Raw genomic sequence first — 144,179 nt, 5'->3', positions numbered from 1 at the left:
TCTCTCTGTCAAATAAATAAATAAAATCTTTTTAAAAAATTATAAAATGCTTAATTGCCGGCTTTCTCAAAGCTGATAATGGGAAGTAACACCATTTAATTATCTGGCCAGGTATACGATGCCAACTGTCAAACACTTCTATTGAGCTGAACTTAAAGAACACTGAAACTACATAGTCTGTGGTGAAAACATGAGGATAAATCATTGATTTCAGAGTAAGAACCTATGTGCTTCTTATGCTTGAGTTGACAAAACTTCCTCTTCTCAACAAATGCTACAAAACTGCAAAATCTTCTCTAATTTTTTCCTTTCAAGTTCAATTATTTATAAAAGTCCTTAAAGTACTCTGGGTTCAAATTTACATACAGTAAAATTCACTCTTTGTGTGTACTGTCTATAGGGAGTACAATATACCTACATAAACTTTAGCCGCCTATTTAGAGCTACTATTAGCACATCGAGGAAAATGTGGAAGAAGCCTAACAGTTATCTAAGTCTCTCTTTACCCTACCCCCCCTTTCATGTTTAGTTGCCACTTACATTATATCTACATGCATGGGAACCCCCACCAATCTTATATTTTTGCTGTGAAGAGCCATATAGCTTTTAGATAACTTTTGAGGAGGGGTGCCTTGGTGGCTCAGTCGGTTCAGTGTCCAACTCTTGATTTCTGCTCAGGTCGTGATCTTGGGGTCGTGGGACCGAGCCCCACATCGGGCTCCATGCTGGGCATGGAACCTGCTTGAGATTCTCCCTCTCCCTCTGCCCCTCCCTCCCTCAAAAAATAAATAAATAAAAATTTTAAATAACTTATGGAGAAAAAATATTCCACTACATTTATCCAAACATGCGTTTGTTCCTCCTTCATTCCTGTTCATTCCTGCTCTTGCAACTTTCCCTCTGGAATCATTTCCCTTTAGCTTGAAGAACTCCCTTTATCATTTCTTTTGGAGCAAGTCTGCCGGCAATGAATTTTGTTAGTTTTCTTACTCTAAGGCTATCTTTATGTCACTGTCATTCCTGAAGGATATTTTCAGTAGATGTAGAATTCTCGGTTCTTTAAGCAGTTTAAAGACCTTGTGCCACTGTCTTCTAGGCTCTGTGTAATGTGTTATTCTTCTCTGACTGCTTTCAAGATCTTTTTTTTCTTTACCTCTGGTTTTCAGCAGTTTGATTATAATGTGCCTGGTGTGGTTTTCTTTGAGTTTATTTTGTAACATTATATGTTTCACCATATTGGGAAGTTTTCTTCAAATATTTTTTCTGAACCATTCTCTTTTTCTTATGGGGACTGCAATGACACATATGTTATATCTTAAAATATTATCCCATAGGTACCTGATGATCTGTTCATTTTTAAAAAATATTTTCTCTTCAGTTCTTTACTTTGGATGATTTCTATTGATCAGTCTCTAAATTCTGCCATCCAGTGGGCTCATTTTTACTTCACACGTTGTATTTTTTAGTTCTAAAATCTCCATGGGGCTCTTTTGTTTATACTTTCTATTTCCTCCCTCAGAATCTTTCGTTCACTTTAAATGTGTTAAATTTCACTTCGGAAGGGTGATTATAATAGCTGTTTTAAAGCCTAGTAAATCCCAACACCTGGATCATCTCAGAGTTGGCATCCATTGCTTATTTTCACTTGAGGATTGGTCATATTTTCCTGCTACTTTCTATATTCAGTAATTCTTTATTGTATTCTGGACATTTTGAGTATATGTTGTATTATGAAACCCCAGGCCCTATTAAGATCCTCTGCAGAATGTTGACTTTAATAGGCCAGAACACCCAGGACTCCAAGATGGCATCATCCATACCAGTGAAGATGAAAAAGCTCATGGATTTAGTTGAACTAGGAGAGCTGCCAAGCTGGATCCTGATGCAGGATTTCACCCCTAAAGGCATTGCTGGAGCAGTTCAGAGAGGTTACTGCTAGCATTACAACAAGGATGTCAATGTGAAGAAAGGGGGCGTTGCTGGGATTTCTGTGGTGCTGGCATCCTATGTGCTTTTCAGCTACTGTCTTTTTTATTTTTTTAAGATTTTATTTATTTATTTGACAGTGAGAGAGAGCACAAGAAAGGGGAGCGGTAGGCAGAGGGAGAGGGAGAAGCAGGCTCCCTGCTGAGCAGGGAGCCCAATGTGGGCTCCATCCCAGGACCCTGAGATCATGACCTGAGCCAAGGCAGACACTTAACCAACTGAGCCATCCAGGCGCCCCAGCTATTGTTCTTCTTAACAAGGAACTCAAAGATAAGCAGGCAGACAAGTACCACTGAGGAAGGCCCAATGTGGAGGCATGTTCTGCATTCCTGACCATGACCTTTGCTGGGCACCCTTGAATCTTCATATCCTAATTAAGCATTAATACCTAACAAAAGATGACTGGTTCATGGAAATAAGTAAATAAGAAAATAAAATTTTAGCAAGCCAGTAAAATGGTTATTTTCACACTATAAGTTCTGTCTTTCGTTTGGTCAATTAATTTCAGTGTCTGTACTGTTTTCAAATCTTCTGTTGTGTTGCTTTGTTCTATACCACACCTAACACTTCTTAGGGATTAGTCTTTGAATTGTACAGTAAGTTATGATATAGATCACTTTTCAATATCTTTGTTTTGTTTTGTTTTTTAAAGATTTTATTTATTTATTTGACAGAGACATAGCAAGAGAGGGAACACGAGCAGGAGGAGTGGGAGAGGGAGAAGCAGGCTTCCCGCCGAGCAGGGAGCCCGATGCGGGGCTCGATCCCAGGACCCCGGGATCATGACCTGAGCCAAAGGCAGACCCCCAACAACTGAGCCACCCAGGCACCCCTCAATATCTTTGTTATGCAGCTGTGGATCTTTTTTGTGCGTACAAAGCTCAGGTTGAGACATAAGATTCTGATATGGCGTTTGCTTTCATCAAGTCTAAGCATGATATGGATGTTATAAAGTATTTTTTATTGCTATTTCTTATGCCATTGTTGTTATTCTCCTACCATGTCTACTTAATAGTGATTGTTTTTGAAGATTTTATTTATTTGAGAGAGAGAGTGAGAGAGAGAGCATGAATGAGGGCTGCTGAGGCAGATGGAAAAGCAGGCTTCCCACGGAGCAGGGAGCCCAAGACAGGACTTGATCCCAGGACCCTGAGACCATGACCTGAGCTGAAGGCAGACAGTTAACAGACTAAGCCACCCAGGCATCCCCTTAATAGTGATTTTTATTTGAATCACAAAACTACTAAAATTTATTTTATTCTACTGTTGAAAGAATTTTGTTTTAAAATTTTGGTTTTTTAATACCAAAAAGCCAATACATATGAAGGGTATCTTTCACCACTTTACACCGATTTTAATCCAATTTTCCCTTAGTCTCAATTTATCTCACCGTTGCAAGGAGACTTCTTGTCATTCTATCTCCTCTGAGGACAACAAATGGATTCAGGCTTTAGTCTTTTATTCACTCAGTATTTATTAAATGCCTATCATGTGCTAGATACTGTTCTAGACACTGTGCAATTAAAAAAAATAACTACCTAAAAATAAATAAATAACCACCTGACACTAGAATGCATGGATTACCAGAGAAATTGGATAACTTATTTCTCTGTAGTTTTTAAGATAATTATTTGTCTAGTCAATATCATTAACTTGAAGATAGCTTAAGGTAAAAGGAATGGGCAGTCTCCTTTCAATGTTCTGAGTTCAGTGAACTCTTAAAACTGAAATATCAAGGAGATACCATCAAACAACCCAAAGCATCGCTAAGAGAAACCAAATTGTTTATAAGCTCTTGTCTGTCAAATTTTTGCCCTCTTGCAACCATTGCAACTATGCATGTTCCTACTTTCATGCTTCCTTCCAGAGCTCCATGAGTTATGAAAGGAAAATAAAAGCCATGATCTCTAAAACATACTGTAATGGCCACAGTCCAAATATCCCACCTTGTTGTCTGTGGAGAAATGTTTCTTATTTAAATTGTTCCCATTTCTTCCACATTGGTAAAGTCAATAGAAAAATATATAGTAGACTAACTGGGAAAAGAAAAGAGTTTTATTGGAGTCCCTGGGTGGCTCAGCCAGTTAAATGCCAGACTCTTGATTTTGGCTCAGGTCATGATCTCAGGGTCATGAGATCGAGCCCCACATCGGGCTCTGTGCTAAGCATGGAGCCTGCTTAGGGTTCTCTCTCTCTCTGCCCCTCCCACCACCACCCCCGACTCGTGGTTTCTCTGTCTCTCTCTAAAAATAATAATAAAGTCTATTTCTTAAAAAATAGTTTTATTATTCCATTAACAAATTCCTAGTAAGTGTGATTAGCATAACGATTTTTCACATCAAGTAGAATATGGCTTCAGTAATGTGATGAGGATAATACACACCCCGTAATACCAACTGCTTTATTTTTAAGTAGGATCCACACCCAGCGTGGAGCCCAATGCTGACTGGAACTCACAACCCTGAGATCAAGACCTGAGCCGAGATCAAGAGTTGGTTGCTCAACTGACTGAGCCATCTCGGGTCCCCCTAACTGCTTTTTAAAAACATATAATAAAAATAATGTAAGAAGGGAATGTAATTAGCTTGCATGTTTCAACCTGGGTGTATTTACTGGCTGTGTGATCCAGGATAAATTATTTAACCTCTCTGAGTCCCCCTTTTCTTAATTATAAAATTGAGAGACCAAGAGCTATGGTAGAGTTTGTTAGAATTCAATGCCTAACATAGTAGATAATTAACGCTAGGTAAATATGAATCCAAAGGTCAGTAAAACTTCTAGAAGAGAGTATATACATCTGTCTGAAAAGTGTCCTTGGGAAGAATTTATCCCAGCCACTTATATATTTTACAAATTGAATAAAGCAGAATTTCTTAAAACATTGTCACATAAGGCAGAAGAACAAATCTTCCCTTTTAATAAATGTTTCCTTACTGCAATATCCAATTCAATTAGATTAGCCTGGATGTTTTTGGAAGGACCTGACTGTAATAATGCATAAAAGTTTTTCTAATAGCTGGCCAGGAGCTTTTGCTGACACTTAATGAAATCTGTTTAATTACTCCAGCAGACCCTATATTGGCTGCTAGGCTGGGGTCACTGGAAAACTCGACCCTGTGGTACTTGGGCTATAAGAACACCTTCTGCTGATTGAAGCTTGTACCCTGTGGAAATGTTTTAATGTGATCCTTGAAGCATGTCCCAAGAAATGCTGTCAACACATATTCTTCCTTGTCAGGCCTTTATTTGGTCAGGAATACTCAAGAGCGCTGTCTTTCTGCCTGTGGTTTACCACACTGTCTCCCATTTGCTTTCAAATCTGCTTTAGTTGTGTTCAATGAAGCAGAGGTAGCTGAATTAGAGGGACATCATCAACATGACTCCTCCAGAGAAAATTTCCCATCAGATAAATCACTAAACCAGCTACCATGTTCTGATGCACAGAAGCCACATCCTGGCCACCTGATCATTCACTTGCACAAAAACATGTTCTCGACAGTGTAAGCAAAGGGGCATGGCCAGCAGACCACATGAAAAGCTGGGGTTGATCGCAAATCCCCACAATAAAGACTTTCAAAAGAAGAAAGAAAAGGCAACAAGAAAAGGGTAACATGGTCAGAATTCATACTATCACAGGTGATTTTTTTTAATAACAAATAAAAGCTTTTTGGACACTACTATTGAACATAAACTAAAAGGTATGGCATAATCTCTAAAAACCCATAGTTGCTGGGGCACCTGGGTGGCTCGGTCATTTCAGTGCCTGACTTCGGCTCAGGTCATGATCCTGGGGTCCTGGATCGAGTCCCGCACTCAGCCAGGAATCTGCTCGTCCCTCTCCCTCTCCCTCTGCCACTCCCCTGGCTTGTGCTCTCTCTGTCTCTCTCTCAAAATAAATAAAATCTTTAAAAAAAAATCCATAGCTGCTTATATAAACATAAATGCTCTACACTATGAATTGATAGAGCGGGGTGACTCGGTATTGACAAACATAAAAATTTGCCATAGCCAAAGGTGTTGAAACCTTTCCCCCAAGGTATGTTGCTACTGTTGTTACTTGTTTGTAATGCACTGGAATTCCCACAGAATAGGAAATTGCCTCAACTGTGATCATCTGACCAATTACAAGTCTTGACGTCATAAGTTTTTCACTAGTTCTGAGAATGGACAATGTCCAGTGCACAGAACTAACTTGATAGGGGTTTTTACTGTCCAAGACAGCCAGTATTTAGAATAAAATGAAGGCTCACATTTTTTAGAAATATGATTATTGGGAAAAAAATCTTGATTTCACAAAAATAATTCTATTTTACAGTCTATATTAATCCAAGGAAAAACTTTCAAAACCACTATCTACGTTTTAACCCATTTGAAGCAAAACTGGAATAGTTGTACTGCATTTTCATTTTAGGCATTTAGAACTTTCATATTAAGGAATGATACTTTTGGGGGATGGGTTAGCCCGGTGATGGGTATAAAGGAGGGCACGTACTGCATGGAGCACTGGGTGTTATACGAAAACAATGGATCGAGGAACACCACATCAAAAACTAATGATGTATTGTATGGTGACTAACATAATAAAATTTTTTTTAAAATTAAAAAAAAAGGAATGACACTTTTAGAATTGGAACCTTTCCTTCCTAATCACAGAATGCTAAAGGGGCTGAAGTTCTTCAACTTGACAGTAATAAATAACCACATTGGCCTTTCTCTTTGCTCTTCTTCAACCACCAATAGCCATGTGGGGCATTGAGATCCACCTCCCCCAAAAAGGTTCAGAACAGTTATAAACTGCAGACCTACATACCAGAACACTAAAACATTGAACTAGAGAAAGATGAAATTTCTGGACCAAAAAGACAATAGTGATAACAAAAATCCACAGAATATCTAAAAATATATATATAAAAGAAATGTTCAAGACTCCTGTAATCACAACAATAAAACAAACAAAAACAATAAATGAGGTTAGGAAAACCTGAAACAGACCTTATTTCTAAATAGGAAAGAGTAATTCTGAAAAATGTTTATTTTATTTTTTAAGATTTATTTAAATCGAGGCACCTGGGTGGCTCAGTTGGTTAAGCGACTGCCTTTGGCTCAGGTCATGATCCTGGAGTCCCAGGATCGAGTCCCGCAACAGGCTCCCTGCTCAGCAGGGAGTCTGCTTCTCCCTCTGACCCTGCCCCCTCTCATGTGCTCTCTCTCTCTCTCTCTCTCATTCTCTCTCTCTCAAATAAATAAATAAAATCTTTTTAAAAAAAGATTTTTTTAATCTTAAATTTAAGAGAGAGAAAGCATGAGGGGCAGAGGGAGAGGGAGACAGACTCCCTGCTGAGCAGGGAGCCTGACATGGGGCTCGATCCCAAGACCCTGAGATCATGAGCAGAGTTGAAATCAAGAGTTGGACGCTTACCAACTGAGACACCCAGGTGCCCCCTGAAAAATTTTTAATAATACCAAACTAATCTATATGTTTATTCTAATCCAAAACTGTCAGTAGTGGTTATCCCAGGAGTGGGGCTGGGGAAAATGTTTGCAATACATATATGACAGACAAATCTTCCAAACAGCAACTGCTAAGAAAAAAACAATAATTTTATTTTTTTAAGATTTTATTTATTCATTTGAGAGAGTGAGCAAGAGAGAGAGAGCAAGCAGGGGGGAAGAGTAGAGGAAGAAGCAGCCTTCCCTCTGAGCAGGGAGCCAGATGCAGGAGTCGATCCCAGGACCCTGGGATCATGATCTGAGCCAAAGGCAGACACTTAACTGACTGAGCCACCCAGGTGCCCCAAAAAACAATAATTTTATAGAAAAAAATGCACTTACAATTGAATTTCAGATATTTCTGTTCTCAAAAGCCCTTGGCCATTCCTGCCACTGGCAGTTGCTCTCTTCTGGACTGGAAGGAGGACCCAGAGCTCCTCTGGGTAAGGACAAAAGATATGACCAGGTCACAAAAGAAGAAATACAAGTTGGTCTTAAATACATGAAAAGAAGCTTGGCCTCACTCGTAATAAGAGAAATGTAAAATAACACACATCTAAGACACCATTTTTCACTTACCAGGTTGGCGAAAACCAAAGTTTGATAGCACAATACATGGCTGTGGGTAAATAGGAACTCTCATACACTGGTTGAATATTATTATATTGCTTGTATGTTATAGATTATTTACACTTCTAAGATGGGTAATTGCATGTTATTTATTGAAATTATAAATCATGTATTCTTTGATCCAACAATTCCACTTCCTACAGATGTACTCACATACATGCAAAATGACACAAAATTAATGCTGAAACCCTGTTTAAAATAGTAAAAGATTAGCTTTGCGCAGTGGCAGTATCGTAGCCAATGAGGTTTATCCGAGGCGTGATTATTGCTAATTAAAATAGTAAAAGATTGGGGCGCCTGGGTGGCTCAGTCGGTTAGGCGTCTGCCTTCGGCTCAGGTCATGATCCCAGGGTCTGGGATCGAGCCCCGCATCGGGCTCCCTGCTCAGTGGGGAGTCTGCTTCTCCCTCTCTCACTCCCTCTGTTCTCTCTCTCTCTCAAATAAATAAATAAAATCTTAAAAAAAAAAAGCATCAGCTATTTAAAATAAATAAATAAATAAATAAATAAAATAGTAAAAGATTGAAAAAAGCTAAATATCTTTTGGGTGGGGACTGCTTAAATAAAATATGGAATATCCATATAAAAATATCATTCAGCTGAAAAGAAAAGGAAAAAATTCTTTATGTGCTGATATGGGAAAAGTTCCATGATATATTATTAAGAAAGCAAAGTATGTGAGAGTGTTTAAATATGCTAATATTTGTGTATAAGAGGGGGATATAAAAATATAGATTCAAATGCATAAAAATATAATCATGATGACTTGGAAAAGGAGACCGGGTTTCAGGAAATACAAGGGAAGACCAGAGGTGAGAAGAGGAATTTTCACGATTTACCTTTTCATAACTTTTGGATTTTTGAATATTGTGAATGTACTACCTACTGGAAAAAATTTTAACTGAATTTTAGTTGGACGTTTTTTCTTCATGAATTATTTGAAAACCATCTTCTTTACACCATGAGATGACTTTGTAAATGTGTTTGTGAAAAATCTCTGTTTTTACCCTGGTGAAGGCAATTATATTATAATTTGAAGTATTAATTGCTTTCTCATATTTAATTTTAACACGAAGTATACCACATTACCATAGTTTAACAAACAAAAAATTTCAAATTTTTTGTTATTGAGAGGTGCAGGAAAATAAAGGGCAAATAGATTTTATATTATTTGTGTATTATACACAATACATATTTATAAAGGAACTGAAGTTAATTTTCAGACAATGTTGCACTATCTCAAAACTTTATCATTGGTTTAAACTTGTCACACAACCACCATATCCCACAACAAATTGATTCTTGTTACATACAAGGAAAGAGTGTGTGTTTAAACAATGCATTATTTACTGACTTGGAAAAAAAAACACATTGAAGTCAGTGGACTTCTGTCCTTGAAGGAATGTAATGAACTAGTCTTCGGATAAAAGTTCCCTAGTGCCTAGTGGTGAAGGGCACGGGATTTTGGAGTAAGACCCATCTAGATTGAATCCATTGCCTATGTGACCTTGGGTGAGTTACTTCATAGGAACTGTTTCCTAATACACAATAGATTCCTCATAAAGTTGTTCATTAAATAAAATAATGCACATAAATGGTTTAGCACAGGCACCTACTTAAACTCTATTTTCATTATGAACCTTGATGCTCCTAGTCAGACACATCTCACCAAAAGGGCCCACAAGTAGTCCAGAAACTATTTGAGAAGTCTCCCGATTCCTCAGGCGAATCACCTGTGAACATGCAAACATCTCTAGAAGGATATTAATCCAGTAACTATTAATATTTCTAGAAGTATATTAATCCATAACTATTAATATTTAGCATAGAGCATTAAATAAATAAACTTGATAATGTATTACATAAATTGAAATAAATGTTACTTTAATAGCTAGTAGCAGAATTCATCTCAGAGAACAGTCTCTGTTTGGTGAGACACAGGATCCTGTGCCCTTTCAGCTGTGGAAAGAGTCCTTGGTGCACAGCTTGAATGAGGCAGGAATAAGACAAAAGGAGCAAAACTGTTCTACGTACGAAGAGAACAGGGCTTTGTGCGGTTTAGGAGCACATGCTAGTCTGAGAAAAAGGGCAGACTTTGAAGGAGGAAGAAAGAAGCTCTGGGTCCTCCTCCCAGTCCAGAGGAGAGCAACTGCCTGGTATCAGGAATGGCCAAAGGCTTTTGAGAACAGAAATGTCTGAAATTTAGCTGTATTTACATAGCTTCGTGGCCCCAAACCTTTCATAAGATCTCACATGTAACCCTGAGATGTCAGGACTTGAGGCAGTGAAAGGATTTGAATGATGTCCAGGAAGAAGGCACATGCAAAAGCAGTCAGGAAATACAGACGGTAAGATAAACACCCTGTAGAGACTTCCAGAAACAGATAGCCTCCTCCAAAAGCCTTCAGACATAGCGAGGATGGGGTGGGGGGCAAGGGATACCTCCTTTCCCACTATGTACATCAGGAAGGGCTACGTCCGTTTGATTAAGTCTCAAAGGATGGAGTGAGCTGGCTGCATGTTGGCTGCATAGCTCTCCTTCACCCCGGTTCTCCAATAGTGGGGAAAAGCTAAAGCAGGACCCAGAGCCTCAACCCACGGCTGACAGGAGAAGGGTAACACAAGGTGGGGTTAGAAGAGAAAGCTTGGAGGGGATGATACATGAGGGGCACCAAACGGGGACGCCTTAACGGGAGGTCATTGTTCCGAATAAGGAGGAGCATCCATGGCTTGAACAGGCTCTAGACAGACTACATTTTAAATATTATTCACCCAAAATTAAATTTGGGATATGCTATGTGGCTATATGATCAGATACCATATTACCTGGGATAAGTTACTGAGAGGAAATATTAAATTTGTAACATAACAACAACAACAACAACAACAAATGGAAAAAAGCCTGGAATTAAAAAAAAAAAAAAAACCCAACATGAAAATGGTATTTTCTTCCCAGCAGTCTATTTAAAAGAGTTAAATTAAGACATGAAGTGATCATATCAGCCTTAATTCTTCTCTGTTATTAATTGAACTCCTTCTTGGAAACATGCAGATAAAAGTTCCACCTTGGAGAATTTGAGATAAGAGTGAACGGTAAGGAAGAGAAATTAGCAGGCTTTACCAGTTCACACTCAGAACCATCACGCTCTGTTTGTTCAAAGCTGCCCACAGATGCATAATATTAAATTGAACCTTTAATGTATTCTGATGTGGGGGAGCTTACAATCATAAGGCCTGTTCTTAGGTTCACACTTTTCTTTGTACATAGTAGGGGCCATAAAACCAGGTGAACAGCAAAAGGCTGTTGTGAAATAAGATAAATGAGAGTTCCATGGGTTATAAAGAAATTCAAGCTGCTTCCTAGGATGAAATATACATAGATGTACATACACACTGTAGATATTCCTCAGCTAAGTATAATAGATCCTATAATGCATTCATTTACAGGCATATTAAGATGATAAAAGAAATGATGAAATTCGGGTCTTTGCCTAAGGAAGACTTGTTATAAATAGTAAAACTGGCCAGATGTCCAGTGATCCTAAAAATAGTTAAGTTTCTACTGTGAAACCCATCACTTCATGGAAAATAATGAGAGAAACACAGCCGTACTCTATGGAAAAGATCCACCATGAAATAGCCAAGATAATTTCCTTCATTTGACCATAAACCCATCAAAACTTCATGGAATGTGGTTACTTTATTTATGCAGTAACCGTGTTCAGTTAACCACACATGCCGTAGACTTCTTAAATAATGAGAGAGACAGACGGACTGCCATCAGCCCTGTTCTCTAATAGGAACTCAAGTATCAATGTAAATCTCCGGAATCCTAATGAATTTTCTACTGACATCAACAGTCGCCAACACAGACTGACCTAGAAATAGATGGTATCTCATTCCTCCTTCGTTCCTCAAAACATTTATTCTTAAAATCTAGCTTAAAGTGAGCCACTTTTAAAAAAGAATCCAAAAGGACTATAATCCTTTTATATACTACTTTCAGATATTTTGAGTCTGAGAGGCTGATCATCACTATCAAAACAAGGAAAGTCATCTTTTTAACGGAAATTGGCCCAATATTAATGTGGTCCATGAAAACGTGTGAAGTCTTGATCGTTGTGATGTCAAAGAAGCTAGACCTATCTGATACCATCAGCTATGCCCCACTTTTTCTTTTTCTTTTTCTTTCTCTTTCTTGTACTTTGCCTATGGCTTGCCGCTTGGTGATGTAGTAGTAGACTCTTGTCATGCTTCTCACCAGTTTTGTCCAAAATAGCTGTTTTCCTATCCACAGTCTTCCAAAGAGCCACTATCAATGGAACTTTTTTTTTCCAGTTCCAATATAATTAGCATACAGTGTTCTATTAGTTTCAGTTGTACAATCAATGGAACTATTTTGGCAAAAGCCTGACTTATTTTAAAATAAATAAAGCAGAGTTATGGAAAAGTGATAGTTAAAAAAAGTTATAGCCAAGAAACAATCAAATTAGTACCAACTGTTCCATATTCAAGATAGATTCTAATGAAGATAACACTCATTATGGAAATTCCTAAAGTAAAAGCTAAAGAGTTGTGGTAGGTCAATCAATTTCTCTCATCATAGTGCACAATACCACACATTAGAGTTCTCAAAGGCATAGATGATGTTACATGTTAAGGAGGACACAACTACATATTACCCCCTTCAAAAAAAAAAAAGATTTGTTTCTTGTTCTGTCACAGAAGTAAAGATGTATAACCTGTAGAGCAGCTATTTTTATAGACTATTAACTGCCATTTTTGAAATTTGTGAAACTGTGGAGCCATTTCTTCAAACATACCTTAGAAACCCACTTTATAAAGAAATGCAACTGCTCTGGTTGAGGAGATCAGAGGGAGAGTCAGATGTGAAGGAAACCTCTCCCAAATCCTAGTCTTAACCCCCCCCACTTACTTCCTTGACCCCCCCCCCACTTACCACTTACTTCCTTAACCATGGGCTTTGGGTACAAAACTGTCATTGTTTTATTTCCTTATTTCTTGTTTTATTTCTCAAAAAGTAAAAAATGTGTAAAGCCTAAAAATTTCTAGGCAAAACCACACATTAGAATTAAAAAAAAATAAGCAAAAAAATCTCTATGGATATGTAACAAGATCTGAGCATAAATTTTAACAGAACTAGCTAAAAACTATTAGCTTAACCTCTTGTTCTTGCCTCAGACTACCTCTAGGCTGTCTTTGTTCACCGGATCCAGCAGCCTTTCGCAGAACCGCCAGCCTCTCTATCCTGGAGTGAAAGAAGGCATAGTTTTCATCTACTCCTATACTTTTGTGCCCCTTCAACCAAAATTTTAAAAGACTATACTGACATGCAAACTGCCTCTGTCTTCAATTTTACAATTTTAAATAGACAGATTCCACTCTACAGGAGAGAGGGGGGAAAATCAAAGTCCATGGTCATTACTGTGATTGAGGTTTTTGCTACAGGTGAACAGATATTGCCATCTACTGTTGAGAAAAAATAAAATGGCTAAGCCCAAACTTTTCAGCCTTGCTATGGTTTTGACAGATCATAAATTTAAAAGGGAAAAAAATGGCTTTATGAAAATAGTTTCTCGTCGCTTATACAGCTACTTAGTATTCATAAAGTAGTTTGAAAACTAAAGAGAATAAAAAATATAGCAAACCAGGAAAGTTTCTTCCCTAAAATCTGAAAAATTCCTATGTGTAATTATTCTCACTTTAGATTAGAAATTGAAAGCAAGGGACACCTGGGTGGTTCATTCGGTTAAGCAACTGCTTTCAGCTCAGGTCATGATCCCAGGGTCCTGGGATTGGGTCCCACATTGGGCTCCTTGCTCAGCGGGAAGCCTGCTTCTCCCTCTCCCTCTCTGCCTCTCCCCCTGCTTGTGCACGTTCTGTCTCTCTCTTTCTGACAAATAAATAAATAAAATCTTTTTAAAAAAGTTGAAAGCGAATCATTGTTTCATCAGTGTCCATCTGGCGCACAATTTTAGATACTACAATTAAGATGAAATGTAAGTAAATTATCCCTTTTTCATTATCTTAACTTCATTTCCAAATTTACGATATAATTTATTTTCTTTATTTTTTCATAAAGCCACTAGAAATGCATAAGACAAAATCAGTTTTTAACCTTAGATTCAGCTATAAATAAATTTTCCTTAGAAAAATAAGGTAGTTAACACTTAGCCTACAGTACATACTTAAGCTCAAATTTCGAGAAAGCCCCTTTAGGGCAAAAAGCTACTACAAAAGCAATGCCTATGAGTCAGAGAATCCAGCACATTACAACTCACCTACTAGTAAGGGGAGACAGAGTTCTGTGACTCCAGATCTATCAATGTGAAGAATGACCTCTCTTTATTCTGATGGCTGGTGTTGAGCTAGAGGACATGATTTGGTGGCCAAAATTCAGTTGGTTTTGCACGTAAAAAAGTATGTTCCCCTTTAAGGAATATTTATTTAACTCTGTGAGCAGCCAAGCACCACATCACGTCCTGTATGAGCTATCTCAGTCTGGAGAAGCGGATGTGAAGCGCCATGTGTGCATGGTGCAGAACACACCCCCAGTGGGGACATCTATGAAGAGAAAGGACAGAGACCCCAGTCTTGTAGTGTGTTAGTCCAAGTGTGAAAACTGATTGCACACTATGCGCCGTGTATGGTACAGACAGGCGTGTGTGTGTGTGTATGTGTGTGTCTGCAGAGGAGTTAATGTATTGGTAACTGATTTTGCTATATCAGCAATTCTGGCTCATGTGGCTTATTTTGCTGGTTTCATTAAGGTGTTTTCATCATAATTAGCATTGCTATAGCATTTACTGTTTAAAGGGCCCTCACACATGTGACAAGTTATCTGCCCATTTAACAAATGTGTACTGAACACCAGCCGTGTGCTAGGCTCCTACAAAGCTCAACATGAAAGCATCCCCTCCTTTGACGAGCCTCACAGTCTAGGCGAGGTGAAAAGGGAGCAACCTCACCGCTGGGTTTATAAAACAGTGTGAGAAGTTCCCTGACAGCGGGATGAAGGGGCGCTCGGTAAAAGTGAATGAGAGCAGATCTGTTTCTGTTTGGGGCACATGGTAGGAACCAGGAAAGCGTAGGTGACAGAAAACCAAACAGCACATGAGCCCGCAGAGACTACACTTGCTAAGAATTTCAGGCCATTGTTGGATGCCATGTGCTCAGCGGGCATCAGCGGGTGAGTCTGGTGAGGGAGCATCATGCAGAGTAGTCCCAGGCATAGAGGCCTACGTGTCATATATGCAGGGAAGAGATATAAAATAAAGGTTAGAGGAGAACAGCTTACAAGCAGAGAAGTAGTGGAGTGTTCATTGTCCCCTGAACTCTCATTATCTCACAGCTCAGGCCCTGCACAGATGGTCCATATGCCCCAGGGCTAACATGCAGTAGAAAGGGGCCCTACTCCATAATACTCCAGGGAGCAGCAATGCCCCATGGACGCTCCCTGGTCAAAGAGCTGGTCTTGATAGAAAGGGAGAACCTTTGAAGCCCACAGACTGGGATCAGCTTGTCCTTCTGGTGCACTAATTCTGATTTGCTAAGCCAGCTGTCTACTAATCTACCAACGATGGGGAGGAGTCGCCTCCAGGACATGCAGATTTACTGCTCTTAAGAAGAGGGGAGAACAGGAACTGAAGACTCACGCTTCCCAAGCCGAGTTGATTTGAAGCTGTGGGCATCAGGGAGCCACCGACTGTTCTTGGGCAGGGAAGCAAGAAGATCTGATTCATATTTTAACGAAGTCACCAGCATTGTAAAAGAGAGGTGATGGATAAGAAGCCAACCAGGGAACTATCACAGAAGGTCAGGCTGGAGGGTGTGACACAGGGCAGAGACAGAAAGACACATGCTCAGGAGTAGAACGGACCGACAGGACTCCAGGACTGTTTATACCGAGGGGGAAGGCAAAGAAGAGAGTCTAATGTACAGGAGGAAGAAATTTCCTCTTTTCTTCGCAAGTTCTTCTAACTGGCTTAGGAATTGACATGGGACAGATGAACAGGAGAAAAAAACCAAAGTTTTAATTACATACACATGGAAGTCCAATAGTGAAACTGAGACCAAAGAAATGACCAGGGCAGGCAGTTTTCACACATTTTAAATGAAGAGACAATAAATTTGTGAGGAGTTAAAAAAAAAAAAAAAAAATTTGTGAGGAGTTGACAGAATAAAGAAAACAGATGTTTGGGAGCTTTAATTAGTATGAAATTCTAAGCAGAATTTAGGCTGAGGTAGTAGATTTTTTAAAAAGTAATCAGGTTTGTTTCTACAACTTTCTCAGCTTTAAAGTTCCTAACTCTGGTGGTAAGGATATCTTTTTACTTCTTAGTACAGGGAGGGTATTTTTCATATGGGAGATTTATTTCCTACTTTCCGGGAGGCAGGGGGTTGGGAGGGACGACAACAGAGGAGGGTCTGAGTGTCCTTGCATCAGCTCTTCCCTAAGGAGCTTCAACCCAAAATAATCAGTATACCATCGGTCTACATTTTGAAGCAGCCTGTCCTGGGTCCCTACACTAATATTGCCTGGTCTCTGGCTGAGTGACAAGCTGTATTGGGGAAGGGGGGGGTAGGGTAGGGAGGGAGATGAGAGACAGGCTATTTTTTTTAACTTTTTATTTTGAAATAATTATCAATTCACAAAAAGTCCCAAATACCTCTCACCCACTTTCCCCTAATGGGACCATCTTACATAGTTATAGCATAATATCAAAACCAGGAAAATGACACAGGTACAATGTATGTGTATAGTTGTCATTTTATCAAATAAGACTTAAGGTAACCCACAATACAATCAAGACATGAAACTATGTCACAAAGATCTCCTCCATGCTACCCCTTTATAAATACAAGCACCCTCCCCTTTCTCCACCATCCCTATTCCTGGCCACCACGAATCTGTTCTCTACCTCTGTTAATTCTGTCATTTAGAGAACGTCATAGAAATGGAATCACACAGTACATGACCTTGGGTGACTGACTTGTTCCACTCAGCATAATGCCTGAGATTTATCCGTTATTGTATGTATCATTGGTCTTTTATTGAGTAATATTCCATGGTACAGATGGACCACGGTTTGTTTAACCACTCACCCACTAAAGGATTTTTTGGTTATTTCCAGTTTGTGGCTATTGAAAATAAAGCAGCTCTGCACACTAATGTACAGGTTGTTGTAAAAACATAAGTTTTCATTTCTCTGGGATAAATGTCCAGGAGTGTGACTGCTGGACCATATGGTAAGTGTATGTTTAGTTTTTTTAAGAAATTAAATAAGGCTTGGGGCGCCTGGGTGGCTCAGTCGTTAAGCGTCTGCCTTCAGCTCAGGTCATGATCCTGGGGTCCTGGGATCGAGTCCCACATCGGGCTCCCTGCTCCACAGGAAGCCTGCTTGTCCCTCTCCCACTCCCCCTGCTGTGTTCCCTCTCTTGCTGTGTCTCTCTCTGTCAAATAAATAAATAAAATCTTTAAAAAAAAAGAAATTAAATAAGGCTTACATTTCAAGTTAAGGATGATTTTATTCCTGTTTTGAAAGTAAGAAATGAAAAGCATGATGACTAGCAGCCAAATAGACTGGGAGACAAATGGACTCAGGGTTGAATCTGGCACTGCCATCGTCCACCGTTGAGACTCGGTAAATGAGGTAACCCTGCTAGATGCCATTTTCTCTCATGTGTAAATTTCTGTGATCTTTTAACGGCTTCAGAAAAGCACCAGAATGATCATTTCCTGCTTTGCTTGAATAAGGATAGGTACGATTCCTAGGGATGAAATGTGTAATCATGCGGTTATTAAGTAAGGAAAAGAGGAGCTGGGCCGAATAGAAGTGAGAATGTAAGAGAAGATGACATTAAAATAGGCAAAGACTGTACTAGGTTAGACAATATATGGCCAAATTCAGATCACCAGCAGAGGCAACAAAAGACAGAGATATACCCAAGTCCAGGCAACCAAAGTCAATTATCAGAAGTTCAACAGAACAGATGAAGCAAGTGAGTGAGATAAATTTCTGATTCTAGAATGAACTTTTGCTTTTTATCTGTTTTCTGCTGTGTGCTGCTTCTAGGAAGCCCTGTGCCTTTGGGTGTTAGTTCTAGTGAGGAAGAGATCAAAGACCCATATAAGCCTATCTTCGATGAGAATAAAGATTACCTGATGTAAAATTAGTAGAGGCAAAAATATTGAGATGCTCTGGGTTGCAAATAACAGTTAAGCCCAACTGAAGGAGCTTCAAACAATACAGAAATTTATAATCTCATGTAACAAAGTCCAGGGGCAGGGGATTCCAGAGCAAGTCAAGATAGCAGTGCATCGGTGTCATCAAGGACCCCATCCATCCCACATCTCCCTCCGCCATCATCCTCACACTTACCCGGTGTGAGGTAATGTAGATGGGTGGACAATGGGATAAATCACAAGATAAATCCAAGAAATTTCTTTTGGGGTTTAGAATCAGAAAATTTAAAAACTAGGGGCACCTGGGTGGCTCAGTTGGTTAAGCGACTGCCTTCGGATCAGGTCATGATCCTGGAGTCCTGGAATCGAGTCCCGCATCGGGCTCCCTGCTCAGCAGGGAGTCTGCTTCTCCCTCTGACCCTCCCCCCTCTCATGCTCTCTCTCTCTCTCTCATTCTCTCTCTCAAATAAATCAATAAAATCTTTAAAAAAATTTAAAAACTAATCCGGATTAATTAAAGGTTTGGGTTAGTTGAATTCTAACTAATTGAAATTCTTTATATCATTCTTTGTGTTTTCTACTTTGCCCCAGATTCCTCTCTAACATTAAGATCAGGCCACATTCATGACTAGATGAATTTCCTTTATTCTCACTTTCAGGACATGAAAGGATGACTCAAAATATTTCTTTTAAGGAAAGAAGTTATATAACTTAAATTTGCATAGCAGTATACTTTCACATGGCTTGCCTAATCTAATCTGTATAAATCTTTGTCAGTTGGAAAGAGCAGATATTAATAAGCTCATTTTAGAGATGAGGAAACCGGCTCAAATTTAAATGAATTACCCAGTGTCAGTGAGAAACCACGTGGCAAAATTGAGATTTAAGCCCAAATATCCTCTCAATTCTGTGTTCCTTCTACTTCTGGGGACAATAAGTCTGATTTTCTGGGCCAGACAGATTTCATATGTGAAGCCATAGTCTCCTCATTACTACACTCATAACTGTTGGAATATAAGAGATGGGTTTTTAAAAAGATTTTATTTATTTATTTGATAGAGATAGCGAGAGAGGGAACACAAGCATGGGGGAGTTGGAGAGGGAGAAGCAGGTTCCCCGCTGAGCAGGGAGCCAGACGCTGGGATCATGACCTGAGCAGAAGACAGACACTTAACGACTGAGCCACCCAGGCGCCCCAAGAGTTGGTTTTTAAATTAAGAATACACAAGCACTAGGGGTGCCTGGCTAGTTCTGTCAGTAAGTCGAGCATGCAAATCTTGATCTCAAGGATGTAAATTTGAGCACTAATGTTGGGTGTAGAAATTACTTAAAAATAAAATCTTAAAATAATAATAATAGAATAACATCTTAAAAAAAAAAAAAAAAGAATACTCAAGCATGAAGATCAAACTGTGGGAGAGCTCCCGAAGGAGGAATCCCATCAGACACTCAAGCTAATACTCTAAATTTCAGTGCAATGAAAACATGGCTCTCTCTGTCTTTATTTCCACTAAAGGTTGGGAAGAAGAACAAGTACATGGGGCATAGTGAGGTTGGAAGTACAGAAGCAGCATTACTTAAGGGAGGGTGTCACAGACCTTGCTCACCCTCAATTTTATCCTATATAAAATTCAGATAATAGTAGCTATAGTACAATGTTTTTGGGCTACTAAAATAAGGTACTTATTTTCAAATATTCAACAAAGAGTTATTTGAGTATTAGAAGAATGAAGGAATCCTTACACATGACCTAGGCTCTAACTTCATGTTGGTCGAGGAAGAGAGGCGACTGAAATTTCCAACCCCCTAAGCATCTGGTGATTCCCCTAGCAACCAGACCCATCCTTAGCTGCTTTCCAAAAGTTACCTTATCAATGTAAACACAGATATGCCTAAAAGGGGTTTGTTAGAGAATATCAAGACATCTTCATCACTCTTACCACTCAGGAAATTCCAAAAGTTTTAGGAGATCTGTGCCAGAAATGGGGTGGGAGACCAATATGTGTTTCTTATTACAAACAACAATATCACACCTCTCCAGTTGACCAAAACTAGTCTCACCAATACATAGGATCACCCTGTAATGTACTGCACAAACCAGGATCTTTGAGAATAAAAAGGAACATTATTAATAATTACACTGGAATAGGGGTGGTGCCTGGGTGGCTCAATTGGTCGAGCGTCTGGCTTTTGATTTTGGCTCAGGTCATGATCTCAGGATCGTGGGATCAAGCCCCACATCAGGCTCTGCACTCAGCGCTGAGTCTGCTTGAGATCCTCTCTCTGCCCCTGCCCCCCGCTCTCTCTCTCTCTCTCACTCTCTCTCTCAAATAAATAAAGAAAAATCTTTAAAAAAATTACACTGGAATAATCAGAATAAACAAGCAGGCCCTGTCTTATATACAAACTGGGATTTATGGCAATTCTATAAATACTTCCACTTAGACATTTCATATCTCATTCAACATGAAAACACTGAATCATTGATTTTTCTAAAAAAAACCTGTTTTCCTCATATTATTAAATCCCATCTATATTTATCCCATTTGCTCAAGCCAGAAACCTGGGAATCATGCCCAATTCTCTCTTCCATTCACTCACAATGATTTCATAAAATTTCTCTCATAGGTCTATCTACAAAGCATAATCCAAGTATACATACTTCTCTCCTCCAGCCACTATGGAAGTCCTCCTCCTCCACCTGTTGTACCTTAGTCCATCACCCTGTTCATTTCCTTCATACTCTGTAATTACATATTTGCTAGCTTACTTGTCACTACGTGTCTTCTCTAGTTTACTGCCAGGGACCCTGAGGTTTGATTGCCCAGTGCCTGGCATTCCTAGCACCTAACATAACAGGTACTCAATAAATGTTTATTAGATGAATGAATACATGAATAAACAAATAGAAAAAAATAATCAAACATCCTGCAGAACACCTTTGGGAAATACTGGTATGAAGAGTGTGAAATTGAGAATAATATAGCTGGGTCTTTGTGCCCTATTAAAAAATCAGCATCGGAATCTCTGAGACAAAGACCAAACAACCACGTAAGTTCTCCTTACTCTCTCCTTTACTCTCTATATAATTTTGTTTTAATTCTGTATCTTTCACTAGCAGAGAAAATTCCATCAATAAAGAGGTCAAAACAATCTTTCTCATTAAGGAACACCGTTCTATCTGGTAGCAAAGGGGAGGCCTGTTAATAGGGAAGTCACCACTCAGAAGCATTATCATCAGCAGTGCTATTTTTTGCTAGAGTCAGTTTGTTGCAAAAAATACCAAAGGAAGACTTACTCCATAACAGGAATAACACCTTGGACGGTCATCTAATAACATGCATTAACTCTTTTAAAACATTAACTTTAAGACAAAATTAAACTAGACAAATATTCTTACTTTGGTTACAACATCATTCATGTGAATCTCTGTCATAAACAACCAGCTGAATAAGGGGAGAACTAGTGATGGGGGAAGGAGAGAATAGGAGCGGAAGATGGAGAAGGGCAGAGAACAAGTTTTCATTGCTGTGTGTCACTCACATGCGCACGCGCACACGCACACGCACACACACACACAATTTTTTCACCTCTAAGAATAAGCATTCCAAGCACACCCTGTGGTTCCAAGTTCCTAGCCTTTGGACCTACATCCCAGAATAGCCTAGGGCTGTTGTCCAGATCGCTTCTGCCTCAGAATTACAGCCTCTGTGCCTCTGCTATTTGATATATTATATTATTTATATATTTATAAATTATATGATTTTACAAAAAAATATGGATAAGTTAAATTATATTATCATTATATATTATAAATCATCACAAACCACATCCGTGGCATTTGGTAGTTATAAAACCCTTCTAATAGGAGAACATTTACTTGCAAATACAGACTCTGAAAGTTGCAAGTCTAATAAATCGCAATGCCACCTATCATTGTGTCCAGGGCCTGAGAGTACAAAGTGGCAGAAGAGCAGGTCCAAAAGTCTCTGAAGCAGGCCTCCTGTGCTGGAGAGAACATTTCATTTTAGGACAGAAGCCACCATAACCCTTCTTTTGGGACAGGGCCACAATAAGATTATGTGGCAAGATAGCAATCATATTGCAGTCATGCCAGTCCTTCTGCATCAGTTAAGGTACTTTTGAGTGAAAGCAACAAAAACCTCAACTCCAAATGGCTTCAACAATCAAGGCGATGTATCAGGTAATGTATTTGGAAATTCCAGAAGTAGAGCAAACTTTTAAGTACAGTCTATCAAGGGCTCCCCCACCCCCACATTGCTCTGTGTTTCTCTGGATTCTGCCTTCCTTTATGTGTTGACTCTGTCCTCAGACTGGCTTTCCTTCTAATTGCCAATAGCAGCAACATTGATTTCTTGCTTCTTCATTCCCATCCAAGGAGAGAGACCCTAATTTCACTCAACCATTAAAGTGAAGTGCTGGACTTGTTCCAGTTGGACCATCCCCCAGAACTGATCACAATGGCAAGGAAGATGGGATTAGAACATTCCAGATATAGGCGAGGGTCAGTCCTTTCCACCTACAATGCATAGCTGCAACTGAATGCAAGAGGAAAGAATAATGTAGAATGTCCATGTCCATATCAAGGCTCTGTGTTGATTTCCTTGGTCCCTATAACTTAGAACCACAAACAAAACTGTCTGAGAAATAGACTCAGCATTTTAAACCATTCTCTCCCCCCACCCCCACCCCCGGTACTCCCACACCCTCTCTCTCCTTCCCTCTCTCTCTCTCTCCCTGCATCCCTCACTCTCTCCCCACCCCATCTTGGTCTTCCTATCATCTCTAGCTCCTGCTTTGTTAAAACTGATTGACCATGAAAGCAAGATAGGAAAGAGAATGAGGAAAGATAAAACAGGGAATATATAATGTGCCCTTCATTTCAGTAGAAAGACTCTGAGAAAGATTCAATGACTCAACCTGCACAGTTACCTAAGGCCTGCAGCTACGGCCAGATTTAATGCTCTATATAAGTAGATGTTTATGGTGATCAAGAAAGATTCTATTTTGGGAAATTTTGGACAACAAAGCAAAATAGGTAGATTATCCAAAGGCATTATACAAGCATGGGTGATTCTCCCTCAAACCAAATACTACCCCTTGTGTTAGTCATGCCCTCTTAGTAATTAAGTGAAAGAATAATCTAAAAACATGGCAAATGTTGTGCATAATAATTATCCACAATAGCAGGGGAAAAAATTGAAAACAACTTAAATATCCATCAACAGGCAAAGTGTTATATAGATCTGGTACATCCATTCAATAGAACACTAGGCAACAATATTAACTATGGATCTGAAGTCTCTGTAATATCACAAATTACTGAGTGAAAAAAGCAGAATTTGGAAAATAATTATGTAAAATGTACATATCAGATATAATCACGTAAAATATACATGATTGGAAAAGAAAAAGAGATTGGAAAGAAATATACCAAATAATACTTGAATTTTATTGAAATGTGATTGTTCTCTACTTCTCAACTTTGTTTGTGATACTGTTACATTAATTTTATAACTGGAAAAAACAAAAGAAAGCATCATTACTTATATCTACTTACTTAGCAGCTTGCCCCTATGCTAGCAAAACAGTAATTACAGGGGCGCCTGGCTGGCTCAGTGGGAGGAGCATGTGACTCTTGATCTTGGGGTTGTGAGTTTAAGCCCCACACTGAGTGTAGAGATCACTTACATTAAAAAAAAAAAGCAGCAATGACATTTAAGTGGTCTGTTCTCTGTCCCAACAGCACTCATTCATTTATTCAAGAAATAATTATTGAGCAACTATTACCTACTAGGCACCAGGGATATATCAATGAGTAAACGACATGGTCCCTGGACCTATCCTTACAGCCTAGTGAAGAAGACAGACTATAGGCAAATAATTTGTTACAAATGAGGAAAAAATGGTATGAAGGTAACCAAATAATGTCATAATAGGAAGGAGAATCTGCTTGAAAAGGAGGTCAGAGAGGCTTCCGAGGAAGTAGTATCTAAGCTGAGATGAGAATGAGAAGGTGGCCGCGAACTGCAAGTGCTGGGGCCGGGCAATTTCAGCAGGGGACCTAAGATGAGAAAAAGTCCTGGGAACTAGAAGCAGGAGGCCCGCTTGGCTAGAGCACAGTGCAAGAGGAGAGGGGTCAAATGAGGTTGGAAGGTAAACAGGGACCAGTTCCTGCCAAACCTGGGTAAGAATTCTGAATTTTATTCTGAATGCAACGTGAAATCATTGATGGGTTGTATAGAGAAGAAACATGATTCAGTTTGCACTTTAATTAAGCTCACGCCTTGTGGGCATCTGGGCGCTTCAGTGGGTTAAGCATCTGCCTTCAGCTCAGGTCATGATCCCAAGGTCCTGGGATGGAGCCCCACATCGGGCTCCCTGCTCAGCGGGGAGTCGGCTTCTCTCTCTTCCTCTCTCTGCTGCTTCCCCTGCTTGTGTTCTCTCTCTCTCTCTCTCTCTGTCAAACAAATAAATAAAATCTTAAAAAAAAAAAGATCACCCTGTATTCTGGAAAATGATTTGGTAGTGAGTAGGGGACGAAATAAAAAGCAGAGAGGCTAGTCGGGGGTGTTTGCAGCCACCTGCGAAGAGACGAATTAGACTAAAAGGCTTCAGGGTATATTTTCAAGATAGATCAAAGGATATGGTGGGATGCGGGAAGAGTGAGTCACGGATGGTGGCCAGATTAATGGTTTGAACAACTGGGTGTATGGCAGTGGCACTTTGCAGAGATGGGAAAATAAAAGAAGAAATATATTGAAGAATTTAGTTAAATTTAAGTAATGCTGAACTGCCATATATAATCTGCTTATATAATCTTTCTCTTCAGGAAGACCTTTAAAAATGGGGAATACGTTTTTCACTTTTGAAATCTTAACATCCTGAACAATGCAACATGTTACAGAGTACCATTAAGTATTTGGTAAGTGAACGTCACAGCTTTGCAAATATTTCATTCATTCCAACGTAATAAGATTCTAGTAATTGTGAAAAACCTGATCTTAGACCATTTTCCTTACCAAGGCTGACAAGGAAAAATTGATGGACCATTAATTATCCTTCAACTTAAAAAGAGAAAGAAAATGTACGAGATTCCCATTTTTTTTTTAATTCTTTGTTTGTTTAGTTTTCTGTAGTTAAACTAAAATGTGAATTAGAAGCTTTAATGTGTGTGCTTAAATTCTTGGGCCAGCTACTGACCTACTTCAAGTGATTTTACCTCCCAGTGTTTCAGTTTCTCCATTTGCAAAAGGGAGATAATGGTAGTTGCCTTATCTCACAAGGATGTCATGAAAATAAGTCAGATAAATTGCTTTGCCCTCCTTGGAAAGGGGCTCTAGAAAGTAAGCATTATTAGATATGATGATGAATACTCACAACTTCAAAGATATTTCTAAATTGCCCCCCCCCCAAGTCTTTGAACACGTTAAGCCTATGAATAGCACCGTGTTAGGTGTTTATACATTTCTGGCAAGCTTTCACCTCTTGTTAAAGCAGTAAATGGTCTTTGAACAAATGTCTTTCTCATTCTTTGATAACTATGCTTCCTTGTTTGTACACTTGAAAGATGATTATCATCTGGCATGTGAGGTCAAGTTGAACTCCTTCGTGCCATTATAGTTCAATTGCAGCTTTAATTGAGTTTTTCTTCCAAGGTTGAAAATAAGTCCTTTGGTTCACTTTAGTAAGCTACTTGCACTCTAAAAAGTGATTGTGAGGTGAATATAACTATTTTATGCAGATGATATATATAAATAATGTTTCTCATTTCAGCTACAATATCCTCATTCAAAAATTAATATGAAAAATTCAGTATTTTCATTTCTTCCTTGTTGCATTTTTTCTGATTCTGATATTAAAATTGCTTTTAATAGCAATAATTATGCATTTTAACATTTCGAATACAAACGGTCCCCGACTTACAATGGTTCGACTTACAACTTTTGTACTTTAGGAAATTGCAAGAGCGATATAGATACTTCCAGTAGAAAGCATACTTGAAATTTTGAATTTTGATCTTTTCCTGGGCTGGCAATATGTGGTGAGATGCTCTCTCGAGATGCTGGGCAGCGACAGCAAGCCTCAGGTCCCAGTCAGCCAACGCGATCACCAGAGTAAACAACCAATACACTTACAACCATTCTGCACCCATACATAGTCATTTGGTTTTTTCACTTTCTGCACAGTATTCAATAAACTACACGAGATATTCAACACTTCATTATAACATAGGCTTTATGTTAGAGATTTTGCCCAAGTGTAAGCTAATGTAAGTGTTCTGAGCACATTTACGGTAAGCTAGGCAAAGCTATGATGTTCGGTAGGTTAGGTGTATTAAATGCATTTTTAACTTATGATATTTTCAACTTACAGTGGGTTTATCAGGACATAACCCCATCATAAGTCAAGGAAGATCTATAGAGACAGCCAGGGTACACACATAAATATCACCAAAGTAAAAACCTGCAGGCCTCAGGACAAAATACAGGAGAGTAAACATCATCTAGAACAACATTTCTTATTACAGATGTGCATCAAGTTCATAATTAGGATTATATTAAAAAACTCACAAACCATTAGCACCTCCATCCTTATCCACACATCTCTTACCTATATGCCTAACACAAATCAAAACTCTCCCTGCTAGAGTAGCCAAAACACTCCCAGTTGAGTGCTAGAAAACCATTCCTTGCAAAGTGAGAGAATAAGGCCTACCTCTCTTCTCTAAAATAACACCGTTCCAGGTAAGTCTTAATATAGCCACTCAACAGACGTGGAATCTGAAACAGGGTGACTTATACTAGGTCTCCCAGCTAGGTCAGAACACAGGCTAAATAAAAATGCTTGAGCACAAGGATACCCTCATTCCCATTTCTTCCTGTTTTCTTTTTCTCTCAAGAAGAAATTAGAATCTGAGGCAACACAAATGAAGACACTGTACACTCTGATAACTTTCTAGGAGGGGAGAGCTAAACCAGAATATTGGAATGGTAGGGAGAAAATGACCTCAATTCCACCAAGTGATGGTAGAAGCCTGCTCACAGCCCCACCAGGACCTGACAGAATGGACACTGAGAGACAATAAGCCCATCCCTCAAGCAGAACCCAGGGGAAAATACCCTAAGCCCTATATATGGGGGAAGGAGTAGCACTATTTCAGAATATTATTAAAGTTGAATTTTGAAATTTCTGTCTCCAGGGATATACTCAGGGGCCTACAGAAGATGCCAACAGCGTAACTTCTTCTCAAATACAATTATCCTGGGTAGGTCCTGAACTAGTGGGATGGACCAAACCCCTCTACTTCTAAGGAGGACATAACTGACGGCTGGTATTGCTGAATTTGCCTAGGCCAAAGGTCATAAGTTAGTGGCCTATAATGGGCCAGATTTTACCTCAAAAGGCTTTTTCTATTGGCCCATTGCAATGACTTCTGACACCAACAACCCAAGTTAGGCCAAACTTCACAGGTTATAGGCCACAAAACTGCCTTTACTTCAGATACTAGCCACAAGTTTAAGGGTCCCAGGCCACCCTCCCTTCTAAGCTGCTGGCTACAAATTTAGGGGTTCCTACTACCTCCTCAAGTCTGATAATTTGCTAGGATGACTCACAGAACTCAGGAAAATGCAATACTTATAATTACAGTCTTATTATAGCAAAAGGATTCTAATCAGGACCAGCAAGAAGGAAAGACACATAGAGTGAGGTCTGGGAGGGTCCCAGATGTGGAGCTTCCACTGTTTTCTCCTGGGTCCTCAGGGACTTATTCTCCCAACACATTGCTATGTGACAAGACAGATTATTACGAACCAGGAAAGTTCATTCAAGCATCAGTGTGTCCAGAGTTCCTACTGGGGCTTCATTATATCAGTATGATCGGCTAAATCAGGTTATCAGTCTCTGCCCACCCACCCCACCCCCACCCTTCCCAGGACGCTGGGCTGATAATCCCATGTTTGCTCTTCCTGGCATGACCAGCCCCAAACTGAGTCATCTCATACTATTAGCCACCTCACAAACTGTGAGAGGCCCACCATGAACAAGAAAAGCACTCCTACCACTGAGGGGGAATTCCAAGGGTATAGAAGCTACTCCCCACAACTCACAAACAAAGACCAGCCAAATTATTTAGAAACCCACACAACATTTAAATTTTATTTCACCTGAGCTACCGACATTTAAAAATCCGTGTTCATATAAAAATCTAAATGTTTTGTCCTCCCCTAACATATTGGCAACTTTAGGCCTCCATTCCCATAAAGCTGCTGCCCCCTTTAAAAGGGACACTCATGCTCCCTGCCATCTCCCACCTCTCTGTTTTCTTATTGGTGTGATTTGCTCCTTTGTTTCCTTCATGCAAATATTTAAATTTGCAAACTCTGGCCTAGGCCTTGGGCATTTTGGCTGTTTTTACTGCATCACACATTATTAACTTCAAAGAATAAGTAGGGAAGGAATGACAACTAACCTCATTTCATTCTCTGTTGCAAACTACTCTTCCTCTATGCTTTCTGTGAGGCTGGGTGCATGTGTGCACATATGCATGCCTGTACCATGTATTTGTCTCTTAAGTCTTGAGCCAGGCTAGCATGACATTTTGGACTGCAGAACCAGGACAAGCTGAAATAAAACTTGTGTCATTTTCAGAGTCAATGACTATAGCCAACCCAGGACCTTAGAAAAGAAGCCTCTCATTCTAAAGACAAAGCAAAACCTAGGTTTTTCAATATTTTCAAAGCTATTTCATGAGCATGAAATTCTCACATCCTCCTTTATTCTTTGAAATTCAACATCATTCACTGAAAATAAATAAGTGGGACAAATACTGTTATTTTAAAACTTTATATAACCCTTCTCCCTTTGTAAACCCCTTTGTAAACCACTTGTTTAAAGAATAGAAAAGGCAGGAAACAAGCCTCATCTACATCAGTGGCCATGGGGACACCTATAGTCTCAGGTTTGGGTGTCACATAGCCCTTGAGTTGATCCTCAGTATTTGTGGATTTCCTATTTGGAATTCATCTACTCACTAAAATTTGTAACCCCAAAATCAGTACCTGCAATGTTTTCATGGTCATCACAAACACGTGCAGGGCAGTGAAAAATTTGAGTCACCTGATTATGAAGTTTCCCTGCTGAGGCCAAACAAGGTGACACTTTACATTCTTCTTCCAAAAGAACACTATAAATAACTGCCCTTTTTATGTTCTATTTAGTGGCACTATTTTTGCACTTTTGTGCTTTTTCTTAATGATTTTGCCCTTTAAAACGACCCCCAAGCACAGTGTTGAAGTGCTATCTGGTGTTCCTAAGTGCAAGACGGCTGTGATATGACCTGTAGAGAAAATACATGTGCTAGCTAAGCTTTGTACAGACATGAGTTGAGTGTTAATGAATCAACGATATATATTAAATAATAGATTAAAAATAGTAAGTCAACAATATATTGAATATATTAATATAGTTCTTTAAACAGAAACACACATAAAACAAGATTATGCATTAATCAGTTGATGAAGATGTTGTGACCAGAGGCTCACAGAAACCGAATTCTATATTTCTCCTGAGAGAAATGGTTCGGTATTCACTAATTCAGTGTTTATGATGACTTTATAGAACATAACTACCATAAATGACAAAGATAAACTGTACTTGTAAAATAGTGAAGCACACATCGGACTTTCCAGCAGAAAATCACATAAAAGACACTGTGGAGGGAGTGGGGGTGGGGATGGAAACTAAGCTCACAGACAAGTAACAATTAAGGATGCTATTTTATTTTAAGCCAGAAAACGATGGTGGAGTTAAGGCTAGTCAACCCTCCCAGCCAAACCAACACAGCAGTAAGATGCCACATAGTATAGAGAAGACAGAACTTAAAGTTGGTAAGCCTTGTTGCTGGTGCCAACTCTGCAAATAACTAATTCAGGCAAGTCATCTAAACCCATTTAAGCATCAGTGTATCTGCTAGAGGGATTTAAATCTCATAGCAGTAAGTCACGTTTGCCATAATTATTTATTATCTACAAAAGGTTTCCATGTAAATTCTCTTATTGGACGACCTTGATGGCCCCTTCTTACTCCAAAACTATATAACTTAAGGAAGAGAATCATTTTACCAAAATAGAATAAATATGTCAAGTGTTTATAATACTAAGAACTTTCCTTTGGAATGTTTACAAGACATTAGCCAAGGGAGGGCTTCAAATATGAGAACAACAAAAAACAACAACAGCTGTGGGCTTATTTTTAAATTGTATTTATTCAATTACATTTTCTTTTTTAAAAATGAGACAAAAACATTCCCTGTAGATGGCCATCCTTGCCTGGGGCCCCATACCACCACCAATTTTATGAATGTGGAGAAGCAAAAGTACCACTAGATGGAGCAGGAACAAAAGACTTTTATTTTAGCTCAAGGAACCCAGGCAAGCCTCAAGAGATCTTCAAAGATCAACTTCTCAGTAAATGGAATCTTAGTGAAGCTGAGTTACTTCAAGAATCTAGAAAATCAGAACTAGAACTTCACTTGGTTACTCACCCTGTGTCCTTTCCACAAAACCAAGCTTACTGGGGAAATTTTTTTCCTTTTTTACTTAGAGAACATTACCAGCAACAGTGAATTCCAGTTTTTTCCCACGCCCCATTTCCCATTTTTCCCATAATAGGGCTAAGAATTGTGTTGGACAACACTGAAGGACCTATTTTAGGTAATGGACTGAGACGCTACAGACCTACACATTTACAAATTTGCTGACATGGTCCTCCTGACTGACCCTGTCCATTGTCAGGTCAGATTTGAGTTGGGTATCACCCCTGATAATTTCCTTTGTAATGCAGGCCGCTAGCTACTATCTCTCCCAGCAACTGCCTCCAGAATAGCTGTCTTAAGGAAGTGAAGGCCCAAATTTGGGATGAATCCAGTACATAAGCCTGGAATTAGGAATTGGGTTTTGGGGATGAGTGGGCAGAAGGGCCTGTAGGTTGTTTCCTTTAACCTAGAGGGCCACCAGCTTATTTTCTTTTCTGGAAGAAAACCAGGTCCAATGGGGGGCGGGGAATATATTTCTTAGTAAACTTCCTTTCGGTTTCTCACCATTTAACACTTCGCATCCAAAGGCAGAGGCAAGGAAAATTGAAACGCAACCACCATCAAGGAACACAATTTTCACTGTTTTGAGAACACGCTAGTTCTAGTTAACAAATACTTATGAAATGTTTAACAATCTCGCACCCGACTGAGGAGACTGGCTGAGAAATCTACTTTGGTAAAGGTAAAAACTTCCAACAAAATCCGCAGAGCAGAAAGTACGTGAGATACAAAAGGGCAACAAAATCAGAAGAGGGGGGTTAGGACAAAAACCCTACAAAAGAATGGCTAGCTGGCTGCTTGGCTCACTGTCCTTTCACTTGGGGCAACTGCATAAATGCTCTCCACCTGTCTCCCAAGTTGCACGCACCCTGGTCCAATCCGGAGGTTTGGGGATCCACAGGCCCACCACTGATAGGGAAGAGAGACCGAAGCGCACAAAAGGGAGTGCCCACAACCCCTTCCCGTGGGAAAGCCGACTTGCGGGCCTCCAGCAGCCGCTCAACAGGCGGCATGTGTGTGAGCCCAGTCCCGGGTGCAAGTCCCACAGCTCAGGGAAGCGCACCGCGTGCGGGGACCCGCTCCGTTTCTCTCCCTGCGGCCAGAGCCTCGCCCTTGGCCCCCAAGGGACCCGCGGCTGACAGAGCCCAACTCTTCGCGACGGCAATGGGTGCCTCCGGAGAAGCCCCGGGCCGACCGCGGCCTCCAGGCGGGACGCGGGGGCTAAGCGGGCGAGCCACCGCAGGCTCCCGGGAGGGGCGAGCAAGCCAGCGGCTGACATTTTTTGTTTGCTCCAAACTGGATGGTGGACGGCGGTAGGCCGAGGCTTTTCCGCCCGCTGAAAGTCAGCGAGAAAAACAGCGTGCGGGGAACAAAAGCGCAACGCCTACGCCCTTCTCAGTTAGGGTTAGAGAAAACCTGACCGCCACCCCTCCCAGGCCCACCCTCCGCAATCCGACCTACAAGCCGCCGCGTCTGCCTATAAAGGGAGCGGCCGCGGCCCGCGCCGATTGGCCGGAGCTTACCCGTCTCGGCTCTCGCGAGAGCCGGCCTCGACACTTCTCCCTCCGCGCCCCCGAAGTTCTATTTCCGGCCATGCGGACAATCGCGCCCCTCCTCCACCTTCCTTAGGGCAAGTTTTAGGTCTTTCTTTCCGTCCTTACTTTGAAAGTAAAAACTAACTTGCAGTACTGCACCGCTCCATTTTCCATCACCTACAGACAGGGAACGGTGGCTCGACCATCTTAAAAAGTGGAGTTCACAGAAAAATTTTAGGGCTGGGGAAATTAACTCTAATGACATTTGTTAGAGATCTTTAAGAAAATAGATTCCCGGACAGCCTTGACTAAATCAGAATATTGGCTCGGCTCGTTGGACTGCCCTGGAGTTCCTACCCTGCTCTCTTCTCATTAGAATGCCGCTCTTCAACTTCTTGAACAAAGGATGGATTTTATTAAGTATAACTACTTCGTTTTTAATTTTAACATTCAGGATTGAATCTACCTTTTATTAGGAATAAAAGCTTTTCAGTCATTGGCTTTGCTTTAATATTGTGATTAGGTTAAAAAGAACAGTCCACCATAAATTGTAGCGGGTTTCTATAATGGCCGGTATGATACTGTTTTACATACAACTAGCAGATCCTAATTGTTTAATTCATCCTTCCACCGGGTGAATTCTGTGGAGTTGTCGCTGTTGACACTTTAATCTGAGAGAAAAGCAAAATGTTAGGGGCGTTGGTTTCCAACGATTGTAAGGGTGGGGAAAATATAAACGTGATTTTCGAATTTTATTCCCTGTCCCTAGATTACCTGAAAAGGATCATCTATGACCCCATGTTAGAGGCTGGAGTCAGTACAGAATATTCCAGGTTGGTTGTTGGGTTTACCTGAGACCACGTTTTAAGGATCGTTTGCCTGCCTAACCTAGCAAGCTACTTTGGGATCACTTTAAACTTAAATCTCTTACCCTGTTTAAATCTCAATTTCTTAATTTGTAAAATAGGAATAATAATTGTCTTGCCCACCTCTCTGGGATGTTGAAGTTTAAATTAGATAATTAGATAAATAGCCTTATTTTCTTTTAGAAAAAAAGTACTTTAAGAATTCTGAAGTGAAGAGTGAGTTCATGCTCTCTACAGTGCTTGTGAATCTAGTGAGCACAGCTTCAACTGTTCAAACTGCCGGCAGATAATCATTTTCTACACCTTATCCTGTCTAGTTTTGCTTACAATCACTAAAGTGGGAGAGAAGTACCAAGGAATGAAATGCACCTCTTCACAAATGCTTGACTCAGGTCTACTTACTGCTACTTGTACAATGCGCCTGTCGTTTTTACACCTTGGAGCCTTTGCCCTAACATTCCAACCTCTGCCCAGAATGTGCTTCTGGTCAATTCTACATATCTACACACCTACTGGGAGTGCACCATAGAGAGCATTAGGGAAGGAGATAGAGATGAGAAAGGAAATCCCGCAATCCCTATCTTCTGAGAACATACCTAGTGCGGGAGAAAGAAAAGCAAACCAAGTAAGGCTGCATAAATTAAGTGGTCAATAGAAGTACAAGTAATATAATGTGCTGGAGTATAAAATGAATTTTGGTTGCGTGGAGGAAGTAGCATCTAAGTTGGACCTATAAATTATCTAATTCTATAACAAATAACTTGTTTTATTGTATTTTGAAAGTATCTTTAGGGACATTATCCCATTTGAACTTCACAATGACTCTATGAGACAGATAGGGATTAGCAGCCCCACTTGATGGATGAAATGTTCCTGCAGCTGGTAGGTGGTAGGGCCTGGACCTAAATCCACACATGCTGCCCCTAAATTCTGAGGAAAGGGCATTGCATTAGGTTTCAATTCCAGCTGTCTTTCAAGCCCAGCCCAAAAGCCAAATCTACTAGAAAGTCTTCCATGAGCCCTCAAGGTATTTTCCCTCCTTTGAGCCCTCAGAGCATTTTGTATTTCTCTGAGAACATTAAATCACTTTCTGTCTAGTATTATTATAATTAAGGTAAAAATTTCATCTCTAATACTAGACTGCTGGCTTCTTAAGGAAAGGATCTGACTCCTGATTTAGCATTCATTGCACTTAGCACAGTGCTTTCCATACAGCAAATACGAAATACTTTGAGTTATGTTAATACTGCCGTCATTATCAGGAATCCAGGTCATTTTACACCCTTCTTCCCCCCCCCTTGGTACCTAATTAGACACGAAGACTTGTCAGTTTTTTGTAATTTCTTCTTTTTAATTCCTAGTGCCTATAATCTTGAGTATAAAACTTGACTACTTTTATCTAGACTAATAACTTGTTAACTAATCACCCAATCTCCAGGGCCTTCCCAGTCCAATTTATCTTCCAAACTACAGCCCCATTCATCTTAACTTAATTTCCTGTATCTCCTGCTTTTCATTCTTTAATTGTTCCCCTTTGCCTATAGGACATTTAACACAAAGCTTTCCAGTCCAGTCCCTGTCCTTCCTTTACCTTCCTAATCATTGATCTTAGTTTGCTCCCTATGAGATCTTCGTTTCACTAAAACCAGTCTATTAAGCATGCTTTGAATATGCTTTGTTCAGTCTCACCCCTAGGCCCTTGCTCATTTCCATTATGCTCTTCTGGATATCTGCTCTCTTCCTCCTCCTCTACCACACACCCATGCTAATGCCACCCCATCCATGATGGCATACATTTGCTATGAAATCTTTCCTCACAGCAACCTTCTTTCTGTAAACCTTAACAAACTTAAATCTATATCACTCATTGGGCACACGTGTTGTACTACAAATTGCTCTTTTTCCAAAGTAAATATAAGATCTCCAAGGTCAAGAATAGTTTCCTCTAGCATTTAATTTGGCTCTACTCAATGGTTTACTTCCACATTATTTTCCCCCATCATAGAAATGCAAGAGACATGGACAATCCAATAATTGAAATACTTCCTGTTCCCCCCAGATACTTATAATATCCAGTTTTCTGTCAAAACCTTTTTTTCTAACCATTTTATCTGTATTCAGAAGCATCTTTGGTGTACTATGTTGGGTCCAACTTCTTTAAATTCTGCCTCGGTGATCCACATGTCCTGGAAGGCAGACAGGGATGCAAGAATAGAGCCTCCCATCCACACTGATAGTTTCCTTTCTGGGGGAGCTGTAACCTGCACAGGTGTATTGGCAGGTACCATATTTGCTATATCTTTAACTAGCCGCTTGTCTAAACCGGGGAAAGAGGTTGATCCCCCAGCAAGGATAATATTGGAGAAAAACGAATTCCTCAGATCTGTATCACATTTCATTATGCTGCTGAAACACAACTTATCAATGCCGGGGGTATCAAGTTTCATAAGATGTGGAGAGAAGAGGGCCTCTGGACAATGAAAGAGCTCGTCATGGAGTTTGATCATCTTCCCATCAGGCAGGTGGTAAACCTTCTCTATAGACTCAGGATTCTTGGCCATTTCCTCTTCATAGTTCATTACCACATAACAAGAGGTTTCCTTAATGTCTGTGACAATCTTTCTGTCTGCAGCACTAAGCAGCATGATGCCATGGTCCTTCAACAGCATCATGAGGTAGTTGGTGAGGTCAAGGCCTGCCAGGTCTAGCTGCTGGACACCATGAGGCAGACAGTAACCCTCGAAGATGGGCACACACTGGGTAACCCCAGCACCTGAATTCAGCACAAAGCCGGTTGTGAAGCCAGCGGCAAAGAGAGCCAGCACCCCTTGGATGCACATATAGAAGGCAGGAACCTGCAGATGCTCAAAAAATATTTCAGTGATCTGTTGCCGGTTCACCAGTGGGTTCAGTGCTGGCTCGGTAATCAAGACTGGGCCATCACAGGCCTTTAGCTTCAGGTTATGATCATAGATATGCTTCCACATGATCTCCATGTCTCCCCAGGAAGTAACCAGACCACGCTCCACTGGGTAGCTGTAGGAAAAGCAGTAAGATAAATCGCAGCGCTTTTTTTTTTCTTGCCTTTTTTTATTTTTAAACAATAATAGCTTTTAATTTCCCCAGCATCTCTTCTCTTCAAGCTTGGATTAATCCCCATATTTATTACCAGTATCCCTTTGTGGGCAGTGACTGCCAGTCAGAAAAGGTAACTGCCAGCAAAAGTTAGCATAGCTACTACCTTCCTCTGCAATTTTTGTTGCTTTCCATTTGTTGCCCCCGCCTTTAGAAGACAATCTTTTTTTAAAAAATTGGGAAATCTTTACATAATATAGCACAGTTTTAATATCAATTAACTGAAGAAACTCACATGATGAGGGTACTATGAATTAAGTGATATTCTTAATGAACTTGTATTTTATGAACGATAACTTTATTTATACACCCTTGGAGATTTGTGGCCTGCGCTAGCGGGGTGAGACTTTCCTGTTCCCCGCTTCCTTATCCTCACACCCTTGCGCCCCTCATCTGGACTTCTCCTGCCCCCATGTGGGTCCTGCCTGCTGGGAGACGGCCATACCTGATGGACAGTGAGTTTCTCCTTTCTTGCGCCTCGTCGCCCACACACAGTTCCGGCGCGTCCTTGGCCACCCAGTTCTGGCCTTTGGCTCGGCCGATAATGTTCCGGTAGACAAACTGGGGTTCCCGCGAGCCAGCCAGGCCCACCTTGATCATTCCCGAGCCGTTGTCGATCACCACTGGTAGCTGGTAGTAGCTCATGCCGCCGCCGCCGCCGCCGCCTCCCGTCGCCTCCCGTCGCCTCCCGTCGCCTGGCCACACCGGCCGCCCTGCCTGCGGGCTGTGGCAGGAGGGCGGAAAGTACGGGCTGCGGACTCTGGGCAGCGTTAACGGGCCTATGGCCTGGAACGTCGCGTCACAGAGGCCCTGGCCTAGCCCCACGAGGCCTGCGCCTGCAAATGCGGGCAGGGGGCAGGGAGAGGCCTGGCCCATTGACTCTCCAAAGTACTGCCCACCGATTGCATCTCACAGGGGGTGGGTCACTTGCCACCCCCTGGAATCCAGGGATGCCAATATCAGGAAAACCCAACTTTCTTCCCTAACGATGCAAATCTAACCCTTTACAAGTGGCTTTCTCTAATACCTCGATGACCCATAAAAACAATTTTCTTTTCCAAAGCCTTTAAATTCTGCTTAATATGTGTCTGTCCAGGGGCCTAAGGAAAGCTCTGGAATGTGCCCTTGAAACCAGCAAAAGGTGGAGAGATTTGACAGGGGAAAGTTGTCAGAGAAGAAGCTCGGTTTCAGAAGCTCTTCTGAAACCCTCCTCAGCTTCTGAAAAGAAAAAGGAAAGAATGCTAGGATTTAACCTGGGTTTTATACAGATGAACATCGGGGAAGGGAAGGAAAAATGAAATAAGATAGACGGAGAGGGAGGCAAACCTTAAGACACTCTTAAATATAGGAAACAAACTGAGGGATGCTAGAAAAGAGAGGGTGGGGGATGGGGTTAATTGGGTGATGGGCGTTAAGGAGAGCACTTCATGTAATGAGCCCTGCGTGTTATATGCAACAGATGAATCGCTAAATTCTACCCCTGAAACTAATACTACAATATATGTGAACTAACTTGAATTTAAATAAAATCTTGAAAGAAAAGAAAGTGGGTTTTATATACTTTTGTTATTGTTCCTATATAATGGGCAAATACTTTGTTGTGTCTCTTTCCTTCAGTTTCTAAGCAAAATGTACTCAAAACCAAAAAGGTAGAATCTTGCTTTTTTTTTTTTTGATTGATTGATTGTTAACAATCTCACCCGGTTATTCCTTGTGTGATATGGAAGGTCAGTCTCAGTTCCTAAAAATATTTTATTTTTAGGCATAAGGATGTGTCTGCCTCTTTGCAAGAAAAGCGATATTCCTTAGGTCATGCGAAGTTCAGGTTTAGAATAATTTAAGTACACTGCGTGCCAAAAAGTGCATCTTGATGTCTGATTTTTTTACCCCCTTAATTCTACGCACCATGTAGAGAATTTTAGAAGTAGGTTAGTTCGAACCTCTGGTTGGTCTATGGAAGCAGAGGAGGAAATTCAGAAGCTATTTACCTGTCTCTCCACCAGAGGCTGAAAGGGTCACGTTACTAAATAACAGCGGTGGCATTTGGTGCTGCAAACAGCGGCAAGACCGAGAACGCCAATGAAGCCCGGCACTTGCCCCGGGCTTCTCAGCAATGCGTGGCAGGGAAAGAATGTCAAATAAAACATTTCTTTCCCACAGAAGAAAGTGTACCCAAAGGAAGTGCAAGGAACCAGTGCCTGGTTTCTGCAGCACTCGGTAGGAGCCTCTGGGGAAAAAAATCGCAGGCAAATTCCAACTTTCAAAATAGTTTCAGCACTACAAAATTAGAAGTATAGTCATTTTTCCTTTTCTGTTTGTTGTTTTTGTTTTCCTGTTAAAAGCTGCCTTAATATTACTTTACATGCCCAGGAATTTCACAGTACTACAACCATATCAAGGCTATTCTGAACCCCATACATCAGTTGGGTTTCCGTAGTGTAGTGGTTATCACGTTCGCCTAACACGCGAAAGGTCCCCGGTTCGAAACCGGGCGGAAACAATGGCTGTCATTTTTCCAGATATTGGCTTCCTTCAAACAGGGCCGTGTGATTTTCAGTAATTTAGTTTTTTAAAAGACAACCTAAATACAAAATTGTGGAACAGGAGGGATTTGAACTTCCACCTTGGTTATTTTATTCAGCAAATGTTTTTACTGACAGCTTGCCACGCAGAAATGGTTCAAAAAACAATTCAACTCCCAACCTACTACTGAAAAAGAATGTAATGTACAACCTAGAACAGGAGCTCAAACACGTGTTAAAAACTTTTAACCCTGTTGCCTCCTTGGCACTCTTTGTATTACAAGTCGTTTAGTTTTCCATTAGTTTTCCCCTTCAGACTGCAAATTCCCCTAAACCCCAAGAGACCATATTTTACTCTTATTTTATACATACTTGGTGTAATGCTTAACACTTGGTAGAGACTCATAAATATTTCTGAATAAACTATTGAAAAGGGTTCCGACAAAATATAAAAGTGAAATCAGAAAGATGAAATCAAGAACCCGACTCAACTTTTTCCCTTATAAACATAAGGGTAGTGGCTTTATTCACAAATATGATTTTTACGGACCAGAGAAAAGAAGTTAAAGAGCAAACAGAATGTCGTTGGGAAAAAATCTCAGAAGAAACGAGAAAATTCCAGTTGACTGTCCTTTAAAATAAAGTCCTGACACAACTTTTAACAAGAATAAATGGAAGTTTTGGTTTTCTGAGATTTACGATGTCCGCAAGTACTAGGGAAAAATTCACCGTAACATATAAACAGGACCTATCTTACTGTTTCTGCGCCTTTTGTATGTTACGCAGATAACTGGCTTCCTTTTCCTTCACTGTACAAAATCTGAATTCGATATAAATCATGATATTAAAATTTTTCTGGTCCCGACGCAGAACCTTTTCCGGTGTAAAGCCCACCTTCCTGCAATGTTGCGCGTGCTCAGTGTACCTTACTGCTTTGCTCCGCTTTGCTGCATCTCCGACTTTTAACAGGTAAGGATATCCTGGAAACTAGGCTACAGTCGACTGGTACAAACAAAACCCAGGGGGTTACCAAAAGCTTTCGGGCACGTAAACTGAAAAGGGGTGATCTGTCTCAGCTCGAAAATCTCCCATGGCCAGGAGCCTAAGTACACAAGCTGTTTGCACTCGTGGGGTCCCGAGGAAGGGGAGGATGATGGGAGAAGACGAGAAACTACAAGTCCCAGCATGCAGTGCACAATCTGCCTCCTGGAAAGAGGGCCTCCGTGCGGCGCTGCCCGACCGCGGGCCGTAGGCGAGGTGCTGACTGTCGGTCGACCACAATGTTCAGAATGAGGAAGACAAGTGGGGAGCTGTGAATGAGCCCTTAAGTCCGGTATTCATGACGTTTGCGGTTTCGCGGGGGACCCTAGTATGCTGAGGAGTGGAGTTTCTGTGGGCGAGTCTCGTCAGTCCTCGCCGGTGTCCGACCTCCACAGTCCCAGAGCCTCCACCGTTTCCATGGGACGCCCGGGCCGGATATGATGTCGCCGTAGAGGAAGAAGGAAGAGGCGGAGCGGGCGCGGTGACGTCCTTCCAAGATGGCGGAGAGAGCGTGAAGAAACTGTTCCCCCTTGGATTGCTCTAGGTGAGTTCTTTTTTCAGCCCCCAGCTTGCCAATCCCGCTCTCTCCAGACGCTGGGCCATTGGAGGGTAGGCTTCTTGGAGTTCGAATTCAGGTCGGGGCGAAGGTATTAACGTGAAACGCTTGGGGAGGCAGCCCGGTGTTGGCCTTGGCCACAACCTCTGGTGTGGGAACTCGAGTTAGTGGGAGCTTGGCGAAGGGCAGTGCGGTTGAAACCGGGAGACACCGGCTTTGGTTGTCACTCTCCGTTGCGGTCGGGAATGGAGAAGTGGGAAGAAAGGGGGTGTGGCCTCCTCCCGGCGAGTGACGGAACCTTGACAACTAACTCTTGGCTCTGCTCTTTCTCCGCCCCCTGGGCACCCGCCTCGCGTTTTGAAGCAACGGTGCACCACGGAAACAACAAGTTTCGGTGATTTGAGAACAATTTTAAAGAACTCGTACCGTGTTTTTTTGCCATCTTTTCAAAGGAGGTCATTTCTTAGTGATTTGTTAAATTTTTCCCCCAGCATGTGCATGCGTACTGAGCTTGAAAGTCTGAAGGTTCAACTGCTGCAAAAACGTGAAATTTTGCGGGTTTTTTTTTTCAGTTTGTGCAAGTGTTTTCATTCATCGCCATTTATTTATGTGTCCAAAGGATTGTGTTAATTGTCCAAGATGTAACAAAGATATACAGGAACTTACCCTTCAGCATTTTTAACTATTCTGTTTGATAAGAATTTTCGGGGCGGGGGATAAATGAGGACTGACTTTGTTTTTGTCCATGTTCTGTCCCATGTCCCTTCTCCCCTTACCAATTGCTTGGGTGAAACGTTTGATGAAAACTTAGGGTTACTGACTTAATATTTCTTTTTGTCTTTTAGAACAAGGGTAAAATTCCATTCTGATATCAAAATGCAGTATTCGCACCACTGTGAGCACCTTTTAGAGAGACTGAACAAACAACGGGAAGCAGGTTTTCTTTGTGACTGCACCGTAGTGATTGGGGAATTCCAGTTTAAAGCTCATAGGAATGTGCTTGCCTCATTTAGTGAGTATTTTGGTGCGATCTACAGAAGCACTTCTGAGAACAATGTCTTCCTTGATCAGAGTCAGGTGAAGGCTGATGGATTTCAGAAACTGTTGGAGTTTATATACACAGGAACTTTAAATCTTGACAGGTAAAGTACACATTTTATTTTCACTTATAAAAGCTGGTCAGCAGTCTGTAGAGTTAAAGTATATTTGTATTTTTTCCCCTTAACTTGGAGTCTTCATATGTGCATATGTGCATAATGCTCCTGCTGTTTTTAATAAAGAAGTCCATATTACTGATTGGGGATGAACAGACTACATTTCTTAAGCACAAAAAGCACAGGTGTTAATAAGATTAAAGCCTTGTTTCTGACACATTTGATTTATCTACTTAAAGCCTATGATTTCAGTTATGAAAACTTAGGGAACATACACAACGAATTCTAAATGAATTCTAGTTTCTTTGGTCTTTATGTACCTCTTTTCTTCTCTCTTCCTTACTCTATCCCTTACTTCTTAAGGTGCTTGAGGTAAGGGAGTGTAGATGAAGAAAGAAGGATGCTTCTCTGTGTTCATTTAATAGTACTCCCATTTCTAACCATAGATAGCAATATGCAGGACCTCTTTCTGATCTTGTTTCAGGAAAATAATTTCCTTGGAGTGTAGATGGCAGTGACTCCTGTTATCGCTGTAAAGCTATCAGTACTAATGCTTAAATCAGATCCAAGGTGCTAGAAGTTTTTTCTGAAATGCTTAATGCTCTCACTGCACTGACAAGAAGTAGGTTCTGAGGAATTTGATAATGCAGGCACTGTGTCTCCCCCATGCACAGTGGACTATATAATTGGTTTAATACTAATGCATTTATCAGTTGTGGGGAGAAAGGTGGAGGTGAAAGAGAAACCAATCAGATTACTCCTGTTTTCTTTCCTCCATCTCTTAATGATGAAAGTGTGAACATGACTAGATCATAATCTGACGTAAAAAGATTATGGGCTTTAGGATTAGATGCAGCCTGTGACTGTGTCTCTGAGCAAGATGCAACCTCTGAGGGCCTCAATTTCCCCATCTGTAAAAATGAGATGGTAATAACTACCTTGGTGTTACTGTGAAGATCAAAGTTCTACTCAAAGGCCCTCCTCCCGATGAACATTAGTTTCATTTATTTTCTCTTCTCTACTGTCCTCTCTCCCTTTAACTCCACAATTTATGGAGAAAAATTAGGAAAGAAACCAAAAGTGAAATTCTGCCACCCACTGATAATCATTGTTAACATTTTGATAAATATTCTTTCATTCTTTTCCAGATGATCTCTCTCTATATATATGCACATACACATTAAGCAGAATCCTTCCCTCTGTTTTACACTGCAGCTTATTGTGGAACTATACTTCTTTAAAAAGCTAGAATCAGGATGTTCCTTAATCCTTTTGAAAAGGAAACATTCATACTATTTGGAATTATTTTTAAATTTTGGTGTAATGAAATCTTTGAGTTAGTTCTGTATGAGTTGATTAAAGGAACAGACCAGTGTCATAGGTTAACCTACATGACAAATTACTTAAATTTACTGAGTAGTTGACTCTACAGGTGCCTCTTATCTAAATATTTAGAATATGTACTATAAAATAACCACAAAACTAGTGAATTTTGGTTGATCTTCAATTTAGTGGTTTCCCTTTCTCAATTAACTTTTCCAGAACAATCTTGAATTGATTTGAACACATTGAAGAGCAGCTTACTTTGAGCCTTCATGCAAAGAACCAGTGTGAAAAAGAGCCAGATTTTTGCTCAATCTTTTTTGGTACATATCTTCTTTCCTGGGAACTAGTTGTTTGAGCCCAGCCACAAATGTGAGACGGCTTACATCAAAAGTAGAAAGTCTGTACAACTTAGTGATTAAATTTAGTGAAAGAAAACAAAATAATAAAGAATTAAGTGGACTCATGAGCCAGATTTCCTTGGTCAAATCTTAGTTCTAACACACTGTGATCTTGTACAAGTTACTTTCTTTGGACCTCTGAGCCTTCATTTGAATGTAAAATGGGATTATTACAGATTGCATAGATATGTCCTAAGGATTAAATGAACTATTCATGTAAAGCGTTTAGCCGTATACCTGGCAATATGTAATTAAATGACTTTCAGTGACTGTTCAAAAGATGAAAGCAAGTTTGCAAGCACTGTAACTTCATGCTTGTAAACAAAAGCAGTTATTGATGTAAACAAATGCTGATTGATTCTCTTAACTGTAACTGAGATTATAGGCTGTCTATGAAATAGATGAATAATTTGTACGAAATACTGTATCAGTACTAAACAATGTGCCACTCAGTGCTAGTTTGTTTGGTCTTAAAGGCTACCAGACCTTGTTATGTGTTTGGTGGTTCATTTTTATGGAGCACTAAGCACAATTATTATAATTGGAGGCCTAAGTATAATAAGTGATAAATTTGGTTTCATTCTAGTGGTATCTCTCATTTACTGTAATTTAATAATAGACTATGTAACAAAATTAATAAAAATGCTTAAGGAAAAACATAACATTTTTAGAAAGTGATAATGCTGCTGTATATATGGCAAAAAATATTTTGTATAAAAGATGAACAAGATTGTGTTTATATTTGGGGCATTTGTGCTATATCTTTGCAAATAGAGAATTAACTTCATTACAAAGATTGTTCGTTATATATTCCAAAATTATAACCAAGGGACGTAAGAAAAGAAATCTTTAATGTTTTCTTATCTAGGGGAAAGATTCCATTTGCAAATAGATTATACTCCAAAAGTTTATTTATAGTATATTTAGGAACTTTAGGTATATTTTCCCAGAAAATAAAATGTTCCCTAAACTTGTGATTAGGTTTCCAAACTGGCCTATAAACTTACTTAAATCATTAATGAGCTGAAAAATGACTATGTATATGATGAAAGGCAATTTTTTAAAAGCCAGTGTAATGTTAAATTAAAAAAGAAGAAACAAGTGGCACTTGGAATAAAGAAGTTTTCAGTTTTCATTAGATGATGAGAAAATGGATAGAGATCTGTAGATACTGTAGTATACTTTCAAAGACCCGAGTGGTTCATGACACTAGTTAATTTTTAATTTCATTTCAAATTTTACTCCTTTTTAAAGGAAAAAAATGTATTAATAGCATTATATTTATATTATCAGCTATGACTAAAACCCTTTTCTGGCTTATATGTATAATGAAGAGGGAAAAGGGAAAAATTTTTTTTTTTTTCTGAAGAGTTAAATATCATTTGGGGAAAATGGCAAGTAGTAAGGATACTTGAAGGGTGTGTTTGTGTGTGTGTATGTATATCTGTCCTCCGATAATTAAAAGAGTCATATTTTTGAATTAATACTGACTCAACTCTCAGATTTTTTTAAATAAAGATTTTGTTTATTTATTTGAGAGAACACAGAGGAAGAGGGAGAAACAGGCTCCCTGCTGAGCGAGGAGCCAGATGTGGTGGTCACTCCCAGGGCCCCTGAGCTGAAGGCAGATGCTTAACCACCTGAGCCACCCAGGCACCCCTCAGCTCTCAGATTTTATAGCTAAGAAAATCAAAGTGCCTAAAGGTGCTGACTTACCCTGATTAATTGACATTGCAATGCCAGAGCCAATGCTAGAGTAATCAAACAATTTTTCACTACATTATAAACTTCTGAAGGGCAGGGACTATTTGATATTTCTTAATATCCCTCTTAGTGTACCACACGTGGTAGATGCTCAGTAAATACTGACTGGAATGTTGAACAGGCTGAACTTAAGTCTTTTTATATAATTCTAATAATGACAGACTATCCAACTAACATGAGTTGAGTCACACACACACATGGGAAGGTTGTTAGAGCTTAGTGCATTCTAAATCTTTGTTTCTTCCAAGTGTAATCAATAAACCAGCCGCATTGGCACCACCAGCAAGTGTGTTAGAAATACAGACACTTAGGTCCCATCACAGACCTCCCCATAAAATCTGAATCTACATTTAACAAAATACCTGGGTGACTTACATGCATGGGAAAGTTTGAGAAGCACAGTTAAAGTCCCTCATAGGGGAGCAGAGAAAGATAATAGGAACTAATTTTTTAGACTCACTGTTGCCAGTCCAGAAAAGGTGGTTATATCTGAATAGGCCTCAGGATAATGGGAGGAGGCAGTAAGTTGCCAACAGCTACTTTTGTGTTGCAAGGATTTTTTAAAACACACAGTAATTTTAACATTTTCTTTTTCCATAGTGGTACATAATGTAGTTTGTAACCATTTTTTTTTCATCTTTTCAAGTTGTGGAAAACTGGAGATTTTTGCCTACGTGTTATTCTGAATGAATGAATGAATTTTCGTAAATTTGTTCTTCTAGTTATGCCTTTTTCATCATTCTGCTTCATTAGGTTTTTAAAAGACATTGAAATACATGTGCAGCTCTGTTTCACAAATAGTTTTTCTTTGTTCAGAATATTGTCATTTAGCCTTGTTTCCTTACAGTTGGAATGTTAAAGAAATTCATCAGGCTGCTGACTATCTCAAAGTGGAAGAGGTGGTCACTAAATGTAAAATAAAGATGGAAGATTTTGCTTTTATTGCTAATCCCTCTTCTACAGAGATATCTAGTATTACTGGAAACATTGAATTGAATCAACAGACTTGTCTCCTTACTCTACGAGATTATAACAGTCGGGAAAAATCAGAAGTGTCTACAGATTTAGTTCAGGCAAATCCTAAACAAGGGGCTTTAGCAAAGAAGTCATCTCAAACTAAAAAGAAGAAGAAGGCCTTCAACTCCCAGAAAACAGGACAGAATAAAACAGTGCAATATCCCAGTGACATTTTAGAGAATGCATCTGTTGAATTATTTTTAGATGCAAATAAATTATCCACACCTGTAATAGAACAAGTTGCACAAAGAAATGATAATTCAGAACTCGAATTGACGTCAGTTGTGGAAAATACTTTTCCAGCACAAGATATTGTGCAAACTGTTACAGTGAAACGGAAACGTGGAAAATCACAACCAAACTGTGCTCTGAAAGAACACTCTATGTCTAATATAGCCAGTGTCAAGAATTCTTATGAGCTGGAGAGCTCTGGGGAAGAGCTGGATCAGAGGTATTCCAAGGCCAAGCCAATGTGTAACACATGTGGGAAAGTGTTTTCAGAAGCCAGCAGCTTGAGAAGGCATATGAGAATACATAAAGGAGTTAAACCTTATGTCTGCCACCTGTGTGGAAAGGCATTTACCCAGTGTAACCAGCTGAAAACGCATGTAAGAACTCATACAGGTAAGACTGGTTTGTGGGAGATACAATTGCTTTTGTACTGTGCTGAAACAATATTTTTGTACAGAACATATTAATATGCAGTGTTGACTATTTGTGACCAACATTTGGTATATACTTGCATTCACAAAGTATTCAGCATGTTAGATTGTTGAAAATTTCTTTTTAATTGTGACCAATTTATTTATATTTATTTAATGGTTATTTGTTTTATTGCTGCTGGTAACTCTGAAGTCCTAATGTATGACGTCTTTGTACCATTTTCCCTCATAGTTAAAATAAACACAAACTTGCTTCTAGCTTGCTAAGTATTTAACAGAGACAAAGATTAAGAGAACTGATAAAAAGTAGTTACAACTCAGGACAGTTCTCAGACTTCGCCAACACATCTCACCTTCTTCCTAGACTTTGTCAACTTCTGAACATGTTTCTTAGAATTACACACATTCATTCCTCAGCTTCTACGTTTACCTTTCTTGGTGCACTTAGATTTGTACATTTTAAGATTGTACATTTTAAAATGCAGTGTGTATTTCTCTCATTGATCACCTTTCACTATTATGAATTGAGAAACACTGATTCCTTTTAATTCTATCAATGTTTTCAATAGACAATCCGGAAAAAATCCTATTTGTTTTTTACTTCTAGCAGTTAACATTTTCTGAATACTGAAAATAGTACTGTTATGAACTCTTTTGAAAGCTTATGTGGCTCAAGCAACTAAAACAGAGTATCTCCTTTTAAATAGAAATTTTATTTGCTTGTTCTTTTAGGTGAAAAGCCATACAAATGTGAATTGTGTGATAAAGGATTTGCTCAGAAATGCCAGCTGGTCTTCCATAGTCGTATGCATCATGGTGAGGAAAAACCCTATAAATGTGATGTATGCAATTTACAATTTGCAACTTCTAGCAATCTCAAGATTCATGCAAGGTAAAAAACAAAAAAATAAGTTGTTTGATCTTTGAGTCTGTCATTCACCATAGTCTTTTGAATAGACTACTGTATTAGCACTCAGGACAGTAGAGTTCTAATTGTGGCTCACCGTTAAATTTTCTTAACATAGTCAAGAAACCAGAAGGAAGCCAAGGTGACTGGAGAGGAATAAATAAGGGCGAGACATAAGGTCAGAATGGTGATAGGGCATCTAGATGGTATAAGGTTTTATAGGCCATTATAAAGCTTTTACACTTGAGATTGAGAAGTGGGTGATGTATCTTGCTTGCATTTTAAGGGGATGACGCTGGCGGCAATATTAGAAAAAGAATGTAAGATTACAAGAATGGAAGCAAAGTTAGGAAGCTACAGATAAAACTCAAGTGAGAGTGATAGTGATTCAGGCCAAAGTGGTAACAGTGGAAGAGATAAGTAGTCAGATTCTGGACATATTTTTTAAAGGTAGCACAACAGAATTTGCTGCAAATTGGATGTGGGGTATGAAAGAAGGAAAGAAGAGTGGTATCCAAAGATGATTCTGAGGTTTATAGCCTTGAGCACCTGAAAAGATGGAATTACTGTTAATGGAAATGGAGAAGATTTGTGGATAGAGCAGTTAAAGAGGGAGTAGAGATCTGAACATGTTAAATTTGAGGTGACTATTAGACATCTGAAGGAGATGTACATTGGTTATGTAAGTCTGTAATTCAGGTTTGAGCTGAAGATAAAAATTTGGGAGTCTTTAGCATATGGATAGTATTTAAGACATAACAGTGAATGAGGTCACTAGGAGAATGAATGTGGATAGAAAAGAGATCAAAGGACTGAGTCAGGAGGCCCTTAGAGGTGACTAGGAAGGAGCATCTAGTCTAGGAGGAAAACCAAGAGTAGACTGCCCTGGAATCCAAGTGAAGGAAATTATTCCAGAAGGGAGCAATCAGCTGTGTCAAACTCTGATGATGGGGAAGTGAAGACTGAGAATTGACTATTGAATTTAGCAGAGTGAGAGGTCAGCAGTGCTCTTGATAAAAGCAATGTTAGCAGAGGCTAGTAGAGAAGAAATGAAAGTAGAACAGTTGGAGACTCAAATTTTTGATAAAGGGGGGGCAGAGAAATGGAGGAGCAAGAGAGATCAAGGGTCTTTTTTTAAAGATTGAAGACATCACTATATTTGTATGCTGCGATACAATGGAATGGGAAAAATGAATGATGGAGGAAATTGCAGGGGTGAAACCATTGAGCAGACTTGGGGGATAGGATAGTATCTTCATTATGCAAATGGGAGTAGCTGGATTCAGATGAACTGTCACCCTCATGTTAAGAGTTAACAGAAGAACAGCAAATACATAGGTGCAGATGCCTATAGGTAGAGAGTTGGGATGGTGGAAATTTTCTTCTGATTGCTTAAATTTTTCTCAGTAAAAGAGGAAGCAAGGACATCAGCTAAGGGTGAGGATGGGTGAGGAGGTGCTGAAGGTTTAAGGAAAGAGTTTTGAAGAGTGAGTGAACGGACAAGTGAAAATAATTGCCTGGGGTATTAGGGGCACACTTGACAACCATATGAAGATGATGGCACATTTTTTTTTTAACTGATCTTAGAACAGATGTTTTGATAACCAAAACATATACATTGAAACTGTTGATTTTAAATACATATTTTTGATCTGTTAAGATGAAATAAAATACTGCATGAAAATTATATGAAAAATGCTTATTATATAGATTGGACCCAAATTGTTTTACTTACCAGCATATAACTTTATATTTATTTATGAATAGGAAGCATAGTGGAGAGAAGCCATATGTCTGTGATAGGTGTGGACAGAGATTTGCTCAAGCCAGCACTTTGACCTATCATGTTCGTAGGCATACTGGAGAAAAGCCTTATGTGTGTGATACTTGTGGGAAGGCATTTGCTGTCTCTAGTTCTCTTATCACTCATTCTCGAAAACATACAGGTAAGAATTTGACAGAGATGTTTAAAATAAGGAAAAGTTGTAAATAAAAGAAAGAAAAAGGGAAATTGAGCCCTTAAAGAAAATAGATTATAGACTCTGTGTTGTGTATCTGTTGTGTTTGTGCTTGTTGAGTTTGTGATTTTCACATAAATATTAGCTGTAAAAGCAGATTTATTTTCTAGAGGACTAACGGTGGTTGGAATTTTTTATTATGTAACTTATGTACATTAACATCAGAGAGTTTTGACAGTATATAAACTTGAGTTGAGACATATTTTATGACCTTAGAAAAACTCCTTAGCCTCTTGTTTTACTTTTCTTGGATAAAACTGTAGAGTGAAATTACGGGGTGGGGGTGGGTTTAGGTAGAACCTTGATTTTTATGACTTCTTAGGATTTTTCCTATGCAGACATTCTAAGATTTGCAAATTAAACAGATACTTCAAATGCAGAGTATCAGTTTTGAAGCAAATTATACTCAAAGATTTTCAGTTTTGATAGGGTACCTTTTTAAAACAGATCTTTCCTAAATAATCTTATTCCTCTTAATGTAGTAGATAGCAAGAATTAAAGTAATGGATTGATGAAGTTTTAGTCAGATGTTTGTAATCATATAAAAATTGAACTTCTTGCCCAACTCTAGTCTACTAGAAGGATATTGGCAGAAAGAAAGTTTTATTATAAGAAAAGCATCAGGTCTCATGAACAGTGTAAGATAATTACTAATATTCATCTAAGTAGGATCACACTGAAGATACCTCTAAAGTACAATATATAAGGAGGTTTTAATTTAAATAATATTTTAGAACAGGTTACTTTAGATTATTGTAATTGATAAATATTATATTGGTATAGTACACCACTTCGCTATCTTTTATTTTCCATCTAGGTGAAAAACCATACATATGTGGTATTTGTGGGAAAAGTTTTATTTCCTCAGGAGAGCTCAACAAACACTTTCGATCCCATACAGGTCTGTGTTTAGGGAGAACGTATTATTTTTGGTTCTCTCTAATTTCTTTTTATGTAAGCCTTGACTTTTAAAACATTATGGACTCTATGGTATCTAGTCGTACTCTACCTATAGCAGTATTTTCATGTATAAATATCAATTTTTTACTTGTTTTTTTTTTTTTTTAGTTATTTGGAGTAGTAGTAATTAAATTTGGTCTAGAATTGTATAGATTTTCTAATATGCCAGATAATAATAGTTTTTAGATGGTTTGGATTAAATTGCACAGGTGTATCAAGAAATGAAAAGGAATAGATGGATAATATATTTTCTTATCAAATAGTGTTCAGTAGGCAAGTTTTCAGAATGAATTTTAGTATTGACATGTTTCTTGTAATAGTATTGTGTAGTATGAAGAAAAATGGAACAAATAAAGGAAAATGCCACTTTGAAAATGTACTGTGACTTTTTCATTTTTAAAATTATTCCTCATAATTCGTATCTAGAATAGTGTGGGCACCTAGTAGACATTTAATAAACGTCTGTATTCTCATGCTCCTTTGTTTATAAAGTATTGAACAGTTCTTATGTCAAAGGAATTATAATTCTGTAGCATTTTATTCTGTCACTATTTTTAAAGGATTTTCTAATTTGTAAGCTGCCAGAAAGCAGAAACCATAATTACACATTTTTTTCCCTTAGCTATTCCTCTTAGGGTCTGGCAGATAACTGGCACTAATGAAATGTCTAATAGAAGTAAAAGAGTAAGTTAAATTTCTGTTATGAAAATGCTCCATTTTCCCAGAAATGGGTATGCCTTGTATAAAGTAAAGGAGTGCCTAATATGTATAGAAGTTTTCATTTCACTGTATTATAACCAAGTGATTAAAAAGGTCATTTGAAACTAAATTTAAACAGTATAGTAATGTTTGCACTGTGTTCATAGACATTGATGTTTTTGTCTTAGCAGCTTCTAAAATAGTTTAAACTTTTTAACTTGCTTTTCAGGAGAAAGGCCATTTATCTGCGAATTATGTGGAAATTCTTACACAGATATTAAAAATTTAAAGAAGCACAAAACAAAAGTCCATTCCGGTAAATGTTTGTGTTTTATAAAAATTTGGTGCTCTCATATTGGTGCTATTCCTAAAATGTTGAGATGCACATTATAACAGTTTAAATTAGATAGATATTTTTGAAAACTAGATATACACATATTAGGAATGTAGCTTTATAATTTGTAGGTAAGTTCACTAAAAATTTCTTTCCATATTGACCTTCTAATAGTACTTGAAATATTTCCTCTTTTAAAAACCTGATTTATGAAGTTTCAAGAATGAAAGAATATGAAAAAAAAATGTGTCACTGTTCTCCATAGTAGAGTCTGGGGATTACTATAGTTATGTGGAGAAAAGGGCATCATGAACCCTCATCCAGAAACATATAAGAGGGAATATAATAGAAACATACAAATAGGGAAATAGGTAGCCCCAAATTGTTACATAGAAATGGAAAGCCAGTAGGCTTCTTCAGTGTGTAGAGATGTTAACAAGTCTGATAGTGAACAGAAACATAATAAGGATTAAGTCAGTAACTTCTGAAAACTGCAGTGTTGTTAATTCAAACATTAAATGCCTCTATCTCCAAAGTACACATAACTACAAGATACATGAAGTTGAACAAGGCACATTCTTAGTCCTCAAAGAATTTACAGTCTAATGTGGGAGACCAGAAAGCTGAATAACTGTGATTACAAGAGAAAATGTAAGGTATAATAGAGACAAAAGTGCTAAAGAAGAGATAAAGTCCTTCTGAAGTAAGTCCTGGAAAGCCTTAATTCTAGGAAACTTGAAGGAGAGTTCAAAAGGTGGAGATAGGAAAAGGAGCAGTTGTCCCAGGCAGAGAGAACATTGTAAAGGGAGTCATTGGGGCAAGGAAGTGCAGGTTATATTCTTGGCTGGTTGAACTGAAGAGTAGTTGGGCAAGTACAGAATTATAATTTTATGAAAGTTAATAGGCAATTTTGTCTAATGAAGACAGGGAGATTGAAATCATGTAAATCCTTTGAGTGACAGGAGCATGGTAAACCTCAGGGGAAATTTGAAGGCAAGAGTGTATGATAGTGTGATAATCACTCCCTAAGTAGAGCAGAATTTCTCACTTCTGAAAATATACAAAAGTGCCATACCTCTGAACCTGAACTCAGAGAATAGTATGACTTATTAATACGTTCAGTGAACAAATTTATTGTGTGTATAGCACTGTTAAGTAGTTTGAAGGGGTTAGAAAAGCATAACTTGACATTTGCCCTTAAGGAATTTAGTCTGGTTGAGAATTCAGAGCATACTGAAGTAGAATGTTCGGTAGCAATAAGAACGATAGATGTCACAAGGTGATACATGAAAAATTGACAAGTGAGTGATAAAATAGATAACAGCTCACCCTAGTCTAGAACAGTTAAGTCCATTTTAAGTTCAAGTTGGTGCTTGAACCTAGGCTTGAGGCCTGAATTGGAATTGAATAGACAATGAGGGTAAATCAGCATAAGAGAAACAGCGTGAGTAAAAGGTGTGGAGGTTGGAATGCAAGTTCTGGGAATGGTAAGCAGATTTAGTCTAAGGGTTTTTGTTTTGTTTTGAAAGATAGCATAAATTTGTTTTCCTTCTATTTCAGGTGCAGATAAAATTCTAGATTCTAGTATAGAGGAGCATCCCTTGAGTGAACAAGATTCCATACAAAAAAGTCCGTTATCAGAAACATTGGATGTGAAACCTTCTGATATGACTTTACCATTGTCTCTTCCACTTGGAACTGAGGACCACCACATCCTTCTGCCTGTGACAGATAATCAGTCTCCTACATCAGATACATTGTTGAGATCAACTGTGAATGGGTATTCAGAACCACAGTTGATTTTTTTACAGCAATTATACTGACTTTGTGAGGAATAAGGAATTTCTAAGACGTCTCTGGTAGTAAACATAAACATCTCTGGTAAGGTGCATATATTCATATTAAATTACCATTCGAGATGTAACCATTATTTTTTTTCATTCACTGAAGTAAACACCTGATGCTGCATCATAACTGCAATGCTTGTTTTGATTTTTGGCTTTTATGTCTAGATTATAAACACAACGTGTAAGAAGTGGATTATACTGTAGTAGCACTATTTTGGATGGATAAGTTATATTTTCTTTTAGAGCTGCCTTAATTCATTTTTCTTTTGCATTTTAAATTGCCTGTCATTTATTGAAGTGGAATCTTTCCATTTATATGAGTCAGTTTTGACCTGTGGGATTTTTTAGTTTTTTCCCCTCAAAATTTAAGCAAACTCCATGATAGTATCAGGCCAAGAGTGTTGCTGTTACTAAGCCCCATAGATCAATATATAAACTATGGGGGGAAAGTAAAATTTTCATATTTCTACTTAAGAGAATTTAGGTACTGAATAAGAATTGTGCTATTTAGTATATTCTATTGGAGGTAACTTTTCTAATGAATTTAAAAAGTGTTTTTCTTAAAAGCTAGAAAACTATGTACACTTTTGTTCTTTTAGAATTCAGTATTCTGGAGAAAAGCAAGGGTCAGTACTTTCGACTTAACTGAGTTATCTGAGACTACATTTGCAAAACGAGTTTTAAATAAATCATTTGATGTTTTTAAGTTGTTAAAAGACAGTTTCAAAATGTGATTCAGGTTATGTTTTAATAGGTTTCTACATTACTGGTGATGAGGAAAATATACTGAGCTTTGAAAATTTTTGATAAGCCTCTCTTATACCTGCTACTCTCCTTTTAAAATACTAAGTTCTAAAAAGAATTTTTTAAATATAAACTTAATGCATACTCTAAATCTCTTGGCCACTGAATTGACACACTGTAATTACATAAAGAGTTAAGAAACTAGCTTCAATTATAAGTGAACATTTGAGTTATAAAACCAGTTTATTAACTATTTTATGTTTAAGTTTTCTATAAGTTTTGAGTTTTAAAATTTTGTAAATTAAACCACAACATTTGGCTGTTGTCATAGTTTCACAGTAGTCTGTTTCCTTCCTGCTGAATGTAGAAAATTGAGTATCCTTCTGATACTTACTCTCAGTCTTCCCCATCCCACTTTTCCCACTTAATTGATTTATTTTGCTGCCTAATCTTTGGACATTAAATTATCAGTTCCACAGAGTCAATTTCTGTACTGCTGATCAAACACCATGGTGACATTTCTTATTTCTGTCATGCATTAGCTTTGCCTTACTTGTTTTCTGGCTTTAAACTACACCTATAATGAAGTTAATGTCAGGTTTTTTGTGGTATTGATTTCTTTAATTGTATTTTCTCTGGTGTCTAGTCAGAAGAACCAACTAAAAGAGGATGTAGAAAAACTTAATTCTTGTAGAGATTGTCACTATTTCCCAACACACTCAGCATTTTCACAATGGATTGCCTGCCACCCAGTGGGACTGACTTAACTGAATAGATTTGAACTGTTGCCTTTGTATAATAGACATCAAGCTTAGTATTTAATTATTTATCTAAGAAATCTAATTATGTATGTGTATTAATATACTGGTTTAAATACAATTTACAAAGTTATAAAATGTTCAATTAATCTATTCTGGCTTAAATTCAATAGGAATTTATTGGAATGTGAAGAAATTAAAGAAAATTAAAAGACTCAGCCTCTTTAAGAAGTCTGCTGAAATGGAGAGGTTATATTTAATTCACATCTTCATTAATCCAAGCATCTAATGAATAAAATTTCAAAAACTACAGTGATGTCAAAATTTTATAAGAGCAGTAGTTAACCAAATTTCCACTAACATGATGGTAATTAGCATTTTGCATAGATTAGTCTTCAGATTTATTATTTTTAATATTATTGGATTGGAATGACTAAGGTTGATTTACTGTGCTTTTTCTTCATCACATTATCTGCTTCATAGCTAAAATTATTTTATTTTAAATTGACATGGCCTGATGCTCTTCCGGAGTGACATGTAAGAAGTCTTGAAGGCTGAGGTTCCTGTCTTGTCGCTCTCATAATGCTATACTCTTCTTTATCATAATGCAGATATATTTCAGTTGTATCTGGTATCGTCCTAACACTCGTAATTAGCATTTTTATTAAGCCTATTTTTAAATATATTTGTTACAATGCAGTTTGCGGAAAACTCTATTCTTAATTAAATATGACTACATTTTTGAAAGTCTGTTTAGGATGTTGAAGATCTTACTGAGAGATTATTTTCTAAAATAATTTTGTATGTATTAGATTATTCCTACTGTATTGTTAGATTGTAGACTTTTTAAAAAGAAACCATAGATTATATATAAATGATTTTTTGCTGTTTTTAAATGGTATTTGTTTTATGTTTAATTTCATAGGATGATTTTGATAGACAAATTTTAGAAAAAATTTTTTTAAAGAAAAGGTTCTGTCAGTTCTCTTGTAAAAGTAGTTTATCACTTCTGTGTGTTTCAATTCTGCAGAAATTGTACAAACGAGAGTAGTTGAAATGTACATGTATAAAGACAATATACATGTTCTTGTTTTTTAAAATATCCTAGAATAATAGTTCTGACATTTGATGCATATCAGAAACATTTTAAAAATAACACTATCCAAGCCCCACCCCACCTTAGGCCTATTGAATCATACAATCTCTGGGACATACATGCTAGAAAAGCTCCACAGGTGGTTTTAATGTAACCAGATGTTGAGAACTAATATCCTCAATGTTTCTTGGTGTTCTTTCGGGAAGCATTTAAAATTGAAGCTCTTGATATAACTTCTATCTTATACTCAGATTTTGAGTCTTTAGAATTTCCCTAGAAATACCACCTAGTAATTTCTACATTTTTACTTACTATTTATGAACAGTATGGAGATTTAGTTATTGGAGCAGTAATTTCTTGAGACAATGGTATGGTTACTCTTTTATTCTCTGCAACCCCTGCCCCCATTCATTCAAGAGAGATTTGGTATATTCGCTTAAGGAATTTGGTAATTATCAGGTAGACATAATAATGATCCAGAAATAGGGCATTTAATTTCAAGAAGAATATACTCACATCGTGGATGTGAACAGATACTTGGATTAAAATGTCTGCCCAGTATTTCAAATGCTGGAAAATTATTGAAATCAGGATATATAAACCTAACAAAGATAAGATAAATGCCACCCTTAAGTCAAATGGGAAAGACAAACCTGAATATAATGGCACTAAAACAAGACAGAATGTCAAGTGCCATGGTGGAAGGAAAGGAAGGAAATACTGAGCAATGAGAGTTAAATGGACAGAAAAAGGGCCATCGTTCCTCTGGATAGACAAACCAGAAGAGATGGATGATGCTGCTGGGAAGGAATGTGCACACAGCCAACTGAAATAGGCCAAATGAAGAAAGTATGAAACAGGGAGGAGATAGGAGTCAAAGAAATGTCCAGCACTATGCCTTCACCATCTTACATGAAATAGTCCTCTGTCCTTAACCTGTGCTGAAGGAGTAGGATTGGATACCCAGGTTTTTAACCCCTAATCTTACACACCCAAGCACAGTTCACTGCTGAAGGTCAGGGATTAGAGGATTAGACAGCCATGTTTATAACACATGATACCATACTTATGTCCACGGTTTTACTGAACACCTTACCAGAGAGAAACAATTCTTAGTTCTGACCGAGCTGGTTAGATTCTCAAGAATTTGAGCTCTGAAATTCAGAGACTGTTAGGTTTTGGTATACGTGTAAATGAAAAGATCATTTAGAACTGGCCCAGAGTGAGTGAAGCAAGCCAAAATCTAAAAGAAATTATGAGCAAGCAGAGAAAGCTGATCTGTAGAGTGAAGCAAGGGAATAAAATAGGTTTACAGAACCAAGCCACTGATTACCTGTGAGAGAGGTGTGGCCTTGGTGTCTGGCTTTGCAGTCCCATTCTTGAAGTGGCACAACTCTATGCTTCATTTCCTTGTCCCTGGGTGCCAGTGACTTTGTCCTTTTATATCCATACAGTAAATCCCCCTTCTCTTACACAGGCTCAAATCTGTTTCTTTTCCTTGCAGTTAGCCCCTACTTAGACACCTAAGTTTTGATCCTTAATGATTGAGAAGATGGTGATGCCATTAACTGTGTTAAGGAAGATATGGAAGAGGTTTATGGAAGAGAAGACTTTATTTTAGATGCACTGAATTTGGTTGGTGGTACAACAGCCACGTGAAAATGTCTAGCAGTCCTTGGAAATGGAGCCCAAAATCTAGGAGAGGTTAAAGCTAGAGATACAGATCTTGTAGCATAAGGCTAATAATTATTGCAATAGAAATGATTAAGGCAGCCCTGGGAGATGGTATAGAACAAAAGCTAAGAAAATCTTTGGGGAAATACATTTAAAGAATGAGCAAAAGATGGTAGTGCCTGGGTGGCTCATTTAAGCACCTGACTCTCAGCTCAGGTCTTGGTCTCAGGGTCGTGAGTTCAAGCCCTGCTTTGGCTTCACACCCAGTGTAGTATTTAATTTCAAGAAGAATATACTCTTAAAAAAAAAAGGAGCAAAAGATGGAGATAAAAAGTGATAACAGAAGGAACACCAGGGTAGTGCAAGTTTTATGAAGACAGAAGTGGTTTTGTACTAGTACAGAGAAATTAAATAGGGTGCAAATCAAAGACAACTTTGGGTTGGATGATTGGAGCATGATGATACTTTGAGAAGGCAGTAATACTAATAGCGGGAGTAGTTAGGTGGATAGGGTTCAAGTAGTTAAGACATTGAATACTACTATTTAGCTGAAAAGCAGTGTGGAGCAGGATTATTTTTTGTCAAATACGTAAAAAATATAAAGCATGTCATTACTTTTTTCAAATCTGAAACACTGTAAAATATTGAGCATAGTATGATTTGCAACACTGAATCAGAGGCTGTATCTGAGCCTGATCTTAAAGGATGGTAAGAGGAAAATGGAAGGAAACTTTATATGGTTGCACATTTACTCATTACAGTTCAGATGTGCAGAGGAAGTGGAGTTTTCTGATGGAACTTGCATTTCCTTCCTCTTGAGCTCCCACCCCATGGGAAGTCAGGAAATAATTAACTTTTAGTCCCAGCCAGTTTAAACCTTAGTCTGATATAAAGGAGATACAATTTATAAGATTTTGAGGTAATGCTTAAACTTTGGGGAAAATGCTCTTATTTCTGTCCTTTGTCTTCTCTTTAAACTGGTGTCCAGATATATGGAGGGGACTTAACATGATACAGTGTTATCAGGGGGGACAGCGTCTTCATTTCTTCCATTCTCTGGGCTCTGATGCAGTAGGCCATAGCCTGTAAAACATGTGATCAGGTTTTTCCCTAGCTTGGTCAGAGCCCAGTAATTCTTGACTGAATTGGCCTCACCTTAGTTCTAAAAAATGTGGAGAACTCTTGACACTTCTGCAGCTCTGTCTCAAGCAGGCCAGTGTAGGTCAGGGTGCAGGTTTAACCTGTCCCACCGTCCTGCAGGCTCAAAGTAAGCCTTTTTGCTCTCCATTCATCAACTTGCTTCCCACTTAGCTACCTTCTGAGTGTCCCCTTGGGAGAATATAGAAACTTGTGGGTCGCCTCCATACCACACAAGGACAGAGATTAACCTAGACAAATCTCATTACCAAGGTTTACTTTCGTGTGACTGTGCCCTACCTAGCCTGATAAGCCAACCTCTTTCCAGAATCCTGTAAACTCCTCTACTACCCAGCATATTACAGATACTTAAATAAAAGATGGACTGTTGCCACATTAAACATGAATGAATCACATTAATGTTGTACTGAAGAAGTCAGAAACTGTATACTATAAGATTCAGTTCATATAAAATTCAAAAACGGGCAAAACTACTCTTTAGTGTTAGAAGGCAGGAGAGTGGTTGCCTATTGGAAGAAGGTTGGAGGAGCTTCTGGGAAGCCTGTGGCATTTACTATCTTTATCTAGGTCATGGCTGACAAGGGTGGGTTAGCTTTGTGATAACTCATCTACCTGTTCACTGAAGATTTGTGTACTTTTCAAGGGGCACCTGGGTGGCTCTGTGGGTTAAACATCTAACTCTTGATCTCAGCTCAGGCCCTGAGCATAGGGTTGTGAGTTCAAGCTCCACACTGGGCTCCACGCTGGGCATGGAGCCTACTTTAAAAGAAAAAGATTTGCGTACTTTCTGAATGATTGCTATACTTCCGTTTTAAAAAGTACATATTAAAAAAACGAACTTGAAGAATGAAGAAAACCAGAGCATTGGTTCTTAAACTTTAATGAGATTAAAGACCTGGATTGTAAAAATGCAGATTCCCCAAACTATCCTCAGAAGTTTTGATTCAGTAGGTCTGACTCTAAGAATCTATTTTAACATTTGCCTCAGTGGTTCTGATGCTCCACACTTTAAAAATGCTGATTTAGCATCTGTAGTTTAACAAACTCTCCTTAACTCTCTGGACAGATATTTAAGTATAAGACGTTTGTCATACTGTTACTTGAGTCTGAATTTATTGGATCTCTAATTGCTAGGTGTAGCATTTCCTAACAACCTTAATGTTTTACAAATGTAATGACAGTTTAAAATGTTCCTTTTTTTTTTCCTATAGCGTGGTTTTATTGCATCCATTGAATTCTGCAGATTTTCAAATTTGATTAAAAGACAAAAGATTTTATTCATTTCCTATCGCAGTTTTAACGATACAAAGACGTTTGATTTTCCTGGGATATATAGCCTTTTTAGATACAGCTATTTAGTTCTAGACTATTTAGCACGTGCTAATGTAAAAGAACTCTGTAAAGAATAACCAGTCTTTATATCTGCAGAGCAGAGATCTTAAAATGGAAATAAAATAAGATTTGAACACACAGAATGTTGCCAAGTAAGGTTTGATAAAACCCAATAAGTAAAATCAGTAACTAGTAAAATCAGTCAGTTTAAGTGTCAGGATACACAACATCATTTATAGAATTCTGTAATCTATACAGTATAGTTTTGTTAGTTCCATTGTAAACATTGGCAGATCTTTTACATGATTTTCACATCATGGAAGGTCATATTTCTGAAATCCATTACCAGATTGTGATAGTTTTCTTTGATATAACATATAAACAATATTTATCTAAAAAAATGAAAACTTCAAATCCATTTCACACATTGTTAATTAACATGGGCTATTGAGTATGTATTTTTCAACCAATTCCAGATGTTTCAAGATTTTGTTTTTCAGCACAGACTCAACCTGATAGCAACCATTTGTCCTGTCCTGGATGATTCAAATTATTTCTGAAAGCATGAGAATCTATTTGGTAAGGCATTGAGGTCTTTTCTGGCTCAGTGACTCTGTAACATTAAGTGAAAATAATGCCCGTACAGTTTATTAGATGTTTTTCCCCTTACATAGCCACCACTACCCTCTGTGCCCACCCTCCCCCTGTCCCCCCCAGGGAGTATAGGAACATGGTGTTAGGTGCCAAATATAAGGAAAGACCTATAAAGCTTCAAAAATCATTAAGTAGTGAGTAGGGGATATTGATCTTAATTGTTTAATCTGCTAAAGACGTGGACAGATGTGATTTTTTTATATGGTAATTTTAAAAAATAAATACAGCTATGATGAGGAATTCACAATACTTTAAGTGAAGGCCGGTACTTTGACAGCTGTAAAGTTGACCACTGCCTTTATTCCACCTCCTCCCTGTCGACACCTAGAGATAGATGGTATTTTCTTTTAGACTGCAGAACCTCAGCTTAAAGTATCCTTTTAAAACTGTCCACATGTCTTTTTTTCACACTTTGCTTGATGAGTAAATCATTCAGATGAAGCAACCTCTTCTTGGCATGTGTAAATAAATTTGTGAATGTAGGTCTGTAGTCAAAGCATCATAGTGTTTGTTGCCTCCTCATAGGAATCTTAATTTGAAAACAAGATTGGCCATGGACAACAGTAATTATTTGCCATCAAATCATTCAAATCTTACTGGCATCTTCTAAAAGAGAATGATCTTAAAAAGTTCACAGGCATTACTGACTTGTTTAGAAAGCATACATTTATATGTATTTGTAATATGTATGTTTATATATATTTGCCTGTATTTGTGAAATTGTATCAACAATCATAAATACCTAAATATATAAAATATTTTTTCAACTTCTAAACCCCCTGAAATTCCCTGGCCGTCTGCCACCTGAACCCTTTTTACCACTTCATGACAACTTTCAGTTAGGATACCTATAATGACTTTTTCTTTTTATGCTATTTTACTACTTAATGATATTTTCTTTTTAAAAACAAATTAGTTTAATTCCTTGATTTTTTTTTTCCCCCTCCATGGTTAAAATTTTAGTTTCTATTCTTTTTTCCTTCCAGTCCTTTTTTATTTTTTAATTGATGTATAGTTGACATATTAGTTTCAGGGTTACAACACAGTGATTTGACAATTATATACATTACAAAATGATAAATGTAGTTACCATCTGTCACTGTACAATGTTATTACAATATTATTGAATATGTTCTCTATGCTGTACTTTTTCATTCTCATGACTTATTATTTTAATACATTTGGAAATTTGTACCTCTTAATCCCTTTCACCTATTTTGTCCGTCCTCTCATCTCTCTCCCCTCTGGCAACCACTAGTTTGTTGTTTATGAGTCTCGTGTTTGTTCATTTGTTTTTGATTCCACATATAAGTGAAAGCACATGTTATTTGTCTTTCTCCATCTGACCTATCTTACTTAGCATCACCTCTAGGTCCATCGATGTTGCCAACGGCAAGATCTCGTTCTTTTTTATGGTTGAGTAATATTCCATTGTGTATCTCTACCACATCTTTATCCATTCATCTATTGATGGACACTTAGGTTGCTTCTGTATCTTGGGTATTGTAAATAAAGCTGCTCTAAACATAGGGGTGCATCTTTTCAAATTAGTGTTTTTATTTTCTTTGGGTAAATACCTAAAAATGGAATTGCTAGATCATATGGTAGTTGTATTTTTAGTTTTTTTGAGGAACTCCATACTGTCTTCCGTAGTGGTGATACCAATTTACATTCTCATTAGCAGTCCATAAGGATTCCCTTTTTTCCACACCAACACTTTTCTTGCCAACACTTATCTCTTTTTGATACTAGCCGTTCTGATAGGTGTGAGGTGATATAATTGTGGTTTTGATTTTCATTTTCCTGATGATTAGTGATGTTGAGCATCTTTTCATGTGTGTTGGCCATCTGTATGTCTTCTTTGGGAAAATGTCCATTCAGGTCCTCTGCCCATTTTTAACTAGATCATTTGGGGGGTTTTTTGGTGTTGAGTTATAGGAATTCTTTATATATTTTGGATATTAACATCTTATCGTAATGTCAGTTGCAAATATCTTCTCCCATTCAGTAGGTTGCTCTTTTGTTTTGTTGATTCTTCTCTCACGGTGCAAAAACTTTTTAGTTTGATATAGTCCCAATTGTTTATTTTTGCTTTTTTCCCCCTTGCCTGAGGAGACATATATCCAGAAAAATACTACTAATACTGATGTCCAAGAGACTACAGCGTATGTTTTCCTTTAGGAGTTTTGTGGTTTTGGATCTCTTGCACTTAGGTCTTTAACTCATGTTGAGTTTACTTTTGTGTATGGTATAAGAAAGTGGTCCTGTTTTCCCAAAACCATTTACTGAAGAGACTTTTTTTAAGATTTTATTTGACAGAGCACAAGCAGGGGAGCAGCAGGCAGAGGGAGAGGGAGAAGCAGGCTTCCCACTGAGCAGGGAGCCTGATGAGGGGCTCGATCCCAGGACCCTGGGATCGTGACCTGAGCCAAAGGCAGATGCTTAACTGGCTGAGCCACCCAGGCACCCTGAAGAGACTGTCTTTATCCCTTGTGTATTTTTGCCTTGCTTCCTTTGTCATAGGTTACTTAACCATATAAGCATGAGGTTTTTTTCTGAGCTCTCAGTTCTGTTCCATTGATCTAGGTGTCTGTTTTTGTGCCACTACCATACTGTTTTGATTACTATAGCTTTGTCATATAGTTTGAAATCTCCGAAATTGTGCTATCTCCAGCTTTGTTCTTTCTCAAGATTGCTTTGGCTATTCAGCGTCTTATGTGGTTCCATACAAATTATAGGATGTTTTTGTTCTGGTTCTGTGAAAAATGCTATTGGTATTTTGATAAGAATTGCATTAAACCTGTAGATTGCTCTGGGTAATGTGGACATTTTAACAATATTAAGTCTTCTAATCCATGAGCACAGAATATCTTTCCATTTGTGTTGTCCTCAATTTCTTTCATCAATGTCTTTTTTAACCTTTATTAATGTTTTTAAGAAAGCTGTACACCCAGTGTGGGGCTCAAACTCACAGCCCCAAGATCAAGAATCAGTGCCGTTCTGACTGAGCCAGACAGGCATCCCAGTATTTTATTCTTTTTGATAGTTATACATAGGATTGTTTTCTTAATTTCCCTTTCTGCTATTTTGTTATTAGTGTATAGGAATGCAACAGATCTCTATATTTTGTATCCTGCAACTTACTGAATTCATTTATTCTAATAATTTTTTGGTGGAATCTTTAGAGTTTTCTATATATAGTATGTCATCTGCAAACAATGACAGTTTTACTTATTCCTTACCAATTTGGGTGCCTTTTATTTTATTTTATTTTTTGTCTGAGTGCTGTGCCTAGGACTTCTAGTACAATACTGAATAAAAGTGGTGAAAGTGGACATCCTTGTTTCTGATCTTAGGGGAAGAGAGCTTTAGCTTTTTACAATTATGATGTTAGCTTTGGGCTTGTCATATATGTCTTTTATTATGTTTAGGGATGTTCCTTCTGTGCCCACCTTGAGAGTTTTTATCATTAATGGATGTTCAATTTTGTCATTTTTTTTTCTACATCTACTGAGATGATCATATGACTTTTATCCATTTTGTTAATGTACTTCACATCAATTGATTTGCAGGTATTGAACCATCTTTGCATCCCTGGAATAAATATGACTTGATCATGGTGAATGATCCTTTTAATGTATTTTTGAATTCTGTTCACTAATATTTTATTGAGGATTTTTGCATTTATGTTCATCAAGGATAATTGGCCTATAGGTTTTTTTGTGTTTGTTTGTTTTATAGTGTCTTTGGTTTTGGTATCAGGGTAATGCTGGCCTCATAGAACGAATTTTGAAGGCTTTCTCCTTCTGTTTTTTGGGATAGTTTGAAGATAGTATTAACTCTTTGTTAAATGTTTGGTAGAATTTACCTCTGAAGCCATCTGATCCTGGACTTTTGTTTATTGGGAGTTTTTTATTACTGGTCCAATTTTGTTACTATTAATTGGTCTGTTCAGATTTTCTATTTCCTCCTGATTCAGTTGGAAGAGCGTATGTTTCTAGGAATTCTTTCTTCTAGGTTGTACAATTTTTTTTTAAGATTTTATTTATTTGACAGAGACACGGCCAGAGAGGGAACACAAAGCAGGGGGAGTGGGAGAGGGAGAAGCAGGCCTCCCACCGAGCAGGGAGCCTGACATGGGGCTTGATCCCAGGACCCCAGGATCATGACCTGAGCCAAAGGCAGACGCCTAATGACTGAGCCACCCAGGCACCCCTAGGTTGTACACTTTGTTGGCATATAGTTTTTTGTAGTAATTGTTTGTAATTTTTTATATTTTTATGGTGTCAGTTTTAACTCATCTTTTATTTCTGATTTTGAGTTTTCTTGATTAGCCTGGCTAAAGTTTTATCAATTTTGTTCATCTTTTCAGAGAACCAGCTCTTAGTCTCTTTGATCGTCTCTGTTGTTTTTTTTTGTCTCTATTTCATTTATTTCCACTCTAACCTTATGACTTTGGGCTTTGTTGGTTCTTTTTCTAGTTCCTTTAGATATAAGGTTAGATTATTTAAAATGCTCTTGTTTCTTGAGGTGGGCCTGTATCACTATAAATTTCCCTCTTAGAAATGCTTTTGCTGTGTGCTAAAGATTTTGAACTGTAGTGTTTCCATTTTAGTTTGTCTCCAAGTATGTTTTGATTTCCTCTTTGTTTCTTTGTTGATCCATCAGTTGCTTAGTAATCTATTATTTAGCTTCCAGGTATTTTGGGTTTCTTTAGTTTTCTTGTAATTGATTTCTTTCTAATTTCATACTGTTATGGTGGGAAAAGATACTTGATATGATTTCAGTGTTCTTAGACTTGTTTTATGGCCTACCATGTGATCCGTCCTGGAGAATGTTTCATGTGCACTTGAATAGATATTTTGCTGTTTTGGGGTGGAAAATTCTGTTTATATCTGTTAAGTCCACCTGGTCTAGTGTTTCATTCAAAGCCACTGTTTGATTTTCTGTCTGAATGATCTATCCATTGATGTAAGTAGGTGTTAAAGCCCCCTACTATACTGTTATTGTCAATTTCTGCCTATATATCTGTTATTTGCTTTATTTAGATGGTGCTCCTATGTTGGATGCATAGATACTTAAAATTATTATGTGAACTGATCCTTTTTATCATTATTTAATGACCTTTTTTGTCTCTTTTTACAGTCTTCGTTTTAAAGTCTATTTTACTTGATATGAGTATTGGTATCCCATTTTCCCTCTGCTTTATTTGCATGGAGTATCTTTTTCCATCCCTTCACTTTTTTTTTTTTTTTAAGATTTTATTTATTCATTAGAGAAAGAGCACACAAGTAGAGAGGAAGGGCAGAGGGAGAAGCAGACTCCGCACTGAACAGGGAGCCCAATGTGGGGCTCGATCCCAGAACCCTGGGATTATGACCTGAGCTGAAGGCAGACGTTTAACTGACTGAGCCACCCAGGCACCCCTCCATCCCTTCACTTTCAATCTGTATGCTTCTTTAGGTCTGATATGAATCTCTTGTAGGCAGCATATAGATGGGTCTTGTTTTCATTCAGTCACCTTATATCTTTTCCTTGGAGCATTTAGTCCATTTACATTTAATTATTGATAGGTAGGTACTTAACTACCATTTTGTTGTTTTTTGGTTGTTTTTGTAGTTCTGTCTTCCCTTGTGATTGATGGCTTTGTTTAGTGTCGGGCTTGGATTCCTTTCTCTATCACAGGTTTTTGGTTTGTGGTTACCATGGGGTTCATATATAACACCCTATGTGTATAGCAGTCTATATTGAGATCATGGTCTTTTAAGTTCTCTAAGAGCACTCAAGTTTTATTCCCCCCTCCATGTTTTATGTATATGAGGTCATATTATGCCTCTTTTTGTGTATCCCTTGATTAGTTTTTATAAAAATAATTGATCTTACTACTTTTATTTTAATCTCCTTTCTAGGTTTATAAGTGATTGATCTACTATGTTAACTATATGTTTACTTTTTCTGTGAAATTTTCTCCTCTCATAATTTTCTTCCACTGTAGCCTTTTCTTTCCATTTAAGAATTTCCTTTAACATTTCTTGTAACGCTAGTTTAGTGGTGGTGAACTCCTTTAACTTTTGTTTATCTGGGACACTCTCCAATTCTGAGTGATAATCTTGCTGGATAGAGTATTCTTGGTTGCAGGGTTTTTGTTTTTTTGTTGTTTTTTTTTTTTTCTTTCAGCGCTTTGATTATGCCATTCACTTCTGGTCTATAAAGTCCTGCTAAAAATGAGCTGATAGCCTTACGGGGTTTGCCATATATGTATGTAATTGTTTGCTTTTCTCTTGCTTTTGGGATTCTCTCTTTAATTTTTGTCATTTTAATTATGTGTCTTGGTGTGGACTTCCCTGGGTTCATCTTAAGTCTCTCCTTGCTTCTTGCACCTAGATGTCAGTTTCCTTCCCCAGGTTAAGGAAGTTTTCAGCTGTTATTTCTTCAAATAAGTTTTCTGTCCTCCTTCTCTTATCTCCTTCTGGGATCCCTATAATGCAAATGTTCATACACTTGATATGTCACAGAGGTCCCCTAACCCGTTCTCATTTTTTATTTTTTTTCGCTGTTCAGCTTGAGTGTTTTCTATTACCCTGTCTTCCACATCACTGATTTGTTCTTTATCCTCTAATCTACTGATTTCCTCTAACACATTTTTTATTTTATTATATTCTTTACCTCTGACTAGTTCTTTCTCAGTTCATCCACTCTTCTTTCAAGTCTGGTGAGTATTTTTCTGACCATTACCTTGAACTCTATCAGGCATTTGCTTAGCTCTTTTTCTGTGGTTTTTCCTTCTTTCATTTGGGACATACTCCTGTGTCTCCTCATTTTGTGTTTCTATAAATTAGGTAGGTCAGCTGCTTCTCCTGCTCTTGAAAGTAGTGGCCTTGTGTGGAAGGCATCCTGTGGTTTCCTGCAACACAGTCCTCCCTAGTCACCAGAACCTGTTGAGGTTGAACCATGATGGATGCTGGCATGCTGGTGGATGATGCTAGCCCTCTGCCCCACTGGCTACAATGATCATCCTGTCGTGTTAAGGGGACAGTTGTGGGCAGGGCTTGTCTGCTGCACAGCTGGCTAATAAGCCCTAGTAGTCTCTATGTGCTCAGCCTGTCTGCAGTGGTCCGCTTTGCCTGCTCTGGGCTCACTGGCGAGCAGGACTTGTTTCCTGTTTGGCTGGCTGTGAGACCTGGTTGCAGCACCTGTGGGTTTGCTGGTAGGCAGGGCTGGCCGTTAGCCCAGGGGTCTAGAATGAGCCTCTGTGACTGCTGCAGACACTGAGGGTAGGGCTTGCTCCATCTATAGGCAGCTGAGAAGCACAGCTATAGCAATTGCACATGCACTGGTGTGTGGGGTTAGCTCCCCCCTCCCCAGGGCAGGAGGTGCTGTGGAGGGGTGCCTACCACGGTGGGCAGGTTGGACAGGGCAGGGCACACAGTTCAAGCAAGGTAGGGGGAGAATGTCAGAACTGGCTTCTCCAAGTGTCTGGCTATCTAGGCTGGGAGAGAGCAAGAAAAAGGGCACCTACCAGCACTTTCATGCCTAGAGAAAGCTCCTGTATTTCCTGTAGATTCCTGCCCCTCCTGTACACATCCTAAAACTAGTCAATAAATCTCCCACACATATACCCCAGGCACTTTTCAAACTGTTCCTTCTGTGCTCTGTCTCGGGCCAAGTTATGTAATGTGTTGGCTTTTAAAGGGTGAGGACTTGGTTTCCTTTTTTTTTTAAAGATTTTATTTATTTATTTGAGAGAGAGAATGAGAGACAGAGAGCACGAGAGGGAAGAGGGTCAGAGGGAGAAGCAGACTCCCTGCTGAGCAAGGAGCCCGATGCGGGACTCGATCCTGGGACTCCAGGATCATGACCTGAGCTGAAGGCAGTCGCTTAACCAACTGAGCCACCCAGGCGCCCGAGGACTTGGTTTCCTAAGCCCTCCAGCTCTCCTGGAGTTAAGCCACACTGGTTTTCAAAGCCAGACATTATGGAGACTGGGTCTTCCCAGTGCAAGTCCCCAGGGCCAGGGGTGTCCATTGTGGGGTCGCTCCTCCCTGCCTGTGATGTCCCCCACCTTTGTTGAGTAGTCACTTCAGGAGTTTCATTCCCGATGCATCTGTCCCTCCTACCCTTTTTGATGTCACCTTGTGTCTACACCTAGCTGTGGAAGATCTGTTCTGCCACTCTTCAGGTGGTTTTCAGAGTGAGTTGCAGTACATGTAGCTCTTGCCTCCATATGTCCGTGGGGGAGGTGAATTCAGGGTTCTCCTACTCTGCCATCTTCCCTCTCCTGTAAAATTTCTTTTAAAAAATACTACTGTTTTTTCCACAATGGATAGTTATACAAAGTCATTTTAATATAGTCATTTCCAAATATATGAGGTAAAACATTCTAAGAAAAATTTAATAGGCAATAAAATATTAACATAAGACAAATATGTGAAAATTATTTTAGAGCTTGTTTTTCATAGATGTTCACCTACTGGTACAAGAGTAAAACCTGCGTTAGGTGAGTTCGTGCAAGCTTCTTCATAAGTTGGTCTCCAGTAATAATGCTTTTTAAGGCCATTGGAGACTTCTGCAAGATACACATGTCCATCCACCATAAATGGCTCCACATCTGTATTATCTGGTTTTAGACGGTCCATTTGAATTAAGTCTGAATAAGCCTATGATTTTTAAGAAAAGAAGAACCTATCATTAAGAAAATTGTTTAATTACCACAAAAATGAATAAGCTAATTTCAGTATTCAGATTAGCTGTGATTTTTAGTTTAAAATATTCTGAGTAAATTACTGAATTTTAGTATTTTTTACATATGATTTTTGTTCACCTAATATCACATAATGAAATTATAATCTTGAAAAAATTATTTCTAAGTTTTAAGGTATTTTGTTCTATGGCTCCTAGAATTAACAGTTCTCTGTATTACAGATTTTGTGGGCCAAACGTCCCATGGTCAAAATTTTCAAGTCCTACAGGGGTTCTTAGGGAGGAGGGAGTTGTATATGCCTTGAAAATCTGATGGTAGCCAGGGACCCATTTCTCAGAAAAATAAGCAACCAAATTTTGGCATACAACTGTATGGAGTTCATGAACTCCCTAAAGCTAATTTATAGACTGAGGTTTAGACAATTCCTGTAGTATTAGATGCTGGCCTGGCAGTAGCCTAATTCCGTCTTCACTGTAGAATTTTCTTTGTATATCTCTTGGGTCATTGGTATCTTTGTAAGGGTGTCATACAAACATGTTAAAATGGTTGGTCAATAAGGTTGTGAGCATAGAGAAAGGCAGATATTTAGACAATAAAAGATTTAAAATTTTAGTTGCTTTCTACTTTAGCTTATTATTCCAAACTAATTCTACTGTGTAGAATATGATCTTTTTCTGAAATCAAGAGTTTAAATAGTATATTTTATTACTCTTTTTAGAGGTGGAATTTTGGATAGTCTTTTTGCAAAAAAGCATCTTCATTCTTTCCAAATAAAAACTATTTGTTACAATGCCTTTTGTTTTGAAAGTCGTATCAAGGGCTCTATTTACATAAGCAACATAAAAGCACTGTATGTCTCCAAATTCCATGTCTTGGTTTAATTATTGGGCAGCAGACGAGATTGTGTTACATCAAATTTAGAATAAATCAACAGTTGTGACTTTTAAAATGTTTTAACTTTGGAGGAATTGGGACTGTATAATTCAGTGATCTCTGTATTAATATGTAGTGTTTGATATCTTCTATTTCAACCACAAAACTTTCTAGTGCTTAATTTTTAGGACTTATGTTAAAATTTATCAAAACTTAAGTGTCTTACTACATTTTGGAATCATTTCCAAGGCCACCTGTAAATGCCTGATACTATAGAGAAGACCCCAGAAAAAGCCTTTAGTGAAGATTAAAAAAACCAAACAACTCACCACACATGTAGCCTCATCAAATTTGTTTCCCCAAATGTAGACATTCGAGAATGTGGGGTTTGTTTTCATTGACTCTGAAAGTGCAACAAGTCCTTCTCCCTCTATGTTGTTGCTGACTACTGACAACCTATGAGAAACAAGAAGTAATAACCCTGAAAACCAAAACATACTTCCACAAAGATGATGCATAAGTTAGCCAACAACATTTATTACATTTTATTGTGTAAAATCTTAGGAATTATATTAAAGATACTTAAGAATAATGCTAACTAAAATCCAAGAAACTTCATTTTCTAAGTGGATGCTTCATGTATCCAGTATAGTTAACTACATTTTAGAAACCAACAGCCTGTTTTATATCATTCAGTAAATGTTTTGGGTGGATTACAAATACACCCTTCAGGATAAAATCATCCAATAATACTTTGATTATTTTTTGTCTTGATCATATTATGATTTTTCTATAGAATTCAGGATAAATACCGTAGGCAGTAAGAATTTTCCCAATCTTAAGCAATCACAACCAGAGTCAGTCTAATTTTAATAGACATTACTTTTGAAAAAGAAACTGAAATGTTTAATGTCAGTTTAGAAACTTCTCATATTTCATCATGAATCTTGAGTTTTAAGGGGCTTGAGGCTAGTATTTTAAAAGTTTTTCTCTTATTTTGATTAAATATAAAACCATACTAACGCTCTTAGACTCCTGTTGTGTGAAGCAAGAGTTTCACTGAGATACTTTGCTCCTGCATTTTCTATTCTGTTAAAAGAAAGATCTAATACTTCCAGGGTAGTATTGCTTTTCAGTACATCAGCCAAACACACCATTCCGTCGCGAGTTATTTTATTGCTGGGAAGCGAAAAATACATGGTTACATTTGAAAATACGAAGTATTCTTTTATTCACAGAGATTAACATGCTTCAAAACTGTTGTATAGAACATTACTTTCTAGTTTAGTTAAGATTTTAATCACTCAGTTTCCAAAAAAGTTAATCTAAATTTGCCATAAAATGTTTCCAGTCTGGTTTACTCATGATTAAATTGCTCATTCACATTGTTAGAGGAGATAAAATAGCATATAAACTAAATACTAAGGCTTAGGACAAAAAGTTGACAACAGTGGTTACATTTTCTGATCTAACAGTGTATCCTGTGTACTGTGAATATTTACATAGATTATTTCCAGGACTTCTGGATTAATGTATTATCACTTACCAGCTGACATCAAGATAGCGTAGGCTTCTGTTCAGATACAGTGCATCACATAACTGTTTAATACCACAGTTCTTTATATTATGCTTACACATGTGTAGTTCAACAAGGCAGTGATTTTCTTTCAACATGTGGCCTAGATGAACTGTGGACTCTTCCTAAAAATAGGTGAAATCTTTTTCTAAAATACAGTTTGGAAGCTGTACATGTTTATTCCAAATATATGCTAAGTTACTTAAATTAGCTTTTTAAAAAGATATCAGTTAAGACTATTAGCCTATAGTTTGTATTTGTTTTGGCTTGGCTTTTAAGAAAAATCACTTTTGCCACAAATGATACTTCATCATTTTAAAAACCGGCAGCAGGACCTTGGAAAGTACAGTGACTAAGTGATGTAAAAGAGGCTGGTTTTAAAAAAGTCAATTCTAAACAACACTCCAGAAGGGGAGGAAAAAAAAAAACTTGGCCCCATGACATATTGCGCATATTAAGCTCCCTTATTGCTGTCCTCTCAAGAATCTCTAAATGTTTCTTATACCCTCCATATGTTCCTGAACTTTTCTCTTGATCTCTACTCTTTATAGATAAAATACAAAGCCATTTCTCAATGTTGATTCTCTTTTAAAAATATACTCATTAGTCCTGTGATATCCAATTCTTCCCTTTTATAATCCCAAATTTCTAAATATGTTTTACTGTTCTAGTCACTGGAAGACTTACTTTTAATTCCAAACTCTAGCTGCTTCCAGGCAAAAAGTATATAACCTCAATGAGGATTTGAGTACCAAGCACTTTAAGTTTTTAACAAAGTCAAACCAGGTCTTAAAATAAATGGGTCAGTATTTTATGGTAAGGAGAAGTCCTCTTACTTGATTGCTGCATTTTTTTTCTTTTTAAAGTAAGCTCCATGCCTAGCATGGAGCCCAGTGCAGGGCTTGAACTGAGATCAAGACCTGAGCTGAGATCAAGAGTATGATGCTTAACTGACCGAGCCACCCAGGTTCCCCAAGATTGCTCTTTTTATAAGTTTTATAGTCACTGGAAATGCTGATCACGACCATGAATAACTATGTATGCTCAAATTATGTACTTCTACATAATAACTCTGAGAAAAACTACAAAAGTTAAATGAAACCACATAGCAGTAGCAGATAGTACATGAGTTTTATAATAAAAGTATGAGCTCTGTCCAAATACTAGCTTTATACTAGCTGTCTGACTTTGGGCAAATTATTTCATCTAGCTAAGTCTCAGTTTCCTTTTCTGTAAGACAGGTAAAATTATACTTCCCTCACAAGTAACAGAAAAGTACCTGGCATAAAATAACTGTTATGTAGAACACTAGAAAGCATTTTTTATTGTTCAGTAGTCTGTAATCCTATATCTGATTTGTTTAAATTATTGCTGGCACTGACAAAGACCCAAAGGGAAGCTATAGTTGGGATCGTAACAAATGTAAACTGGCCACGTAGGGGTCCAGTATTGCTCTGCGTGGTGCCTGGACAGAGCACAGGATACATACTTGTGTCTTATGCTTTGACTGCCTTTTTTTTTTTTTAGGTCAAGAAGTTTGGTTAAGGGACTACCCTTATTAGGGAAGGGAACTAAAATCAGAAATAGAAGTGTTTTTAGATCCATTTACCAACTTTGACAATTTGCCCAGGATGGCACCTGGCATCTACATCTTTCCATGCTCCCCAGATAGTGAAACGGAAGAGAGGTCTGCAGGGCTTATGTTTGGGAACAGCAAAGTGTGAAGAAGCACAGGAGGGCTCTACTCCACATCCACTGAGGAGACTAGGACTCACAGGGACAGGGGGTAGTGGCTGCCTTGGAGAGGAACAGAAAGCAGGCTGGAGTTTAGCTGACTGCTAGAAGCACCAGGTTAAGAGCAAGGGCCTGGACCTAAGACCTTGGGCTTTTCTTAACTCTTCCCTGATTTGGGAATAATGACACCACTTGACACAAAGAGGAATCATTGGGGCGCCTGGGTGGCTCAGTCGTTAAGCGTCTGCCTTCAGCTCAGGTCAGTCCTGGGATCAAGCCCCACATCGGGGAAGCCGGCTTCTCCCTTTCTCACTCCCCCTACTGTGTTCCCTCGCTCGCTGTGTCTGTCAAATAAATCTTTAAAAAAAAAAAAAAAATCGTGCTTCTAGTGTGATTTCATATAGTTTAACAGACTTATTTCCTCAAGGTCTAATCCAGAAAATTCTGATTTAGCCTTGAAATCTCATGTCCTCAATCTGAAAACCTGCTCTGCCACTTCTGTTAAAGAGCAAAGAGAAGCCTTGAAAGCAGCTACAATGTTTTTACTCATCATCTTGTCTCCGGCAGGCAGCTTACCTATAGGATCAAGTCCACACTTCCCAGGCTGCTCTTCACACGTATATGGCCACTGTTACTCATGATTTCAAAGCGGTTTAGTGATATCAATATAACAAACAACAAAACAATTCACACTGAGCTCTTATCCAACCTTTAAAACTTTTAATCACTGTTCTCGTCTTAACTACTCTGCCTCTTTACAGGTTTACTCACTGTTAGATAATCTGAGTTTACAAGAAAGAAAAAAAAAGACATATTTACTGCTTAAACATCTAAAATCATTATTTAACTCAATTTTTCTTCAAATAAGTTTTTCTTTGTAAATGCAGTAAATTCTAAAAATATGAATGAACCTTGACATAAACTTCAGTAAAGAGTACCTTCATTTCATTCACATGTAGTAATATTAGCTGTCATCACTTTGAATACATACCTGTTCACCATACAGTATAGGTCGGTTTAGGTTTATTCCCTTAATTGTTTGGTTTTGAGTTAGGACTGTAGCCAATGCTATCACACTTTGCATTCCCTAGAAACAGTAAATTCATTAAGGAAACTGACGAAGTATATAACCTCCCTATTTCAAAATTAGTAATCTGGATTCCTAGAAATAAATTGTATTTTAAATTGTAAACCCTGAATTATAGTTTGGTCAAATTCAGAAATGAATTGTTACTATGTTCTTTTCTCCCTGCCCTAAAATCTTTAACATGCACCGGGAGTTCTTAAAGTTTTGGCATCCATTTCCTAGGACATTCACCTCCAGGTTTGCTTCTAAGCCTTCAAGGTTCTATGTGTTTCCGACTTCAGATACCCAGACACAGATGCAGATCCCAGCTAGGGTTCTACACTACTTAGAACAGACCTTGTGCAAGCATTCTTTTATATGCATACTCACAGTGTCTGTGCAGTGGGAAAGGTTTACTAATCACGTTTTTCATAGCTTCCACAGGATTCCCTCTTTATGTTATTGGAAGGGCCTAATTCTCCAATTTCTGTGATGGACACCACCACACACCCCTAGCTGTTATGCCAGAAAATCTGGGCCTCCTCTCCGCCAGTCTACTCACCCTCCCATCCAATTAGTAAGTCTTAGAGATTCTGTCTCCAAAAGAGGTCTCAAATTAACACATCTGTGTGCCACCACCCCACCCCCAGTCCTTACTGCCCGCCTGGACTATAGTAACTTCCTAAGTGGACAGTGAGCTTCCTCTCGACACCCTCTAATTCCCCACAGAAACCACAGTGATCTTTTTAAAGGACAAATCATGTCACCCCTCAAAGCCTTATCATGATACGTATAACACAATCCCCTCTTCCCCTGGCCTGTGACCCACAACCCATACAACGTTGCTGGATCTGGCCTCTGCACACCTCTCACCTTCACTTGAGATACTCTTAACTCCTTCTGTCTAGCCACTCTAGCTTTTCAGTTCTTAAAACCTGCCAGACTCAACATTTCATTATTCATGTGCCACTCAGGATTTTTGCCATATTGGAATCTCAGTTTTACTGTTTACTTAATAGTGCTCTATTAAATCAACTCACTTTTTCCACTTTATTTTAAAGCTCTATCACTACCATAAATGGAAAACCGTTATTCCTCAAAATAGAGCATTTGTAAAAATAAATACATGAGTAGTAAAATTACCTCAATCTATAATAGCATTGCTACCCATATCACACTTGGGGTAACACTATCTTTTAGAGTCTTTGTGTGCTGGACCCCTGCCTGGAATGTTCTGCCATGGACCCTCTCCAAGGCAGTTTTTTTCTCACCCTTCGTGACTCAAGTATTACCTCCTCAGATATTAGGCAACTGTCCTATCATGCAGATTACCTCCTACCAGAGTACCTGGCCATCTTGGTAGCACTTTTCTCTTTATTGATGTTTTCCCAACTAGAATATAGGCTTTCTAATGAAGTAGCATTTTTTTTTAATTAAAAAACAATTTCTTAAAAAGTCCCATATAGGTTAAGAAGGGTTATAGATAGAAGCTTAGGAAGAATTTTATTCTAGGATTCTAGGTATTCCTCTACAGTATTATTTAGAACAATCTGATTAATAGCACTATTATGCCTAATAGTAAAAACAAAAAAAACCTTTTTCTCTGATATTAGATATTAGGGGCAAGCTTCATAAGACTGTCATTTAGCTGGTCTCTTTAACAATTCCCTATCCTGGTTTCCAAGGAGAATGATGTAGTACCTAGGTGATTTTTCTCAACCATTTTACTCACCAGATCACAGTCACCCAGATCTAATTTTTCTAAAGATGAATTAATTTGTAGCATTGCAGCAAAAAACATTCCGCCTTTATTTTCAATCTTGTTTCCAGTCATTCTTAGGTATTTCAGAGTTGTATTCTTCTGAAAAGGAAAAGAATCAAAACTCCATTAAATTTTTATTCCATAGAATTCTCTTTGGTATACATGAGTCAGGAGACTTACTATTTGCAGACTCCTCAATTTTTCAAGGTTTCATGGAGATAGAATAAGATATACTCCTTAAAGGTAACATTCAGTTTCCCAATAAGAGATAAGAAATCTAGTTTTTTACTGGGAAGAATGCCCAGGAAACAGATGTCCAAACAATGCCCAGTAAATGAAGCAGATTTTTAATAAATTTTCCTTTAATTGGGAAACCTATAAATTTGTTTTCTAAGAAAATTATACCACTTTTTTTTATTGAGGTGAAATTCATATAACCCAAAGTTAACTATTTTAAAGTATACAATTCATTGGTTCTTAATAAATTCACAATATTATATGGTCATCACCTAGGTGGTTTCAAAATACTTCACCCCCCCTACTCCCCACAAAGGAGGCCCTGCACCCATTAAGCAATCACTCCGTATTCTCCCTGTATCACTTTTAAAGGAATATAATTCCTCAGACATTTGCAAAATTTAACTCCTCTCATTCCACTCTTAATAATTCTTTCACAAAGAAAAATCAGACATTTCAGTGTCCTAATGAATATTAGAGGATATATAACTGCAAATAGTTATTAATTGAAACCCCTTAAGAGCAGGAAGAAGGCAAGGATGTCTACTGTTTGTTTTTTTAAAGATTTTATTTATTTTACAGAGAGAATAAGCAGGGGGAGCAGCAGAGGGAGAGGGAGAAGCAGGCTCCCCACTGAGCAGGAAACCTGATGTGGGGCTCGATCCCAGGAACCTGGGATCATTACCTGAGCCAAAGGCAGACGTTTAACACACTGAGCCACCGAATAGGATGTCAACTGTTAATACTTCAAGTGTACTGGAGGTTCTAGATGAGGCAATTAGGCAAGGAAAAGAAAAAAAAAAAGGCATCCACATTGGAAAAGAAAACTATCTGTCTGCATATAACATGATCTTATATATGGAAAATCCTAAGGAATCCACCCAAAAAAAGCTGTTAGAACTAGTGAGTTCAGCAAGACCGCAGGATGTAACATCAATATATAAAAATCAGTTGTGTTTCTGCACACTAGCAATGAACAATGCAAGATTGAAATCAAGACTATCCCACTTACAATAGCATCAAAAGGAATAAAGCATTAGGAATAAATTTAGCAAAAGCAAGACTTGCACATTAAAAACAAAGCACTGTTGAAGGAAATAAAGATATAAATAATGGAAACACATCCCACGTTCATGGATCAGAAGACAATACTGTTAGGATGGCAGTACTCCCCAAATTAAGACTTAAAGCAATTCCTCTCAAAATCCTTGTTTTTCTTGCAGAAATTGATAAACTGATCTTAAAATTCATATGGAAATGCAAGGGACCCTGAAGATCCACCACATCTTGAAACAAGAACAAAAAGGACTCACTTCTTGACTTCGAAACTGACCACAAACTACAGTAATCAAGGTAGTGTGGGACTGACATAAGGATAGACACACAGGTTAACGGAGTAGAATGAGGAGTAGAGGAATAAACCATTTGTAATGGATTTTTGACAAGGGCGTCAAAATTAATGGGGGAGGAATAGTCTTAAATAGTGTTGGGACAACTGGATATCCACATGCAAAAGAATGAAGTTAGACTCCTTCCTCACATCATATACAAAAATTAAAATGGATCAAAGAACTAAAAGGAGCTAAAACAAAAACAGAAGAATATGCAAGTGTCAATCTTCATAACTTCGAGTTAAGCAAGGCCTTAGATATAACACCAAAAAGCACAAACAAAAGAAAAACTAAGTTGAGCTTTATCAAAATTAATTTTGTGCTTCAAAGGACACCATTAAGGAAGTGAAAAGGCAACCTACAGAATGAGAGAAAACATTTGCACATCATGTATAAGGGACTTACATCCAGAACATACGAAAACTCCTAGAACTTAAAAAGAGACAACTAGACATGGGCATCGGACAGGCATTTTTTCCAAAGAATGGCACATGAAAAGATGCTCAGCACCATTATCATGATGGAAATGCAAACCAAAACCAAAAAACCTCTGCATATCCACTAGGTTGGCTAAAATCAAGAGGACAGTAACAAGTGCTAGCTGTAGAGAAGATGGACCTGGATGTGCTGGATGTATCTTAATAAAGCTTTTTTTAAAGGAGTTCAAAAGTGCTCATGTTACATTTTAATAAATTGAAGTGTAATAAAAGTACACATTTGCACAATGAGTTCATAACATTTCATTCTGTTAATTACAAGCCATCGAAAGTTAAAATTCCCAAAGAAAATGTTAGTTTGAGGTATATAAATGCTTACATGTAGTGCTTTAGCAATCAGTTCTCCACCTTCGGGCCCAATATCATTAAACATAAGGTTTAAGTAAACGAGGTTATGTTGTTTCTATAATAAGGAGAGGAAAGAAGCTATTACATATATAATTGTTAGGAAAAAAATAATATAGGAGCTGCTTTAAGTAAAAGTATTTACCTCCAAAGAAAATCTTTGTAACAGAAAATCTGAAAGTCCAGCAAAAGAAGCTACCATTAAGGTGTATGTGTGGAGGGGGAGGGAATCACCATGCTCATTTAAACATAATTGCAATATAAATGAAAGAAAGAGACTATATTCTATTTTGATCAATCATTCAAAGTATGACTGTCCTTTATTTAACCATAGTGTACAAGTTTGCAAAAGAGGACTCAGGAGCTCTAGGTACCAGCAATCTACCGATAACAAAAACACACATGGGTTTTCCACTTATTTTAAGTGTTATAAATATAGTGCAAGGTCAGGATCCCGGACATTTTACAAAACTAGCATTTTGTGTGCGTGTGCCACTAGAGTAGGTGGTTTCACCACAAACAGAACTAAGAAAACTCAAGAACATTTTGATTATTTTTGCAGCATTTTTGTAATTGCTGAGAATTAGCTCATATTTTTCAATCTTTACTCTGTCCTGTGCTGTGTGCCATCGCATGGATATGAGAATTTTAGGATCACTTTAAAGCTCATTGGAAGCACATTTAGCAATTGAGATTGGGACAAGTAGTTAGGAACTTAAAAAACCAATTTAAGAGAGGTATCAAAAAATGATATATGCTGCTTTAAACATTTTAACTGAAAATACAGACATATACCCATATTTGCCAATCTTTTGACGCTGAAACAAAGCCTTTTCTTAAAGTACACCTACTCTGATTGGTAGACCACACTGTCTTTTGTTTTTGTTTTTGTTTTTTTTGACCCCCCCTGTCTGTCTTAAATAAAATGAACCGCATTGCAGCATGGGCATCGCCAAAGTGAAGGCTGCAATAAAGGGTTAACTTAGCAGGCTTGGGATGCTTGAACCCTGTACATTCCAAAGAAAAAGGACTGCTTCTTCACTGACTCCTGGAAGAAAACATAACGAACTAAGAACATTTTGTAGTAAAATACCTGAAGCAGTCTTGCAGCATAGTATGCACCAACGTCACTTACGAAGTTATATCTAACATCCAAACCTGAAGAACACAGATGAATACAGGCTGATGTTCCTTATACGGAATAATTAAAATCAGGAAAATGAAAGCAAGAGGTAATGATTGTTAAGGAGACATATACCATTAATATATGGATTCTTCTTTAAAATTCTTAAAAGAATCCAAAAATCTTCACCTGTTACTTTTTCTTCTGGCATTAAGCGACTGTTACCAGCAATGTTTAATGTGATTCCTTCCGATCTATTAAGATACAAAAAAGAAACCCACTAAAGAAATAGAAGTATTTTTTCCTCCTATAGAAATAGTAACATCATGAATAGCATTTACTGAAACCAAGTATGTATCACAATACAGATTCACACTAAGTAACTTAAGACAACTGAATACTCTATAGAATACTCTATAGACTGAATACTCTATAGTAAACACTTTTATACTATATAATTTTTCTTTCACACACACACACACACACACACACACACACACACACAAAACAATGTATCAGGATGCCTGGGTGGCTCAGTAGGTTGAGCGTCTGCCTTCTGCTGGGATCGGGTCCCACATCCGGCTCCTTGCTCAGCCAGCAGGGAGCCTGCTGCTTCCCCTGCTTGTGTGCTCCCTCTCTCTCTGACAAATAAATAAATGGAATCTTAAAAAAAAAAAAAAAGTATCTCCACCTGATAGATAAATGATATCAAAGACTTCAATGTTTTTCATAAATCAATCCAGCTCACAGGAGTTCAGGACAAATGTGAAGGCTAGACTCGGAGATGGCTGGTCTAGTGCTCTTCCCCACGTACTCCACTACCTCCAAGACCAGCTAACAGTGTCCATCAGCCACTGTCCTAAATCAAAAGGTAGGTCTGTTTTAAAAAGCATGTGCAAATGGCTTTAAACAAATCACTCGGTATTCCAGGATTTTCACAGGATGTCAGTGAATATTACTTATGTAGTCAAGTTAAGTGTCTTCCTTACCCCTTTTCAATTTCTTCATCCACTTCTTGGAGTATATGCAATATAAAGGAATTAATTTTCTGGGACTTTTCCATACAGAGATTATAATAATTTTCCTGGAGATGGCCAATAACTTCTGGAGCTTTTGAAAAATAAGTGCATTACTCTTCATCACATACAAATTATACCAGGACCTTTCCTGTTCCCCTCCATCCCCTCCCCCAAAACACACTTCTTTCAAAGATACGAATGTGTGTGTGCATAGAGTCAGGGGTGAGGAAGAAAAGGCAACAGAATTAAGAATAGAGAAAGAAGAGGGAAATAGTAGGAACTGGGGGGAATAAGAATGCTGTTTGGAGAAGCAGGGCCATAGAAGCACCCACCGAGGGTAGGCAGACACTAACATGGAAGTGACATAAGGGGAGAACTAACAGAGGTAGCAGAGTAAAAGGATATTCAGAGACATTATTTTGTCCCAAATCATACAGCTAATAAGGACGGAGTATAAAAACAGACTCCAAAGCCTCTTTCCACTCCGCCACATCAGGTCAGGGGGACTCACGTTTTCTTATCATGACTTCAAATAAAGGCAATTTTAATCAGAGAATCTACACTCTAAAAGGGTCTGAAAAATCCCCAAGTCTCAGAGGCTCCTTGGATACCCTCACATAAGTTGATGGCATCTTTGGCTACAGCTCTGTCGGTTCCTCCTAACACGGAGTTGAGGCCTGACTCAGAGAAGCTCTTCACCTACCCCGGCCTTCCATTTCCTCTTTCTAAGGTTGATTTTTCTCTGTTCAGTCCTTAATAAAGAAGACGGAAACAAAGCAGGAGTTGAAATCTCCTTCCTCTGTTATGCCTGCATCTTTCCTTAATGGTCTTACTGTCTTTGATACTAACTTAAAAGGATATTTTGCAAGACCCAAGCCTTCTGGGGGTGGGAATGATGTCCCTCTTCTTAGAAGCACATACCACTATCTTTGTTTTCTATCCTGTCTTTTCTATGGGTCTCTTAAAAAAAAAAAAAAAAAAAATGTGTGCTCAGAGATCTCACTATTCAACCAGCCTGGTATCTTCAGGAGCCAGCCTAAGTCTCTGCATCTCGAGATGTTCTTTTTTTTTTTTATAAGGTTTTTTTTTTAAAGATTTTATTTATTTATTTGAGAGAGGGAGAGAGAGAGCACATGGAGGGGGAGGGTCAGTGGGAGAAGCAGACTCCCTGCTGAGCAGGGAGCCCAATGTGGGACTTGATCCTGGGACTCTGGAATCATGACCTGAGCCGAAGGCAGTCGCCCAACCAACTGAGCCACCCAGGCGCCCTCAAGAGATGTTCTTTGCTGAGATTTCTGCACTGTATGAACTCAAAGAGTTTGCTAAACAAACTTGCAGAACAAGATTTAAAATGAGGACTATTACATTAAAAATGAGAGCAGTAAATTTTTTAGTTTTTTTAAATAAGCTTTTAAAAAAATTAGCCCACTTATTCCAGACAACTTGGAAATTTCAATATCAAAAAGAAGTAAATATTTATCAGCAATCCCACTGCTAAAGAATCATTATAATTAAGGTCTGTGGGTATTTCCTCCTTATTGTTTTTCTCATCTATGTATATATTAGCCTTTTTTTAAAAAAAAATGGAATATTTCAGTACAGTCCTATATCTTTTCAGTTAACATGGTGAGCTTTCCCATGTCGGTCTCTGAAAAATTTTAATGTCAACAGAATTTCCTGTCTTATGGGTGGATGTACATAAAAAAACTCTTCACTTATTTTAGGAAGTTTCCATGAATTTACATAACACTTTAGCACAATATTTCCCAAACTGTGTTCCTCAGAATACTAATCTTCCAGAATATGATCAAAGATGTTCTAAATAGAATAGATTTTATTGTCAAATAAGTTTGGGAAGTGCTGAATTAAAGCGAAGCAGACCTCTATAATACTTCTCAGGACATTTACAACACTCAGGTGCACAAAGACTCTTCAAACTGTTGAGCCTGGAGAAAAGGGAGAAAAAAAATACTCCATTTCCCAGACTTATGTGACCATGGTTCACATGGAATTCAAACTACACAATGCTACTTGAGCATTCTTCACAGGAAACACAGTAAATAGATCTCTAACAAATTTACTTGTTGGAGGTGGGCTCCCACTGGGCTTCTTTCCTCCCTTCTTGCATACTACCTTCCTTGCTATTAAAAAGAGAAGACTGGCCTGAGAATCTCTGAGGTTCAGTGCCTGCCCTCAGCTGGCGGCACCAACCCAACACATGCAGAAGAAATGTGTCAGAACTCATGTTTCTCTGAAGGAAGGAATCTTAGATTACAACTTAAATATAGCTAAAGAAAGTTACAAGAAAATTCTTGGGGTGCCTGGGTGGCTCAGTCAGTTAAGCATCTGTCTTCAGCTCAGGTCATGATCCTGGGGTCCTGGGATTGAGTCCCCCATCGGGTTTTTTGCTCAGTGGGGAGTCTGCTTCTCCCTCTGCCTCTCTCCCCAGCTTGTGCTCTCCCTCTCTCAAATAAATAAAAGCTTAAAAAAAAAAATTCTTATTACCTGACCATGGATTTAAAGTATTTAAAAGTTTCTGCTATATTTTTCTGCTATGCTCTCTTTCATTTAAAATTCACCTAAGTGTTGTGTGTCAGGATTTTACGGCACCAATAATTTATTTCCTGTATTCATATTAGGGGAAAATAATAAATCCGTCTTCAAATTGTAAAGCTTAAACTAGGACTAACCAGTTACACAATATCAAGACTCTAACTCAAATGCCATTTTTCATCCATGCCAAAGTCTTGTATTCCAAATATTTTTCACCTGGCAGCACTTGTTAGAATTTCTAAAGAAAGGGCTCATGTCAGAGGTGTCCCCTATCCCTTCTATACAGGAACAGCCAAGTAGCAGGAAATCCAAGGGTTAGGAGTGAGTCAGACTGGGCTACCTACCCAGGATCACCTGTGTACCTTTGTACAAGTTACCTTAATTCTCCCATCTTAAATTTCCTCTTACGCTAAAAGCAGAGCACGGTGCCCATCTCAAGGATGCGGTGAGGAATATGTAAGGCTTCTAGCACAGTTCCCTATCTACAAGCACACACTTTATAACACAAGCATCCAAAATGGAATCGGTGGCAGGAGGAGGGGCGTGCAAGCTGCGATTAATTTGCTAGAGATAATTCAAGGTTGCAGAAATACTTAAAACGGAGGTAGCATAGAGAGGCAAAGTCAGAGCTGTCTCAAGACCCTCTTGCCCACCTAGGCCCTTCCTTCTGGAGCTTCCACAAAAAAGAGCCCTAGAAGAGCACCTAGACACCCTTCCCGGAGACCGTAGGAGCAGAGCAACAGACAACGCCTTGCTCCAGGACAAGGGCTCATGTGAAGGGCAGACCCCCCAGGGGGACTTGGGGCTCCCTTCCCGCCCACATTTGGGGGGCCCCCAGAGTTCTGGCCAAAGCTGGGGTTCCCAGGGGCACCCTCCTGCCGCACCGCCTCGAGCCGGCAGCCTGCTCGGAGGAATGGGCTGGCTCGAGCAACCCTGCAGCTGGGGCCGAAGCCCCTCGTGCGCTTCCGGTGGGCCAGGCAGGCGCCAAAGGACACCCTAGTTCTTACCACTACCGTCGGCCAGGGCCCAGGACGGATTAGGGGTCGTAGTGGGAGCGGGAGGGGGGAACCGGGGCCCGGCGCGGGCGGCCTCCTTCCTGCTGCCACACATGTTCCTTTTCACTCCGAGGCCGCCGCGCAGGCGTTGTCATGACGACGGGGCGCATGCGCCTGCCCAGTCCCAGGCCACCCGCCTGCCGCGTCTGGGTTCGGATGACCGCCAAACCCTGAGCGCCACCTCCAGCCAGCTGCGCATTCCCTGCCATTACCCACTTAGGCTCTGAAGCCTGACTGGGCAGGCGGTGATTGCCAATGCTATGGAAGTTCCTTGGCCACTCCCTCTGGCTCCGGATCACCCAGACCTGGGTGAAAAACACAGAGGGAGGGTGCTCCCGCTCTTCTGCAGAGGGAAGTTCTTGAGGTTTAGGGGGCACGGCTGATGGGCTAGGGGCCGGGGCTACAAAGACGATTATGACACAGTCTCCTCCCCAAAGTGTGTACACACCTGCGGGGGCCAAGTGCAGAAGCAGATAGTAGCACCAGCACGGATAAGGCACGGAGCTAAGGGAGCTTAAAGGGGTATGTAGATAGTCTTGTGGAGGGGCGGCGGTATCAGGGAGGACTTTCTGTAGGGGGTAACTTCCTGAGTGGTCCCAGTGAATCCACCCCAGGGCGGAACTGCCTGGTGGGTGCTGGAGATGCGCAGGTACTTGGGGCCACCCAGATGAGTACGGGGCAGGGGGGGCGGTGGCAGGCAGGGTCGGACCCACGTGGAGCATCCCCTGAGCAGCACAGCTGTTATGGGACAAGGACGCTGGGAGCCCTCAGATAGGGAGCGGCTGGTGGAAGGTGGATTTGACAGGACCTAGAGGAGAAGAGTTCCGAAGCCCCTGCAGTAGCCCAGCTGAGAGAAGATCCAGCTGAGGCTGGACTTGGGGAAAGGAGGAGAAGGGGACAAAACCCAGCCATAGTTACAGGGCAACATGCTCAGGTAATTGGACGTGGGAGAGAGAAAAAGAGGAAGGAGGGAAGGAAAGGTCTTCTGTTTGGGGTTACCATAGACCACAGGGGAAGTAGTTGAAGGGCCCCTGTAGAGAGCTCTGGAGCCAACCAGAGACTCCTTGCCTGGGAGAAGGAAGGAAGACCCTCAAAGTGAAACCACGACGTTTTTGAACACAGTTCAAAGGTGAAAAACAAAAACGTCCAGGACCTCTGTCCCTGAAGCTACCCCACTAGGCAATTCCAGAACAGCACTCCACTGCTAAGAAATTGTGCTAGGCAAGGCAGGGGTCTCTTCACACCCTGTGTAGCCCACAGATTTTAAGCATCACTTGAATTCTTTCAGATTAAATATGAATAGAAAATATTGTTTTCATTTACCCAAGTTCTACCAACAAAGCCGAGAGGTAGCTTGAAATACCAAAGCATGCGTGTGGGCACAGTTCAGCATCTACCCTCCCAATCCCTTTCAGAGTATTTGGAGTAGAGGAAAGTAAAGAGAGGTTCAGGATTTATTAATTGCTGCTCTAGGGGAAGGGGGGGATACTCTTCTAAGGGAGCAAGAAGTGCCAATCACTTTTGTTCTAGAGAGTGACTAAAAAACAGGTTCAGAACAGAATAAACAGAAAAGAGCTGCTTTTAACTAGACAAACACCACTTAAAGCACTGTTCTCCCTATCCACCTTAGCAAAAAACAAAACACAACAACCGTATTTGCATACAACTACAGCCTGCATGTCAAAATGCATATCAAGTAGAATGGTAAAAAAAAAAAAAAAAAAAAACCTGACCACATGTACAATTCATTTCCATCAGTACATTTTTCATTCATCCCATGATTTCCAGATGGAGGAGGGATGGAATTTTAAAAACCCTCCCCTTGAGAATCACTGACTGGGGGGGAGGGGAGGGTGGTGGAGGAAACAGATGTTGCTGAGCTGGCTTCAAGGAGACTTAAGTGGATTCACTGGGTGCTTAGGTGTCAAGAACCCAGAGTGGAGGTCTAACTTGAATCTCAACTTTCTAGAAGTCAGAGCCAAAGAGAATATAGGAGGGTATGTAATCCCCATTCTTCAATAAAAAGCAGCATTTACATTTCTCTGGCACCTTATTGTAGGAAGGTTTAGTGGGTGTATCTTTATATAAGTAACTTAATAGACAGGTCTTTGACTATAGCTTTATAGAAAATCCAGAAATATTTTTCAAATGTTTCTTTTATTGTAACTATTTAAAAAGCCCAACAGCATGAGGTTTTATTAGGATATAATTATGATCCTCCTGTCTTGAGGAAACACAGATAATAAGGTCTAGGTAAGTTGTTTCTTGCTAACATGGAGATTGAACTCAAAGGATCTGCGAGAATTAATATTTAACACACCCATTAGCTATTTTCCCCCAACTACCAGAAGGCTCAACTGAGCTGCTAGCAAGTATCAGAACAGAGCAAATTCCTGGTTGAATTTTCTGACAAGTATCTGAAGTGCTGACTTCCGGTGTTGTTCATGCATATGTGCTGTTTAGGTACTAAATATGCAGGTGGAAAAATTAGTGTTATTAAAAAAACTGATTTGGCCCATGGATAAAAGAGTGAGTGGTCTGAAAAGTTTACATTTTTATTATCTGATGAGACAAGAAAGTATCGGTGATTAGTAATAGAAAAGCACCTCAAACCTTCTTATTCATTGTGCAAGACAATAATCTGAAAAACCACATTCTAAAAGAATAAAAGGTTTTGCCTAGGAATTACTAGATCTATAGTTTGGTGTTACACATAGAGGAATAAAGGGTAGAAACATTTTTGAAAATGGGCAAAATGCCCGTCTGAGTCTATTTAAAGAAAACAAGTCCTGAGAAGCTATTTCAGATCAATTATTTGGTGACAGTGGGGATGGGGGCACACTGTGCAACATGGCTAACAATTCTGGGAAATGAATGTTTCTCTAAGACCTCTTTTACCTTTAGGTAACTGATCTGAAGTTTTCAAAAGGCCAGACCCACTGGACCCGTGCTTGGAAGACTCTCTACTCTACAAAACTTTCAGAGCTCGTTATCAGATTATAGACTTTTTTCCCTTCTATTTCTCTTAACATACCAAACATCGCCGTATCCCAGTACTAATTAGGAAGTTTCTACTTACAAAACACCTGACGCCAACGGCGTGGGTTTTCCAAACAAGCCAGTCTCCAGTTCTCTGCATACGCCAAGTAGGTGTCCTAAGGTTTGATTATGACACTACACACCCAGAGTTAGTGCAGACCCTACAGGTTGAGGGCTCAGTCCCACAAGGCTGCTTCCCACCTGAGATGCCACTCACGAGTCCCAAGTGGTCACCGGTACCAGTGGACTACAGATCAGGGGTGCCCACAGCTCTCTCCTGAAGTTCGATAATTTGCTTTAATGGTTTACAGAACTCAGAGAAACACTTTACTTACCATTACCACTGTATTCTAAAAACTATGGTTCAGGAACAGCCACATGGAAGAGATGCACGTGGGGAAGAGAGGGTACGAGGAGAGGGTGAAGAGCTTCCACGCCTTCTCCGGGCACATTACCCTTACAGCACCTTGATGTGCTCACCAACCCAAAAGCTCCCCCAATCCTGTTGTTTAGGGTTTTTATAGAGGTTCCATTCCCAAGGCACGATTGATTAAATCACTGGCCATTGGTGATTAACTCAACCTCCAGCCCCTCTCCCAGTGACCCTTTCTTGAGGTCGTGGCTGGGGCTGAAAGTTCCACCCCTCTAATCGCATGGATGGTTCCTCTGGCAAACAGCTGCCTCCTGAGGCTATCTGGGGGCCTAAGGAGAGTGACCTCATTAGTATGGACTCAGGTGTGGTTGAATGGGGCTTATTATGAATAACAAAAGACACTCCTCTCCAACCCCCCAGAAAATACCAAAGGTTTTAGAAGCTCTTGTATCAGGAACTTGGGAACAAAGACCAAATATATATTTATTATTATATCACAACATCTTGCCTTTATTATTGGCTGAGCCCTTTAGATTCTCCCTTGCCCCTGCCAAATCTAAAGTTGCTTGCTTATAAAAGTTTTCCACTCAAGTCTGTAGTTTATTACTCAGTATTACTTGAGAGGAGACCTAAAAATTTTTCCTGGGATTTTAGTTTCCCAGAAATTTTTATCAAAGAAAGGGTGTTACCATTACCATTACATGGTTCTCCATCCAAGGTATATTGAGGCTTTTGGCTTGTCTGTGTTAGAGGGAGAAGATCTCCCAGGTGAAGCTTTAAGTAAAATCTTGAAATTATTTTAACTAGAAATGGTTATTTATGCTATCAGAGAGCCCTGTTAACCTCAGGACTGTAGTCTTATCTCTCCAGTTGGTGTGTAAACAGACTTGGAAACAAAAGTGTCAACACTTGATAGAAATTTAAGGTTGATCATTTTCTTAAATGGCATTAAAAGTACACAAAAAAGGGCCAATTATTAAACTATCCAAACCCTGACTCCTTGAAATGACACCACAGTTATTACACCTAGAAATTCCACAGTAATATTGGGTTGTAACAAGTTAATTTGACCACGTTGCGGTAGCAATCCTTATGAAAAAAATAGTCAATGAGGAATCAATCTTCTCCGTTCTTATTTACTGTGGCTGAATTACTGGCCAACCTGTTGCAAATCTGACTTTACAACCTCCTATTATTAAGTCCGTTAATGGATATGCAATATATATAGCTTTCAGAGGCCATCAAATTGGTTCCAGACACATGTGGGATAAATGATTCTGGCAAGATAACATATGTACACACACATTCAGACATTCTAGGCAGGTCTCAACTTGGAACAAGACGAATGTTAGGAGAAATAAGTTCTTTTATGTGTCTGGAAGCCCAGATGCACTTGGGTTAACCCTAATCAGACGGCTAGTCCTCAAGAATCTTCCCTAGATGACTCTGCCAGAAGGCCGCAAAAGAAAATCAAGCCAGAATGCTCACACCCAAGGCTGATTTTAATAAAAACCAGGCTTCTTGTAAACGAATGATGTTAATATCCTCAGTGAGGTTAAGGCAAATTCTTCGCTCCTGCCCCAACTTCTTACTAGGTTCTGAGAAAAGCCCTTTTGGTTAGTTTCTGTATCTGTAAAACCAAGATCATAATGGCACCTGCTTCTTAGGGTTCTAGTGAGGATTATATACATTAAGTAAAGCTTAGAGCATATAGTGTCCCGAGTGTTCTCTATTTTCGTTTCTACCATGGCCTTAGTCCGTACACCACAGATTGTTTAGGAGTCCAGCATTGTCCGTAGTTTATATTCAGGACACTGGAAATTTTATCCACAGGACTGAACGGTATTAAATCAATCTAATGATCAAATGAGAAATGTTGGAGACAGCTTATTCTAGACATGATTTTATCAATGATAAGTCTTTTCCTTTCTTTAAATAACAGAGAGCAACACTGTCCCAGAACTCTGTCGGAGGCTAGGCATATAGTAATGAGGATCTAAACCACATAATTTGTGTTGCAAGGCGCAGTAATATTAAGTGTGGGGCTCGAAGCACATAACCTCCATCTAAGGCCTAGGCTCTGTGTGGGAGGAGAGGTCCAGTACTCCAGCAGGAAAGCCCCCATCCTAGAAGGCAAGTCAAAGATGCTACAATCAACTGGGCCACCATCGCCTCATCGTCTTCTCGGCCTTCCTTCTTAGGCTTTGAGGTGTGTGTGTGTGTGTGTGTGTGTGTGTGTGTGTGTGTGTGTGTGTTAATGACCAAGGACTTAGTCTTCTGTAACACAATATTAACACCTTCGATTTATAAGATTTATAAATCCAGTAGTGCAAGTCTGCCAATTTTGTTATTATTCAAGATTATCTCTTGCAATTCTAAGTTCTTTGTATTTTCATATAAATTTTAGAATCAGCTTGTTAACTTCTACCAAAAAAGAAAAAAAAAGCCTATTGAGATTTTGATTGAGATTGTACTGAAACAAAAGATCAATTTGGGGAATATATTAACCTCTTAACACTGAGTGTTCTAATCCATGGACATGATTTACTTCTCATTTAATTTCTTTCTAGGTTGCTGCTGTAGTTCATTTCAATTCGAGGCAATTTCAGATATCTTGCTTAGGGATTTAAGCCCCTACGCCCCAGCCAGGCTTAGGCATCTAAGACCACGAGGTCTCTCTGCTCTTTCACCTAGCCTGCAACTTTTCCTAGGCCATTGAGTCAGGCCCAGTCTAGCCAGGGAGAACCGACTCTGCATTTGAGGCCCTTCCATGCTAATCCATACATGGCTTAAAAAAGTTTGGCTGGTTTCTCCTTGTCTCAGAAGTTCCTTTGCTTGTGCATATGGAAGGCTGGCTCCTCTTCCTGCCGGTCCCCAAAGTTGAAAAATGCCACCAGGCATCAAAGTGCCCTCTGGTCTCTACATACTTAGGAAAGAGTAGTCCATCTCTAGAATTTAATTCTTTTGGCCTTCTTTGCATCCACAACTCTCTGGTGGCTTCAAGAAAAAAAAATGCAATATTTTAAAATATTTTTTCTTAGTGTTCTCTCAGTGTTTATGGTAAGAGCGATCTTTTGCAATCTTCTCCATTCTACCTGGAAATAGAATCAAGACAGGGATTTTAAAAAAACTGAAATTAGACAATCTTTTTTCTTTTCATATAAGTCAACCTGTTAGGAGGAGTCTATACTTGAATTCATCTCCCAACACGAAACACAAAAACCTACATTTCATGCCCTGTTAGAATGTCAAGCCCTAGATTGAATCAACTAAGCTTAAATTTTATCTCTCTTAAGGATATGGAATCTCATGGCAAGTAAACAGATTTTTTTTTCTTTTCCCAATATTTCAGATTTTGAATACTTGAACTTTCCATCAACACAATGTCATATGACATCATAAAATCAGTAGGACGTGCACCTAGAATTCATCAGAAAGGTGATCCACAACAGGCCTCTGGTAGAACATTTTTCATTGATGCTTCTCATCAGAACTTGACTACCATTCCCTCAGAGATCTTAGCATTAGAAGACTTAGAAGAAGCGCATCTGGAAAACAACCAGCTTGAAGCAATCCCCCAAGGAATTCAGCGTTTAAAGAACGCCCGGATCCTCTACCTGAACAAGAACAAGCTGAGCGAGCTGTGCCCGGAGCTGGGCAAGCTGAGCAGCTTGGAGGGCCTGGACCTGAGCCACAACCCGCTGCTGCCCTCGTCCCTTCCGGTCCTGAGCGGCCTGCGCGCGCTGCGCGAGCTGCGCCTCTACCACACCCGCCTGGCCGACATCCCCATCGCCATCTGCAAACTCCTGCACCACCTCGAGCTGCTCGGGCTGACCGGCAACGACCTGAAGTCTCTGCCCAAGGAAATAGTGAACCAGACCAAACTGAGGGAGATCTACCTGAAGCAAAACCAATTTGAAGTCTTTCCTGCGGAGCTCTGTGTTCTCTACAACCTGGAGATCATTGACCTGGATGAGAACAAACTAACTGTCATCCCAGAAGAGATTGGGAGCCTGACGAGGCTGCTGAAGTTCTATGTCGCTTGTAACAGCCTGCCCGTTCTCCCCGAGTCGCTGGGCCACTGCCGCAAACTGTCGGTGCTGGATTTGTCCCACAACCGCCTCCACTCGATCCCGCACACCCTGGCCGAGCTAACGGGGATGATGGAGATCGGGCTGAGCGGCAACCACCTGGAGAAGGTGCCGCGCTTCATCTGCAAGTGGACCTCGTTGCACCTGCTCTACCTCTGCAACACTGGCCTGCGGGGGCTGCGGCGCTCCTTCCGGCGGCTAGTCAGCTTGCGCTTCCTGGATCTCAGCCAGAACCATCTGGAGCGCTGTCCGTCGGAGATCGGTGCGCTGAAGAACCTGGAAGTCCTGGCGCTGGAGGATAATAAGATACGGCAGGTACTGATTCCTTTCCTGGCTGTCACGGTGCTTCCACAAGGCTTTTCCTGCCCCTGAGCTGGTGTTGATGTCTTCATTTTGTTGTGGGTGCTATTATCCCCAGTGATACATGGGGAAGGCGAGGCACGGGGAGCTTAACTGACTTCCCGAGGCCACACCCCTGTACAAGACGGAGCCGCGTTCCAACCCAGAGCGCCTGGGCCCCAGAGTCTGTATTCTGAACTGAGACCACCTCCTAACGGGGATTCCTCACACGGCAGGGGTTTTTCCTGACACCTACGACCTCAGGCCTTAATGTTCCACTCTGGTGAACTGCAAAAGCAGTCCCTAAAGAAACTCCGTCCCATGTGTGCAGGGTGGCGTGTGCAAAAATGTTCATCATAGCGCTATTGACAGGGAAGTATGGGAGCGATGAGCAAACAGATGGTGCTATGTTCATAAAATTAAAAAACCCTACAATAATTTAACTGAACTAGAGCAGTATGTGCTCTACCTGTGGGGCAGGTAGACCTCAAAATTGTGATGTTTATTAAAAAGGAAAACACCAAATTGCAGAACCTGACACTATAAATTCTTACACAAAACTATATACATACACACACAACACCTACTTTGTGGATATATATATATGTAATAAAAGTATAAAACATATGAACTAGGAAAAAATTCGCTCAATTCTTAATAGTGGCTGCCTGTGGGAAGAGGAAGGAAGTGAAGGAAATGAGGAGGGGGTCACCAGGGAGCTCAGTTTTAATTGCAGCATTTCATTTTATTGATTTGAAAATTCTTTTTATTTGAGTAGAGTTGACACGAATTTCATTTTATTAACAAATGGTTTGGATGGTGCATACACATGTGTTTGTTTCTTTATTGTTTTTTTATAAAGATTATAGAGAGAGACACAGCGAGAGAGGGAACACAAGCAGGGGGAGTGGGAGAGGGAGAAGCAGGCTTCCCGCCGAGCAGGGAGCCTGATGCGGGGCTCCATCCCAGGACCCTGGGATCATGACCGAAGGGAGACGCCTAACGACTGAGCCACCCAGACGCCCCTCTTTATTTTTAATATTTGAAAATTAAAAAGAACAGTTAGTTCTGTTACAAATGTAGAGGGAGATATCAGGAGATTTGGAAATCCACGACTGTAATCGAATAATAGGTCTGCTTTTCCTGGCCATGGACGCGGATCTCCTGTGCTCACCATACTTTATACTAGTCCTAGGCCTTAAAGGTTTGTTAGGGGTGTTTTTGTTTTTGTTTAATCTCTTACTCGATTTTTCATTTAGAACTTCGTGGGGGGTGCTGTTGTTTTTCCTAGTCGCTATAGTTTTAAAACTGCCTTTCAGGAAGTAACCATTCTGATGGTAATTTAGGATTTAGAAAGAGAATCTAGGGCTTGATCTCCACTGGAGGATTTCAGAGGTTTATCAGAGGCCCTCTGCCCATCCCCCCAGCTATTCCACCACTGAGGCAAGAAATTTCTTTTACAGTGGACAAAGTCTGTCCAGTTCTACACTGGGAGTGAAAGCCTCAAAATAGAAAGTGCCCTTGGGAAGAATAACAAATTGACTTAATTCCTACTGAGTCTTGAATGATAAGTAATCCTTTCCTGTGAGACTTTTTCAGAGATCAGAATAGAGGAGGGAATCACACACAGATGGCGCCTTAATAGAGATAAGCCTCATCCAATGCCAGGTTTTACCACAAATCAAGCTGTGCCGAAATGTGGACATGTTCAATATTATTGTGTTGAATGTGAAAATCTCTATGTACCATTGCTTGTTATTCTTCAGTTCTTACGAAGGTATTTCTGTGGTTTTTTGTCTTCTTCTCTCATTTCCTCTTATGCTAATCCCTCCAGTAACTTCCCCGTGCATCTCTCTGTATAATGACACATGGTTTTTAAGCCAGCTCCTTACCTCTCCTACCCGAAAGACTTACCTGATGGGTTTCTGGCTCTTGGAGCCTGGCCAGTAGCTTTTTCTTGCCTAGGTGGGTGCAAAAATAGCTGGCTTTCAGTGTGTATCTAGATGGATTTTATTTGTATGGTACATTTCTGTTAAGGGACAACTCAACCTCAAAATGACTAAAGCTCAGTTAAGAGTATCCATAATGATTGTCCTCATTTGATGCTCTGTAGGTTTTCTGTACATCCAGATTTATTCCTGCTACTTTAATGTGACTGTAATGGGATTAATTATTGGATCTTGAATATCCTGAAAAAAAAGTCTTTAAACATTAAATGTGCTTTGAAAAAGAAAAGCTAAACCTATGAGCTAACTGAACAGCAGTAAGAGGAACATCACTGGGTTATAATGAAGGGGTTAGATTGAAAAACCTTTTCCTATTATTTTGGACTGCACTGATGCAGATGCTTTGTATTAAAGGGATCTAAGTGCCTGATGAAGAATTGTGAAATGGCCAAGAAGGAAAGCTTAAACATCAGTTTCTCTGGAGATTGACTTCCTCTGATTACAAAAATAAATAAAACTATACACATTTTATAGCATTTTTAGGAAAATGAGCCCTCACCCTACACAATGAAGAGAAAAATATCTTATGGAAGATTGCGGGTGTGTGAGACTTACTGTTATGTTGTCCCTCTAAGGGGCTTTCTTTTGACCTACTCCCCAATTATTTATCTATCCCCCCATCTATGGAGAGATCAGGCTGAGTTGAACTGTAACCATTCTCATGAAGAAGAGAGGAATGGGTGGAGGAGAAGCCAGGGCTTAGGACAGGCAACTGTGGGGAATGATTTCCCCATTAGGAGTAAAACCAGATAAAGGAAGGTGGTTCAAAGTGAGTTAAGAAGCTCTTGAGATATGTAGCTGGGCTTTTTTTTTGTCTATAAGAGAATAGGTGTCTCTGTAACATAATCAATAGGGAGACTGTCGCACATTTTAAGAATGAGATTTTTCCATGTGGTTCTAGAGGGCCAGAAAGAGACCAATAGGTGAACATAATAGTGACACAAATTTTGACTTGACCGAAGAAGGAAATCTGATGATTAGAGGTCCCCATCCAGGTAATAAGCTTTTCATTCCAGGAGGTGGTATTTAAATGTATGCTGGATGGCTACTGTGGAATATATTCAACCATCCTATTAAAGGACTAGAATAGATAACCTTTCTAAGGCCTCCTAAGCCTGACAGTCTGGGAGTCTGGGAAATGGCTACCCAATACCTACAAAGGGCACATAAGCCTTGATGTTCATTGGAGGGCAGAATATGATAAGATAAAAATCACAGTAGTCTTCACTGTTTGCTTCCAACTGAGATTTTAAGATTTTATTTATTTGAGAGAGAGAGGAGGAGCAGGGGGAGAGGCAAAGGGGGAGGTAGAAACAGACTCCCCACTGAGCAGAGAGCCTGACATGGGATCCCAGGACCCTGGGATCATGACCTGAGCTGAAGGCAGACACTTAACCAACTAAGCCACCCAGGTGCCCCCAACTGAGAATTCAACTGAAGTTTCTAAATTGCTGACCTAAAGCCTTTCAGGGTGAGAGGTCATGTTCCTAAATTGATCAGTTCCAATAACTGAACTTATTAATATTATAGTTGCAATATTACACTAAAAACGTTAGTACTTTTTCAGTTTTGTCAAGCATTTGCTACACTACAGCTCAAAAATTTGCAATAACGTGGGTTAAAAATTGCTTCGATTTAAAGCAGTGCCTAAAAGTGAAGAGCAGAGAGGCTTGGGGAAAGAGTGGGACTCTAGACTTTAGATCTACAAGTATAAATACTCTATATGCAAACATGTGTGCCAACTTTTCACCAGTAGGAATTGCTAAATTGCTCTACTTTATGTTTATCAATTGGCCTCAAAACTAAAAACCCCATTTATTATCTTACTTTTTAAAATAACCTTGACCTGAAACTTATCTTTTTGGAATACTTCTAGTTACCGTCAGACTTCGGTTCACTTTCAAAGCTGAAGATGCTTGGATTAACAGGAAATCAGTTCCTTTCATTTCCAGAAGAAATCCTTTCTTTAGAGTCTTTAGAGAAATTATACATTGGGCAAGACCAGGGAGCCAAGTTCACCTCTTTGCCAGAACACATTAGTAAACTACAGGTAAGCCTCCCCAAACGAGTAGGCAAAGAAGTACGTGCCCACCGATTCCTTCAGTTGGCTGATCCTGAGAAAACATGGTGGTGTCCCCGTAGGCTGCCTGTGGAATCATCCATACTAGATTTCCAACCCCAAACAAGCAGTAATTCTAACACCGTTTTCCTGAGCCCCTGGATCCACCCTCAAAGAACATAGCCAAGAGGCTATGCCATGCCATATTCCTTTCCACTGTGCGGTTTGGCATGTTTTATTTACAGAAATTGAGTCATTCTGCTTTCCATTCGATTTCTACCTTTTTCTAAGAGGCCCCTGAAAATTTTACTATTTTGAAGTTAAAGTATCATACAGGTGACATGGCTAGGAGCCTGCATTTTGGATGGGGGGTCAAGGTGACCCCCCTCCCTGCATGATGGCAGGCAAATCAGGGTCTATTTAACATTGTCCCAGGTTCCTATGGAGATGGGTCCACAGCCCTGGGCTAAATCCTAGCAAAGCAACAAGATAACTTCATTCAAACTAGCCATACCCCTACGTCTCAATGTATGCATAAAGAATTGAGATTTTTCCCATGATTGTGGTACTTTGCACTCTTACTAACGATGAAGTAGATGTGGCCGCGACACGCCCCCCCAAGTCGTGGAACTGAGCGATAGCATGCATAGCACCGGTACTTCTTACCTGTGACTCAGAGGTCCTGTTCTTGATTCTCCATTGCTTTGCCCTGTGTTCAGAACTCTTCTCGTCATCTGGCTCCTTGACAGGCCATGCGACACTCTCTGAAATCTTTGGGTGAGATGCAAACACTACATTTTTGCTCAGCGGATTTGAAAATAGCTAACTTGTTACGTGCACATTTTGGTTACTTCAAACCTGGGCAGTGTTAGATTGACACTTGATGCGATTTCAGTTCTATATGAACTGCTGCAGATAATTAGCTATTGAAAGGGAGCAAATGATATATATAGTTAAATTATCACAATTATTTTTCCATAAAGCTCATGTGAAACAAACACTAGATTCCCATGTTTTCTTTTCCCTGCATAGACGGGAACCATGTCTAATGGTTTTACCCGAAAATAATTTTATGTTTTGATGATGGTTCTTTAAATAAGTATGTTTTTCCCTTGATCCCAATGCATAGTATCCCCCATTGAAAGAGTATGGGAACTCACCAGTGATTCTGGTTATTTTAATTCTTTTATCAATGTAAGGATCATTATGGTCTACTCTCATGCTTTTCAGAGTCTTAAAGAGCTGTATATAGAGAACAATCATCTGGAGTACCTGCCCACCTCCTTGGGATCAATGCCTAACCTGGAAATTCTTGACTGCCGTCACAACCGGCTTAAGCAACTTCCAGATTCCATTTGCCAAGCACAAGGTGAGGAATCTTAGTAGATCCTCAGCCTAGTGAAGTGTGAGGTCAGCATTTCCCATGATGAAGCATTTCCCATTTCCTTGACTCACTAAAGACCAATATCAATGTTTAGAGAGCGTAGCCCTACCCCATTACCTCCTTGCAGGCCTCACGGGTGAGACAGGGAAGGCCAGGCGCCTGATTAGTACAGCTAAGAACTTCACCAAGGCAGTTAGATTGTTTATTTGGAACTGAACAGAGAAGTAAATAGCACCTGCTAAGAAAATTAGCATTCATCCACACAGTCATTTTACCACTAATCATACTTTACTGCCTACCTACTACATGCCAGAATTTGGAGTTGGGGGTCCTGCAGCAAATGTGCATTAGGTCACTAAGTCACGTGAATAAAAGGAAAAGTGTTGACCCAGAGTGGTGAAATCAGCAAGGGAGGACTTTTGGAGCTGTATGATTGGCCTGAAGAATCATATATGATCCATATTTAAACACCCAAACATTTTACCCTAGGCTAAACCATTCTTTATTTGTACCTGTGTCAATCTCTCCATCCATTTGACAGCCTTTTGCTGACCTTTCAGTGGGACCAAATAAAAAAGTGGTTTTTGCTGTAGAGTCGAGGGTGGGCATGCAGTACCCCTTAGTAATGCTCCTGACCATCCATTTTTTTCCTGTCCTTGGTCCCTGCAGGACTGAAACATTGTCAGATTTTTTCCGTGTGTACTATTTTTCTGTCTCTAATGCTTATATACACTGGCTCCAACACCTTTGAATTGTTATAAGGAAGAGAACTTGGTTTGCCTCGTTAAATCTGTGTCTTTTATTACATGACACAGCAGGAGACACGCATTTCAAAGTAACTGGACTGAAGAATGCTAACTTTGCTTCTTCTTAAGATAAATCTATCATTAAAAACAAATTGTTTCAGCTTTGAAAGAATTACTGCTTGAAGACAACTTGATCACCTGTCTTCCAGAGAATTTAGATAGTCTGGTGAATCTAAAAGTTTTGACACTGGTGGACAACCCCCTGGATGACCCCCCAAAAGAAGTGTGTACTGAAGGCATCCAGGCTATATGGGCAGACTTCAAGAAAAAAAGAAACATGAAGATAATGGCAACAAAGGTAAAATCAGCAAAAATTCTGGCTAGCACATTCACAGTTGCTTTGGAGAAGGGCCAGTGGTAAACATATTACAGACTATTCTGGGGCTGCTCTTTACACATCTATACCTTGTCCTTGTCGAGAGTAGACCCTCTTCCTTCCTTTTTATCCTCAGAATTAAGCAAGAGGATCTTTGAACATCATCTTAGCATTTTTGCATTTTCGTTCTCCAGCTCTTTGTCAGTTAAGAAGACAACAAACAGGCGAAAGAAACCCAAACTTCCAATCCCAAAGCAGTCTAAAATTCTTGGACTGTTCACTGGACGGAAACGCTTATGTTCACAAAGTCACTAAGATAAGGCTGAAAAATTAGAAATGAAAGTATTTATGGAGCAAGGCTGTAGAGACCAGAGTTCTGCTCTGCCACTAAATAGGATCAAAGGGCAAAGAGCCTTTAAAAGGGAGGCAGTGCAAAGAACTTTGTCATCTCCTCCTTGCCCACCTAGCCCATGGAGATAATAGGATACCCCAGACAGGCCAGGCCAGGCCAGTGTCCATTTCATTCAGGATTCAATATTCTTTATGCAGGTGGTCCAAGTCCCTCACGACCACCCTAGTCCTCCAACTAGCATCCCTGCTTCCACACCTGCTCACCTTACAGTATACCTTCCACTCAGCAGTCAGACCAGTGCTGTTAAAATACAGGTGGGATCTTATCACTACTCTACTGAAATCCATGATTCTCTTTTTCACCTGAAGCAAGAGTGAGTCTTTGCTTTTGCAAGACCCTCTTTTGTCAATGGCCCTCAACCATATCAAACCTAACATCCTCTCTTTTATGATAAATAGTATGTGATACCTTCTTTACTCTTCTGAAATTAAACTCAGATAATATAACCTACCAAAACCCATCATTTTAACAAATGAAAATAATGCCTGAGCTGCAACATAAAGGAGAAAGGAAAGTAATTTATATTAAAATACTTATTTTAATATGTATATACTCAAGAATGGCTACACTGGAAGAATGAAAATAATATTTTTTGGATACTTCCTAGAAGTATTTTGAAAAACCATGTACCCTCTTGCACACTTTGAAACTGGTATTTAAATTCTTTTGCCACTAAGTTTAAATTATTGCAAAGGATTTACTTTTCAGTGAGTTTTAAATATTAACATCTTAAAATAGAGCTCTTAGATCAGTATTTTAAACATACTCAGTGGAATCTAAATACCATTATGATTTGATATGTCAGTTATATCAATTTACAAAATACTTGAGCAAGCTCTTATTTTATAGGCAGAAATTTTTTTTTTAGGATTTATTTGAGATTGTGTGTGTGTGTGTGTGTGTGTGTGTGTGTGTGTGTGTGTGTGTGTAGCTGAGTGGGGGATGGGCAGAGGAAGAGGGTGAAAGAATCTCTTAAGCAGACTCCATGCTGAGTGTGGAGCCCATGGCTGGGTTCAGTCTCACAACCCATGAGATGGTGACCTGAGCCGATATCACCAGTCAGACTTGAGCCAACCATAGGCAGAAATTTTATATCCTTTCTTTTTCTTCTTGAACATGTATTTCTATTTCACTTTCCCCTAAGAATTGAGCTTAATGTTTTATATGTATAATTTTAAGTCATTTATAGATCACCTTTCATACTTTCAGGCAACACAAATATTTATACAAGTTAAGTTTTAAAATTAAAATTTTTTTCTGTGACCATAGGGTTTTTAATGTCCTGGATTAAGTCATATTACAATTATTAGTGGTATAAAATTGACCAAACTACTATAAAATCCATTACAAATTTTGGTATTTAATTATTTGACCTAGAGGACTTAGGGAAAATACATACACAAATGAGAAACTTTCCCCCATAGTTTATATATCCCTGCATAAATGTTACTTATTGCTAGGGTTGACATCGGTTCTATTCCTACTTTTCATTTTACAGATGAGGCATTGAGAAACCTTGTTGACATAGATAAGTTGACAAGAATGGAAGAAGCCTTTGTGTGTGTGCGCGCCTATATTATTTTGTCTTAAATGGTAATGCTTCACACATCTTTGAACTTCTTCCAGATTTGTATCCCCAAAAATCAGATAGCGGGCTCGTGGCTGGCAAATCAACTGGTCTTCTTTCAATTTTCTTGAAGGCAAAGAGCTGGGAACCACTTGCCTTATAAAAGAATTGGTTACCTAGTCTGTGGGGCCAACATCAATATTGCTAGTCTTTTATTATTGAAATATAATCAACATACAATTTTATGTTAGTTTCAGGTGCACAACATATTGACAATTCTTTGCATTACACAGTGCTCACCCCAAGTGTAGTCCCCATCTGTCACCATACGACATTATTACAATATTATTATATTCCCTTATGCTGTACTTTTCATCTCCATGACTTACTTACTTTATAACTGGAAGTTTGTACCTCTTCATTCCTTCACCTGTTCTACTCATCCCACCACCCACCAACCCCCCCCCCCCCCCCCCCCCGCCCCCGGCAACCAACAGTTCTCTGTATTTTAAGAGTCTGTTTTATGTTGTTGTTGTTTGTTCGTGTGTCTTGTTTTTTCTATACTACTATTTTGTATTGTATTTGTGGTGTCCCAGAGGGTTTTGGGGTCTAGGGCAACACACCCAAGTCAGATTCACGTGGCTGAGAGGCGTGCCAGAGGGGCAGCCATGAAGCAGAGGTGGGAATGGAGAACCAGCAGTTGTGTTCCTCGGCAGATACATTGTAGGAAGGGGTGCATGTGGAAGTTGAAGCTCTGGATATGGATTGCCTCCAAACTATGCAAGCACGCACACCCTGGGAAAGTCTTTGTGCACTAGGGTGCACGTCCCACAATTGAAGACCGCTAAACCTCAAGACAACAAAAAGCCCCGAAAGTCTAGAATGCCTCTAGGGGGCGGTACTGTTCCCCTGGAAAAACAGCATCCGAACTCCGGTGCGGCTTATCTCACTCCCCATCTCCTCCGTCCCATTTTCACGTCACAAACGGGTCCTTGATGTTTTCCCAAAGTCCAAGCCTGCTCCTCCCTCTGCCCAGCGATGCTTCCCCCAGATATGGACAAGACTCCGGCCCTCACCTAGTTCAGTCCCCGCTCAAATATCCTCATACCTACCCTTGATCCACCTTATATAAAACAGCATCCCCCACCCACCTCATTCATTCATTTGTTCATTCATTCAGCAAATCCTTACTGAGCTTCTGCTATGTGCCAGGCACTGCTGTAGGCACCGAAAGTACATCAGTGAACAAAACAAATTTTTCTATCCTTATATTGCTTAATGTCTAGTATGATGGAAATAAAAACATGAAATATAAAACATAAAATTATATAGTCTGTTAGAAAGTGATAAGTGGCATTGGAAAAAAGTTCAAGCTAAGGGGAACTGAGATGCCCAGAAGTCGTGTGTGTGTCTGTGTGTCTGTGTGTGTGTGTGTGCGCGCACGCGTGTGTGTGTGTGTTGGGGGATTGGGGGGGTTCGACTTAAATGAGATGGTCAGGATTGGCCTCATTGGAAAAATGACTGGCTTAGTCAGCTCTGGCTTCCATAACACTATACCATAGACTGGGTGGCTCAAACAACAGAAATTTTCTCACAGTGCTAGAGGCGAGAGGTCCAGGATTAGGGTGCCAGCATGGTCGGCCTCTGGTGAGAGCTTTCTGTCTCACACGTGGCTGTCTTCTTGCTGTGCCCTCACAAGATAGAAGAGTAAGTTGTCTGGGGTCTCTTATAAGAGCACTAATCCCATCATGAAGACCCTACCTTCATGGGCACATCCATGCCTAATTACCACCCAAGGGCCCATCTCCAAAGACAATCACCTTTGGGGGTTAGGGCTTTTAATATGAGTTGGGGATTAGGGGAGACAGTTCAGTCCACAGCCATGCCAACTAAGCAAATACTTGAAGAGCCGGAGGGTAAACCATCTGAATATTGGGAAGAGCATTCCAGGCAGAAGCAGCGGCAAAAGCAAAGGCCTGAGGCTGAGGTTGTGCTTGGTGTGTCCGACTGTGAGCAGGCCCGCACAGCTGGAGCAGAGTGAGCTAGGGGAAGGAGCAAAGAGGTCCGTGTGGTCAAGAGGAAGGGAGCAGATCAGATAGGGCCTTGTAAGCCCATTGTAAGGACTTGAGCTTTTATTCAGAGAGAAGTGGGGAGGCACCGGGAGGTTCAGAGCCTACAACTAGGGCAGGGATGTTTCTGAGTAGGTGGGGGGGGAATAGGATCTCAGAAGGAGTGGGGGCTGGCTGTAGGTAGAAGCCCAGCAGTCCAGTGATGAGAGGGAGGGCAGATGCAGGCCCTCCTGATTCCTCTTACTGTGCACTATTGTCTCCGTGGCATTTACTACCAACTATCAAATCATACATTCCTGTGTTTGTCTCCTCTCGCTGCAGTGTGAGGTCTGGGACGTTGGCATTTAACTGCTCTTCCCTAAATGTCTACAGCAGTGCCTGGGACATAAAAGCACTGATTTTTTAAAATTTTTATTTTTTACATTTGCCAGGATGACTGGCCAATTGAGAGAGAAAATAAGGTGTAGAGTTCTAATATTCCATTCTTCACATCTTTTTTTTTTTTTAAGACTTTATTTATTTGACAGAGAGAGACACAGTGAGAGAGAGCACACAAGCAGGGGGAGTGGGAGAGGGAGAAGCAGGCTTCCTGCGGAGCAGGGAGCCCCATGTGAGGCTCGATCCCAGGCCCCTGGGATCATGACCTGAGCTGAAGGCAGACACCCAACGACTGAGCCACCCAGGTGCCCCGCTCTTCACATCTTTAAGACTACATACCAGAATGAAGAGATAACCTTCCCCAGTCCTAAGTGATACCAGCTAATGCTGTTTGGGTTTATCTTGTTTTTAGATTCAGGCGTGGTGGCGTGGAAAAATGGTCCAGAAAGGATTGGGGAGATTTGAAGAACTGCAAAAATTGCTAAAGAAAGGAAAGAATTCTCCAAAAGATAAGAAAGGAAAAAAGGATGTAAAAGGAAACACCACAAAGAAAAATAGGAAATAATTCTATAATGAATTGAGGTAATGAACCCTGTTGGATTAAGAAAGCAAAATATGTAGGAATTAGATACCCACCACACTAAAATTATTCACAGAATCGTGATTATGTATAAAAATAAAGATTCTCACTTTATTGAAATATTTATAGATAAAATGATATGATGCCTGGGAACTGCAGCAGAATAATATCAGGTAGAGGTTAAGTGTGGGGGATCCCAATGAAACAGGATTGGCCATAAGTTGATAATTGTAGATGCATGTGATAGGTAAATGGAGGTTCATTGTACTATCCTGTCTACTTTAAAACTTTTTTTTCTTATTTTTTAAATACATTTATTCTTCTAGATAAATTTCATTATAATTTATGTATTAAAATCTTTAAGACGCCATTGGAGTTTTAATTGGAATTTAATTTAGTATACCTTGTATTTAGAGCATTGAGATCTTTCTTGAGAATATTATCTTTTTTTGAAATTTTTTATTATGTTAATCACCATGCATTACATCATTAGTTTTTGATGTAGTATTCCATGATTCATTGTTTGTGCATAACACCCAGTGCTCCATGCAGAACGTGCCCTCTCTAATACCCATCACCAGGCTAACCCATCCCCCCACCCCCTAAAACTTTTTTTTTAAGTTTATTTATTTAAGTAATCTCTACCCCCAACGTGGGGCTCCAACTCATGACCCCAAGATCAAGAGTTGTATGCGTTTTGGACTGAGCCAGCCAGGCACCCCTAAAACTTTTAATTTTGAAATAGAGACTCATAGGAAGTTCCAAAGAAATGGACAGGGAGGTCCATGCACCCTTTACCCTCCCTCAGTGTGGACATTTTGCATAACTCTAATATGATACCAAAACCAGAAAATCTATATTGGTGCCATCAACTGAGCTTATTTGGATTCTATGGGTTGTAGGTGCACTTAGGTGTGTGCGTGGGTATGTGTGTGTAGTTCAATGCGGTTTTGTCACATGTAAGCTTTATGTAGCCATCACCACAAATCTCCCTGGTGCTATTCCTTTTAGTCACATCTACTGTCCACCCCATCTCCCGATCCCTAACCTTTTCTCCAGCTCTATAATTTTGTTATTTCAAGGATGTCATGTAAATGGAATCACATAATGTGTAACCTTTGGGGATTGGCTTTTTTACTCCACATAACTCGTCCATCCACATTGTTGCATGGATCAATTTGTTGCTGAGTAGTATCACCTAGTACCATAATTTGTTTAACCATCCACCCATTGAAGGATATTGGACTGTTCCCGGTTTTTGGCTAGTTGTTCATAGGCTTTGCATATGTTCATGGGAACATATGAGCAGAGGTACTCATGGAATTCATGGGAATGCCCAGAGAATGAAGAATACCATGATTGCCTAAAACATCCCCATCTACACCACCCAAAACCTTCTCATTCTGATGACTTTCTTTTGGAGTAATAATGATTTCAAATTCTACATGTCTTTCAAGCAATAATTGCAATATAAATTACCAGTGTAGCAACAAGAAGCCAAGCATAATTTGTTTAGAGTGTATCGGAATAGAAATGTGTGAGCAAACAAACACTTCTGCTGTGTAATGAGTTTCATGCTCCTACAAAAGATAACCAGAAATTTCAAAAATCACTTAGAGCAAGACAAAAACTTTAATCAATGAATTAAATAGATTTTACATAGAATATTCCATGCCAAAAAATGCCCAGAGCTAATGTTATTTTATTTTAGCAATAAAAGATTTTACTTTATTTTAATAAGATGTGTTTTTGATACTGGGTTTCGAAGTTTTGACCACTTTTAACTAAGAATTATATGTCTGTGACCATTATTAGTGTTCATGGTTTATATCTGAGATAAAAAGCACTAGAACATAAAATAATAAACCATGGAAGGTATACTTTGGGACAAAAATGCAAATAGATTACATAAAGACATATATAATAGTAAAGATAGAATGAAACTATCATAGCTAGTGCCTTTCACATTAGAATTTCACACACACACTCACACACACACACACACATTCACACATGCTTATATTTAGAACATTTATCATGTAGGAAAAGAAGAGACAGAAAATTCCAGGTCAAGAAAAAAGGAAATGTGTTACCAGGATCTAAACATTTTTGGCAGGCCTTCTAAACAGTAAGTGAACTATATATCCAAAATAAATGAAACTCCATGGAAACATGTCATCCTTGTCATTAGAAAGTAAAGTTGTACTTATATTAGATTACCATATACATATTTGTAAGACTTTTGTAACATCAATCCCATTAAACATCCCAGAAGCTGATACTCCTTTGATTACACTAAAATTCATTCATGCTCTTTTCCTCCTCCAGATAATGGTTTATAGCTTAGTTAAGCCTTGGGAAATCAGCTTACTGAAACTCACCAAGGTCAAAGTGAATGCTGCGTCTGTGATCTTGGAGAAAATGTTCTAGTTCTTCCTCCTGTGAAGTGGGGAGTTTCCATCTTTTCATTCCTATCTCTGTGATCTCCAAAAGTTTGGCAACAGCACATAATAAGTGTCTAAACCATTGTCCGCAATCCCGAGAAGTTGATGGCCGAAGGCTAATATCCAGCTCGGTCAACTCTGTGAGGAACCGCACATTTTAGCAGAAGATGGCCCATCCTGCATCACAGATGCTGTCATTATAACTCAGGTGGAGCTCCCGTAGCTTGGCTAGGTGACCTGTGTGTATTACTGATGCTGAAAAATAAAATCACACTAAATGCTAAAATGCACAAATACTTTCTCCTGTGGCTGTTTGCCACTTCCAATAACACAGTCATTCCAAGATTAGAAATGACAATATTGGTGCTTAGTAATGATTTGTTATTAGCGAGCAGCTTTATTCAGGACATCTGAAATCACTTTAGTACCAAATCTATTCTCTGCACATCCCAGATACAGCTTGAAAATTGTTTTGTTTGTTTTTTTCCTTTTTCCAAATCCCAACCCAAAGAATATCTTTTTTGCTCTTGGCTCCACTAGAGTCCCAGCTCTTCCTGCAGACTCTCTCTAGTTAAATGTGAGGAGTGATGGCTCTCTGGCTTTAACTGAGGACCATTTATAAATAGTCATCTTGCTGTTTAATACTGTTTAATTTTTCACTGCTCATTCAGTCATTCTTCATTCAACAAGTATTTAACTGAGCACTTTTCACGTGCAAAATACACGTGGGTAATTTCTTTTTTATTTTATTTTATTTATTTGAGAGAGAGAGCACAAGCAGAGGGAGGGGCGGGGGAGAAGCAGGTTCCTCGCTGAGCGGGGAGCCCGACATGGGACTCGATCCCAGGACCCTGAGATTATGCCCTGAGCCGAAGGCAGACACTTAACCAACTGAGCCACCCAGGCACCCCAACACGTGGGTAATTTCTAAGTCACCTTAGGGACCTCCAATTCACAGAACAATTTTCCCTTTGAAGAGCACATATCACAGTACTACCTAAAATGGCACTTAATAAATAATAGTGATGAAGCTAAGAAAAGATAGTAATGCTTGTAAGAGGGTATGGGAGAGCTACCCAAAGCAAGCAGCGCATGCTTCCCTTGCCAGCCAAATGCAGTGATGAACCACAGAGATCAGATGAGTAGCATGGGATCTCAGAGCTGGCAGGGACCCTGGAGGTCTCCTCATTCAACCTCCAGATCAATGATCAGAGATGACTCTTTCACAGCTTCCCTACTGGTCACCAGCCGGCTCCCGCCTAGGGCACCCTTTCTGGTTGCCCCGATAGAGTGAGGTGGCTCTCAGCAGGAGAAAGCCCCCATCCTTTGGGTCCCTTTCTGCCTTCCAGTGATGTTCACCGATTGCCCCGCAGCCTGCTGAACACTTCAGCTCCTTCCTCACACCAGCCTTGCAATGTTGGACGACAGTCAGTTCCCCTCAAGTTCTCTCCCTTTAGGATTAATTGTGCCCTGAATCTTTCAGTCATTCTTCATGTGTCCTGGTTCCCAGAGCAAGCAGCATGCTCCATCCCCATTGCTTTCCTTTGCCCACAGTTTGGTGCATTCGAAAGCTTAGCATTCCGTACACTCAAGAGCTGCACGCCATTCATAGGTGTCCATGTTGATGTGTGTCTCTTCCTTTCTGCAGCATTACTCACCATGTTCTCAAGACCTAACTGTTAAAGACAATGTACATGCTTTTCCTTTTTACAATTTTTTCTACTATGGAAATTTGCAAGGGTACCAAAAGCAGACAGAATAGGAGCATAAACTCCCATGTCCCCATCATTGAGCTTCAACACTTACCTCCATCACACCAATCTTGTTCCACCTACTTCCCTCCCTTCTACTTTTTTTTTTTTTTAGTACAGGCATTCCTCATTTTGTTGTACTTTGCTTTACTGTGCTTCACAGATGTTGCTTTTATTAAATTAACAAATTGAAGATTTGTGGCAACACTGCATCAAGCATTTTTCCAACAGCATTTGCTCACTTTGTGTCTCTGTGTCACATTTTGGTAATTCTCACAATATTTCAAACTTTTTCCTTATTTGTTATGATGATCTGTGATTAGGATTTGCTGAAAGCTCAGATGATGGTTAGCACTTTTTAGCAAGAAAGTATTTTTTTTTTTTTTAGGGGGAGTAGGGTCAGAGGGAAGGGGAGAGAGAGAATCCTAAGCAGGCTCCATGCCCAGTGGGGCTCAATCTCACAACCCTGAGATCATGACCGGAGCTGAGATCAAGAGTCAGATGCTAAACTGACTGAGCCACCCAGGCGCCCCACAATAAAGTATTTTTTAACTAAGGTATGTATATTTTTTTAGACATAATGAACTGCATGCTTAATAGACATAACTTTTGTATGTACACATAACTTTTGTATGTACTGGGAAACCAGAAAATGTACTTGACTTGCCTTTTTGCAATATTTGCTTTATTGAGGTAGTCTGGAACCAAATCCACCGTATCTCTGAGATATAACTGTATTTTATTTTTATTTATTTATCCTACAATATTACTGACTGTATTCTCTACACTATACTTTTCATCTGCATGACTTATTTTTGTACGACTTAGTTCCCTTTATCTATTTCACCCATTCCCCACCCACCTCCTCTCTGGTAACTATAAGTTTGTTCTCTGCATTTAAGAGTCCATTTTTTGTCTTTTTTTTTTTTTTTGTATTTTAGATTCCACATATAAATGAAATCATATAGTATTTGTCTTTCTCTGACTTATTTCACTTAGGATTATACCCTCTAGGCCCAACCACGTTGTCACAAGTGGCAGGATCTCATTCTCGGGGCACCTGGCTGGCTCAGTCTATAGAGCATGTGACTCTACAAAAGTTCAAGATTGTTGAGTCAATGATCCCATTGTTGGGTCATGACTTTAAGCCCCATGTTAGGCATAAAGCTTACTTTAAAAATAAATAAATAAAATGTGTGTATCTTAAAAAAAGGATCTCATTCTTTTTTATGTCTGAGTAATATTCATGTGTGTGTGTGTGTACCACTCTTCTCTACCCATTCATCTATCTGTGGATACTTAGGTTGCTTCCATATCTTGGATATTGTAAATAATGCTGGTATAAACATAGGGGTGCATATATCTTTCCAAATTTGTTCCAAAACAAACAAAAATTTGTGTTCTTTGGATAAGTACCCAGGGGTAGGATTACTGGATCGTTTGCTATTTCTGTTTTTAATTTTTTGAGGAACCTCCATATGGTTTTCCAGAATGGCTGCACCAATTTACACTTCCACCAACAGTGCATGAGGGTTACTTTTTCTCCACATCCTCTCCAAGACTTGCTATTTCTTGTCTTTTTTATTTTAGCCATTCTGAAGGTGATACTTCATAGTGTTGTAGGGTTTTTTTTTAAAGATTTTATTTTTAAGTATTCTCTATACCCAATGTCGTGCTCAAACATACAACCCTAAGATCAAGAGTCACATGCTCTACCGACTGAGCCAGCCAGCCGCTCTCTCATTGTGTTTTTGATTTGCATTCCCCTGATGATTAGTGATGTTGAGAATCTTTTCATGTGTCTGTTGGTCATCTATATGTCTTCTTTGGAAAAATGTCTCTGCAGTTCCTTTGCCTATTTTTAAATTGGATTATTTGGGTTTTTTTTTTTTTTGGTGTTGAATTGTATAAATTCTTTATATATTTTGGATATTAATGCCTTATTAAATATATCACTTGCAAGTATTTTCTCCCATTCAGTAAGTTGCTTTTTCATGTTTTTTGATGGTTTCCTTCATTGTTCAAAAGCTTTTCATTTTGTGTAGTCCCAATAGTTTAATTTTGCTTTTGTTTCCCTTGCCCGAGGAGATATCTAGAAGTGTTGCTAAAGCCAATGTCAAAGAGATCCCTGCCTATGTTTTCTTCCAAGAGTTTTATGGTTGTAGGTCTCAGGTTAGGTCTCTAATCCATTTTGAGTTTTTGTGTGTGGTGTAAGAAAGTGATCCAGTTCCATTCTTCTGCGTGTAGCTGTTTAGTTTTCCCAGCACCAGTTATTGAAGAGACTGTCTTTTCCCCCATTGTATATTCTTGCCTCCTTTGTCATAGATTACTCGACCATATACGCATAGATTTTTTTCCTTCGGTCTTTGTTCTATTGATCCAGGTGTCTGCTTTTGTGCCAGTACCATACTGTTTAGATTACTACAACTTTGTAGTATATCTTGACATCTGGGATTGTGATACCTCCAATTTTGTTCTTTTTTCTTGATTGTTTTGGCCATTTGGGATCTTCTGTGGTTCCATACAAATTTTAGGATTATTTGTTCTAGTTCTGCAAAAAATGCTGTTGAAATTTGATAGGGATTGCATTAAATTTGTAGATTGCTTTAGGTAGTATGGACATTTTAACAATATTTGTTCTCCCAGCCCATGAGCATGGAATATCTTTCCATTTGTTTGTGTCATCTTCAATTTCTTCCATCAGAGTTCTATAGTTTTCGAGTACAGGTCTTTCATTTCCTTGGTTAAGTTATTGCTAGGTATTTTATTATTTTTGGTGTAATTTTAAATGGGATTATTTTCTTAAATTTCTCTTTCTGCTGCTTTATTATTAGTGTATAAAAATGCAACAGAATTCTGTATATTGATTTTGTATCCTGCAGCTTTACTGAATTCATTTATCAGTTCTAATAGTTTTTGGTGGAGCCTTTAGGTTTTCTAGATATAGTACCAAGTCATCTGCAAATAGTGAAAGTTTTACTTCTTCCTTACCAATTTGGATGCCTTTTATTTCCTGTCTGACTGCTGTGGCTAGGACTTCCAGTACTATGTTGAATAAAAGTGCCAATAGTAAACATCCTTCTCTTGTTCCAGACCTTAGAGGAAAAGCCTCTCCATTTTTCACCATTGAGTATGATGTTAGCTGTAGGTTTTTTGTTTTTGTTTGTTTTTGTTTTTTTATCTCTTTTCATTTTATTTCTTTTGTTTGTTTGTTTTGTAGGTTTGACATATATGACTTTTATTCTGTTGAGGTATGTTCCCTCTAATTCCACTTTGTTGAGAGTTTTTATCATAAATCGATGTTGAATCTTGTCAAATGCTTTTTCTGCGTGTCCTGAGATGATTATATGATTTTTGAGATGATCATATCACTGTATTTTAAAACAAATCCTAGACATTGTTTTAACTTTCCTGTACTGTTTGAATTTTCCAATTGTGTGAGTATCCTAATTATTATATTTCACTATTTTATACTTACTATATATTTTAAAAACCTGAGTAATAGGATCATAGGTTATGGAAATACTTTTGTAGTTTACTCTGAGAAAGTGTTGTTATTTTTAAAAGAAAAAAAAGCTACAAGTGATTAATTCTTAAAGAATGCTTGTTAAAATAACCCAAGCAGTATAAAAGTGGTAATGGCTAACCACACATAGTAATACATGTTATTCACAAAAAAATTTTTGGGGGGTTGCTCATTGCTTCAGAGGTCTGGGAGTAGATGGCCGCATAGTGCTGGGGATGCAGGCGCAAGGGTAGATGAGAGACACAGAGGTACTCTCCAATTCACTGTTTCCCACTGAGAAGTGGACATAACAGGGGTGATTTTAGGGGATATTTAGGAAAGGTATTATATACTCTGGAATCCTGCAGTGCAAAAGTTATTCTTTATTCAAATCTCTTTCCACCTTTCTAAATTGACATGGAGAAAGTGTCAGATTGACGCTAGTATGCTTTTAAAGCCCTCTCTTCCCCTTTCTGTAACAGAGAGAGAATGAACCTCTATTCAAAGCCTTCAGCTGGCAACAGTCTAATAATGTCTGTCTATGAGAAGTGATTCCTGTATTTCAGTTATGTTGATGATGAGTTTCCTGTTTAAATAAAAACATTTAGGTTAAAGAATCAATATAAAGAAAAAATGAAGTAACAGTGTGGGTACCACGTGGACAGGGCAAACTTTGTGAAAGCAGACTGTAGGTAACCGAAGTTTGAGTAACACTGGGCTGGCCAGGGAACAGGACAATCCTTCCCCTGTGCCCGGAAGGCAAGGAACAGAAGCTGGAATGACCCACTGCCACGTCTATGCTCATGTCTCCCTTTGTGAAATGCCCTCCACTGTCTTCCTGGCTTGAGAATTGCCCTTCTTCGTTTTTGCCAGCTCTCTCCTAAGCAGATGTCAGAGAGAAAGAAGGGAAGCTGCGCAGAGGGCTCAGCCACAGGCCTGGCCCCGCTCCCCGCCGCCCTTCCCCTGCGGCACAGGCACATTGTGCTCCGCGGGACGGGACTACTTTGGGACCAGTAGATACCAACCCAGGAGAGCCACGTCTTCTGTCACCAGGCCACAGCTGCTCAGTCTCAGCACTCGAAGGGACGCTAAGAACTTCAGTGTTTCCAGAAGCAGCTTCAGGTTGCCACCAACACATTTATTCCAAGAAAGGTCGAATATTTCCAGAGCAGGGAGGTAAGTGGAGGCTTCAGCTAAAATTGATAATAGAAGAGCAATCGTTAGGTTTTACCTCTTTGAAACTGAGGAACCTGGGGCAACATATTAATATAACTGAGATAAGAAAGTTACAGAGACTGTTTTCTTTTGCCCGAAATTCATGACCACAACTTACACTGTCTAGTTTTAACTGGGAGAAATGTTGGAAACTTTAGAAAAGTAAAACTTGATTAAGTGGAATTCACTATCAACTGGGATTTTTCTCCTTTAGTTCCCATCTAGGAAGGAGAAAGAGGCAGAGGATTTGGACAGCTAGTTGAGATTTCCAGAGTATGTCCTGGTTTTACATATTCCTGTGTTCAGTCATGGCTGAAGTTCAGAGATGGGGCCAAGCCTCCTCAGGACTCTGAAACACCCAAATGCGTTTGTGTCGACCTACCTGCAGTTACAGAAACAAAGAAGAGAACTAGTGGATTTTGGAGACATTTTTAAATGAGGTTTAAAAAGATTTTGCTTAATTCTCAGTTGCCCCTAATGCTGAAATTAACCCTAACAACTTATTCCTAAGATATAGTTAATTATACTTTAACTCCACTCTTCTTTCTAAAGAATAACAGGTGTCTAAATGGCAAATATATATCCTTTTATGATATCTATTAAGAAAATCCCTCCCACCTGCATAGTGCAGAGACCTACCAATAAGAAATGGAACTTTTTCTTCTAAAAGTGATATGGAGAATTATATGTTTACTTGACTGACTTCTTTTTTTGGAGGGAAGGGGAGAGAGAGCATGAGAGTGTCGGGGGGAGGTGGCGGGAGAAGGGCAGAGGGCAAGAGAGAGAATCTTAAGCAGGCTCCATGTGGGGCTTGATCTCATGACCCTGAGATTATGACCTGAACCAAAATCAAGCGTCAGACACTTAACCAGCTGAGCCACCCAGGTGCCCCTGCTTGATTTACTTTTTTTTTTTAGGTGTATAAACTATTTTATTAACAGACAAGGCCTACAAATTTATTTCTTCTTGGACACACCCACGGTGCAGCCACGGCGCCCTGTGGTCTTGGTGTGCTGGTCTTGAACACAAAGTCCCCAGAAGTGGCGCAGTTCTCTGTGGGCCCTAATTTTCTTCAGTCTCTCCAGGTCTTCACGAAGTTTGTTGTCCAGACCATTGGCCAGGACCTGGCTGTACTTTCCATCCTTCACGTCCTTTTGTCTGTTCAAAAACCAGTCTGGGATCTTATACTGGCAAGGATTTTGCATAATGGTGATCACACGTTCCACCTCATCCTCAGTGAGCTCTCCGGCTCTTTTGGTGAGATCGATGTCTGCTTTCCTCAACACCACATGAGCATATCTTCGCCCCACACCCTTAATTGCAGTGATGGCAAAGACTGTTTTCCGCCGCCCATCGATATTGGTGTTGAGTACTCGCAAAATGTGCTGGAACTTCTCAGGGATCACTAGAGACATGGCAGCGGCCCGAGCGGCGGCGTGTAGGCCTCCTGTGGAAGAGCTGATTTACTTCTTAATTCAAATTGAATGATACATTTATTTCAGATTATATAATTTAATGTAATATTTACTTGATTGTGATTCATTATGCAGCAATAATTGGGAAGAGCTCTATCTTCTGATGGCAAAAGACACAAAATTAAAAACAAAATTTTCTTCAAAAAATATCCAACTTTTTCCAACTAGGGACATCATGTTGTCCCTAAATTTATTTTTTGTGGAACTTTCCTAACTGAACGTTAGTCTGAACAGTGTAATGTGTCGTGTGTGTGTGTGTGTGTGTGTGTGTGTGTGTGTGATGTGGATATGTGTTTACCTAACCATTTTGGGCATTACAGACCCCTTTGAAAAGTTAGTTTGTTTACTTGCTTAACTAATATGCAGAAACACCTAAAATGGGGTTAGGGTGTGCAGTGAAGAATAAAAGCAATCTCTGCCTTCAAGGAGGTTATAAACTGTGGGAAATACATACACTGAGAAAAACACACAAATAAATACATAATTAGAAATTCTAATAAAGGCTATAAAAAAGATACAGGGCCTCCTCATTTAGATCAGAGATGCTGTCTTAACAGGGAGCCTTTATGCTGAGACCTGAAGTCAGAGCTCCCCAGGAAAGAACAGGGGGCGGGTGGGGGCGGGGGGGCATTCCATCCAGAGAACAGGAAGGCATGGAGACAAGGGATTGCTCAGTGACAGGAAGGAACTGAAAGAAGCCAGCTGAGGCTTGTTCAGGGAGCAAGGGTGAGAGTGGCCAGGAGGTACTAGGGCCAGATCACCTGGGCCTTTTAGACCCCATGAAGGAATGTGGATTTTACCAGAGATGCTATGGGCCACCATTGTGTCTTTTTAAACTGGGTAGTGATAAGATCCAATTTATTTTGTAAATGAAATTTATAGATTCTCTCCCCATAATAATATTAACAACTAACACTGAGCATTTACTATGTGCCAGGTACCTTTTCAAGAACTTTACATGTATCAACACATTTAATTCTTACAACCCCATGAAGTATGTACTATTATTCCATTTTACATTTTATAGACAAGGAGACTGAAGCACGGAGATGTTAACTATCTCAGGTCACAATAGCCAGGGCCAGGATTTGATTTTAGGCAGCCTGATTCCAGGTGCTTTGGAGCCAGAAAATGCACCACATATGTCCCCCACAAAATAATTACAATCAATTTCCGGGAGTTCACAGTCCCCTCCCCCAGGCACAGCTCTAGACTGACTCTCTGACCCAGGTTAAGAACTCCAGATCTGAAAGGTACATATCTTGCTATTTTCCCTATCCAGACATGGGGACAAGGAGATGAGCAATGCTGGGGGAGGGGTGGGCACCGTTCACAGCAAGGACCAAGTCTATGTGGGTTGAACAAAGTACTTGGGCTAAAAGAGAGGCAAGAGTGCCTTAAATATAGAGGTCTTAGAATTTGGTGTGAACTATATGCATTCATTTCTGTTAATAGATAGCAATAAATAGCTTATTTTATTACTAGAATATGCTTATTTCATTAATAATAATAATCCGTGTCTGGCCCATGGTACAATTCATTTTTCTAGAAGGTGTCAACTGACACACAATACTTGGGGGTCAGAGAGAAGGACTCTGTTTTCATCCTTATCCAGGAAGCCCCAGAATGCAAGCTCTCTAGGCTGTGTGTGTGTGTGTGCAAAACAAGAGCTAACCTGCCAGGCCTGAGGCTGCGACCCCCTAAAGGCTTCCTGGCCAGGTTGGTGGCACCTGGGCACTTGCGGCTTGGCTCTGTTCCAGCCATTCCTTACCTAATAAGAGTGGCTCACTATGCCTCCACTGTGTGTCTACAAATTCCATGACTTATGCGGAACACCAGCTTTCCTTCTATGCTCTGGAATTTCGGTAGAGAGGGTGCCTGTGTGACCACCGCCCAGTAAAAGCCCTAGCCGGAAGGTTCAGGTGAGCTTCCCTGGAAGGCATCATTTCACACGTGTTGTCAGAAGTCGCTGGGAGAAGGAAGTGTGTCCCGTGTGACTCCACAGGCCGAGGTCTCTTGGAAGCTTGTACTTGGTTTCCTCTAAACTTTGTGCCATGCCCCGTTCCCTTTGCTGATTTTGCTTTGTATCCTTTTGTTGTAATAAATCCCAAAAGTGAGTCCGACTCTATGCTGAGACCTGTGAGTCCTCCTAGCGAATCACTGAACCTAAAGGTGGCGTTGGGGACCCCCATCCAGCAATGTGTGCCCAAAGTTCTTTGCCTGGGTGGCGGATTCTGCAAAATAATGCAAAGTGCCTTTGCCTCAAAATATCTCCCTCTACTTGCAGACGATATTCTTGCCCCCGAAGAGGCAGACATTCCAGATTCTGTAAGCCCTTGATCTAAGCTGGACTGTGTCTGTGACCTTCCAGCAGGCCCAGGTTCCTAGAGAGGACAATAAATCCTGCTGGAAAGTGGGTGCTGGGCAGTCAACTAGGCTCACACCCCAGCAATTGCCTCACTTTTCCCATCAGACTCCCAGCAATCCAGTTTATATTGGCACCTCAGTGAAATCCCAAGTTACCATGGATATGGGCCTCCAGAGTTGGCTACATACACTTTGGATTTTAAATGTTAAATTTGCAAATGCCAGCCAGAATCATTCATCTGGCCCTCAGAAAGCCACTTTTAAGAAAGCACATTTCCTGAGAAGAAGACAAATTAGTGATTCATAACTTTGCCTCTGGCAGAGGCTTGGCATGAAATTCCTATGTAGGGAATATGTGGACTCATGAGTTACTGTACATGCATGCAGGGATCTGGGGAATTCTCTTACCAAGGGCGGTAAAAGTCTCACTCTCCAGAGCACAGCTGTTTAATGAGTAAGGACTTCAGTGCTGGTAAAAATCGGAGCCGGCTGAGGAGGTTTTCAGAAAAGCTGCCCATCTTTTTGTTGGCAGATAAATCCAACTCTTGAAGACTCGAGAGTAAAGGGATTACCTGGGCTGTTAAAATGTCAGCAGTGACATGTTTTAGGCACCATCTCACAAAGAGTCTTCTGGATATTTGGGTCCCACGGTCCCACAGTCTCTGTCCCTTACACACACGCACACCAGCCACGCTCCCCAGTGTGTAAAAGAAGCTTGGGCTGTTCTACTTCCAAGCCTCTCTCCAGGCTAGACATTAAGAGCAAAGACCTTGGAGACAGAACTGGGTTCTAATCCTGCCTCTGCTGCTAAAGAACTGTGTGATTTCAGGAAAGTTACTTAACCTCTCCGAACCTCAGTTATCGCCATGATAATAACAACAACAGCAGTACTTCACAGGGTCATTGGGAAGAAAAAAATGACTTGGTATAGGTAAGTATGCTGGGATCTCTGATGGGCTGGCTCACCTCCGCAGAGCCTTCCAGGGCCCCCTAAGCCACAGAAGCCCTTGGTCACTATCACATCACCCTATTTATTTTTGCTTATGTGTTTGCTTTCTGTCCTCCCCCACTGAAGGTGAGCTCTGTCTGTAGGGCCTGCTTCCTCCCCAGAGTGTGCAGAAGAATCTAGAACACTGGAGGAACAGACATTTGTGGAAGGAGGGAAGGAAGATGGGAAGGAAAGGAAGGCAGGCAGGTGGGATGCCAACAGATGTCATGGTTTCTTCCTCTTCACCATGTAGTTGGTTTATTCCTGTCCCTACCAGACGGAGGCTCCCAGACTGTGAATTTCCCTTAGCCCGTGGCACAGTGCCTCGTACAACTAGATGATTAATCAAAAGTTGTTGGCTAAACGATCTGTAATTCCATTTCTTTGGAGCTATCTAGAATGATCAGATAAAAGAATGGTGAGTTATTTAGCCTCCTGAGGTACAAACGGAATGTATTTTCATTTCCATCTTTTCAAAATTAGGCAGTAGAACGATGCAATTTGCTACAGTTCTTAAATAAATCATTAGCTTTCCAGGGCCTTTCACCTGTGTTGGTGGCATCGAATCTGGTAAGAGAAGCTGATCCCCCTGTTAGGCTATTGGTAACAGTTGAGGTCCCTCTGGCCCTGGAACCTTCCTCTGAGTAACAAGATGAGAGGTGATATTCATGTTACTCTGTTGTACCAAGGGAAATTCATTCTTTGGAATCTGGTCGCTGATAATTCAAAAGTGTTTCCTCCAGGTATGATGCTCAGAAGTAAAGGGGATGGTGATACCCCGTACGCTCCACCTGGAGCTCAGAAACGAATTGTTTTGTTCCTTTAAAATCCTTATGAAAGCCTTGAAATTTTCTGTTTTCCAAATTGCATGAATCCCAAATGTAATTTAGCAGGTCTAAAATACAGATGTTAGACCTAAGAACCTATTTTACTCTTTTCCTTCCCAAATTGTACTAAAAACAATTAAGAAATTCTTTTTATTCTTGTTCTTAATTGATTCATTCATTCGATCATATTCAACAATCATTTCCTGGGGGCCAACTATGTACCAACCCCCGTACCTGAACAAAGGAGAGATGCTGAAGGGGCTCCCGACACAGGAGGGGCCCGTGATCTGAGAGGGAGCAAGGACAAAGGCCCCAGGGACAGAGGGTCAGCCCACACAAGTGGCTGGGGTGGAGTCAAGGAGGGGAAGGCTAGGGAACAAAGTCAGAACGACAGAGGAGGAACAGTGAGACCATTTGGACTCGTAATAATCTGGGCATGAGATGACAGTACCCTGAACCAGGGTAGTAAAGGTCTAGATGGTGAGCTGTGGTGAGATCCTGGAGGTATTTTGAAAGTTTATTGTGGCCACAGATGGAGTAAAACCCTTAATGGCAAGGCTGCACTTGGGCTGTTTGTTATGGGAAACTGCATTCATACATTATGTTTTATAATTACAGGATTATGCCTACAGTGGGAAGTTAAGCACAGGCACCTAAAGTTAAAATGTACACCTATGATGCACCACCCTAAATTCTTCTGTAATTTCATTTGTACCTAAGGGGCTTGACTTCACATGTTAGTCAGCAAGCCTCAACGCCCTTTGTTTGGCTTTCTCTCTACATCCCTGTTTGAAACAAACTTTGTGACTAACAGAGTCATTTCTAAACAGTAACATATATTCAAAATGTTCTCCACCAAGTGCCACATCCATCATTTACAAACATGTATAGGAGGAATTTAGATTCACTAACATTTACTGAGCATGTAATATATGCCAAATACAATATTGGGGCATTCACAGAACTTTTATGATTTGATGTTTTTGGTAAGTTTAAGTAAGTTTCAGGGGACACCTCAAATTTGGCAAGTTCCAAACATATACTGAGGTTCCGAAAGTCCTTCCTTGGCTCTATCGTTCACACTTACTCAGTGACATCACATCATCTGCTGTTAGCGAGCACTGGTGAAGATCCAAAACTTCTAGATGCTCCAACGTGGCCAACTGAGCTGATGAGTCTTCAAAACCCCCACCCAGCTCCCTGTTGCAGGAAAGGTCTAATTTCTTCAGTTCACACAAGGACCTAAAAGCAGCATCTACAAAGGAAGTCAAAAGTCCCATTCTGACAGGTTAGAAGGTGGAAGGCAGGTGTGGAACAGGGGAGGGGGCAGCTGTGCAGAAGGGAGATGGAGAAAATACACTACGTTGAGAAAAGCCAAAACGGAGGAATAACTTTAGACTCCCTGCCATCTGGCCCTCTTTGGACTTGACCATGACTTCAAACACCCCGCCCCCAACACCCCGTGATCTGCATTGACTGCCAATGGCTTTGGTGGAACCCTGCAACGGATGGTTCTCCTCCTCCTACACTGGAGCATTGGCATTTCACAGAATTCTAGACTTCCTCAAACTGCCAGTGAGAAGGATATTATAGACTCTGTAAGTCAAAGGGGAACACACAATTTCATGTCATGTTCTCCCTACAGATGCCACTGGGAGCTATTCTTTTTATCAGTACCGATTCCTTCCTACTACTGAGCATAAAATAATGCTGACATTTTCAGAAGTAAGAGAAAAATGGAGAGCTTTTGTAGCGCATAACTTTTCTTTTGCCCAGTGTCTATCTCAAACCCAGAATATCCTGGCCTTTTCAGAGGCAGCCATTTTAAGAGGTAATTTTTAGAATCATGAAAAGTATGTGCTTACTGTAAAAGACTTAGAAAAGAATAAAACAAAGAAGATTTAAATTACCTATAATCTCATTCCCCAACATAACCACTGTGTATATTTTGTTGAATTTCCTAACAGCTTAAAAAATTAAATATAAACTAAAATTTCATGTGTATGTAAAAACCCCAGTCATTGCTAACTCACCCAGTAGTCTGACGCTCTCTTGTGATAGTCCACAAGAGTGTAACTTCAGTACTTTCAGATTTGAGGTACTTTTTAATCCCTGAGCAATACTGTTCAGACTGGCACCAATGTTTCTGTTAATGGAAAGATCAAGGACTTCGAGATTTTGCATCATGGGTAGCAACTGACCTAGAGAGAAGGAAGTGAATCCAAATGAGAAGAGCAACTCAGTAAAAACACAGGTTGTGAATGTTGGGGCAGGAAAGGGAGGGCAGCCTCATGTGACCCCGGGGCTATAGTGAGCCACTCCTCCAATTCAGGGTGAAACAAAGCACAGCCAACTTTGACCCTTTGACTCTCAGGCTGACTGCTTGTGGGTGTCTTCACATTTATTTTCTGGGAAGGACCCTTCCGAATTCCACTTACCCACAAATGCCCCATCTTCAGATGTGAGGTCACAATCCACAAGCTCAAGCGTTTGTATCTTGCTCCCTTCTTGGAACTTCTGGAGGGTCAGAGGCAAATTTCCTCCCACTTCACTGTTCCAGGACAAGTTCAGCTCTTTCAGTTCAAGTACCACCTTGAGTGCTTCTCCTGTTACAAAAGAGCCCGAAGATGGGGTCGATTGCTAATCCACAAAGCAGGGAATCCACCTTGAAATCAGCACAAGCGTTATTTATGGAATTATAATGCCTGGGCCAGGGACTGGTCAGGTGTCGAGGAACAGAGCAGACCCAGTTCCCACCCGCTCCTAGCAGGCTGAGCCCCTGTATTTACAGAAACAGCAATTCTAGACCCTCCAAGCTTCAGAAGCCATGCCTCTGTACAAAAATTATTGTCAAGAAAACCTTACCCCTCAGTAGGGTGGTTTCACGGAGTTGTTTTTATGGTAGTAAATACGTGTACTATTCCAACTCCTTTCTCTCGCCCACCTTGTCTGGGGTCAGTATCACTGGGAAGCTGGACCAGAGGACGGGGCAAGGCCAAGCAGAGCCCTGGCTGCCACGGGGGTAAAGCTCACTTTGACATCAAGAATATCACATACAACTGAACCGAGCCCTCCAGAGACCTAGTAATAAAGCATAAGGTGCTAGCAGCTCATAACAGCCATGCAGCCTTGGAGGGTAGAGGAGGATGCAGTGAGAAAGGGGTGAAACCTCACATTTCTGAAACCCTTCAGCAGAGGAAAGCATCCGAGGTCTGGAACGGAGGCTGGGTGAGACCAGGGAAATCAGCCTTAGGAATGACTTTTCCACTGCCTTGGGGAGAACAGGGTGGAGAGGCACACACATGGAAAATGCACTTATGCAATGTGCAGAGTCAATCTCAATAGCAAAGAGTTAAGAGTACTGGAAAGTCCCCTGTGTCTAGAAGCCTCTCCTCTATGGTCCACTACTGTACTTGGACTTCTGCCATTGGCTATTCATTGTGAGGACTGAAGTTTCAGGAGTCCAGGAGCCTCAGTTAAAATGCATGTTCTCCCAGCACAGGTGCCATTTTGTGTGCCATCACCAGTCAGTTGGGGTGGCTTTCTACAGCCCTAAAGCACTCCTCAGCATCAGGGACAGAGAGTACATGACTGATCAGCCATGTCTGCAGTGCACACGGTACTGGGGAGCCATGCATCTGTCATCCTACACTTAGTAGTTGTAACAGGTATAATAATGTTGGAATGCCTCCTGATTTATGGTCTCTTTTCATTAAACCATTTATTCTCCCTGTACCCCATCTGCCATCAATGCTAAGGAAAGTCCCTTCTGATGGAGAAGATGCAGAAGCCCTTTCAGAGTGGAGAAGGAGTCTGGGAGAGGGAGCAGGTTACAAAACATCACAGCAATAAAGATGCAGACTCTCTCCTGAACCGGATAAGTTTGGAGTGAGTCCCAGGACAGAAATGACATTTCCCCATTTCTTTTTTTTTTTTTTAAGATTTTTATTTATTTATTTATTTATTTGACAGACAGAGAGAGACAGCGAGAGAGGAAACACAAGCAGGGGGAGTGGGAGAGGGAGAAACAGGCTCCCTGCTAAGCAGGGAGCCCGATGAAGGGCTTGATCCCAGGACTTAACGACTGAGCCAACTGGGCGTCCCCATTTCCCCATTTTTTAAGGATGGAAGACCATGAACAAAATTTAGATTAATCATAAGAAATAAAGAAACTACATTTTCTTTTCACCCCAGAGTAGCAGTGAGTTAAATTTGCAACTCCACTACACAATAACCAGCTGCTAACCTGGGGCTCAGTGGGGCTCAACTGACCACATAAAACCACTGAAAGTTAATTTTGAATGAGGGAGTAGTGAAAGGAGGAACTGTGCTCAATTACTGAGCATGTACTATGTCCCAGGCATGCAGTAAGTGCTTCAAAGAAATTATTTAATCCTCACAGTAGTTTTTTGAGGTGGATATCAAACTTATTTCAGAGATAAGAAAGCTGAAGCTTAGGAAGTTTAAATAATTGTCCATTGTCACAAAGCTAGTTAGAAGTGGGGATAGAATTTGAACTGAGACCTGGCTCTGAGATGTATGGTGTTTCTCCTCAGCTATGGGAAGGGTGGGCCAGGGGGCATAAACTGATCCTGGTTTTCTACAGAGGGATCAGAGAGAAGACATTTGACATGAGTTGTGTTGTTTTTACAGAAATGTTTGCCAAGATGTAAATGATCAAAATACATCACTGAAATAAGAAACTTCAGACCAAAAGAACTTTTAAAAAATTGAATGGCATCTAAAACCAGCAAGGATCATAGTAAAGAGTTGGATTAGTAGAATGACAAATTTTATCCTACATTCTATGTTCAGTATATAAACTAATTGAGGTTCTAGTTCTATTTAAACCATTGCTTTTAGTTTAAATATCTTGTTTTGATCCATTTTTTAAAATGGGAGTGGAAAAATAGAAGAGATTATTTTGGAATTGGAAAATAATCATTACCTTCCTCAACTCCTCAATTTTACAGACGAGTAACAGACTGAGAGTAAGCAAATTTGACAAATTATCTCCATTTAAATTCCATGAGAGCAGGTATCTATCTGGCCAGCCTTGTTCCCTTCTCTATCCTGGGGCTTACCACAGTGCTAGTAGGTACAGGCTGTGTAGCTTTTTAGAAGTTATGCAAGTGCTCAGCATGGCATTCCATCATCCATGTGCTCTCATCCATGAGCACCCGAGGGGGTGTGACCCAGATAGTTTGCCCTTGACACTTCAAAGCTGCTTCCAGTGAAGCATTCATCATACCCAGGGCTCGAACATCATCCGTGGTAAGTCTGCAACTTCCCAGCCTCAGGATTTTTAACTTGCTGACGAGATGCATTTGCTGGGTGACTGAATGGAGGTTTCCACCTACAGAATCATTCCAGGAAATATCCAGTTTTTCCAAGTCTGGGAGAAAAGGCAGCAAAGCAACTGGAAATGAACAAGAGGATATACAGATTTGCATATGTAATGTGCGACTGGTAGTAAATAGGATCCAATGCCTATTGCACTGTTAAGAAGGGAGGGGTGGATGTATTGGCTTTCAGCAAAGCAGGGATCCCTCAGCCATGCAATTGGGGAGAATGTCACCTTTATATTTCCTATTTCCTAGGATATTTTCTATTTCTGCCACATAAATGCACTCCAAAAATGGAGTGGTATCTTCATAAGATTTCATAGGAGCTCTTTTATTGTAGCAGAAATGGTAATTCTACTGTTACTACCACTGCCACTGTGATATGTATACTAGTCCTTTATTTTGCAAAAATAATTCCTCACCCCTTCATCATCCTATTGGACCCTCGGGCTGAAAGCCGGAGGACTGTTCTGTTGGCCAGGATTGCTGAGATTGAGGGTACCTCTTACCCTTTCTTTTATATCTTGATTACCTGGGTATCATCACCTTAAAAAGCTCCCATTATATTTAAATAGACCAACATGTAGAGGTTTAGACAGGCACAAAGCCTGACTAGAACCTTCTCTGAGTATCGCCCATTAAAAGTGACCTTACTGTCTGTGAAAAAGATTCGCTAAGGCCATCTTTATCTCCTGAAGCAACGAGACTCAAGAGTGAAAATGCCAACGAAGCGTGGGTGAAGAATCTTTGTTTGCTTTTAAATCTGTCTTGAAGGTTAAGGGCAGCCGTTAGAAGTAGCAAGCTGAGCTTTTACAGTTACAGACACAGCTGCGTCCAAAATTCTGAGGCCATGATTAGGAGTGAAATTTGTTTTTGCTTTTTGATTTTTTACTAGCCTTCAATTTCAACTTGTTCACCAAAATCCTAACTTCATCAAGCCTGAAAGTCTTTTGAACACATTAAGAAGGAAAAAAAAATTTAAAAACAAGAATCCTGGGGCCCGCTCTCAGAGACTCCAAGTTGGTGGGCTTGGGTTGAACTGCAGTCAACATGAGCTCTGCTAGTGATTCTGACACAAAGGCATCTGGAAACACAGACACGGTTAGGGTTCTCTCTTCAGAGAATTGTCCAAAATACAGTGGCATGGATTTTAATTAAAATAGTCAAGGCCCCCTCACTCACGATTCAGTTCTTTTAATACCTCTGTGCTGGTAGACACATCTAGTTTGATGAAAGACTCGACTTAAGGTCTCCGAGAAAAAGAGAAAAGAAAGGTGGTAATAGTTGTATGGGGAGGGGCGTCTTCACAACCAGACGCCCGCTTACGTGTGACAAGTGGTGATTACACTGTTGAGTACACAAGTTGTAAGCAATAATTGCTGGAAGTTCCTCTTTCATTCCACAGACAACTGAGCACAACACCCCGTTACATTCCCAGCGGGGCTCAGCTTAATGGATGAGTTGCACGAGTTTATATCTCATATTGTGTGCAAGACAAAAGTTTTTCAGGGAGTAAGGTGTCATCAGTAGGGAGGTAAAATGCTCAGGAAGAACAAACAGACAAATGAACCTTCCTCCTAAACTCAGCTCAAATCTTTGAAGCTTGAGGAAGGATCAATTAACTTGTTTTTTTGTTTTTTTCAACAGTGGTACAGCTGCTATTCCTGAGTTGTTCGGGGCCACCCTGAGACCTTGGGTTGCCATGTGAGTAATGAGCGTGTTTTGCCTGCTCATCTCAACCCGAGGGCTCCCGTGGCCCTCCGTGCGAAGTCAACTGCATACAGACCCACTTCCCTCACGTCCGCTGCCGTTAGTCTGCAGTTATTCAGATCTAGACACTTGTCCACAGCCGTTCTGCCCAGCTTCTGCAGGAACTGCTCATTTTTCTCCATCCTGGATCCCCAATCCTCGTCTGAAGTGAGAGGCTGAGCTACATTATAAGAGTAAAGAAGAACTTGGGTGAATGACAGATCGTATTAAAGATGCGCAGTGATCGCAATAAGACAAGTCAATAGACTAACAACAATCCTGAGCAGGGAGGTTTTGTAGATGAAAATGTACAATTTAAAACATATAAAAAGAGTATACTGGAATCCAATATGAAAGTGTAAGTTCCAAATATGCAGTGATACTACACTAACCCTTACAAAGTATAAAACCACATCGCTAAAAAGAAATATATTGGTACCAGTGAAAATTAATAGTAGGATTTCAGTAGTAATTAGCTTAGACTTAAATATTAGGAGAGTAATACAAACTCTACCTCTCCTCGGTAGTGTGTCTGGTGGCTGGCTATTTTTAAGAAAACACCTGTAGGGTGTACATCTTTGCAGGGATGGCTGGTGTTGCCACATTCCGCCAGTAGGAGGCAGCACCATCCACCATTTTACCTCTTCACTCTGGTCTTCCACTTGTATCAGGCATTGGTAAATAAAATGTATTTCATTTTGGGTAGGGTTGCCAGATTTAGGAAAAACAAAAACAGCCTGTCCAATAAATTTAAACTTCAAGTAAACAAGGAATCATTGCTTAGTAAAAGTATATCCCAAATATTGCATGCATTTTATCTGGCAACTCTAATTTTGGGTAGAGCAGAAGAGAATGGTGGGTGGGGGGTGCAGAGGGACTAATTCTTATGTGCCAGGACATTTTGTGTAAACTTCATGCAAGGAGACACAATCGCACTATTTCATAGGTTTGGAACCTGAGACACGGAGAGACTGTCAATTAGTAAGTAGCAGAGTCAGAATTTGAACCCAGAACAGTCTGCTCCAAAGCCCATTATATGTATGTGTGTGTTTTTGAATTTTTGTGTTAAAAAAATCTCTCTGCATGCTATCTGATGCTTTCTCCCTTCTCTTTTTGAACTTATCTCCATAGGCTCAACTTACAATCATGCTCAAGTTCCAGCCTCACAAAAGCTTCTGTGTTTTCTCAAGCCACTGTTTTGTCTTTCATTAGGAAATGATTACTGTCATATGTTTGGAAAGGGTGGTTTGTGCTTGCTGGTACCACTTCCCCACATTTGCCAATTAACCCTCTATGTTCTGGTGACCACATTCACATTCTCAAAGGTCACCAGCAGTGACCTACCAATTGACAGATCCAGGAATCTCTTCTCAGACTGCATCCTACCTGGGTACTCTGTAATGTTTGACAGAACTGGCAAGTCTAAGACAGTGTAAGTGGAAGACCTGGTTCAAATCATGGTTCCCTCAGGTAAGCAAGTCACTGAACTTCTTTGAGCCTTGGTTTACTCATCTATAAATTAGAGATTATTATTCCTGCCTGGTTCACTTCTCATTTATTGGGGCCTCCCAGGGAGATGGAACTCTGCAGTGCCTTTTATATGGGAGGTATTCTGTAAATACTTGTTGAATGCACAAATAATTGAATGAATGAAAGAAGGAAGGAAGGGAGGGAGGGAGGGAGGAAGGAAGGAAGGAAGGAAGGAAGGAAGGAAGGAAGGAAGGAAGGAAGGAAAGAAGGAATATTAGCTTTAAGGCTCCTTAATGACCAAAATAAATCAACATGGTAAATCTTTATCAAACGCCTAAGTATAAATATGAGTACCAATGTATGAGATCCCTGGACATGTCCTTACAGACCATATATTTCATTTTTTTTTAAATACATAAAACCCTTTTTCCAAGGATAGCTTATATCCCAGCTCGAGACGAGACGGTTGAGTCAGAGTTGCTGCCCATTGGCTGAGGTAGGATGACCGGCCCATCATGAAGAGGACAAGGTTATCACACGTGAGCAGTTCTGTGGAGTGAGTCAGCGCCTTTTCCTGGCTGCTTTCCTGCTGAACCGAGCTTCTGCCTTCTCCATGTGATTCTGGGAGCTAAGCAGTATCTTCACATTAAGTTCTTTTCCAACCTAAAACTATAAGGGTTGGTTTCTTGGTTATAAACAACCAAGAATCCCAGTAGTTTCATAAAACATGATTACATGTTTGTAACATGGGTGGTGCTGTACAGGGAACCAAGATAACAAGTTCCTCTTTTCAAGGAGCTACCTGTCTAATGGAAGAGACAGATACGAAACCCATGCTGACAGTACAGAGGAGACGTGCAATGACGGAGGCGTGTGGAGGGTGCATGGGGACACATGGTAGTGACAGTAAATACCTTAGGTCCCATGGGCAGGTCTTGGCAAACTTGCAAGAGAAAGGGGTACATGAATTGCACCTTAAGGGTGAGCGATAGTCAGGCAGGTGGGTGGACACGAGGGAGGAACAAATGAGGGAGGGGTGCAGAAGGAGCATGGTGACAAAAGGGAAGGTCTTTATAAGCCCAGGGAACCCCTTTGGAAGAATATGGCCAGTGCAAGAAACTGCAAGTGAATCTGAATTTCAGGAGTTGAGGATGAACATGAGGTTGGGGGAAGGCAGAGGTCATGAAGAGAGATCCATCTGATCATAAATACCTTGAAGACCATGCTTGGGAGTGTAGACTTTCTTTTCAAGGCAAGAAAGACTAGGAATCGAACCTTCAGGAACATGGTTCATGAATACCTGTAACCATGATGAAATTAACAGTGGAAAGATTTTAAGCAGGGGAAAGACATCATGTCTGTGATTTAGAAAGAGCACCCCATGGCACTGTGGAGGACAAGTTGGCAGGAGAGCCAGACTAGAAGTAGAGAAACCAGTTAGGAAGCTGACCCAGTGGTCCGGTCAAAAATCCATGAGCCCAAACAGCAACGGAGAAGAGGAGCCAGGTCTTAGAGCCATTTTGGGGGTAGAATTGACATGACTCCAGGAGCCACTGAATTTTGGGAGAAATGGAAATGGAGAAACCATGCAAGGTTGAGGGGCCAGTGTTGCCCAGCTGGGATAACCAGTGCCTAGCCTTGCACTGTTAATTTCATCATGGTTACAGGTATTCATGAACCATGTTCCTAAAGGTTCAATTCCTACTTTAGAACAACTATCAACAATTTTCTGATAGAGGTTGTCCTTTTTTTAAAAAGTAGACTTTAACTTCCTATTTCCAAAATAGATTTAAAAAGACACTTAATCTGCTTTCACATAAAATGATACTATTTTTGGTATTCGATGCAAATAATCTGATAGAATTGAGGGTAGGTATAAATGAATCAAGATTGGCCACGGGTTGATAATTGTTAGAGGGAAGTGATCATGGGGAGTTCTTAGACTGTTCTCTCTACTTCTGTGTATATAGATGTTTAAAAAATACATTTAGTCTAATAGATACTATATTAATGGCATTGTTTATGACACATAGCTTTAGGGAGAGGCCTGCCAATATTTATTTTCCTAACCCTTGAATTTTTAATCTCTGTTCTAAGAAAAAGGCTGAAATACAATGAAGCTGGGAATAAGCAAGAGGGAAAGACAAAAATATTCACTGAAGGGCAAAAAAGGAACTTAAGTAATTATGGAATATGCGTGGAATAGAATATTATGCAGCTGTTAAAATTAGGCATACGAACATCATTTTGTGTCTGTCTGCCATGTGGGGATTGAGCAATATAATCATATGTTCCAGAAGTAGGATATCAGCTCCATGTAAGCTCAAGAGGGATTTGTAAGCTATTATAACTGCAAAAGATGCCCGCTCTGGCCCCCAGGAACCCTGGGGGGGGGGTGACTGTCCTACTGCTCTTGTCCTCTCTCCTCTCTCATCTTGCTTCAGCGCCCCTGACCTTGGGTTCATTCTCAAGCATTCCAGGCCCAGTCCCACCTTGGGCCTTTGCATTTACAGTTCCCTTTGCCTGGGAAGCCATTGCCGTAGACGTCCATGGGACTGGCTTGATTCATTCATTCTACTTGGCTTACTTTATTCAGATCTCTGCTCAAATGCCACCAAATCAGAGACTCCTTCCCTGCAACCCCACCTAGAGTAGTACCCCATCCATCCTCTGTCTCCTTAGCCTGCTTTATTTTTCTTCCTATCACTTATCACACTGAAATTATGTCTGCATTCGGTTCTTTGTGTATATGAGGTCCTGTTTTTCGTGGCCGCATTTCTAACACTTACAACAGTAGCTGTCATACAGTAGGTACTCAATCAATGTTTGTTGACTGGCTGACTGACCATAAATGCATGCATATGAACAAAAGACTGAAAAGAATCTTGAAGAAATGATCATTTGTGTTAGAATGAAAGGAAACAAGGTATTTTCTCTATACCTTCCTGTAGTGTTACTTTTGATAATTTAAAAGTCAAATTAGCCAAGTATTTAAAGCATTTAAGTCACGTAGTAAATGCTTAGAATAGAGGCTCAGATTAGGTTTAGTTTAACCCATATGATCTCTTTAGGGGAAAACATTATTCTAAAAAAGTAAAGAAATAGGGCGCCTGGGTGGCTCAGTTGGTTCAGCAACTGCCTTCGGCTCAGGTCATGATCCCGGAGTCCCGGGATTGAGTCCCACGTCGGGCTCCCTGCTCAGCGGGGAGTCTGCTTCTCCCTCTGACCTTCCCCCTCTCATGCGCTCTCTCTCTCTCTTATTCTCTCTCTCAAATAAATAAATAAAATCTTAAAAAATAAAAATAAAAATAAAAAATAAAAAAGTAAAGAAATAACAGCAGTCAGAAGTTCACCCGTATCTAAAGTGGCTGTTTTCTGTGCATCGTTGCTGGGTTGGAAATCAGTTGTTGCAAGGTCATTGCTCTCTTTTCTGCTTTCAGCTTTGGAGGACATAAGTTTTGAGCCCCTGAGGAATTTGTTGACAAATGAAGTCCGGGGTTTAGTTTCTCCATCTGAAGAATTTTTCTTCCGTGTTTGACTCATGGTCAAGTTGAAGGGGGCCTTTCTCAGTAAGACATCTTCCTGTTGTTTTCTGTTTCTAGGATTACTGAAAAGAAAAAGTCTCTGTCAAGCCTGTGTGAAATCAGAATTTCCCTACATGAGTTTTTATTTCCCCCCTTCCTTTGTTTTTATTACTGGTAATGTTTAATGTAAAAATATGAATGACGTAAGCCAGGATCCGGGAACCAACAGATGGTGGCAGATACAAATCTAAAACAAACTTGGTTTTTAACTTTACCCTATTTTATTGTGTGAGATACAGGTCATTTAAAACCACTCCAGCAAATGCATCAAATGTGTCAATACATTTGAAATTTCAGCAGTCGATTACAGTTACCTTCCAAGGGATGACAGTAAAGGAGGATTTTAGCATGTCTCTCAACTATCTGGCCCTTTGCAAAACTGTCGCGCAGAATGTGCCTCAGTGAGCCCAGCCTCCTCTCTTAACGTATTGCTGCTTTTTCTCCTGGCATCCTCCGTTTGCCACTCCAGGCCTCCTCTGCCACCCCACGAAAAACACATTGGCAGTAAAACGTTCGCTCACTCCATAAGCAGAGCCTACTCTGGGTCGGATACTGTTCCAGATGGGAGATTCGAAGAGGAGCAAGACACAGCTCCTGTCTTTGATGGAGGCTTAACCTGTAAGCCAGAGAACACCCCGGGGTAAGGGCCGCCAGGGAGGAGGGACCCAGATACTCAGGGAAGGCTCCAATGGACTATGCCTGCCTCAGAGAACAGATTTGGAGCCTGAATTTTTAGCCTGGGGAGTTAGCTGAAAAAAGAGGAGAGGGAAGAGTGTCCCAGGTAGAAAAACAAGCTCAAAAGTCTCCAGGAATGAAGGCTGGAAAAAGCCTAGGGTTGGCTCCAGCAGTGAATTCTGGTTTACCTGGAGCAAAAGATGTAGGGGATGGAGGTAAGGAATGGGTCTGGTGTCATTTGAGGCTTAAGATTCATAAGGGTCAATCTATTGTCCCTCCTGGGATTTGCTTACATTTTAAGGGAAGGGTTGAATACTTAAACTGGGGATAAAACCATCAATGGAATTTTAGATTTTTTTTGGCATTTAAAAAAAATTTAAATTCAATTAATTAACATGTAGTGTATCATTAGTTTCAGAGGTAGAGTTCAATGATTCATCAGTCTTATACAACACCCAGTGCTCATTACATCCCGTACTCTCTTAATGTCCATCACCCAGTTACTGCATCCCCCATTCCCTCCTGGAATTTTAGATTTTGTTAATAAAATTTAGATCCTGTCCTTGGGACAGGGCCTAATAGGTATTCTTGAAATTACATTGTTCGTGGCTTCTTCCCTATAAAATAGGTCTTTCTGTAATACTGTGTTCTAGAATGACTCAAGAACCTTTTGCGTAGGGGCTCCTAAAAATGACCTTGGAGAGCCCACTTCCATGCCAGGGAGACGGAATATTCTATATACCTGGAGTACTATTTTAGAGTCACAATTGGGCATCTTTTTCTTTTTGCATTTTCTTTTCAAATTAGAGCAGGGTGTGGCCCAGGTTTACCCAGGAACAGACAGCAATGGAACCAGACAGTAGCCCCCCACTACAGCCCCACAGCTGACCAAGGTCAGTGGGTTAGGTGGGAAAGAAAAAAAGACGACTGGCGATGAACCCAGCCACAACCAGCAGCCCTGGCTATCCCAACCTGATTCCACCCTCACCTCAGGGGCCTTTGTCCTTTGGCTGGTCCTCTGCCCCACCCCCCCAAGATTTACCTCCATAGTCATTGTCATGCAACTCCACCTTTTAGAGATGAACACAGAGCCATTCTCTGGAGTGTCATCCCACGAAATGGTTTCACTTTTCCCCCCACTAACTGCGCTGACTTCAACTTCCAAGTCTTAAGAAAACACTGCTGGATGGTGCTCCAGGATGTGGTCATTTAGCCAAGTGAAACCCCACCCAGCTTGGGAGGCCCCTCCAGGTCCTTTGCAGAGGAGAGCCCTTGCAGGCAGAATGGGAAGGGCCAGAGGGGGCGCGGTAGGCAAGACACAACCCAGGATGCAGGACTCAGGACTCAAGGGACAGAAGAGCAAACAGAAGTTCGGTGGGGGCAGGCAGAAAGAAGGGAAAGGCAAGAGTAAGAAACAACACACAGGAAGCCAGGGAGATAGAAAAGGACCAAGTATAAGGAAAGCAGACGTGTGAGCCCCAAGCAGAAAGCGTTTGCACATTGCTTAACTTACAGTGGGTAAGTAGTGGGTTACCACGCTCACTCTAAAAACATCTTTTTTTTTTTTTTTCCAATATGTGTTCGGGAAATTCCTCTCTATATACAAACTTGAACAGGTACTCCAGCTTCCCATACCAATTCAGGCTTACACAGACCTTCCATTTTCCCCTTGTCCCTGCACTGGGTTTTACTGTGTGAAGGCAAAGCCTGGAAACAGAATTGGGAAATTTGCAGATCACAACATAACAACCAGACTACAGCAGCTAAAAACTGGGCTTTGTCTCTTCTCCTAGGATCAGACACATTCATTTAAGAGCCCTTTGGGAAAACTAAGGGCTGGTGCTCCAAGTCAGTTTAACAACATTAATTGAGCAGTTATTTTTTTATATTTACTTTATTATCACTAGATAAGGTTATTTGCCATGAAACCCCAGGGATAATACATATTTGGCATGTTGTTTCTCTTGCATCTAAGCTGTTTTTATTTATTTTTGCAAAAGTGAGAAATGCCTTTTTCTTCTTTTCCATCCTCAGATTTGGGCTGAACACTTACTTAACATTTCTGATCCAGTGTTTCAGAGTGAATCATATTTTCACTGTTGCTTGTTAAAGGGAATTGCATTTTTCCTTCACCACAAAATGTGCTTCATTAAAAGGGAAGTCCTGACACATGTTACAGCATGAATGAACCTTGAAGACATTATACTAAGTGAAATAAGCCAGTCGCAAAAAGACAAATGCAGTATGATTCCACTTACTTGAGGGATCTAAAGTAGTTAAATTCATAGAAACAGAAAACAGAAAGGTGGTTACCAGAGGTAGAGGGGAGGGGAAAATGGGGAGTTGTTTAATGGGCACAGAGTTTCAGTTTTACAAGATGACAAAGTTCTGGAGATGGGCTGCACAACAATGTGAATATATTTAAAAGTACTGAACTGTACCCTTAAAAATGGTTAAGATGAGGGGCACCGGGCTGACTCAGTTGGTGGAGCTTGCAACTCTTCGGGTTGTGGGTTCAAGCCCCACGTTGGGCATAGAGATTGCTTTAAAATAAAATCTTTAAAAAAATGGTGAAGATGGTAAATTTTATGTAATGTGGGTTTTTTACCACAATTACACATTTTATGTATATGACTCAGAGGATTAGAACACTAAATGTAAGGAAGTTTTAGAAATACCTTAATTTCTGCTTTTACTTTCCTTATGTATGTACAAGTATGATGATTTTTTAAAATATATTTTATTGAGTACAAAATAGAAATCCTAGGTAATTGTTAAAAAAAAGTATTATGGTGTTTTGAGTTATATATCTGATGGACTTAGTTCAGCCCTATTCAGAACTCTTCTCTAGAAAACACACTATTTGTAGATATATTTCTAGCATTATTGTTAATATTACTATTCTCAGTTTAAGCAGAAATTTATTAAAAAGATGGCAGAGGTAAACATGTATTTGCCTGCATCCTTTTGAATCCCACTTAAATAACAATTAAGGGATTAAAAAAAACCCACTTCATAAATCTCTAAGGATAAAGAAAACTGGATAGATGCCAGCAAAATTTTGGAATCTAGAGAACATAAGAAGAATTGAACTGACTTTATAGTTAAGTGTGTGCAAGAGTTGGGGAACAAATTTTTAAAAATTCAGTATCCTGAAAGACTGGTAAATGAGCCAACAATTGTACCAGGTAACTCTGAAGGAAGAGGTGAGTATGGGTGGACTGAAAACAGAGTGATTAGTTAAAAATTTGTAAGACCTTTTTTGGGTTTTTATTTTTTTTAAGATTTTATTTTTAAGTAATCTCTATACCCAACATGGGGCTCAAACCCACAAACCTGAGATCAAGAGTTACATGCTCTGCCAACTGAGCGGCCAGGTGCCCCAATTTGTGAGAGGTTAAACAATTAAATTTTATTTCTCACGCCAGGGCAGACAAGAGATGGCCTCTCCCTCACCCTGGCAAAAGATAGAAAGTTTATTTTCAGGATAGGTTGAAACATAGAGGATCTGGACTCAAACACTGGTCATGTTTTTTGAGGACCTTATTGGATAGGGAAGTTAAGTAAGGTCTGTATCTTGAACCATGAGATGCCTCCCTACTCCCCGTTCAGTTCCACTAAAAATACACTGGCAACCAAGCTTGATCCCCCACTTCCCCAACCCAAAGCGGCATATGGGAGGACACCAATCTGGGGAAACCAATACTGACTGTGCAGCATCCCTCAACTACATAAATCTGTCTCTGCCAAGCAATTACAGAGATGCTCACTGACTGAGAAGTCCCAAATATATACACAGAGCTCCTGAAAAAATGCCTAAATTCTATATATGCTTGGAGGGCCAAAAATCTCAAGATAGTGGAGGGAAGACTGACATGAAAATGAGATGAAGAAACAAGAAGAGAAAGGGAACTTAGAAAAAATAAGGACAATGTAGGGAGACTAAAAGATTTTTTAAAAATCACTATTAGAGAGTTAAGAGTTGCTGGAGGGTCCATAAACCAAGAACCAGAAGATGTAAGAAAGGGAAAATCCAGAGAATGGAAGAACTTCTAGAAATGTAAAATGTGATATTTTCTGCATAAGAGTAAAGTGGTATTGTTTTGAATCTACCTAATCCTCCAACAATCCATCACCACCACAAATGCACAACGGTGATCTACTATAAAAGTAATAAGGTATCCTGTGAGTTTCCAAGTACAAGGAGAGGGCTGATTAACTGGCAGCAGCAAGACCCACATGATATCATCAAGTGGAAGGAGACAGTAGAAAGCAGGCAAAGAAAGGATTTCTGGTGGCACTGAGTGCCAGCAAACTCATAATCAAACTGCCAAAGGTATTTATCCCAAAATGTAAATGTTCCCACTCAGCATTGAAAGCTAATTGAACTTTTTGGGGAGCGGTGCCAGAGCTGGAAAGGGATTCCTGAGGGTGAAGTCAAAAGAAAAGTTACATTGTATGGGATGGTCTAGGCCCTCTTAAGTCTCAGCACTAACCAATGGAATCTCCTTTGCAGAACAAAGTCCCTCTCAGAGGAGAGTCTGCTGAGTAGAATCTAAATAGAGCAGCACAGAGACACTGTGGGCAAAGGCAAGAGAAGATCCAGATAAAGTGGGGGAGGAGGCAGAAAAGGTAGTTTCAAAAGGCACAAGGCAATATCGTTTAACTCTTTATTTTTTATTAATTTTTAAAGATTTTATTTATTTATTTGTCACAGAGAGAGAGAGAGCAGCAGAGGGAGAGGGAGAAGCAGACCCCCAGCTGAGCAGGGAGCCTGATGTGGGACTCAATCCCAGGGCCCCAGGATCATGACCTGAGCCAAAGGCAGACACTTCACTGACGGAGTCACCCAGGTGCCCATGTTTAACTCTTTATAATAACAACAGAATAGCCATTGAGCTAGGGAAGCAGTCCTGGCCCACTCTCCTCTCCTAAGGTACACCTTGCAGGCCTCTTCATAGGGCTGTTTGATGTGTTCTCACAAAATGGCAGCTGGCTTGCCAGAGCACATGATTCATGAGTGGGAGCTAGGAGAAAGCTGTGAGGCCCATGGTGACCTAGTAACTCACCATCCATTCCATCATATTCTATTCATTAAAAGTAAGTCACTAAGTCCTGCCCTCACACAAGATAAGGGAAATTAGGTTCTACCCCTTGAAGGAAGGAGTATAAAAGAATTTGTGGACATTAAAAACTGTCCTACAATATTTAAAAAAATTAGAAAGTGAGAGATATAAATAGATGATAGGCAAAGACAAACCAATATCTGTATAAGGGGATTCCCTGAAGAAACCCAAAGCAAATACTAAAACCTTTAATTCATGAAACTACTTCTCAACGAAGACTTAAACTGGCATATTTAAATGGCATAGAGCATACCTAGGACAATCTACCTGGAATGGATAACACCAAGACATATTCGAGTAAGACAAATGAACTTTAAAAAAAAGAAATAAAGAATAGGCAAAAAGATGAGGTCATTTGTAAGGGAAAGTAATCAGACTGTCAGCAGACTTTTCACCAATAGTTTACTATTTTTCCCAGATAGTGGGATACATATTTAAAATACTCAAGGAAGAAAATGAGCCAAGGATTTTATAATTAGCCAAGTTGAACTCTGCTATGAACATTTAAGAATAAGGAAATACTGTTGCCATGAACTCTTCCTCGGGGAATCTTAAAGAATGATCTTTAGACAACAAAAGTAATTGAAATGACATCAGCATAAGGACTGATGTTGATCACTGAATATATACTTATGTGCGGTTCTAGGAATAATTGATACATTTAAGGGAGACCAAGTATTTAATGGTTGTGTGCTCTCACATTATGAATATTAAATTATGAAAACTATGAAAAAGAAATAGCAACTATAGTATAACAGAATATGGTTTCTGTATTATAGAAAAAAACTAAAAAGAAATAGCTGCAAGTAAAACTATCAATAATAGTCTATTCTCTCCAGAAAGAGAAAAAAAGCAAAGAAATTTTTTAAGAAAATTTCCCAGAACTGGAAAGTATGAGTTTCTACATTGAAATAGCCTCCTGAGTAGTCATTAAAAGAATGAAGAAGAAAATACCTGTATCAAAGCACTTGTTCCTGACATTTCTAAACAATGACTAATAGAGGATCCTAGAAGCTGCTATAGAGGAAAAACTTAGGTCCATAAAGATCAGGACTCAAACTGGCAATGGATTTTTAGCATTAACTTTAAAAGCTAGAAGACTATAGGGACGCCTGGGTGGATCAGTCAGTGAAGTGTCTGCCTTCAGCTCATGTCATGATCCCAGGGTCCTGGGATCGAGTCCTGCATCGGGCTCCCTGCTCAGCAGAGAGCCTGCTTCTCCCTCTGCTTGCCGTTCCCCCTGCTTTTGCTCTCTCTCTCTCTCTCTCTCTGGCTCTCTTCCTCTCTGACAAATAAAAAAATAAAATCTTTTTTTTAAAAAAAGCTAAAAGACTGTAGAATCGTGTCTTCAAAACTCTATGGAAAGTTATTTCCAATGTAGAATTCTACATTCCCAAGTAACCTGTTTTGTGGAAGGTAAAGGATAGAGCTTTTCAAACAAATTAAGTCTCAAAAAATTTCCCTCTCATGTCCATTTTCTCAGGAAGCCAATGGATTATGTGCTCCATGAAAGTGAGGCAATTAGCTAAGATAAAGAAAAAACATAGGATCCAGAAAGGAAAAAGTCCCAAGATATTTACAAAGGGAAATCCCAGAATGACAGGCACTAGGTTTAGGGTCAATCAGTCCATTAGTGGTCAAAAACAGGATTTTAAGAGGGATGTTTCAGTTAAAAAAACAAAAAACAAAAAACTGGGGCAGGAGTGATTTCTGATTTATCTGGCCATATTGGAGGAAGTTTTGAAGCTCTGCCAGAGTCTGTGCATGAATTAGTAATAAGTACAACAGAAAGCAAATTTTAAACTGCAGCAATTCTTAACTCTAGAGAACACACTGAGGGTTGTTGAAGGGGAGGGCATGGAGGGATGGGCTAAATGGGTGATGGGTATTAAGGAGGGCACTTGTGATGAGCACTAGGTGTTATATGTAATTATGAATCACGAAATCCCACTCCTGAAACTAATATTACACTATCTGTTAACTAATTAGAATTTAAATAAAAACTTGAAACATTTAAAAAAATTAACTGCAACAATTATTAGAAACTATTAGAAGTATTAAGTTTGTCAAAATTATAGGATCAATATACAAAAATCAATTGAATTTCTATACACTTAGCAATGAACAATCCAAAAATGAAATTAAGAGAACAATTCCATTTATAATAGTATCAGAAGAATAAAATACTTGGGAAAAAATTTAGCAAAAGAAGTGTGAAACCTATACTCTGAAAATTATAACACACTGTTGAAAGCAATTAAAGAACATCTAAATAAATGGAAAGACATTCCATGTCCAAGGAGCAGAAGACCTACTTGATAAGATGGTAGTATTCCCCAAATTGGTCCAAAGATTCAACACGATCACTATCAGAATCCCAAATGACTTCTTTGTAGAAATTGATAAGCTGATCCTAAAATTCATATGGAAACTCAAAGGACCCAAAAGAGCCAAAATACTCTTGAAAAAGAACAAAGTTGGAGGACTCACATTTTCCCTGTTCAAAACTTAGTACAAAGTAACAATAATCAAGCCAGTGTGGTACTGGCATTAGAATAGACACAAAGATGAATGGAATAGAATTGAGAGTCCAAAAATAAACTCACTTATTTATGGTCAATTAATTTTCAACAAGGTGCTAAGACTATTCAATGGGAAAGAGTACCCTCCTTAATGCCCATCACCCAATTACCGCATCCCCCCAACCTCTCCCCTCCAGCAACCGTCAGTTTGTTTCCTATGATTAAGAGTCTCTTATGGTTTGTCTCCCTCTCTGATTTCATCTTCTTTTCCCCCTCCCTTCCCCTATGGTCCTGTTTTGTTTCTTAAGTTCCACAGATGAGTGAGATCATATGATAACTGTCTTTCTCTGACTGACTGATTTCACTTAGCATAATACCCTCTAGGTCCATCCACATCAAAGACCTAAAATGTAAGAGGTGGGGTGCATGGCTGGGGCTCAGTCAGTAGAGCATGTGACTCTTGATGTTGGGTTTGTAAGTTTGAGCCCCATATTGGGTGTAGAGATTACTTAAAAATAAAATCTTTTTTAAAAAAACGTAAGAGGCAAAACTATAAAATTCTTAAGAGGTAACATAGGAGTAAATCTTTGTGACCTTTGACTTGCCAATTCTTAGATACGATACCAAAAACACAAGTAACAAAAGCAACAAAGGGAAGAAATAGATCAATTGGGCTTTATCAAAATTTAAAACTTTTGAGTTTTGGGGGATATTATCAAGAAAGTGAAAAAACTCACAGAATAGGAGAAAATACTTGTAAATCATTTATGTGATAAGAAACTGGTATCTAGAACATATAAAGAACTATTACAACTCAATAATAAAAAGACTAACCCAATTGTTAATTTAAAATGGGCAAATGATCTGAATATACATTTTTCCTAAGAAAACAGACAGATGGCCAATAAGCTCATGAAAAGACACTCAACATCATTAGTCACCAGGGAAATGCAAACCTAGACTACGATGAGATACCACTTCACATCCAGCAGGATGGTTAGAATCAAAAAGTCAGATAATAACAAGGATGTGGAGAATTCAAAACCCTCATACACTGCTGGTGGGAACAGAAAATGGCACAACCACTTTGTTCGTTTTTTGTTTTTGTTTTTGTTTGGGTTTGTTGTTGTTTGTTTTTGTTTGTTTGTTTGTTTGTTTTCTTGGGGGGGCACAATCACTTTGGACAATAGACTAGCAGTTCCCCTGTGCCCAGCACCAGGAAAACATTAAAACTCAGACAAAATCCCGAACATCAAAGGTCTATCTAGACAAATCCTGATCGTGAAATCAGCTTAAGGTAAAGAAAATGCTTTAAGATAATTAGAGAGCTGTAAAAACACTGCCCAATTAGTCACAGAAAATAATAGAGGTCCAGAGAGGTTTGAAACATCTACTCCCCTCTGGTCCTTAAGCTAGATGCTCAATGTAGCTCATCCCAACTGTATTCCTTACACTCCCTTTTAAACCTTCTCCAAGCAGTCTGGGGTAGTGACTGCCTTACAGAGGAACTTAATGAGACAAACAACATTTGTATGATAAGCATGTGTATGTACACTACACAGCGCTGAGTTCTGACAAAGCTCACCCTTGATGAACTTGTCCTCTTATAGCTTCTAACGTTCTTAACATAAGGAACAGATAAACAGAAGGGTACATGCTTTAATGAAATGCAGAAGAAATGGAGAAAGACAGTGTTTTCACTCTCGGCGGAGAAAAGACTAAAGACAACAAGTGCAGCGCTAGATCCATACAGGGTTTGCAGCTTCCCCTAAGTGGCCTGAGGTGATCTCTGAAAATGGTTCGCTATTCACTTGACCCAGAAAACCCTACAAAATCACGCAAATCAAGAGTTTCAAATCTTCGTGTTCACTTTAAGAACACACGTGAAACTGCCTAGGCCATCAAGGGTATGCAGATCCGAGAAGCCACCAGGTATCTGAAGCCACGTGTGCCATTCCATCCCTACAGTGGTGGACCTAGTAGGTGTCCCTGGGCCAAACCGTGGGACTGGACACAGGCTTGTGGGCTCAAAAGGAGTGCTGAATTTGTACTGAGCATGCTTAAAAAATGCAGAGAGTAATGTTGAACTTCAGGGTTTAGATGTAAATTCTCCGGTCATCAAGCACATCCAGGAAACCAAGCCCCTACCAGGCAGTGTAGAACTTACAGGGCTCCTGGTCAGATTAACCTGTACATGAGCTCTCCTTGCCACATCAAGATGATGATCCTTACTGAAAAAGAGCAGGTTGTTCCTAAACCAGAAGAGGAGGTCACACAGAATAACAAGATATCTCAGAAGAAACTGAAGAAACAAAAACTTATGGCCTGGGAGTAAATTCTGCATAAAATAAATGTGGACAAGTATAGGGTTTGCAAAAGCTAAAGTGAGAGCTGGGAAGGCTTTCGAAAGCAGGGCTCTTATTTAAACTTGGTTCCTCTGAGACGTGGTGTGATGAACACCATGATTTGCACATTCAGAATCTCCTTCAACCCTCTTCCAGCAGCTTTTCCAGATTGCGGAGACTACAAGCTTTTTTTTCTTTTTTAAAAAAGATTTATTTATTTATTTATTTATTAGAGAGAGAGAGCGAGCACATGCAAGCTGGGGGGAGGGGCAGAGGGAGCGAGAGAATCTCACGCAGACTCCATGCTGAGCGTGGAGCCCTACTCGGGGCTCACAACCTTGAGATCATGACCTGAGCTGAAAGCAAGAGTCAGACGCTTAACCAACTGAACCCCCCAGGAGCCCCGAGACTACAAACTTTAAAGGACTTTTCCCAGCCTCCCCTGAAGCGAGGTTCTGGATGTGATCTAGGTCTTGCTGATCCCTCTCATTTGTGCAAGCCTTGACTCTGCAAACGAGGTACTTGGGGACAGGGGCAGGTCACGTGATGCCCAATTTCCTGATGTGTGTGGTTTCAAGCCAGCAGCTGGAACGCCTGCTTCCAGTTTCACAGGCAGCATCCTCATGGCGCCAGGGCAGTGGCGTTCTTGCTGGGCCAGTCATGTGGGGTGGCTCTATGTTCTTCCTGGGAACACAGTGTAGAACCCATTTCTCCATGATTCTATAAGCCATTTAATACCTGTAACAGATGCCTTTCTACCAGTTTAGCCAGATTGGATCAGGCTGGATACCTCCGATGATAAGAGGTGATGGTAACTTCTAAAAGAGTGGGAGACAGCACTCGCTGAACTCAGGACAGGGGGACATGTTCAATCTCTCAACTTGGTTCTGTGCCTCCCAACAAGGAGGAACTCAGTGCCACTCCACAGGGACTGCTGGGGTAAAGAGAAGGATTATAGAAGGGTGATACATGACCACTGTTTGTTTCAAGAAAACCCAAATGAATTTAGAATAAGATATTGAGATCTTTAACAAAGCCCACAAGGCCCACCCAGCGTGGTTTCTCTGTGTTTCACAAGCCTGGTGGACAGATCCCCCACTTTTTCTTGCCCAGCCATGCCGGTCTTTTCTTTTTCAGATTTACTATGCCCTTCTCTGCCTCAGAACCCCAGCCTGGACATTCTTGAACTGATAACTCCCACTTGTTCTTAAATCAATCCTCCCATCAAATCTCAGACCTCGGCATGTTCATGTTATGTGCTCTCTTGACATGTTCTATCTCCCTTCGTAATAAGTCACAGCCAGAATTAAATACTGATTTATGGAAGTTAAAAATAGACGTCTGCCCTGCAGACAAGGAAGTTCATGAGAGCAGAGACTGCCTTTGGGCTGGCACATTCAAAGTGTCTAACAATGCTTTGCACGTGGCTGGTACTCAATAAGTGTAGTTTGAGTGAACGTGCTCCATCTTCCTGGTTCAGTTTTGTTGTATCTCTATCTGAATACCTGCCCCCAGATTGCTGCAGCAAGGGAAGATAGCCTGCAGAATTGGCCACAGGTTCCTAAATGCTTCTGCATGGGAGTGACATGCATCCCTTCCCACTAACATTTCATTGGCCAAAGCAAGTCACGAGGCCATCAGCATTCAAAAGGGTGATCAAGAATGGGAAGAGAACTGCAAATATTGGCCTGTTGCAGCTCCCCACCCGAGAGGCTAACCCAAACATTAAGGCTGGGATAGGGAGAAGAACTGATTAGTCTGTAAGTAGTGGCTTGAGTTTTACTTCCTAAAGCAAGCACATTGCATTCTTTGTTCTAAGGCACATTTTTCCCATTTCACTTTTATTGTTATGTTCTCTACTGGCTAATGTGCATTCATATCTTGGCAGTCCTAAGCTCAGGGCTTTACCAGAAATGTCCCTGTGAAAATGAACTTTAGGTCAAAAGCAGAATTCGCTTACCCAAGCTGGCTCATCATCTATTCATTGCCTTAATGAGGACAAGCAGATTTAGTCCCTTTGTTACACATGAATCATGGGTATACTGTTGCTTTCATTCATTTGCTTTGAAATTGGCTGTTCTTGGGGCTTTGCAGAATGGGGCCCGCATCAACAATCAACCACACATTTATTGAACATCTGTTACCTATAATTCCTTTACTAGGTATTGAGAGGTACAAAGAAATACAATTTATGGCTCTTGTCCTCAAGGAACTAACTCCAGCTGAAAAAACAAGATGTAAACCCCCCTAAATATCACCTAAACTCATGGCTGTGTAAATTTAAACACAGACTCAGTGGTGGGGCGATAAAAAGAATTTCAGAGGCAAGAAAATTCCACATAGTGTTGTATA

General features: G+C 39.8%; 5 protein-coding genes, 1 non-coding gene and 2 pseudogenes across 10 annotated transcripts; 4 read left to right on the top strand and 4 right to left on the bottom strand.

Annotated features, from left to right (window-relative positions):
• The first annotated feature begins 8,317 nt into the window (after positions 1 to 8,317).
• LOC114203085 (U4 spliceosomal RNA) lies at positions 8,318 to 8,386 on the top strand (annotated as a pseudogene).
• Positions 8,387 to 35,449: 27,063 nt separating this feature from the next.
• On the bottom strand, positions 35,450 to 37,112 carry ACTRT3 (actin related protein T3). The gene is made up of 2 exons (XM_028100806.2): positions 36,913 to 37,112; positions 35,450 to 36,368 (listed from the first exon to the last, which is right to left on the bottom strand). Exons 1-2 carry the CDS (start codon positions 37,110 to 37,112, stop codon positions 35,450 to 35,452), a joined length of 1,119 nt encoding a protein of 372 aa, XP_027956607.1.
• Positions 37,113 to 38,894: 1,782 nt separating this feature from the next.
• Positions 38,895 to 38,967, top strand: TRNAV-AAC (transfer RNA valine (anticodon AAC)). Its single transcript has one exon. It is a non-coding gene; the product is annotated as a tRNA-Val (tRNA).
• Positions 38,968 to 40,224: 1,257 nt separating this feature from the next.
• Positions 40,225 to 55,946, top strand: MYNN (myoneurin). 3 transcript variants are annotated; one of them, XM_028101139.2, is made up of 8 exons: positions 40,226 to 40,574; positions 41,432 to 41,728; positions 46,076 to 46,869; positions 47,640 to 47,799; positions 49,582 to 49,760; positions 50,650 to 50,733; positions 51,721 to 51,807; positions 53,386 to 55,341. In XM_028101139.2, exons 2-8 carry the CDS (start codon positions 41,463 to 41,465, stop codon positions 53,646 to 53,648), a joined length of 1,833 nt encoding a protein of 610 aa, XP_027956940.1. In that variant the 5' UTR covers positions 40,226 to 40,574; positions 41,432 to 41,462; the 3' UTR covers positions 53,649 to 55,341. The 3 variants fall into 3 exon arrangements, with proteins under 3 accessions (XP_027956941.1, XP_027956940.1, XP_087881688.1); XM_088025562.1 differs by lacking the exon at positions 40,226 to 40,574 and adding an exon at positions 55,348 to 55,946 and having other exon boundaries at positions 53,386 to 53,684; XM_028101140.2 differs by lacking the exon at positions 50,650 to 50,733 and having other exon boundaries at positions 40,225 to 40,574.
• A 13,595-nt stretch (positions 55,947 to 69,541) lies between these two features.
• On the bottom strand, positions 69,542 to 81,495 carry LRRC34 (leucine rich repeat containing 34). 3 transcript variants are annotated; one of them, XM_028101156.2, is made up of 10 exons: positions 81,383 to 81,495; positions 80,529 to 80,647; positions 80,364 to 80,428; positions 79,245 to 79,328; positions 76,771 to 76,899; positions 74,964 to 75,059; positions 72,209 to 72,363; positions 71,686 to 71,841; positions 70,992 to 71,118; positions 69,542 to 69,745 (listed from the first exon to the last, which is right to left on the bottom strand). In XM_028101156.2, the coding sequence occupies exons 1-10, from the start codon at positions 81,454 to 81,456 to the stop codon at positions 69,542 to 69,544; spliced, it is 1,209 nt and encodes a 402-aa protein (XP_027956957.1). In that variant the 5' UTR covers positions 81,457 to 81,495. The 3 variants fall into 3 exon arrangements, with proteins under 3 accessions (XP_027956957.1, XP_087881682.1, XP_027956958.1); XM_088025556.1 differs by having other exon boundaries at positions 76,771 to 76,896; positions 81,383 to 81,456; XM_028101157.2 differs by lacking the exon at positions 74,964 to 75,059 and having other exon boundaries at positions 81,383 to 81,477.
• Positions 81,496 to 91,815: 10,320 nt separating this feature from the next.
• On the top strand, positions 91,816 to 104,424 carry LRRIQ4 (leucine rich repeats and IQ motif containing 4). Its single transcript, XM_028100860.2, has 5 exons — positions 91,816 to 92,838; positions 96,745 to 96,918; positions 98,158 to 98,296; positions 99,219 to 99,415; positions 104,272 to 104,424. The coding sequence occupies exons 1-5, from the start codon at positions 91,816 to 91,818 to the stop codon at positions 104,422 to 104,424; spliced, it is 1,686 nt and encodes a 561-aa protein (XP_027956661.2).
• Positions 104,425 to 106,806: 2,382 nt separating this feature from the next.
• On the bottom strand, positions 106,807 to 131,118 carry LRRC31 (leucine rich repeat containing 31). Its single transcript, XM_028101089.1, is given in 10 exon segments — positions 106,807 to 107,138; positions 113,165 to 113,332; positions 117,605 to 117,644; positions 117,646 to 117,773; positions 120,099 to 120,266; positions 121,045 to 121,212; positions 121,450 to 121,617; positions 124,263 to 124,430; positions 126,143 to 126,286; positions 130,929 to 131,118. Coding segments are annotated over 10 exon segments (1,674 nt in total).
• On the bottom strand, positions 114,265 to 114,769 carry LOC114207080 (small ribosomal subunit protein uS13 pseudogene; annotated as a pseudogene).
• Positions 131,119 to 144,179: the final 13,061 nt, after the last annotated feature.

This window comes from Eumetopias jubatus, unplaced genomic scaffold, assembly GCF_037043125.1.
Source record: "Eumetopias jubatus isolate StellerSeaLion01/CBP00866 unplaced genomic scaffold, mEumJub1_p1.0 scaffold_1, whole genome shotgun sequence".
NCBI lineage: Eukaryota > Metazoa > Chordata > Mammalia > Carnivora > Otariidae > Eumetopias > Eumetopias jubatus.
This window is presented reverse-complemented; position numbering and strand designations above follow the sequence as displayed.

What these genes read in the sequence shown, in the direction of transcription:
- LRRC34 (XM_028101156.2), bottom strand. Translation starts at nt 81,456, where the DNA reads ATGGAAAAGTCCCAGAAAATTAATTCCTTTATATTGCATATACTCCAA. An exon ending in GAAGAATCCATATATTAATG is followed by an intron (nt 80,429 to 80,528) that starts GTATATGTCTCC and finishes TGTGTTCTTCAG; the next exon opens with GTTTGGATGTTAGATATAAC. An exon ending in CGCTATCTTGATGTCAGCTG is followed by an intron (nt 71,842 to 72,208) that starts GTAAGTGATAAT and finishes TTCGCTTCCCAG; the next exon opens with CAATAAAATAACTCGCGACG.
- LRRIQ4 (XM_028100860.2), top strand. Translation starts at nt 91,816, where the DNA reads ATGTCATATGACATCATAAAATCAGTAGGACGTGCACCTAGAATTCAT. An exon ending in AGGATAATAAGATACGGCAG is followed by an intron (nt 92,839 to 96,744) that starts GTACTGATTCCT and finishes GAATACTTCTAG; the next exon opens with TTACCGTCAGACTTCGGTTC. An exon ending in TTCCATTTGCCAAGCACAAG is followed by an intron (nt 98,297 to 99,218) that starts GTGAGGAATCTT and finishes AAATTGTTTCAG; the next exon opens with CTTTGAAAGAATTACTGCTT.
- MYNN (XM_088025562.1), top strand. Translation starts at nt 41,463, where the DNA reads ATGCAGTATTCGCACCACTGTGAGCACCTTTTAGAGAGACTGAACAAA. An exon ending in GCATGTAAGAACTCATACAG is followed by an intron (nt 46,870 to 47,639) that starts GTAAGACTGGTT and finishes TTGTTCTTTTAG; the next exon opens with GTGAAAAGCCATACAAATGT. An exon ending in AATCTCAAGATTCATGCAAG is followed by an intron (nt 47,800 to 49,581) that starts GTAAAAAACAAA and finishes ATTTATGAATAG; the next exon opens with GAAGCATAGTGGAGAGAAGC.
- ACTRT3 (XM_028100806.2), bottom strand. Translation starts at nt 37,112, where the DNA reads ATGAGCTACTACCAGCTACCAGTGGTGATCGACAACGGCTCGGGAATG. An exon ending in AGAAACTCACTGTCCATCAG is followed by an intron (nt 36,369 to 36,912) that starts GTATGGCCGTCT and finishes CTTTTCCTACAG; the next exon opens with CTACCCAGTGGAGCGTGGTC.